Consider the following 144179-nt stretch of genomic DNA (forward strand, 5'->3'; position numbering starts at 1 on the left):
TTCATGGAGTTGCAGAGAGTGATGAGGTTCCCCCTGAGCCTCCTCTCCTCCAGACTAAACAAACCCAGATCCCTCAGCCATTCCTCATAAGACACGTTTTCTAGTCCTTTCATGAGCCTTGTTGCCCTTCTCTGGACACTCTGCAGCACCTCAAAGTCCTTTGTAAAGTGAGGGGCCAAGAACAAACACAGGATTCAAGATGTGGCCTCACAGCGCTGAGTAGAGGGGAAGAATGACTTCCCTAAGCCTGCTGGACTCACTGCTCCTGATAAAGGCCCAGATGCCATTGGCCTTCTTGTCTATGTGGGCACAAAGCTGCCATGTGTCCCGTCTGCTGTCAAACAGTACCCCAGGTATGATAAGAAAAAGAGAAAAACAAGGAAAGCATCGTACAATTGTTCACCACCTGCTGACTGATGTCAGACCTGGGTAACTCCCAGTAACTGGGCATGATGTTTTCTGTGGTGTGGAATACCCCTTTGGTCAGCTCACACCTTTCTCATTCAAAACACAGATGTTGAGAAGAAGTTAACTCTACCGTAACTGAAACTAGGATACCATCCTAGAGGAGTACCATTAAATTCCTTTCATATATTTTCCTGGTGTTTCCCTGTTGGCTTCTCTTAGCTTTGGAGTTTCTAGTTTATCTCCCTAATGCTAAAAGTCTACTCCAGTGTGGCCAGCACTGTTCAAAGACAGCAACTGACAGCCCTTGCAAGCACCTTGTCCCTCCACCTTTTGCCGCTTATTCTAGAGCTTGCCAGGGACAAGCCTGATATTGTTCCTTCCCCCCACCACATCTAATTTGAAGCTCTGCTAGTGAGCCCCGCTAGCTCCCAAGAAGACTCCCCTCCTTTGATGAGAAAGGTGGGTCCCATCTGATGCCAGCACATCTAGTGCTGCATAGGCCTTTCTGTTGTGAAAATACCACAGATTTTGGTAGTGACACCAGCCACGGAGCCTGGAAGTTTCAGAAGATTCAAAGGAAGAGTGGGATGGGAGTGAGATAAATAGACAGTTGTTTCATAAACACAGCATATGGCTTGCATGCTCTAGAGAACTCACAAAGCAACAAAACTGTATCAATTGCATACATGAGCTGGATGAACAAGATCAAGATGGTAGACATGACTAATATCAGCAAATTCGTATCTTAGAAAACCTTTGATGACTTTTACAAGTGGCCAAAACCACTACAAAATAGCCATTAGAAAAACATATGTAATCTGAAAGAAAAAAATAAAATCAAAATCTTTTACTCAATTACAGCAGACTGGGGACAAGCCTGGCATAAAGTGCCCCCAAAACACTCTCATCGTTCCATGCTATGAGAAGTCCATGCTATCTAAACTGAAGTATCATAGCCATCAAGAACATCAGACAGCTGTATTTATCTACATACAGTCCATATTTGTAACAAATCCAGTTTTATAGCCCTGCTAGACATTTAAAGAACAAACTTTTAATGAAAACATGGTTTCAGATTAAGCAACTGGCCTAGTGCAGTTCAGCTTTCCAAAGAAAAAAAAGTCAATGTCTCTCAACTTCATGCAAATGTCTAATAATTCTCTTCTAGACTGCAGAAGATTTCAACAATGTAAAGGAGCAATGCAACAATGCAGCATACAGCTCTGGGAAAAACAAACAAACAAACAAACCCACCAAACAACCACCAAAACGAGCCCCAACCATACTAAATACAGAAATCTATTCCCTTAACAAAGTCAACCCCTTAAGGCACAATGGAAGTCTGTCCAGCCTAGGTTGTTTCAGTTCTTTAAGTCCCAAAAGGTTAGAAATGCTCAAGCTAAGCCATCCACTCTTTCACTTTTACTCTGGTATGGAAAAGGAGCAAGGCAAAGAATCTCACAGTATAATTCAGCAAGCTAAAACCTAGCTGCCAAATTTCCCATTTTAAGCAGATGGAATTGAGGGGGGATTGGTGCCGTTGAAAGTATCCCCTATAATTTCTTTCTTTTGATTTAGTCTTATAGTGAGTAATCCTTTTTTATAAGTGATTAATACTCATCATTAAACTCCTTTATATCTAAGCTCAGGAAAAGGACTGCTTTCCTTATTTCACTTCCAGCGAATGTTGTAAATAATTTTACACAATGCGAAGTACATAAAGTATGGGTGTAACATACACTAAGTCTGAAGAATCTCTTTATTTCATACTAGCAAAAATAAAGTTTTTTACACTTTGAAATGCTGTTAATATAATCCATGCAAATATAATAAAATAAAGCAAAACACTAAAAGGATTCAATGACTGTATTTAATTTGTTTTCCACAAACCAGGATACATTTTCAGAGGCAAGTATTTCTTGTGGTAACAGACTTTCTTTTGTGGATCCTTTTCCCAAGCTGCCAAAAATATTTGCCCCTTGGCAGGCAGCCAGCACTGATTTCAAGCCCATAGCAGGAGCTATTCTCTAACATGGTTGCTTTCACTGAGAGAAGCTTTCTCAGCGTTATTCTGGTGGTTTCTGCAACAGTCAGCGCATTCTTGGAAACATGCTCTAGCTCTAAATTAGGGATGAAATGCAGTAATACATTGCTCTAAATTTTGCACACCTGTCAGCAGCAGCGTTTGAAGCTTGAAAGTGCTGCAAGATGATCCTCCTTCTCCAATGCCTTCCTACAATTCAAGGTCTCCTTGAAATCAGCAGCAAATAGCATGAGGTTTAGGTACTGACTCACTCAGTCCATCTTCTTGGTGGAATGCGTCTTTCTGCTCTCACATTGCATTTTCCTTAAAAGTCTCTACAGGCAGGAATGCTGGGAGGGATTTTCACAACCACATTAAGAAATAAACTTCAGTTTTTATTTTTTTTAATGCAGAAAAACATGTGAGGCAGTAGCAGTCGAGCTGGGTAAAAAAAATTTTTGCTGGTGATTAAAATAAAAATGAGGCAGAAAATACATTTTGTTCATTTTTATTATGCTTACAATGGGCAGATTACTGCCACAACACATAATCCAGTTCTTGGTGGAGAGACCCAGTGCTGGTGAGAGTCACATACTCATAACTCTTGAGGTTTTGAGAAGAGAGGATTACCAGGTTACCAGGATTCCAAAATGATTTCTTGAGCATATTTGTAAGCATAGTCGTTCTTCTGGAACAACTTCTCAGTATGACCTCTCATGCTCATCTAATCACACATCACAAGCAATCACTAGGCCTTTGTTGTGCCAATACAAAGAAAAGACAATAAATTTTACAAAATACAATTTGTTAATAAGTGTAGTAGCAGCCAAATTCAATTCCTTCAAGTTCTATACACTTGTATCACATTTGTAGTTTTGCATGGCTTAGCTCTTAATCTTCTGCTGTTTCTGGGAGTTACTTGATTTGAACTAAAAGAATTTCAAGTCAAGTTCCCCAGTAAGTGCACAAGACACCATATTATAATCAATAAGTAGATGTTGGAACACTGAGAAAAATATCAAATTACTCTCTTTAAGGCTTTTGGCAGGAATTTTCAGGGAACAAGATCAGATAAGTGGCTTTTATCAATTCTCCTTCTGTTGAAGAAAAGAACAAATCTGCAAAACCTGTTATAGAAGAGTTTTCATGTTTCCCTTTTTCTTCCTCTACTTCCATAACCCCAAAAAATGCTAAACATTAAAATAGCCTATGAAAAATATCTCTTTATAATACTGCAGGAAGAAACAATGGAATGAGGCCTTCATTCACTTACGTTAATCTGTAACATTTATTTTTAAAAAATGAATGTTTAACAAAGGAATGCAATTTCAAATCCAAATCCATCTGACAGTTTTCTTTAGAAAAAGAAGAAAAAGGAAGAGCAGATAAACAGAATAATTAGAAAGAGAAGAGCAGATAAACAGAATAATCTTCTATTCTTGTTTGGTTTAAAGAAAAAGCTTCATCCTTAGCTGTGAGTGTCCCTCTGTGGTCCGTATTTGAGGTATTTCATGGCAAGCAGTTATACACACTGAACTATCTTTAAGATTGTTTGTTGTCTTACAAATTGCTCAATTATAATAACAATTACTTTTAAAATTACAAATCTATCCTTCCTTTTGACTGCAGCTAAACATTCACCTACTTCTGGAGACCTAACTTTTTGCATACAGGTATTATCTTCAAGTTTGTACCTTTGGATATCCAGATCATATTTGCATAATGTATGGCTTATATTTTTCAGTACTCCTTTCAGCAACGTATTTGTAAGAGAAAAAGCATTTTTTATTATCAACTTTCCCACAGGAGCTGTACATTACATTTGTCCTGTTTCTAAACAAACCAAAGCTCATAGTCAGATTTCTACCATTTTTTCTTCTGGGAAAATGAAAACATGTTAGGCTATGTGTTTATTTTGTTTAGTTGGGGTTTTTTTTGATGGTTCACATTGGAATTCAAAGAAGGCACTTTTCAAAAAACATTTTCCTACCTGAGATACTAGTTGCAAAGACATATAAACAAAGTTAGACCCTACTCTTAGCTCTAAATATGAAGCTTTCTCTGAAAGCAAATATACATGAAGTATATAAATACAAAATTGTATAAATTTATAGAAGTAAAAGGTAATATGCCCCAGTGAAATTAGATAAAAATCAAAGGACTGTCCCTTCAAGAAAAGTATATCATCCCTTATCACTCTGAATGGTTGCATTACACCTCTGTTGCTTTTGTGCTTCAGTTGAGCAAGTTAAGGCATTAAAAAGAATTGTACATTACAATAGGATATCAAATGAACCGTATCATAATGAGTGAACACATCTATTGTTATATATAGACACCTTTTATACATTATGTAAAAGAATCCAGCTTGAGAGATCTAGCTTATTTTTCATTTCAAAAGTGTTTTGTGGAGAACAGTTATTGTGTCAGTTACTGCAGGATTAAATATCAGTTTTTTTGAAAACTGCAAGGTAGAGAAAGGCCAAGTACTTATAACTACATCACCAGTCACTAGGGCAGCACTGATCTTACCACACAGCAATGAAAAGCAGCAAGAACGAATTTCAACCCTGTTTTGCTATTCAGCAGCACAAATGCTCTGCTTGGGATAAATCCCAGGCACAAGGTGTGTCTCTTGGGGATGGTGCTGTGCAGGGCCAAGAGCTGGACTCAGTGATCCTTATGGGTCCTTTCCAACTCAGCTTATTCTGTGATTCTGTGATTCTGTAAAATGACAGTGCAGTGTCAGGACTCTGACAGGCTACACAGAGGGCATACCAGTTTCTTGGGCAGACCTTCTCAGTTATGCCCAGCATCCTATTTTACAGGTATCTGGTTACACTGCTCTGTGATTTTATTCAGTAAAACTGATGCCCTGTGGAAAATTAAGAAAAGCAAAGCGGAACAAAAACGTTCCTTTCCAGGTGGAAGTACCATTCCCAGAAGTAGATTGCAAAAATAATGTTCCCTGCAGCAAAGAAAGAGGCAGGTTAAAATTGATTGCATCTTTAAAAAGATATGACAATTTTCAGGGTTTTATTGCTTCTTCTCAGAACAAAGGAGCATCAGATCTTTGGCTGTTGGACACATGCTCAAGCTAATGACTAAACCACCAATATGTATTCTTGTATCAGCTTGAGTCCAAAATTTTATGTCCATAAAAATTTAAAGACACTTATATAGAAGAAAATATTTTACCTTAATAGCTTGAATAGTAATGTCCTATGACCCAGTGATGCTTCAGTTATTAAAACAAAAGAACCCTCAGAAAAATGTAACAAAACCTGGGACCTGTATACTAGATATGGTGTCTCGAAGCGAAACTGATAGCTCTTTTCTTGCTTAAGATAAAATATTTGGCTTATGCATACCATTCTCTTGTAGCTTATCTGCATGCAACCAAAAGGACCATTAGATAGGTGAAACACTTAAATAGGTTAACCACTTTTATACAGCTCATAGTGGTTTAACAACTGCAAGAAATATAGTTCTCTTCAGAGGAATAATCTTTTATTTTCTGAGAGCTAAATACATTTTTTAAAAACTTACAAATATTTATTTTATCTTACCATGATAAAGAGGTTTACTGCGAACATTAACATACCTAGTCACCACACATTATTCATAACAGAGGAAGAGTTTGAAATGCTTTTATGTAAACAATCTTAGATTTTCCTAAAAGGCTGTTTAAAATTCCTTAGTAACAGGGGACCTTGAAAAAACACTGTTTCTAGCAAATCTCTATATTTTCCTTTAGTTTTTGCACAATATTTACCCTGATGACACCATTTTTGTCTCAACACCTTATACAAACAATGTCTGTAATGAAAGCAAATATAGTTTTATCAGTCTCATATAAAGTAGGTCTTGAAATAAAAATGCAAAGATACTGGTGTACAGTAACAGAAGCATCTTATCAACTACCTTCAACCATCTCCACTTACATAAAGTGTCACATTTATCATAACTTCGAGAACAGAAACTACAGAGGATTCCACATATTAAACAACCAGCCTTCCGTAACTACTACCACCTGTTGTTATAACTGATGAGCAAGGATGCTCTCCAAAGAGAGCGACAGTTACACTTCCTCTGTGCCACATATTTACATAACAATGTCTGGAGAAGGCTTCTAACTGCAATGCAGTCTTTTGTCAAAGTTCACCCATCCAGAATCTGGGTTCAGAAAAGGAGAAATGAGACTTCAATTGTGATGATCTATTCATTAGCAAGATGTTTAGACGCTCAGAGTAAGCTTACTATTTTAAAATTCTGGTCTGATTGGGACCCCACACCTCCCCCCCGCCATAACACAAAGTCCTTCTAAGGAACTCATATGTCCAAGAGCAACATCACAGTGTTCAGCAAACACTAACTGGCAGTCATTACGATATTCCTCAGGAGGTACCTCATTTTATACATGATTCCAAATAATGAGACACAACATGCAAGAATTCTGGGTCTTGGAATATCTACAGGTGTGTCAGGTTTTCACAGTAGACTGTGTTTTGATCTCAAATTTCCTGAAGCAGCATGCTAAAAATTTGTTTCTGTCCTCTATGTAATCTTTCACATAATAAATATTAAGGAGGTTATAAATGAATTCCTAAGTAAAACATTCTAGTTACTCTCCGGCTTCTAATACACAGATAACAAAATGTCTCTCAGAGAAGCATGCATATCAACTATGTTTTAACAAGTGATAAAAGCTAAGTTAGAGCAGCATCATACAATAATTTCCATAGATATCAATGGAGTATGTTATCAAAATATTGGACTAGGAGCCACTGTGGAAAAACAGATCTGCTACTCATTAGAGAAAAGAAGAAATATGATTCACATATGAGTAATATCCAATACTCAAAATAAAGTCAGTGTTGCAGGCATACATAACGTAACAGAAAACAACCAAACAGGCCCTTTAAAATCTTCTAGCTTGGTCAGAATAGGATTTTAGGAGTTGATATTATACCTCCTAACCCCAAAGACAACAAAAAAGAATCCCAGAATCATTACAATTAATTTTAAAATGTTAACTGTAAAACAGATTAAAAATTGGCAATTTGTTCAGAGGAACCTTTGGGCCCACAGTTCAGTCTATATGTCTAGAACCAGCAACAAGGACACAACTTTATTTGTGTTCCAGAAGAGCATAAAGAACTCAGAGAGGGTCAGTCATGGTACACACAGAAGAGAAGGCAATCCTGTATCCAAATAGGCTGCAACCAAGGAAACAAGACAGGACACACAGACACACAGTTGTGCATGCAGTCGCTAGGGTGAATAGCTAGCAATGTTGGCAACAGCCAACACACAAACATTTGCTCTGAGTCCAGAAGAGCAAGGGACTAGACATGAGCTGCCCACTTCACCTGTAGCTATGCCCAGGGGGTTGCCATGCAGGAAGGGAGCTCATAATTTTTGATTCTGAGTTCTGAATCATGAGAGAGCTTCCAGATAAAAAAATAATCTGAAATGTAAATCTTGATTTGAAAAATTAATTAGTATCAATTATCTTAGAATTTCCATGAAAGAACATATTTTTGATGAAATCTCGGGCTGCTTGGAGGCTTTCTTTTTTATTTGAATCTTTTTAAACTGTCTGTAATTAATAACCAAAGAATCATGGGTTGGAAGGGGCCTGTGAGGCTCTCCAAGTTCAACTCTTGACTCTTAAACCTTGTATCTAACAGTGTTGTCCAAAAACTTCATGCAAATTCACAGGATTGGGGCCATGCCGATGTTCCTGGGGAACTTGCTCTCAGTGCTCAACCACCCTCTCAATGAAAAACTCTTTCCTAATATCCAATCTGACCTTCCCTTGATTAAATTTAAGCCATTCCCTTGCGTCCCTGTCAACAACAGGGAGGAGATCAGTCCCTACCACTCTACTTCCCAAGCAGAAGGAGAAGTTGTGAGAGCATTGAGGTGATTCCTTCTTCTAGGATCCTCAGCCACTCCTCCTGAATCATGCCCTTTCACCCTCTTTGGTACTCTTCTTTGGACACAAAACCTCCCATTAATCAAGGAAGTGTTACAAAATGAAGTGAAAGACCAATAAGAGAAAAACAATGATTCATCCAGTGAGGCTCATAAATAGGATGATGTGGCATGCACACTGAGACTGAGCAGGTCAAACAGCTTATCTGGAACACAAAAACTTTTTTTTTTTTGCATAAGAAATGTCTTGCCACAAACCAACACCAATCACCAAGCAGAGATGCCGAGTAAAAGGCATAAAATTTAAATATTTTCCTTAAGCTTCAAACCCATATCTTTTGAAAAAATTCAGTGACATTCTTAAGGAAATTAACCGTCTTATACTTTGTTGTTCAATTATGCTACAGAAAGAAAAAGCAATAATGAAGGATTTCTACATTTTGCAGAGCTGCAAGTACAGGAAAACCAGAAACTGCCAGTCTGCTAAGAGACTTTGCACACAATGGAGAGGTGCCCCAAGAAGATGAAGGGCCTACATTACACATTTTTTTGTGATTTTTAATAGAAAAAAGATTGTCAAGAAGCACTATAAAAGACAAGATTATTTTCTGAAAGATTCATTGAGACTGAGTTATTGACTCATAAAATCATAGAAAGCTTTGAGTTGGAACTGATCTCGAAGATCATCTAGTTCAAATCCCTTTCCCTAGATACCTTCCCCTAGAGCAGCTTCATCCAGCCTGGCCTGAGACTGAAATGTTAATGACTCAAAAAAACAGCCATTTGCAAAAAAAAAAAGAAGGTGCTCTGTTGAGGCCACGTTTGCACCCCCAGCTGAAGGGGAGAAGGAGTTTTTGTGTGTGTGGTGGTGAAATCTCTGGAAACCTCTGGAAAGAAAACAGCCCCAGTGCAGAGAGGTGCACAACCACCACCAGAGGATGAGCAGGAAAAATTGTCCTCTTTTTAACAACAAGCGGGGTTTTCAACCAGATAGGGAAGGAAGTCAGTAACAGGCAGATCCTGCAAGGTGTGATAATAATTTTTTTATCATGCTTATTTCTTTCTTTACACAATTGGCTCAGGTGTAAAAATCCCCAAGGTGTAAGGTCATTTACATTCATTCACACAGAGGCCTGATGGTATTAATCCCTTCTGAGGGGCACAACTGGCTCAACTATGAGACAGAGGCAGTGGTCATGTCTTAAGAGGGGGTCGTAGACCATCAAAGACCCCAGAAGCATTCCCAGAGTAATTTCTGGGGCATTTGACGAGAGGACTGCTTATGATGTGCAGTGTAACATAAGAGAGTGTACCTGCCTCCCTACACAGATGTTTGACAGCCCTTCTCTCCCATTCTCTTCACCCACCAAACTTCTTTCCAAAACAAACACCCCTTCATTCAATTAAGATAATACATTCTTTTTATATGCAGATGAAGGATGTAAGAAGGACTGGAAGAGATCCATGAGCTATGGATGCCAATCATACACATATCTTCGTAAATGTATCATTCTTTTAAAAGCAGTCTGCCTTTTCCCTGGCCACCTCTGTATTAGAAAGCCATTGCAGGGTAGCTCACTCTTAACAGAGCCTCTTTAATTCCAGGTTACACTGTTTCGCTCACTTGGGTTTTTTTGCGCTAGATTTATCTTTCAGCTGTAATACCATCACCCTTGATGAATAGACATTTGAAGTATTTTTAGATGCCATTTGTATCTGCTCTTGGTCTGCCACCCTGAAAGATTAAAAGGACATAGGCTTTCCTTACATGACACATTTTCCATCCTCTTGTTTTTCCAGTCTGCCTGGTAGGGTACACTCTTTTTCCTATCAGTTCCATTTTCAATTAAGATTTTTGAACATGGGTGACCAGGTTTGTACTCACTATTCTAGGCAAGGTCTCACCAGTGCCTTGTATAATGGCAGCAATACTTCCCTATTTCTGCAGCAAATGCCTCTCCAGACACATCCTATATCTCATTTGTCTTTTTCATGGCTGTCTCCCACTGGCACATTGAGCCTACCTAGAACTCCTCGCTGCTTCTCCTCCTCTGTCATTTCCAGATGATGAGCATCTGTGAAACTGGGTAAAGCAGAAGGGTCAGCTGCACAGAGGACTGCTCCTACTGCATCTCTTTATTTAAGACTGCTCAGAGAAAGGAGGAGGCATAAGTGAGTCTGTAACAGCTGTCACAGCAGTTGTTACAGCCAGCAAAATCCTGTGAATGCTTCCCATTCCCATTCACTGAGCAACCCCTGAGAGCAAGACCAAGCCACAAACAAGAGCATCTCTGGAGCACTGAACACCAGCTTCAGGAAGGTTCTCAGTGGGGGAGGAAAAAGTGAGAAAATATCATTGAAGTCACACACAACCTGCAAGAAACCCTAAAACTAACATGACATAGAGAAGCTATTCTAATTATTCCTAAAAGCTTGGATGAAAAAAACAAATTTGCAATGGAGGTGGGAATTTTTTTTATTCAGGCAAAGATGTGTGCATAGGTAAATGGGAGGACGACATTAACATTTCTTTAGAAAAAATATTTTCATTGAAATATTAACATCAGTGCTCATACAAGGTTATAAAATGAATGCTTCAAGTGTTGGAGACAAGAAAGCCTGGTAACTATCCTCATTCTTTCAGCCAGTATTTTTTTGTTAGGTGGCCAGACTCACCATCATTAATACCACAAGAGGATTCATGATTATTTATTCTAAAATGAGTGCAAATCAAGACTTCATACCTAATACCTTAAAGCCATGCTGAAACACAAGACAGTCTATTATCTTTATATCATATATTTTTTCTTCCCACTTTAGTAGAAGACTGACAGTTTGTAACACAGCAGTGTGAGTGCCTCATTTGCACATTTACAGTGCTTGATAGAGTTGAAATGCTTGATTCCCCAGAGGTTCTCCTTGTTCTTTTCCCAACAGAAAATGCCTCCCTATATTTCAATACAGCTGTGAGAAATTTTTCAAAATAATGGATAGCTAGCCTTTAAATAATGCCTTTTGTGAAGAAGAACATAAAAACATTTTACACTGGGCTTATGCAAATCATTTCACTGGGTGTCAGGCAGCACAGAGCACAGGCTGGAATCAGCAGTAAAATAGCAGTAATCAGAGTAACCTATTCCACATTCCACTTCTTGCCCATGGTCCTGGGACCAGAGTTCTCCTTTATTACCATTACCATTTTTAATCAAACATGTCCTAAATTACAGTAAAAAAAATCAGAATTGCTGAAACCCCTTGAAGATGAACGTCTAAGCCATACTGGGTAGAGAGAGGATTAAAACATGCAGCTAGAACTCCATTGCTTTTGCTCAGGAAATGAGGCAACAACTTTGACCACCAAATCAAACTGTTTCCCCCCAATGTTAATAGCATTCTCTAAACCCTAACTTTTAATAGCAGCTGTATCACCTATTCTCATTTATGGCATTACTGTAAATTGTGCTACAGCACATTTGTTTTAAAATTCTTCAAGTATAATGACAATAACTGAAGAAAATTACTTGTTCAAGCACTAGCATTGGGGCATTTTTTAAAGACAGATTTGATTGAAAGGTAAAGATTAGCTTAAAATTCCTCCACCCCTTCTTTTATTTGAATATGAAAAGAAAGTGTAATACAGATGCTTACCTTGATATGACTTTAAAAGACAGTTTGGGTCAATATAATTACTGTAGAACAGCAGAATTGTTTTTTAAATCCTTAAATATTTGTACTTACTGATTTTACCCTTCAGATGCATTTTAGCATTCTGGGGTAATCAGCTAAATCCAAACCACAGATGCACAAGTAACCACCAGACAGTCCTTCCCCGAAATTTGTACACTGTGCATATGATATGAGAGGTTAATCTCTCCGAAAACAAGACTTATTTCTGCAATGATTTAGAACCACATAACCACATGAGTCAAAGTGACCCTACAGAAGAGCTTCTTCGCACTCCATGGCAGGTTTATGGACATGTTGTAAATGTCAGACTACACCATTTTTAATAATAAAAAAAGACACTATAATACTGTTTCCTTGTAACTGGGACAGAAAATCATTTGGTAAGAGTAAGAACATTTATTGGTTTTGACATAAAAATTTCTTGCTGTGCAGTGGAAACACTGTAGTGCAAATACTGGAAGAAACGTGAAATCTCAAGGGCTATGTTCAGTAACTCTTGGTTCAAAAGCAGACGTGGCAGGTACATTATTTAAGTGCTTGTCAGAGATGATCTTCTACAGCACACCACTCTAGAATTCATCTCCTGCTATGTCTAGGAAGGGGATTCTCATGTAAGTATATGGCAGAACTGCCTGGCTGCACATCAAGCCCAAACTGCTCAACCCTCTTCAACACCACTTTGGTCACTGCAAAACGTTAGTATCAGAAAAGCTCTCGAGTACTGAAGGCAACTACCCTCCTACATACCATGTGAGAGCACCTCTTTGGATGAGCTATTCAGAGTGCATTTGCTCGAAAAGTTCGAAGAGGCATTCTTCTCAGTGGCCATACTTGATGTTCTAAAGTGTTCTTGTATTGCTGTATGCAGTGTTAATTTGGTGCCACAAAGATGTAGTGTATTCAACGTAAATGAGAAGCAGTGCAGACCAAGTTCTACTTTAAATTTCTTGACTCCTGCATATACAGAAACTGTATTTTAATTTATTTTATTTTTTCTATTTCATTTTATATTTTAATTTATTTTAATTTTCTTTCTCAATACAAATCCTTGAGAACCTAGTCACATCAAGATTTCAGATGGAATGATCAGAAATAAATAGGATAGTAACAGAAGAAGTATTTATTTGTGCCAAGGACCTAGCATGTTTTTGCAGAATATTGTCCAGGTGTATGTGGACCTGCAAGCTACTTTCCTGTTTCTCCCACACACCTATCAACATTTCAGGAAGAAGGAATTTTATACGTGCTTCAGGTGCCAGAATTCAATGCAATACACAAAATCCAATTTAAACTATTCCAGTAAAGACTTAAAATCCTTCATACATGAAAATCATGGCTAGTAAAGTAAATTTTATTTTTTTTATGTAATGGAGTAGCTTAAGAAATAGGAGAGAGAAATCACTTTTGGCTAAAACCAGAGAAATATAATTTAAAATTGCATATCTTTGGAAAACACTGGTTTGATAGGAAGTGTTCCCTTTAAGGGTAGCTGTACTGGCCAGTCAGAAAATATATAAAAATTAAAAACCAAATGTCTTTCTTAATCAATCACCATACTAAGTAAGATTTGAGAAGGGAAGAATACAGAGAAAGAGACGGTTGTACCATCTTTGGAGTGCATGTGCCACAAGTTTGTGGCACATCTACACAAAACATTTTACACAGAACTGCTGTGCAGTTGCAAACAAAACTAATGAATGAAAAAGGAAGGTGACCCTAGGTATGCATAACAGAAAAACTGAACGCTGTGTACCATCTCTCACTCACACTCAGCCCTGAAGGGGAAAAATCAGGATGACTATACATTTAACTGCAGTAGTCCTGGATTAAAGTATTTGATTCCTACACTGTTTACAAGCCATCAATACAAACATTATTAAGCAGATATATGGCAGGCTGCTTCAGAAGTATATTAATTTGCTGTCAAAACTAGCTCTGTTACAAATTCAGGTTTATGCAATGTTTTATTCTTTTTAAAGGAATGCTTTATATTAGATGTTTTAAGTAATCTCATGCTTGAACTACCACATAAAAATACAACATCCTCTCCAAATGTTAAGCAGGTGACTTCTCTCTTTTTAGTAAGCAGTGTACACCCAAGCCTTTTATACTTTTTAATGGCTTTGAAAAGACAAGGTGTCTCCAATATGTTTATAACCAGTAAATTCTATTTCTTCAGACAAAAGTAAATATTAACAGAAGGTATCTGTACCATGTTTACTTTTATGGAGCATTATTGTATTAAGTAGCACAGAACCTTAATATAAGTGAAACCTCACATTATTCTGGGGGAAATCTGGAAAACTCTTCACTGTTGACTCTACGGAATTGATAGCTCTCAGAGAAACTTCTCTCTACATTCTTCTCCATCAACAAGTATGACCTAATCACTCAGAGTACAAGTAAATGACTTTGTTGACTTAAGTCTTGTTTTGACATTTCAAGAAAACTCAATGTATTTCTAAGCTTGGGTTCATGTCCCAGCAGTCACCACAGGCTCGCATATCATGATAGGTTTGCATGCTTGGGGATTTCACCCATCCACAGCATAATTTCAGAAACAGGTTATAGAACAAAATTCAAATTTTCCTTTGGATTTTTTCCATTTCCTTTTTTTTCCTGCTACAGACAGCATAACTCCTCCCTCTGTCATCCCTCCCAGCAGTGCATTGATTAATTTGCCCTAGTTCACTTTAACTTGTGTCCATTAACTTCATGGAAGCTGGCCTAAATCCTTGATCTAAGCCCAAACGTCAGTGAGAGAAATCTGTCTGTGAGCACAAACAGACTTTAGGTCTGGATGAGGAAACCCTGGTGTGATGCTGCAGTGCAACACCTCTCCCAAATCCTGCTGAGCTCCACATACTTACTGGGCATGTGAGTAGTAATGGTCCTTAATTTCACTCTCTCCCAAGGTATGGGATATATATGTCGGACAGGAAACCACAAAACTGGGAAGAGGCAAACTCTTAGGTGACAGGCGAAGCCTGATGCTTCCACGTGTTCAGAATCAGTGCAGTCAGGTAACGTGACAAACTGTAAATTCATAGGTTTCACTATCTCAGCTGAAACTCTACATTGTGTTTTAGTGGCAAAACCACAAGTATCTGTAGTGGTATGTTCCATGACTGAACGGCTGCACGTATGACTGAGATTTTCAAGCACAAGCACAACAATGAGGGAGGAGTTAAAAAAAAAGAAAAATGCATCTTAGAAGTTACTTATGTTTAATGCTTAAAAGTCTGAATGCACAAACAATAATCTACCATTATAGGAGTACTGGTGGTCAATACAATGCATTAGAACTATGTACAATGACACAGTTTAGTATCAAAATCTTTCTACAATGTAGAATATTACGAAACTGTTAATGACATCAAACACTAAGCACTTAAGACACCATTTTTTGCTACCACATTTGGAACTTCAATAAACAGTCCATTTTAACTTGCAGCATCAATCCATTTCTAGTATGAAATTAAGTAATTTTCTACTTATACAATAAGATTTATCTACACGGGTCTCTTGATTTTGATCCATAGCAGCAAAGGCACTGTACATCAGCAGATCCACAGACTTAAAGATTTTTTTTTAAAGCATTCAAAAAAAAAAAAGGTCACAGATCATAGTTTAACAGCAACAACAACAACATAAAAAGATAACACGTTGTCTCTGGCACAATGGCTCAGTCTGCGTCCGTCTTAGGGACATCCAATCAAGACTTGGATTGAACTGCTGGCGAACAAAGCAAGTCCTTATCCCAATAAGAGTCCATTCCTTTTTGTATGTCGGAATGAGTACTCTTGTAAATCCTACCTCAGAGGTCATTGCTTTTGTAGTTTGTATATTGGTAGGCATCCATTCTTATTTCAGTGCAGTTTCCAAAGAACATATCAAATATTTTTCATAATCTCTTGTAATTGAAAAATTGCCCAAAGACACATATCCCCATTTTCAAGGAAACATTGCAAAAGTTTCCAGAAGTAACAAAGGTGATTCTTTGAGGCAACTTATTGTACTCTCTACAATATAACAAAGAGAGGTGTTTGTGTTAAAAAACCTAGCTTGACACCAAAATGCTTTATGTTTATCAACAGAAAAGCATTGAGAACAAATCTGTACACAAGATGCCATATTAACATTGCAAATATATAAGTTAGCACATTCTTACTTAAAGTGAATTTAATTTAGATGTGAACTGAATTTGCCATTCATCACAGGCATGTAGATCACTGGCTACAGTTTGCAATTTCCTAAGTTTCCAAGACTGTCTAAAATAGTTAAGATACAGCATCTTCCCACCAAATAATTATACTGTAATAACACTTAGAGGTCTCATCCAAGAACAGGACTAAAAAATATAACAAAGTTTATTTTTTTAAATAGAAACTACAAGTCTATTTAGTGTAATTTTAACTATCTCCTGAACATCCTTCTCCAAGATCCCCAATTTATCCACCTGCAAAAACACAAGTATATGATGCATCTTTCAAATTAAAGCCGGGCCAGACAGCTTTATTTAGTCAGTTCATTGTTAGAAAGCCTTATTTAAACAAAATAAATACATTACAGCTATAATACATAATTAAAGAGTCAATGTCACCGTTATGTATGCTTATTCCATCTTCTTCCAAGTAGATATCTGACAATTTGGTATCACAAGTTCTTAATGAACATTCACAAATCAATAGCAAGTTAAGAAGGTAAAAATAAATTCTACAGCTGTGATGAGCATTTAAGTTTTCGGTTTAGAAAGGAAAAAAAAAAGGAATATACAGCAAAGTGCTAGGAGAAGGAGTTCTGTCTGCATTCAGATTTGTCTCTAATAAATAACTTCATAGACTGTAGCTTTCTTGTCCCCAGAGCCAGTGACAATGTATTTGTCATCCACAGAGATATCACAGCTAAGCACAGATGAGGATTCTTTGGACTACAAGAAAAAAGAAAAGGAAAAGAAAATTACATCTTTCCAAGTCTTCAATCCTGAAGGGCTTGAAGATTAATTGGAAGAATTTATAGATAGGGAATACATTAAAAGCTCATTAAAGTATCAGTACTATATTGGCAAAATTTTTTAAATACTTTTGTTCCACAGAAAGATCTATTTTAAAAATAAATCAGCGGTAGAAAGGGAAGTGAATATTATGGACCTAGAGGTAATCTATCAATCAAACAAAAAGAAGTAGTCCTTTCTATATACTTTACATGGAATGAGCATTTATTAAAATTTTATGCATTCCATTTGCATAAAAATGAATGAAAACCCATCTTTTTCCCATTTGTTTTGTTGTAAACAAGAAATTCACACAGAGAAACACTTCAGAGCCCTACCTACCCACAGGTATTTAACAAAGACACTCCACAGAAATAACTGTATCTCCTCTCACTGCTTCCCCAACATAAGAAGACAAAAGCTTTGCACAAAGGAATGTACATTATCACAGAGGATGCAAGTCGGAAAAGACACTGTGGTGGAGCAGGATACACAACAGGTGTATAGGAGGTGGATGGGACACAGGATACAGCAGGTTGCAGAAGGTCCATCTCTTCTGGCTTTGCTGATTGTTCTAAGACGAAGTGTATGCATTGCCACATTCACCTTGCTGTTTCAATCCATGTTTTCTTTACATAATATATGTCCCCCTAATTTTCTGCCTGTTATCACAAGAGCCAGTCACTTTCCAATCATGCTGTGTTTTGGCAAAGACACCTCTGTTCACTGCACTACAAGTTTTTTTTATCTACCCCCCAGTAAGAAAGCTGTACTGGAGTTTTGAACATCGTTTTTAAGAGAGATGTGCTCTTGTTAGGATGATTAGAAATGAATAGCCTCTACTAGGAAAACGTAGACCTTTCCCATGTCAAGGTAAACAGCACTGTCTCCAAAACTGGAGACATGGCAGGCATCCATACACGAGTCTAGTAATTTAAACCACAGCCAGTTAACAGTTAAATTTAATAAAAATATTCCCAACCTAGAGGTACCTGCAGGTGAAAGAATGGAAAGAAATGGCAAAAATCCCACTTTTCTATAGTGGCACTGAAATGCCATTAAAACTGGGTACAGAGGGACTATAGATAGGCTACAGTGTCCAGTTACACTTCAATGGGCTCCTCTGTATCGCTTCAGTTTTCAGCTCAGGAGTCTGCTGGTCCAATCCAGCAGACTTTTCTCATCCAAGAAAAATACACATGTTGAATATGACTTCCACTGGTTTAGCTACATTTTGGACCTTCAGTGGCTGTTCACCTAATGACATGACTTGGGCACTGTATTCCACCAATATGCAGAAGAAGGTGAAAAAGAAGGGTATTAAGAACAATTTTAAATTAAAGGGCTACTTTACTGTAAGAGCTGAATTAGTGAAATAGTAGAAAGGACAAAAACATTTCTTTCCCTAATTACAAACAAACTCTTTAAGGACTACAGTAATTAGCTGCATTTCCACCTGAAAACTCCTTAAGCTACTGACACACCCTAAGATGTGCAGCTCTACTGCACTGTAATGTCTGTGGAAAACAGCTTCTAGGAGATTATTACCTGGAATATACTGGCTCCATAAGGTGTTCTCCAAGCATTAAGAAGATTATCTTTTCCAGTGCTTACAAACCATTTGCCTGCAACAGATTGTTTAAATGTTATTGCTGCATTTTGTTTTCAAGGAATACACCTCCAGAAACAGATGATCATAACAAAGCATTCACACATATCCAAAGAATAGTAATTTTTTCATCTGGTTGCACTATGATGTTCCATCACTAAAAAAGCAGTACATAGGAAAAAGCAGAAAGACAGAATTTCCAAAATAACCTTAACACTTAAATTTAATACCAAATTTTAATTATATTCTGTAGTTTAGTAACTATATTGCACTTTCATTTAAAGGTAACCTTGAATCAACTTTTTGTGAAGGAAAAAACTGATTTAGAACTATTTGCTTACCACAGTGAGCAAACTTAAGTGACAACACACAGCTCTCATGAAGATGCAGCTGATACTTGTCCGGCTTAGTAACATGCAGCACCTCGACATTGCTGTTCTCCATTCCTACTGCCAACCACTCACCAGTTGGACAATAGCCCAGTGAGAAGATCTGTAATTAGCACAGCACATGCTTCAATCAGTAAAGGAATGAGCTTGAGATATTCAAAACTGACCCCTGCTACACTGTTAGCACTATGCAAACTCACATTTTTGGTCTACTGCGGTTTTAAAAACATGATAATCCAATTACTACAGTAATCAAGATAAATTAGTTCATGCAAACACAGCTGCAAAACTATGCTATTAAATGTTATTAGAATTGCAATAGTGAAGTACTGAATCAACCTATAAAAGTTAATGTCCAAGCTTATCTGACAGCATTTAAAAATATTTTCGTAAAACATTTTTGAACTTGAATCTACAGAAATGGGAACAGATTGCAGACAGGAACATTTTAATCTGGCACTTGTTTCATAAAACTGAATCTCTAGAGATTCAGTACTAAGAGAGGTACTAATCTGTCTAAGTCATAATCCAGATAGACGTTTAGCTGCCACAAGAGAAAAAGCCCAAAAAACAAAAACGAGAGTATGGAATATGAGACTAACTGAAAAATTCTTTGGAATTCTCTTTGAGACTGCATTTTTTTGCTTATAAAGGAGAAAAAAAATTAAAAAGAGCTTGCTTGTTTTAAAAAACCATGAGAAAATTTTGTTAACATGCCAAAGGTTCTGAGACTGAACCTGTGATGTGAAGTCATGTTGCTGTAGCTGTCTCCCTTCTCTGAGATCCCAGGATCTGACTGTATTGTCCAGACCTCCTGTCCATAATTTGGTGCCATCATTAGAAATGTCAATACAGCTCGCTCCATCTGTGTGGCCCTGAAATTGCCTAAAATATTAAAAGAAGATCAGCACATTCTGAGCAAAAATACAAATACCTTCTTTCAGAGTTGTAACTTAGATTACAACAGCAATCCCAGATGAATACAAACTCTGGGACAATCATGTGAGTTTTTTGATGAATTGATGATGCAATCAGGCCAGACAGCTAATGTGGTTGCACAATAATGTGATTTCAAAAATAACACTTTAAGAGTCAGGTACTCTGGAAATCTTTGCTGCTGGCTGTGTGATACCCACTACTCAACCTAAAATAGTCATTCCCTCCAGAAGACTGTAGCATGATCAGCAAAATTACCTTAGTTTAAGAAAAATGTGCAGGTCACTGAAGTTAAAAAAAAAAAACAACCAGCAGTCTAAATGGTAACATCAGGTAATAAAAGCTTGACTTACATGCAACACTGATATTGCATGTAATAACATATACACAGTGCAGTACACAGAGAAGCTCTGTGTGACCAGCTCTTAACATGTTGTCTATCAGTGTTGAGCACCAATCCTTACTCCTGAAGGGCTAAGTCTGCAATGCAGTAATTTTCACATATCTTTACCCAAGACATATTCGCTGGATCTCTGATTAAAGAAATTAGAGTGAGAACAGTGTATTGCATGGAAACAGAAAAAATAATTTGTTCAAGGAATCTAAAGCAGTACTGACCTCAACTGATATCTATGGAATTACAGTTATGGGCTGATCAAATGCCTGGAACTACAGAACTCTCAAAACCTATAAATAATTCTATAGACTTTTGTCAAGGTACCACCACAGCTATGCTGAACAACAAAATACTGGAAGCATCTAGGCGTGGAGAAAATAGAACACATATGCAAAAGCACATTTACGGCTGTGCCTAAATAATTCTCCACAACCTGATGATCCCGTTTGGCCAACCTACCTTACTAAAGTCTGGTTATGCAGATCCCACACTGCAATGTTGCCATCGCTACAGCAAGAGAAGCAAACCTTGGAATCAGGGCTGATAGCTAGGGCATAGCAAGCTGGAGCAGAAGATGTCAGCTCTGCTTTGATGCGAGGAGTTGGAGCTGCCAGGTCCCAAATGGATAACGTGCTGGCTTCCCCACCAACAATCAGGGTGCGGCCGTCAGGGAGCAATCTGCAGGAACGGATGTAGTTGTCTCTGTTCTGTGGAGACAGAAACCATCAAGAGATTACTCATGAGGAAAGAAAACAGCATTAACATGAGAGCAGAAATCCATAAAAGTATTGTATTCCCTCCTGGTTTTAATGAGCCATTTATACTTATGACAATGATAAAGTGTATTAATACCAGAAAATTACACGACATTAGGGAAGTACTTCAACTTGATCTACAAAATTCAGTAGTGAGAGATATTTAATCTTAATTAGCATCAAAATGCAAAGACCTGAACCCAGCCCAAAACAATTCAGGATAGCTGAATTTGACAGCTGGTGTAGAAAGTTGTATTTTCATACTCTGTTTATTTCAGCACATTAACCTCTCAGCATGGGGGAGTACCAAATTCCCTGCACACTTTCCCTCTTCCCATTCCAGAGAGACTTGCTGCCACCATCTAGGAGATGTCAGAGGAAAATATTTGGGCAATTTTCTTCACTTGTGTAGCAAGTTGTGTAGCAATTCATTTTAAGTCTACACATGCTGCACAGTTCTCATTTTACAGCCTCTGTAACAAACAGCAACATCTTAGCAAGAACTGGTAAATAACAAGAGAAAAGCTGCTAACAATAGTTCATCTTGTTAGCACATTCAAATAATTTCTGAATAACACTCATGGATATTTTTAATTGCCACATTAAGACAGGTCAATGCATTCGTACACACACTGATACAAAACACGTGACACAATCCCCAAATATTCTCAGAGAATACAGATGCAAGACAGCAATTTTTAGCATGATCTGGTATCGACAAGCTGTAAGATTGCCAGCAAATGTCAAAGTTTATAAACAATATTTGCTGTGCTGTCTTTGATCTTTCCTCCTACCCCAATTTTAGGATATTAAAAATATTTTGATTTTTGTGGGGGGGAAAAAAACCCACAAGTATGGTGAGAAGCATACTTCAACCTCAGTTCTAATAGAAACAACAAAATAACAAATGCAATACTGACCTGTGATACCATGACAGAAATCAAATATCCACTTGCCCTTTACATCTTAGTGGTATCACTGCAATCTTAACACAATGTCCTATCTTCTTTCAGTGTCGTACACTGCTGTTCACCTACCAGGCAGTCCAGCTGAGAGACAGGGCTCTTGTTGCCAGGGTGGCTGATGTCCCAAACCTTGACACACCCCTTCCCACCCGTGTACACGTGTCTCGTGGGGTTGCTGATGGTAACTGCACACACAACTTCCCCGTGGTTCAGGGTGTTGATCTGACGGGCATGGCGAGGGATTCCCGGACCGATGAGGGCATCAGGAGGGAAAGGAACTGGCTGCATCTGACCATCTGCACTTACATGAAATGAGTATGCTCTGAGAGGAAAAAAATTAAGGGGATGGTTTAAAGAGTTTTACTTCAAGGCTTTTTAGGAAAACAGAATCAACGATGTGCTTCCTCCGTAGGCATTCAGGTTGTGCCCTCAGCTCAATTTTTTCACAGATATTTCACAGAATATTCTGAGCTGGAAGGGACCCTCAAGGATCATTGAGTCTGACCCTTAAGTGAATGGCCATATAGGGACTGAACACATGACCTTGATGTTATTAGCACCATGCTTTATTCAACTGGGCAAATATCAGGTATTTTAATCATATAAGGAAAAAGCATTTATTTATCTGTAGCATGGCCCTCCAAGCACAAACACAGGTGCTCAGCTTTTAATGTGGACAGTCAAGCATCAATCAAATGAGCTTTTACAACTCACATTATGATGATTTCTGGCATGAATGAGGCTATATGACACCACTCTTAACTTTGGATGGGGATATCACAGCATGCAGAGAAGGGACGGAAGGTTGGGTCAGGGCCCTCTGGAAGACAGAAATAGTTGGCTGGTTGCTGCCAGAGCATGGTGGGTAGCTGCGTGCCAGGGGACATTTGGCTGCTCGCTTTACTGACTCGTATGTGGCAGCTTCAGCTGAACTGCTGCCAATCTGTCCTGAATGCACTGTGGGCCCCAGGCCCCTCAAGCAAAACTGCTCAGCACTGTACCTAAGGGTGCAGTGAAACCTCCACCAACACTGAGGAGTTGAGTCCTCAAGGCATGGTTGCTGACAGCTGACATGACAGACCACCTAAAATGCACTGCAATGGAAGTTTTTGTTTTGTGGGTTGTTTTAGGTTTGGGCTTTTTGGTTGTTCCTTTTTTTTTTTTTTTTTTGTGGACTCAACACAACTGCTACAGATCCCAATTTCTCTCGCCAAAATCAGGCCTCTCAGTGAGAAAGAATCTGTTCCGTGATTGCCACTTATGCCACCTGTGAATAACCTATCAACAGCTTTATCTCAAAGTATTTTCCAGGGAGAACAGTTAGGTTGTGAAATTGCCTTGTTCTGAGACGCTACCTGATACATCACATCTATTACAAGAGCACAAAATTTTTAAGAGGGTTTACCTATACATATCAAGGTATGCTTAATGGAAGGCTTTAATTTTCTTAGACCTAAAAAATCATCATAATGCTCATGAAAAATCCATTGTCACAATGGTGGGATGAGAAGATCTCACAAAGAAATTGTTTTATGAGAATACTTTTTAAGTTCACTTCCTTAACTGATACTTCAAAGTGATTAAAGAAGGCAGTATTCACAATTAAACTACTGAATTTGTCATTTAAGATTCATAGTGCACTAGATAAATAATTTTCAGAGGGACAATATGCATTAGCTATCTTTCCTATTTATATACTATCTTTCAGTATTTATATACTCTACAATACTCAGGAGTTGATACAATACTGAAGTGAAAAGAGTTATTAGGGGCCAGATCCCAAAGGTACCATATGCTGCCCACTTCATTTTGGGACACTCAACAGTGCAGAGAATTTACATAAATTTCCCTCTAAGGTAAAAATTGAGTAGATGCAAAAATAACAATCCCGGAAGATGTGACAACTATCACACTCAAGACAGAGAAAAGTCAAGACAATCATGCTGAAAGAACCCCAGATTTTAAAAGTTTCAAGCCCTCTGGTAGACAAATGATAGTTATATTTAAATGTTTAAATAGACATCAACAGAGTAACAACATTTAAAAATTGTGGAGATAAACCAGAATTGAAGTGATTTGATTTCAGTTTGCCTCATGTTTTATTCCTCTCAATTTTAACAGAAGAAAGATGTGAGCAGGGAGGTCTCTGAACCCCTACAATTGCCATTTCTCTCACCACAGCAAGCAAAATCTAGTAGATCCAGAGACACTTCTTTCCAGATGACTGACTCCATCAGGGATGAACTTAAATCCAGTGACCATTTGAACATTACATCAATACACTTCTTAGAGCCCACTGTATATAATGGATGAAGATCTGTGCCCCACAAATTTTTTAATGCAAGCAGCAGGTCTGCAAGCTGCTGTACATCAATTTCCATACCTGCCTTATGCATTCACCTAACAGGGTGGCAGAACTAGCAGAAAAGCACATTAAGGCAGTTACCAGTGTGTGACGCCTGAGAGATCTGGACCTGGCTCATGATTTGTGTAACCTGTGTTACAGGCACTAGACCTGAGCACTTGTCACTGTTTGTCGTTAATCCTGTGTGTCTGCAAGCTCACTGGCAGGTAAGCTTTTACTCACACAAATCCAGTTGTATGGCTATCCCCAAACACTCCTACACAAAAGCATTCACACATAAAAGACCTTGAGAAGGACTGGCACCAACACCCTATGACCATCAAACTTTCCAGTATGAACTGGTCAGAGTATCCCAGAAGCGTGACAAGGAAGGGGAACTGGATGGACTTTAAAGAAAATCTGGATCAATATGATCACAGTTTGTATAGCTGCTTTAGTTAATTTTTCTCCTCTCTACCTCAAGAGGAATGTGAGCTGAGAGTTCTTTGTCTCTGTAATCTTTCTTCCAAGGCTCACAACACAAAAAGCCTGGTACAGCAGGTCACACTATACAGGTCAGTTCCATCAAGGATGAATCTGAATATTATCATAAAATAATTCTTTCCAGTATTTTCAATCAAGCAAAACGTTTCAGTATTCCTTTTTCTGCACAGAGCTGCTAAGCTTGCAAGTAATTGCAAGGCTTTTGTGAACAAAGAAATAATTTTTTTAAACTGAGAAGCAGAGTACAGTAGAGATGGAAAGCTGAGATCTCATTCCAGCTTGCATTTCCATAAACAACCAACCAGTCAAATTTGAAGTTCATCTCCTTTTTCCATTTATTTCTGTCTCCTTTACTTTGTATCACCCAGTGCATGTCAACAGCTATTTCTGTCTCCTTTACTTTGTATCACCCAGTGCATGTCAACTGCTATTAGTCTTCAAAACAAACTCACAAACGCAACTTTAGGATTACACAGTGATTCTCCTGCTCTTGCTGAATAGCTATACTTATTTCTATTCACACAACAGTTTTCAGTAGCTAAGGTGAATTCCAACCAGCAAGGGAACATGACTTCCAACAGATGATTGACTTTTAAAGCGGAATGTTTGATACTCACGGTTTTCCTCCTGGGATGCCTGTGAGATTAGGAGGGATGCCTGGAACTCGCATGTGATGATGTGGATCAAAACCAACCTGTAGTTTTCCCCAAGCAAAACAAAAAGGTGTATTAAAGTAAGAGTTAGGCAAAGGAAGACTGTTTAATTCATGTTCTCCATAGCATACTCCCCAAACCACAAAATGAGTGAACTAGAGTTAACCCCACAGGTCTTATATTTAATATAAACAGCTCTCAAAACTAGATGCACTAACGGCAAACACTTACCACTGGAGATCGCCCGTAAGCTGCTGCTGCTGCTGCTGCTGCAGCTGCTGCACTCATTTGAGGGGAAATATTATGTAGACCAGCATAGGCAGCTCCAGGGCTGGTCAGCTCCCCGTTCATACCAGCATGTGGCACGATACCAAATGGAGTAGGATAAGGACACGGTACTGCCATAGGTGTCCTTAAACCTGAAGCTATAAGAAGAGGGGGGAAATTGAGAAGTCACAGAGGCATTCTAGAGCCATCACATGGAACATGAGTTTGGAAAAGTACCAAAAAACCTCACAAATAACCCAAACCATCCAGCCAGTCAGCCAAGGAAAGCCACGTAACACTGTATTACAGTGCTGAAGAACCAGCTCAGCACCCAGTTTTAGCACCTGTACTGCACTGACTTGTCATTACAGATTTAAAGGGAGTCTGACAAGTGACAAATGGTTTCACACCACTGAAATATATGGACACTAACCTATTGGGTCCACACCTGGGGGTTTGCCGGGCACTGGCCTCAGTCCGGGAGTGGAGTTGCTGCCTGGAGTTGGAGCATCAGTCCGTGGAGTTGGGGTATTTGATTTAGACACAGGAGTGGTAGATTTCTCATTCTAATCACAAAGAAAGAAAAAGGAAGGCAGTTTGTAAACTATTTTTTCTTTATAGCTAGTGATTAGTGATATTACTGATATTTAGCTTATGGATTTGGATTTCTACAGTCCCTGCCAATGAAGAGAAGACGCAAAGTCACTGAAAAAGACAGAATGGCTTTGAAAATCAACTACAGCCTTCACTGCTTTTCTCATCAGGAGAATCTATATGATTCAGAATGAGGTAAATGACTGAAAATCATTTCCCTCTGACAATTGGCAGCATATGTGAAATCAGTCAGTGGTCTCACTGTGCTCATGGACCTGCTCCCATTATACTTTCTGTGAGGGAAAGAAGAGCAGGAAAAAAAAAACCCCGAACTGACCAACTACTCATACCCAAGTGTGGTGCTAGAAACCCAGGATGAAGACAGTGACGGGTATAAAGTCAGGAACTGTGCAGTGCTGCTCTTGTGACAGGCTTGTTCATCAGACACATCACTGATTCCCAGGCCTGAACCTGTCATTCCATCACCATTCCTGAGCACTATATTCACTTTAAGCTTTCTTTTTATTTATTTTATTTCTTTAAATAATTGCATACCCTGCCCTGTGAAGAACCATGAGGGGAATTACTGTGCAGCTCAGGTAGGTGATTAACTGTAGCCACAAACAGGAAAGGAAAGAACACCCTTGCATGCAGCTCTTTTCTTTTGCATTTTGATTTGTGATGCAAGTCAAGGAAGGCTCTTGTAAATGACAGATTACTTTTTAGATAGAAAATAAAAATTATTATTGTTGTATATAGCCTGGTAATTCAAACAAAGCTAACAACCAAATCACATCCAAGCAGGGAACTGAATTTGCTATAAACCACAGCACAGGAAAACAGCTCAAGAAACCCCTGTGTACTTTTATTTATTCTCAGAATAACAGTTCTTCATATGGGGGCGGAAAAAAATATCTCTCAGAACACCACATCTATCATCTACTCATACCACCAGTGAAAATAACTTCTTCCTATCCCAAAAAAGACTTTCTATTAGCAAGGACTAAGAAAAAGGACTTTGTATTACATTCCCTTGAAAACATAAATTAAACTAATACTAAATTGATGCATCACAGTGCTTTATTGACAGCTGTGGAAATACAAATTGTGTCCAGACAGAAAGCTGGTAAGCATGTATTTCAGCCTATGATTAGGGGTCAGAAGCATTTTGTAGCACTTACAAGGCTAAGTTCTTTGGATTTGGAGGAAGGAGTACTGCTAGAGGATGCAATAGATGCTGGACTAATTGGTGCATCTTTTTTCAGCAGTCGAGTCTTGTCCAAGCCATTTTCCCGTGGAGAGTGTGCTGGGCTCCCACGGGGAGAAGAAGGATCCTAAATATCAGGAATAGGGGTTAGCATAAAAACTTCATACTAGCCACTAGTTCTTGTCTTGAGCAGTCCTCTGATGCCTCAAGTGTTAGCTTTCATATTTTCCAGATTCTGTATACATTAGTATACAACTCTGAACTTCATATGAAGTGTTAGCAAGTTCTCCTCACAGTTTAGTCAGACAAAACAATCCTTTTCTAGCTTGAGAACCAAGGACATCGTTACAGCCTCAGGCCCAGAAAGTGTCAACAACATCAAATTGAGGAGAGCAGTTTGGGAGGATGGGATTTTATAATCTGAAGCTGTAATTGGACAATTAACCCCAATATGTAAATGGACCAAAAGTTATAAAAGTGTGAAAACTTGTGACCAGTTGTCTGTCTTGGGTCCATCTTGGGTGTAGCCCTGGCCAGGCTCCTGTACTGCCTAAGATGTATCCTTTGAAGGCCTTTTAATACCTACTTTATTCCTTTAACTTTGTCTAACCTCTGTTCTAGGCAGCCTCTCAAGGCATCATCTCAATTTGGAATGAAGATCTGTCATAGGAAGTGACATATTCCTTCCATTCTTAATTGATTTACTTGATACAACTGCAAAATTGAAAGGGATAATGAAGGACAATTTGTTTTTTTAAAAAAACTCTTAAAATTTGATCCCATTAAACCATGAAAAATAATGCCAAAAATCTAGGGATATTGAAATAGGCAAGTAAATATCTTTCTTCAAGTGACAGATTAAAAAGATTCACTGCATTTGGCAGACCTGATAAGGTTCACACATGAAGTCATGGCCAAAGTGAAAGAAAAGACAGACACTCTTACAAGCTTTGTAGAAGTACTTACAACTCTGTAGAAGTAAATGCTTCAGATCTGATTTGTATTCTAAAGAAAGAGGATACAACTGGATTCTGTCAGGCATTTCAAGTTCAAATGCCATAATCCTATTCATAGAACCAATATGTACAGAAACCACTGAAGATACCCTCACCACCATTTCTGTAAGGTCAAAAAAACACCATTGTGTGTACCTCATTGGAAACGTCAACTACCAAGTTGTCGTCGCTCTTTTCACCATCACTGTCCTGCAATGACAAATCACAATGTGTTAAAAAAAAAAGATTTTGTATCCCAGTGTCTCTTAGTAACTATGAAAACAAAGGAAATCCACTCACAAATTTGCAGTGTACCATTCACTTTTACCAAACTTTATGTGGTAATACAATTAAAGTCTTTTAGTCATCTACAGGGCTTCTGCTTAGCAGGTTGCCACAACTACAGCAGTCTTGCCAGTTTTTGAATTGGTGGAGAAGTTCATGGGATGAAAATCTTCATCCAAAGTGGCACTGCACTATAAAGAGGAGTCAAGATAGACTTCATTAACAAGTCCTAGCCTAACTAAAACTTAGCACTGTTGTCACACAACTTGCAGATGATTTGTATTTATACTGTTAAAAACAGTATCATATGCACCAAAATGTTTAGTCCAGCAGAGACACTAGAGGTAGGCAGCAAAAACCAGTTAAAATTTGACCCTCATTTTAAAATTAGTTATGTAGCAGAAATCAGGTGAAACTACAGAGGAACACTGAAGTTCAACAATGAACAATGTAGACAATGTACTCACATAACGAGCTGCTATTTCCTTCTCTTCTGTTTTCTGTTTTTTACTATCTGAAGAATAATCTGTTGAATTTCTGTGCTTTTCTGCTGTTCTGAAACTGGCTGAGGGAGATACAGAAGAGCTCTGTAGTCCAAAAAGAGAAGCAAGCATCATCAGGCCTTCATTCACAACAGTGGTTCATTTGTCACCACCCTTCACAGTACATCTTATGCTGATAGTATGATCTGGACCTGTTCTCACAGACAGCACGTTGGGTTTTAACCAGTAACAGCAACCCAGCAAGTGTCTCATATTAAAAACTGCACTATGTATTGCAAGAGACAGAAACAGGTGATGAACTGATCATAGCGGCTCTCTGCTCTGCCAATGGGATGAATTTTATGAATACTGTGTACTGGTCTTGTTTTGGTTTGTTTCCTCTACAAATACGCAGGGTTAAGTCAATACTCCCAGAAGAGGGGTGTGTGTTTGCACATGTGTGTGTGTTTGCCTGTGTAAATCAAAAAGAACAAAGAGGCTCAAGGCAAGTCACACTTCGGCAAACATTTGAATGAAGATTTCTACCAAAGAAAGAAGAAAGCTTCTGAACAATTTTGGAGCAGGCAAGAACAGGAGAAAACACCTTAACTCATTTTATTTTGCTGCCTTTTACAATTACAGGCTATGCCTGCAGCAGACAGAAACAAAACACAGACTGGCTCAGTGATTCTCTTGCTATTCTCCAGTGCTCACCTAGTAATGATTGTTAAAGAGCACACATATGGACAGGAGAGAAAGGAAGATAATGTGTACTTTATGCACTATCATCCAACAACTCCACTCTACTCCGTTAAACAAGGCAGGCAACATTTATCAAATTCTACCATATTTCCAAGGCTTTGTGGAGTCTGTATCTTCGCATACAAAAAAAGAAGCAATGAAAGATGCAACGTTCCCTCTGGGACCGATTTTAGTAGCAGCAGCAGTTCTGGCCCTAGTTCAAGAAAGCATTTAAGCATGCACTAAACTTTATCACACTCTGAAGTCAGTGGTTGAACGTACGTAAGTAAGAATGCGTTCAGGCTTTTTGCAGAATTGGAAATGACAGCAATGGAGATGAAAATAATTGTCAGTTGAAATCCTGCTGACTGTTTTCATCTCTGTCCTCCGTTTTTACTGGGGTGGTGAGGAACAACCAAAGAAGTCCTGACTGATGGATTTTAGATCCTCCCATCCATCATGAAACACTTGTTTGGGGTTTTTTTCTCCATGCATGACAGACAGTTGTTTTTCCACATAAAACTGTACTACATAGCAATTTGGTTTTGGGGTTTTCAGTACAACTATTAACACAAATGCAAACCAAGAAATTAGCATTTACATTGAGTAACTTTAGCTCCATCACTACTATAGAATTTCTTCTTTTCCTTATTATATCACAAGCCTCTGGTAAGGATTAGGAAAACTTAAACACAGAAATTAAGCTGTGGTTATTGTCCAAGTCACATAAGAGAATGTTACTGCCCACTGGAACACAGGTCCTCCTCTCCATTTTGCTGAAATTTACAGTTCTTGAGAACAGCAGCTCAGATTAATGAGTAGTAGAATTTGCAAAAAAAATCCATATTTTGGACTGGTAATTGTTGATTACCCTCTAAGAACACTGAGTGGAAATACAAATTTTAGAACAAAGCTAGTGTTAAAGGCACAGCCTGTGCCTTTCTCATACTGTGCAAATACATCCTAAAATATTAATTTAGTTTTAAAGCAGATCATTAATCAACAATTATAGCAACGCAAACTAACAAAGTTATTTCTTGCTCTGAAGCGACAACACATGTTAAGACATTTGGAGACAGCAGTGCCAGGGTACAGAAACCCTTAAAATAAAGGCCAAGTAGAAACAGAACATTAAATGAACTGATGACTTGAAAAATGTATTTGTTTCTGCAATGATATAGCATACCCTTTTGCAAAAGATTCTTATACTAAGCGCCTATTACATTTATATTCATTTAGAATTTGGAAGGCAGTAGCTTGTAATGTGAATTCAATTAATTATTTTTCAACTTCACCCTACAGAAAGCAATTTGCTTTAAAACGAAGAAAAATAATCACCAATAAACTACAAATTAAAGTGGTGTCTAAAGAATTAAACTACTGCACTTATTTAAACAGAAATATTTATTTTCATAAATCTGAAACCATACAGCTCCATTTTTCACAATCTGGTTAGCTATGTGCTGTAGATACCATTTTAATCTTTGATTTCACTACTTAATAAAGTAATAAATTGAAGGTCCCCACTAGAAAGATAAAGTAGCTAATTATCACTAGCACATTAAAGGATGAGCACCACATTGCACATTGGGACAATGCACACTGCTTAATGGTTTTATTGTTTGATGGATCTGACCTTATATCAATATGAAAGGATCCTCCTGAAGTATTCTTACACGACATTAGCAGAAAAAACGGAGACAACTCACCTACTGAGCACGCAGAACCAACCTCCTTTACCAATCTTAAATTAGGCCAGTGCACTAGGAGTGATGTCATTTTGCCTCCCAAGTCAATTACTACAGATCAAATCTAAACGCTCCTACTTTTAACTGTCCCACCCCTTTCCTTGCACCAATACCCCTGCAGAACTGTCTTCTTTCCCCTCCAACATGAAATGCACCTGCCACATTAAGATCAGCAACTGCACGGGATGGATCTCTGGTACTTTTGCTGACAGATCTAAGTTTATCTCTTTTGCTGAGCAATAAAGATATGTGACATACATAGACAATGAGCTATGGCTTAGATCTTCCTATGGACCTAATGCCTACTGTGTTCCCTGTGTGAGAGACAACAATATCAATCATACTGAGTTCCCTCTATTGTTTGTAACAGCTTTTCAGTTTATAAGCACTGATAAGGACCTACCTTCATTGAGAAATACTGGAACATAACAATGTCCTCATGGTTTCTACTGACACCAGTTTCCTGCAAATAATCCTGTACCCACCCACACTTTGGTTGTGTGCCAGCCCACAAACTCCAAGAGACGTCCTTACATTTGCAGATGGTAAAAGAAAACCCCATCAAAACACACTGCTCAGCTGACAGACTCTGCCCTGTTCCATGATTAAAACATCGGTGCTCTCCTAACAGCTGCCTTTAAGAAGGTGGAATAGGATAAGTTACTTAGAGAAATGAAGTGATTCAGCACTATGACTTGGCAGGCTGTAACTTAATGGGCGAGAGTCCTTGTTTTAGTAACTATTAAAATTTATAGAGAAATGAAGTCTTTTTACACTGCTGTTTTCTTCAATAAAATGCATTAATCTACTAGAAGAGTAGCATTTTCCTATTAAACAATGCTGATTTTGCTCACATGTAATAATTATATCAGACATAGGAAAAATACTCTTTGGTGAAAGTAGGTTACACTTAGTTTGTGCTTGAGCAAAACACACAAGTTTTTCATTTTCTGCTTCAGTAGAACATTTTTATTCATGATAAATACATCACAAAATGCTGACAAAAAACCAATAAACATACACATTTATAGAAAGGCTGAGCAAATCGCCATGTTCACATAATTTACTTAAAAAGTGGAACAGTGTCTTTCTAGTACTGGACCAGCAAGTATTTTTTGCACTAGGCTATGGAGCATAGCATGCCATGATAAGTCTCTGTTTTGGGCAGTGCTGAGCACAGTGCTAACTGAAACAGTCTCCCACTAGAAGGACCATACTGTTTTCCCTCCAACACCACCAGGACACTGCTCCTGGTGGAGTATCAGAGCCATACAGGTGCAAATTAAACAGGTGCAAAATATCCAGAGAGCCACACAAGACTCCTATGAAGCCATGAAATTCATACTAGCATACTTACTGTCTGTTTGGTATAATTAATAGTTCAAATTGCTAGGGGGAAAAAAAAATACTGTTTTACCCCCACCTTTTACTGGAATTTAGCTGTATCAACATACACAGCTCACACTGTAATGAGGCAGAAATCAGTGTAGAAATCATAAATCAAACTGTACAGCCACCCAGCTGCAAGCCCCACCTCCCTATATGCTGACTTCTCCAGATAAGACCTGGCCTGAGCACACTAAGTGATAATTAAATGAAATCAGTGTTAAAAGTAATGACTAGAGATGACAAGATGAAAAGCCTTCCTACATGTTAAAGCTGGTAACTCTTTAAAGTATTCACGAGTATGACCATTCCCCAGTGCACCCTTACTACTATGCCAAAATGATGTATTTGGAGTGGAATAATTAAAACAATAATTCTCAACTAAGTGGGAATTACACGATAATTGACCATACTGAAGTATTAAGCAAACTGCAGTAAAAGCCAAGGATGCTCAACGCTAAGGTCAATTACAGTATAATTATCTGAATGACATTATTGCTGTTATAAAGACTGTTGAAAGTATAAAAGAAACTATAAAAATGGATACAATATGCATCGCAGTGAAAAGACCAGGAAGTAATGCTGCTTTGTGTTGGCTGATGCCAATGCTATGATGGAAGTACCAGCACTGGAACCTGGACTCAAGCACTACCCTAGGTTTGGGCTTGGAGCACTAAGCTGTCTAATACTGTAAGCTTATATCAGAGGTGGGGAAAAAAAAAAAAAAGGAAAAAAAAAGAAAGTAAAAAGAAAGTAAGAAATTAGGGTTAAGACTTCTGACACCCTAAGGGTGCGATGAAGATTGCTCTGGCATGAGGTGGGAGATGTCCCACAAGATAGGTGAGATGTCAGGGCATGTCATGGTTTGGCGCTGGCCCAATGCCAGTGCCCCCATGAAAACATTTTTTCCCTGGTATCTGCTGTGAGATGCGATCAGAGACAGAGCAAAGCAGGCCTCCACTTGTGAACAAAGAAGGAAAAAAAAAACTTTATTATCTTACAACTACAATAAAATGAACACACAGAGCAAAATGGAAACCTTTCAAACATTTCTCCTCCCCCCACTTAATTTCCCACAGCATAAAACAAAACCTTAGATTTTTACCAGTCCATCACCCTTCAAATAATCAACTCAGTCCATCTCCACCCTTCCGACAATCGCCTCTCATTTCATCAAGGAGAGAGGAGTCCCTCTTGCGCCACAGGCTTCCCCTGGAAACACAGCTGAGTCCAGTTATGTTTCCCCGTCACTCAGCACCACCTTCATGACTTCTTCCTTCCATGGCCAGTGCTCTCACCAATGCACATGGACCAGAGCTGCTTTTAGGGTTCCCTTTTCAAGGATGCTTCGCCCAGTTCCAGGAGAAAACGACAGTCTCTCACCTTTTCGGGACACTAGTCCCCCCCAATATTTCACCCCCTGGGGCCGAGGGGTCTCGAGAGCACCATCACCTCATCACCTGTCGTCTCCGCTCACATCACTCCTTTGGCACCAAGCCATTGCCTCCCCCTAAAATGCAGTCTCTGTATTACAGGAAAGGTTCTGTCCATGGCCATACAAGAAAAGTCCAGCCAAAAGCCACTCCATCATCTCCTCCACCTAGAATTCTTCTCAACTTCTCTCGGTCCTTCTTCACCTTCACAGCTTGCATCACACTTGCGCATTTCCTCTTATTTTATTCCTGTCTCTCTTCTCCTTCAGCTCCCGGAGGATCAGCATTTGCAAGGTTTCCATCATCCCACAGAAGGGTTAAAATCACAGTCTCTACTCATCCAGAACTCCCACGCTGGCCCTGCCGGGCACTCTTCTCGCCGCTCCCCCCTTCTCCTTCTCGGCCAGGCCAGTGCTATCAAGTTTCAAGGTAGCACTGACACCTCTCTCTCTCTATCTCTCCCTCCTGGGAAAGGGGGGCTGCCCGATGCATCACAGAGTTCTTCCACCCTTCCATAATCTGTGGGGAACTTACTCTTGTCCTGCCAGGGCCGGGGGCCTTTACCTTCCTTCTCTGCCAGCCTCGTGGCTTCTCCTCCCCCGCCCACCCCGCAGCTGGGCAGGGCAGGTCTGACCTCTCCAACCACCGGAACCAAGAGAGAGTTCTCCTGGGAGTTCCTTGCTTTTAACCCCTGTGTTCTCAGAGGCGTATCCATATCCTCAGTGGCCAAACCAGGTGCCAATATTCACATCAGAGCACCTATTGATTTGACCACCACCTCCCAAAAACTCACTTCCTCTCAAACCACGACAGGGCACAAGAAAGAGGCAGTGCAAATACAGCCCAGAGACCATGTGCTCAGGGAGGAAACTGCAGCCAAGGGCTTTCACAAAGCAAGCCTAAGACCTCTAAGGTAACACCGATCTACCTGTTTAAAAAACAAATTAATTTACATACATCTATATACACAGAAGCATTACTTTGATTAAACTCAGGAAGATGGCATGAAATGCTGTGGGTTGATCTACAGATCTACCATAATGGAGCATTCACATAGCAACTCTGCCTCCTGAAGTCACCCACACTTATACAGCCTTTTTGTTGCTGGCATTGTTATTATCGTTATTATTCTTCTTATTATTATTATTGCTATTATTACATTCCTATTATTGTTATTACTACATCCCAGTATCTGCATGGATGGACATGGATTTTGTCCTCTTTGCTTTAATTTTTCAACACACACACAACTTCTTTGCAGCCCTAAAGCAAGCAGATTTTCTTTACCATGTCCTTACCTTAAGGTTTACGTAGTGGGTCGTGATCAGGCTGACACAGTAAGGCAGTACAACCTGGACCACAGCACTACCAAAATGGTTCATCAGAGGAGGCTGGCAGGCAAGTGTTGATCCCAGATGTATCACTCACTGGTCACAATGGACTTCTTTAATATTTTCATGTCCCCCTTTTCCAACTTGTTTCTCTGCCTGCCCAAACTAAAACCTAACTTCCACTCAGCCATACCATGAGCAATTTTTTTTTTTTTTTTTTTTTGTCTTATTCACTGCCTTCTCCCTATGGCTGCATTTTCAGATACCAGAAAAATCCTCAGAAACTGTCAGTGAAAAATGCAACGAACTAGCTAGGAAAGATACAGAACAAAGCTGGTTGTAGTACCACATGACCTGGTCTTAGCTAACTACATCAAGTTTTATAATCAGGCGTGCGATAATTATTTTTAATACAAACTATGATTAAAATGCAAACTTTGAAGTTTTATATAGCATTTTTAACCACTAATTAACTTCACTAATTGCAAAATTAATGAAGTTAATTAGAGGATAAGAGTGCCATAAAAACCATCAAAGTCTAGATGTGCAATACTGCCTGCAAGAGCGACAGGAAGACCAGAAAAAAGTCCAGAATAAAGAGAATATGTAGGGTCAGCAATCTTCAAAATCTAAGTGTTCTCATAAGTGTTACATCAAGAGAAGTACAGATACGTGTGTTTATTATGTATATGTGTGTGTAACTTCATAAAAAATGCCCATGTAACTGTTTACACTCGTGATCTGCTTGTCATTGGTGGTACCACTGGAGTATTTAATCTGAGGCAATTAAAAGCATCAAAGTCTAGATACTATGAAATGGGTGATAAACGAAGCAATAAACTACTACAGTTGCACACATTAATTCCAGTTGTATTTCAATATATACTAATCAATTTGCTGGAAAAGCTGAGAGAGACACACAACAACAGCTGAAGATACCTAGCAATTTTGATGTATAATCCTATCAGCATGGGATGATGATTCTCTGGCCCCTCCTGGTGTACAGGTTCATATCGGTGACAAGAAAAGTAGATGTTTAAAGCAATAGTCAGGTCTGCTGGCTAGTCTTTCGCAGGTGGATTTTTGCAATAAAGCCTTTAAAATGCAGCTTCTCCACTAATTAGTGGCTGAAGGACATAACACACATAAGGCCTAAGAACTGCTTGACACTGTGAGAGTCAAAGGATGGGGAGAACTAATGCAGCTTTAGGATGAGCAGTGGAGCAGTAGAAGAAAGCAGATGAAAGCGAAAAAAGGAAGGCTAGGTTTAGGTTAAAGTATATCCTAGAACAGGCACATGAAGATAGTGAAATCAAATGTGCCAAGAGTAACAAGTGCCCTTTGGAAAAGAAGAACAGTTTGAACACAGGACCTGGTTTGAGCAGGAAACAAAAGAAAAAGAAACAGATGGCAGGAAAAAGAGTTAAACATTTCTGATAGGTTCACAGAAGCTTCAAAGTTCACAATATTACATTTACTAGGAAGTCTGTTCTCACCCACATTTTGCTACTCAATTAACATTGAATTTAATTGACAGTAAGACAACCTGGGCACTGTCAAACATCCTCCCCAACTCAATCTATAGAGCAATTCACTTTTTTCCATTCTCTCCATTCACCACCCTGTGATTTTATCTCCTCCCTCGATCAAACCCTAAAATAAGAATACATGCTTCAGAACATAGCAGAGTAGGTAATTTGGATGGAGTGAAAAGATTTGTAAGAAGGTGTTAAGGCACAAATAGCAAATGCTACAGACAATAGAGTAGGTGCCCCAGGGCATATGCAGGCTGCAAAGGAATATCAATTCTAATGATTCCAGAAAGAAGTGTTCCACCATCACAAGCCTGGAGGTGCTACCAGAGAAGAATGTCCTGCTGGCATTCTAGACAGTAAGTGTGAAAATCCAAGACACACCTGCATGTTGATCAAGCCTCTAAATGTTATTTTAGCCAAAATGCAAGTTACCTAAAGGGAAGGGTCAAAGGCTATCAAGTTACAGAAATTCAGAAGAATTCAAGGTAAATATCTCCAGAAACCTGAAAAACTGAGCAGTGCCAAGGAAATGTGAACCTATAGTCCTCCTCTCCTCAAATATTTATTTGGGGTTCCAGTGACTGATCTTTCATGCTACTTCCTTTCACAGAGACCAGGAGCAATTTGAGCAGTTCTAAAAAAAACAGAAACACAAACAGAGAACAGACTATGGGCAGTTAACTAGGGAGAAAGAGCAAGGGAAAGCATGCAATCACAGAGTACAAGAAAAAGCTCAACTAGCTGAAGCATTCAATACAGCAATTTAATTGTGGGCTCAACATCATGAAAGAGAGAGAAGAATAGCCACCAGCCTGTATTACAGGTTTTGAGTCACTGACGTGCCATGAGGCAAGGCAAAACAGCAGTACTCCATTACTGTTCTTCAAAAGCCAAAGATGGACATGCATAAAAATTTCCAACATCCAACATATCTCCAGAACATCAACACTAATTATGTTTTCACAGCAACTGCATTCAAACAGAATACACAAAGATACTTGGTTAGTTTTCAGAATTCTAAAAAACACTACAGAGGGAATGCTTTATGATAACCATTAAAGGCTTGTGTCAGTATGCTTTACAGTCTGTTCCTGCAAGAACCAGGAAATCCCTCTGAAGAATAACTGGGTTTCGCTCAGAGTCCTCTTTACAGACCAAGCACCATAGTAGAACTGTTATCCTTCCACTTTGCAAAGTGATTAAAATGGACTGTAAGGCACAGAGCCAAGCTGAATGCAAACACTTTCCTGCAGTGTCTCAAGGCACAAGGGTTATAAAAATCCCTTCAGTACTGGCAACCAAAGTTAGGAGGTAAAAAATACACACATCTACACTCCCTAGATTTTTCCATGTTCAAGCAGCAAAATGATCAGGTTTTAAGTGTTGCCTTCTCCAGGGATATTTTAGTAGATTTAGTTTTCATGTGACAGGTCCTAACAACTTTCTCCTGGGACTTACATTCCCTATCTATTCTCCATTTTGACCAGAAGGATCTAACCTACAGCTAATGAGCCTCTAATTTTTTGTTGCTTTAAAACCACAGGTTTGTTGCTTTTCCCTCCATCAGGTACTGTACCCCAGTATCCTATATTTTCAGTTTTGATTACTACCTAATAAAGGCTGTATTCATGGCAAAGGCATCAGTTTTGAGTTTTCACATTTTTGCTCCCTTCCAATCTATCCATATGTACCAACCCTCCAGGGAAAAACACTTTCATTTTCTTCCCTTCTGCTTGTTTGTCTCTAAAGGATTTTATAGTTGTTTTGCTGCAGAGATGACCTAGAGGATGATAAGAAGACAAAGCAAATTATTGTTTTAACTGAATAATTCACAAATAGAACTGATGATCTCTTTCCACATGTTCTGACGAGTTATCTCCTTTATCCCTATTCTTAATCCTATTTGCTCCTGACTTGATCAGTAGAAAAGTGATGGGAAAAAAAGCAGCCTTCAAAATGCTACAGTGATTACAAAAAGCCCCCTAAAATTCAATAGAAACTCTCACTCCACATCCTGACTGCTTCTGTTAGCAAAAACACATTTGCATGTTTTTCTCCAGTATTAAGCAAGAGACTAGCAATTTGGTTCTCTCTTCGCCATTAGATTTTGTGTGGCTTCTGAAGACTTGATTTATTTTCTGCTTTTTTAGTACCCTACATGGTTTAGGAACCCACAGACACTGATAAGTGTCCACTGAAAACAGAATTTCATTATCCAACCAAACTCCTAACTGGGTGGGTGAATAAAACATAACTGGGTGCTATTAAATGTTTGCAAATTGCAGGTCATGCTGATTCTGAAACAAAACATTCTCTTAACCATTATTAAAAATATCTTCCATAAAAAAATCTTTGAGCACTACTATTCTCCTCTCTGCCCAAATAATATCCTAGCCCATTACATCTGTCTCACTTCATCTACCCTCACTTACTTGTGTTCCCAAGACCCTTGTTCAGGAAATTATCCCATTTCCTATTCAGGAAAGCATTTGAGCAGATGCCAGATTTGAGATACACACCTTGATCTTACAGAAGTCACAAAGCAGAAAAAGAAATCAGTGGAATGTACGTATGTGCTGAACTTTAGATGCCTACTGTGCACTACTCTGAATCTGGACCTCAGCCTGCTGCAAAAATAATGGTCCCCAGCTTCATTCTTCAAATCAGGACTCTGCTAAGTGGAATGGATGGAGGAGTGGTGGGAACACAGATTCTGCAGTCAGCCTGAAAGCAGTTACATCAGTATATAATAGCACATCATAAGTATAACACCTACTTTTGAAGACTGAAAAAATAAAACACATGGTCCTTTCTGCCAGATTTTTAGATGCATTATAACTCCTGAACATCGTAGAGCTTTGCCAAGAGAAGCAGAAGTAGCTTTTACTTCTCTGGGCCTTCCATTATTTATATTAGATAGGTCACACTGTTAATGTTTTAAATGTTAAAAGCACAATCAAATAGTGACTTCAGGCTAGCTGGAAATGTTTTGATGTTAGCAATGAGTAGCCAATACATTTTTAATTCAGGTTAGAGAAAAGGAAAAGCAAAAATCTCCCTCTTGTATTCCCCCTGCACTCTGCCAAGTAGTTAAATGTGGTTAACTTGGCATGCACGCACTTCTATTCAAATTAGTTATTTTAGGTAATTTCTGAAGACTCTTGTCTCTCATTTAGGTATTTCATATTACGATTCATCTTTCCACTTGCTTTTAAGGGAAGACTACAGTAATATCCCTAAAACAGCATTCTGGCAAATGCTCCTGAATTATGTAATTCACTAGGTTCAACTCTACTGCTACAATAATTTTCAAGACAGATATAATACATTATTATTACAGCAACACAACCCTGAATTGAATTTTCCTTTGCTGAATTACTAACACTCTAATGCTGAAATTGATCTGTTTTAAAAACCTCATGTGAAAGGTTTTTTAAATACCATACATGCTCAGGCTCTTTATTTTAAATAGTTTAGAAATGAGCTGGTGGAAATTGGGGACTAAAAAAAAGTCTTGTGTTCTCTAATCCAGCATTAAGTACATGTTAAAGAACACCAAGCATGTTTCCAAGCAATACCTACGTTGTGGATTTAGATCTGCAAAGACCTGATATTTCACTAAGGTTCCAGGAAACCATTTTAAAAATTGATTTATAAAACAAAATGAAAGATGTTTATTTCCATGTGGGATGCCTCTAGAGAAGCTGGCAAGTAACAAGTTTATTAAAATGACAAGTTCAAGGTACTTTTCTTGTTGACTGTAAATAATCTCCCTGTGAGCCAATTAAGAGTGTGGAGATCAAAGGCCCAAGAAGCTCTACAAAAGCTGGAATTACAGGGTTAAGGGAAAGCCTCCACAGGCTCCTTCAATACATATAATTTCCTCTAGGCATCCATTGACTGGGTGAAACAGTGCAGACAAGCATTTTTTCACTTTCTTTGGAGTACAGCAAAAACCAACACCCCTCCTTTAAAGGACACCTAAATAGGCAGCCTGATCTTATGCACAATCAAGAATGAATTTAGTTGTAAACACTGATCCAGGTGAGAAGGCTAAAAGGGAGCTGGGATGAATGCACAGAATGACTTATGGGCTTCTCTGTTGGGAAGTTATTAAATCTCAAATTACAACAGCTTGTCAATGCATTTCTTCTCCAAAACAGCTTGCCAAGATTGTTCCTTTTCAAGGCACTAGTCAGAATAGCTAGCAAAGTGTTTCCTAATGCAAGGCTTGAATACAATGATGATCTCTGCACACATCATCTTCAAATTTGAAGAGTGAGTGGGGCTTTACGTTGAGTACACAGAGCACTGCCAGCATGTCTTTAGCCGGAACTTAAGATGCTGAGCTGGAAGTCACACCACTGTTTACTGACCAACATCTGGGCTGCTTGAGTTTCCTTGCACTGCTACCTTGCTTATTCTCAGCAATGAGCTAAGTCCTGTTTAAAGATAGAAAACCTTGAATTTAAGTGGGTCTCCACTGCTGCTTCCTGCTAACACGGGGACAGATTCTGAACCTGTCCAGTCTCTTCCCTTTTATTTCACTTCCTTTCCTTGCTCCTTTTATATTACAGGGTTCAAGTGCAAGACAAGCTTTCATTGCTTGATGTGACAGATGATACCATCAGAATGCTCACAGTGCATAGCACTGGTCCTGACAGTAAATGCAAATTTTCATTTAAAAACACCTAGAGCACCAGATGGAGCCCTTACAGCAAGAAAGTGTAACAAACTCTTTCACAGCAGGCACAACTGTATCCAAAGCTCCAGCCCACAGATGGAAATCCTTCTTCCTGGCCTGCATGCTCTCCCCACTGGGCACTTCCACCACTGACAAAAATCACATTCCCACATCCACTTCTAGGGCTGCTCCCATGCAGCAGCCTTGCAGGAAGTCCGGAAGAGTTTTCCAGCTGTGCAGCAGCCCTTGCTGGGCACATTTCTAACAGTCAGTGGAGCACTATGCCCAAAATCTGCAGTTGAACAATCTTGCTCCATACACACAAAGTGGCAGAGCCTCACCTGTGTGGCCCTGGGCTGGAAGTAACACAATGAGGAAGAGCTCAGGCATAGCGCTGGGATGTCTAGAGTCACTGCTGCTGGTGGGTGGTGCGCTCCTAAGAGGGGTTAACATTAACCCCAGGGCTTTGGCACTGTGCTTTGTTGCACAGTGTATATATGCTGTGTGACAGCTGGTTAGCCCAAGGTGAGCAACACAACCCAACACAAACTTCCCTTGCCAGGACCCTCCCAACAGTGCTCTGGCTTCTGCTGATTTGGCTACATATCACAGAATCATAGAATATGGTGAATTGGAAGGCACTCACAAGGATCATCGGGTCCAGCTCCTGGCCTTGCACCATCCCCAAGGGTCACACCTTGGGTGCACCTCTCAGTGCCCGAGAGCACTGCCTAAATGCTTCTTGAACTCTGTCAGGCTTGGTGCTGTGACCATTTCCATGGGGAGCTGTTCCAGTGCCCAACCACCCACCGCGAGAAGAACCTTTTCTAACAGCCAACATAAACCTCCCCTGTCACAACTTCAGGCCATGCCCTCAGGTCCTGTCACTGGTCACCACAGATATCAGTGCCTACCTCTCCTCTTCTCTCACAAGGAAGCTGTAACTGCGATGACGGCTACCCTCAGTCTCCTTTTCTCCAGGCTGAACAGACCAAGTTACCCCAGCCACTCCTCATACACCTTCCCCTCAAAGCCCCCTCACCACCCTCACTGGCCTCCTTAAATGCTCTCTAACAGTTTAATGTCTTTCCCATATTGTGTTGCCCAAACCAGCCCCCAGCACTCGAGGTGAGGCTGCCCCAGCTCCGAGCAGAGCAGGACAATCCCCTCCCTTGCCCAGCTGGCCATGCTGTGCCTGATGCCCCCCAGGACAGGGTTGGCCCTCCTGGCTGCCAGGGCACTGCTGACCCATGTTCAACTTGCCAGGACCCCCAGGTTTCTTTCCAGGCACTGCTTACAGCATCTCATTTCCCAGTCTGTCCATACATCCAGGGTGCCCCATCCCCAATGCAGAATCCAGCACTTTCCCCTGGTGGACTGCATATGGTTGACGATTGCCCAGACCTCTGGTTTGTTGAGGTCTCCCTGCAGGGCCTCCCTCCCCTTGAGGAAGTCAACAGCTCCTCCCAGTTTTGTATCATCTGAAAACATGCCCAGTATCCCTTTCAGTCCTGTGTCCAAGAACCTGGTGTGAAAGGAGCCACAGAAATACACGAGCAATGTAATCAAGCCTGAAGGAAGGATGAAAATTCAACCAAAGCCTGTCTTCTGCAAAAACATGCAGAGATTAGACAGTCAAGTGAAACTGGAAGTAGCTCGAAAGGACTGAGTGGTCAAACTAGAAGCATGCATGTACTTGCCAAGAATGGGAGTCAAAACCACTGTGAGGTTTCAAAAGGAAGAATTAGGTATAGACAGATCACAAAATAACATTGATGCTTTTGCTAAAAACTAAAAGTGGGGAGGTTGGAAAACTGTGTGTATTTTGGAAATGTAGGTTTAGTAGTCTGCTCTTTTGTCTGATCACATGAAGTCAATTAAGCCTCTTCATGCCTCAAAAAGCAGGATAATTTCAGAAGTCTAGAGAGTGTTTCTTTCCCTAACAGGGTTGTCGTGAGGATTCATGGATTGAAGATTTGGAGGTACTCAGGTATCACCAAAATGGATCTATTACATATGCTAGACCGAAATTTAAAAATGAGGAAGAATGATCAGTATTCCTTGTATCAAAACAACTAAAAGATTAGAGCAATCCAATTGCTGTAATATAGTACCTGTACTAAACTCCAGAAACAATACAAACATAGAACTTTAACCAATTCTTAGTTTGCATAAATCTGTATGACACAGACATGAAAAACGTAAAAAAGGAAGCATTTCTGCATTGGATGTCAAACTCACCAGCCGAACTGTGAGAATCTAAAGCCACTACTTCAGAATGCATAAGACCTTCTCAAAGACAGCCAGATGTCAGATGAACCTCCCTGATTTCTGCAGAAATGCAGACAGTCTTTCCATCATCACTTTGTTTACCATAACACACCAGGTACAATGTCTTTTATGGCTTTCTGCTATGCAGTGTTTGCACTTAAAGCACTACATAAGTATGAAAAACAAATACTGTCTGTGTTTTTCTGATTAAAATCCAATATAAATTATATTCAAAAGCTGCCAGTAAAGACCTTCTGTGGCTGAAGGAGGTGCACCACTGATTTAGGGCTTCCTCTATCTGCTATACTGTTACGTCTGTCTTAGTGTTTCCTATTACTGAATGTTCTTTCCCATATCCACTCTTATTCCTAACTGGCCAGCTCAGAACTCCGGTTGCGTATTATCTCACACCAGAAAGTGCAAAAAAATGCTGCCCCACAATGCGCAATCACTTTGTGACTTGAGTAAGTCAAATTCAATCTCCATCTATTTAGTATACCAGTTCCTTCCCTTCTGTTAATTCAGTGCAAATTCATTCCAGAAGCACTTTCCTGCTTCCTGGTCTAAACTTTGTGAAACTCCAAGTAAAGCAAAACTTAGGGCCCTTGTTACAGATCTGCAGACAAAACGAGCTAACTCTGTGTAACTAAGTACAGGGAAAAGTACATTTCACACAAAAAACACAAAACTATCCAAGCCTGTCTAAAAAGTAAGGCAATGCCACAGAACATTCACAAGTTAGTTTTTGTGAATTCTCACACAATTTAGGTGATCCAAAACTATGTTTCCCAAATGCTATTGAAACATGATTATGGAATATATTTGTTTTGACGGGGCTTTAAGTCCCTGCATTTCAAAAAGTCCTCATTGTACCTTCAATCAAGGTTGAAATTTGCTATCGCAATACCTTTAGCTCCCTTTAGAACTGTTACGTGTATTTCCCTAAGAGAAAAGAATTGCGGATTCATCATGCACAAACTGATGCGTACAGTAACACTACTCCTAGTAGGTTTGCTAGAAATAGCGTGGTATTTCTACCCTTTGTTTTGATATTTGTAGGATTCACAACAAATTCAGGCCTGATCTCACAGTATTTAATATCTGGGCAAAATACTTCTTGCTGATGTCAACACAGTTTAACACAACAAACATCCTACATGTTACAAGAAACTTTAGCAGTGACAGCAATAAAAGGCAATTTCTTCCTTATCTCTTTTTGTGCTTCCCTTCTTATCATGATGAGAGCAGGAAAAATATGGCAACCATAACAAAGGGGAATAATGAAAACACTAACAAATTACTACTCAAATTGGGTTCATAAATACCATGATTACCTGGCTACTATGGCATTTGATTTTAGGACAATTTGAAGATCCATGAAGGCAGGAGACAAAAAATAACTGCATATCAAATGTTGGTACCTCAAAACCTTGTGGCTACCTCAGATACCAGCAGGTGCACATATTACAAGAGAGGCAAGGAATACCTTTGTATACCTTCAGAGAGCACTACTGAACAGTGCCTTCTTCCCTTCTTCTTCCACTGCTGTGGTGTCTTCACCCCTGTGAACCTGACTTGCCACTTACCAGCTGACCTGCGCAACACCCTGAAGTTGATCACTACAAGAAAACTACTGTCAAAATAACAAACACAAAGCATCTCTTGCCAAGTGGCAGGACCTTCCAGATCTTACACTAACTTCCTCCACAACCAGCCAGCATAACTATATTTCACAACACATTAGATGCATTATGGGTCCCAAGCAAACAATACTCAGGCACAAAACTCTAGTGCCAGAGATGGCTAGAGTAAACTTGCAGCTCCTTCAGGGCCAAAACTACCTTTTCAGCAAGGATATCCCAATGTGATGCTATTCTTCTGCATCTATTCTCTGCCATCCCTCAAGACGGATTTGAAAAGAAGGACAGCCAGAAAACTATGAGTCAGACAGAGCTAAAAAGGTTAGTCTCTGGGACCCAGAAACCACAAGGATAGGTATCTCAGACATGTTTTTTTAAATGCTTTCTTTCTGTCTCCTTCTTCTCTTCCTGAAGGACTAAATGTAAAATGAAATCGTCTTACAGAAGGACAGCCGCTTTCCCCCTGTGCTCAATCATTCCAGTCACACTATGTTGTCCAGTAACCTGCATTGATAATTCCTCATGAATAAAATGCCAACATTATCATCCACAGCTATGCTGTTGACATGCGTTTGTTATTTCACTAAAAATACCATTAATTTTCTGGCTTCACAACAGCTGAGCTACTCCCCATTTGAATATACAAAAGAGTATTTTGTTTAAACCAAATTAAAAGCGTTCCAGTAAATGACTTCAATTTTGCTGGCTATACTACTTAGTGTATACTGTTCTATTTAAGCCTCTCTTTCCTCATCTCTAGCCCTTCTACACCCCTGTCCTTTTCTGTTTTGGTTTTTTTTTTTTTCTCCTCCTCCCTTTATATACTTAATCCTTTCATTTCAGGAACTGGATTTTCCCAGCACGACATCCACAGTCAGAGACAGCTTCAAAAACGTAGTGCCAAGGAGTTAAGGCAGTGGTGAAATTGCCTTTGCTCTGTTTTTATTCACCTGATTGCCAAAAACTATTTAGAAAGGAAAGAAAGGGAAAGGGGAGGAAAAAGCACATAAATGCTGAATACACCTTCCTTTACCCATCCAGACAAGTGCCGACATTCGCCATTTAAGTTGGAATGAAAACCACCATTTCTGCCAAACCCTCCTGGCATCTCACCACTTTATTTGTTCCCATTTGTATCTAATGCTTTTGTCAACAGTTCAACAAAAGTCAAAGCAAACAACCCACTACAAACACTGAGGGTAACAGCAACAAGCATGAATCCTTCACAATTATCCAGCCCAGCTGCTCAGTGCCTGTCCAGACTGCTTTCATTTACAACAGTGTCAACAAAAGGCTGAAACCCAATAACTAGGTGGGTCAATACTACCACTGTAAAGCCTCCAGAGAAGAAAATGCTGTTCTGCTGCTTAACTGCTTCAGCAAACATGCAGAATAATTCAGTTAGATAGACAAGTGCTTGCCTAATCATTTGTTGTGTGAATTATTCAAGGCTTTCCCTTCAAACTGCTAAACAATGGCTCTTCAAATATTTCCATGGAACCACCAGATGTCCTACAGGAGGAAAGGGAACATAAGGCACATTCTGACGTAAGAGAGGGCAATGGTAACCTGTGATCTTGAAAAGCATTAATGTTTAGAGGATTAATGCCTTCTTACACATTGCTTCGGGTATAAAGAACACACAGCTTTTAACACAAGTGTTAGGCATGCATCAATTTACTAGCTGCTTGATCTCTATACAGCATAATCAAGGTTGTGTACAATTTTTCTTCCTTTTTTTCATGCAAATTGTAAAAGAGTTCTCTCCAGAGAGTATGCAAAGTGTGGTAAAAATAAACACAGTAGCTACATCTAGCTAGTCAGCTCTTCCTCCACTGTCCCCGGTGTTCATTTGACACAAGCCAAATGCTCACTCGCCTTCTTCCAGAGGTTTCATATAGGTTCATGTTTATAGTTTCAAAGAGCAGGACAAAGTCTTACTGCATAGAACCCAGAGCTATACATTATATGTTTTACTTTAATTGCCATTTAAGTACGGGAAGTACGGGAAACAGCCACCTTCAGATGTCTGCTTCCCTGATTTTGCTGCTGGCTTTTGTCACAATTGCTCCATTACATTAACATATTATTTTTAACCTTTTAGCAACTTTAAGAAAATGGGTAAATTACGTAACAAAGGGTGCTTGTTTTGATTTAATCTCATTACTGGCAAGAACAACCTGGATATGAACAAATGTTTTTTCTAGGACCAGTTTACATATACATCACAGTGCAGAGTTGGACGGATCCATATCTTGAGCCAGAATACAATATCAAATACACTTATGAATATTTTATTTTTGACATCTACAGTAACAGTTGCGCACACTGAGTAACTAGTATTCCAGAGAGGATTCCTGGCAGTTTTAAGACTTAGAAAAAGAGTAAGAGGAATTCTCTCTGTATGTTAAATGAAAGAACATATTTTTGTTTTTATAATTAGAATCTGCAACATATTTTGTTTGCAAAACATGGGACTTTGCAGTGATTGCACTGTAGCAATCTGGTGTTTTGTGTTGTCAACATGAGAGACTTCTATCAAATAAAGTTTTCTCCCTCTTTCTGTCCAAAACAATCATGAAACATTTGTCTACTAAATAGCAGCAGCTCCACCATGCTGTGATCATCACAGCTGTCAGTACCCACTACAGCCCTTATCTACTTGGTGGGAAACTTCTGTTACATTTACTACTAAAAGTCAGGTTATTGCCATTTGCAACACTAAGTTTGTTTATTAGTATTAGCAGGACTGTTACAGTCATTAGCAGAATTTGTAAAATTGCTTAAGGCTCACGGAGAATGAAGACACAACAGAGAGCGTACTGTAGAGAGAGGTATTGTGCAACAGAAAACCCCTGGTATCAAACGAGTTGTGATTTGTGCAGATTAAATGTGAAAAACATCTCATGCCAGATACATTAGAAACAGTCTGATGCTGAATACCCCAGAAAGCATGGGAAAGAGAGATAACATCACAATTTTTGATGGTGTCTCCTGTTCCTCATCCAGCAGAACATGAAGAAGCATGGAAAAATGGCATCCTCAGCCTTCACCATAGGTGAAGGTAATGCTGCTCACCAGAAAACCTTCATAAAGCACACCAGAGTCCTACAGGTCTGGAAAATAACTTTACTGCTACCTAGATGGTGAGCACACACTACTTCTCTAAGGGCAACAAACTGATTATGGACAGATGCCTTTATGCTTAAGGTGGGGTCCCTTTGCTACTCTCATGTCAATTATACATACTGACATGGCTCAGAAAAATACTGCACTGCCAGGGAATGGAGAAAAAGGTTTCTCTAACCTCACAAGGTTTACTGTAATTGATTTAAAAAAAGATTATTTTTAAATTATTCAGACACTGAATTCTTCTCATAAGCTGCAGTATTGGACAACAAAGCTCATTACAAAATAACAGTTGGAGGTCATGGCACAAAACTTTTCTCAAAGCAGGGAAGAAGAGAAAAACATTCATTTCTTCCAGGGCTAAAATAAATTGCAGTTTGATATTTTTAAAAGAAATGGAGAAGTGAGACAGAAGTATAGCATCAATAGATATAGCTTCAACAAATATATCTGGGATAAAGGAGAAACAAACACACAGGTACAATTACTGCAAGCCAGATACAACGATTTCCTAATGCCTGGTATTGGAAGATCACAAGGCAAAGATTTATGTTATTTAGGTCAGCACTGGCTTTTCAACTCAATGTAACTAGTGATTTCTATACAGTCAGTCCACTTTGTTAATATAATAAAAAGAGAAAAGGACTCAGGAATACACTGCCATAGCTGAAGAGTTTTATGTTGTGTGTGGTCTGTGCCAAACACAAACCACACATAACTGCAGAAAACCCTTCTGGGGGTCGCTGTAATTGGGAGACATTTCTCCTGACCTTTCTTCCATACTCCCGCACTGCACCTCTGCAGAACATGTCAGTCTGACAAAGCAGGACCCTGCCAGCAAAACCAGTCTTATAGTTTATTTTCATCTGTCAAGATTAATATAGCAAAGAAAATACTGTATGCCCTCTTTCAAACAATGTAGTGGCTTGAAATATGCCAGCTTCTTTGTATGGTGAATCTACGATAGCTCACCCAGTTAATGGAAAAAAGGAACAACCCATGTTGAATCTTTTCCTTCTCCTACCCCTCTGCCCCACTTAGTTGTAAGTATGCATTAAGAATACTCCCACAGCTGTATTCACTGCCTCTTGAGTGGCAGAAAAACAGAGGTGCAGCTGTGCCTACTAATATTTGTATGCAAACAAGTAGCACTGGACTGGCTGCTACACCTCATTTAAGAGCTCCTTGGTACTTTTGATAAGTATGCAGATCAAAAAGAAGTGATACAGAGTAATCTGCTGTCCTTTTAATGCAATTAGCAGATTTAGGTGGCATTTCACTTCCAATACTTCATTAAAACACTGATTGCATCCAGCAATTGCTGATGATACAACATTCACAGTGTTCCCCCTACAGTCCTCCCCGAAACTTGGTGGAAAGCTGGGGCAAGCCCTGAGCTGGCAGTCAGCAATCAGAGCCAGCAGCCAGAAAAGCTTCTGGAACCACACGTGAAACCTGTACACTGGTGTACTGCAGCAGGGGTGAGGGTGGCAGAAGGCAAGGGAGGAGAACATCCAGGACCTAACAGGGAACTGACAGGAAGTCAATAGCCCCTTGTGCCAGTGGTCTCTGTAGTTCCTTCAGGAGGCAATGGAAAATATCTCCAGGATTTGCATCTCTTAAGCATGATTGTGGCTGGGCCTCTTGCTGGGTCAGCCGCCACATTGCTGACTTTTGCTAGTCTCCATTTTACAATTTCTGTGAGACTTTCTACCCCTCAAGTTCTGTTTCTTCTACAGTCTTGTGACAGTGAAGCACACGAGTGGTGAAGTCCACTAAAAATGTCATGTGGACACAAGACTTCAATTTTCCTCTTGTATTATTTTTTCATGTTAGTCCGACAAGCCAAACAATACCTCAGCTTAGGAAAAATACTTTTTAAATTTCTTCCCCCAATGCACCCAAATGCAAGTTTAACAGCATCCCAGAAAAAAGTGACATCAAGCTGAATTCCTTCAATCCCTTCATTGTGGGAAGCACTGTTGGGGAAGGACCTGGCTCTACCTCCTCTGCCAGGAGCTTGGGGCATCCCTGGGGTACCCTCCAGCTCTGGCCCTGTTGCTATCAGCCAGCACAGCTCCACTGGTGCCAAGGAAAGAACAAACTAAAAAAGATTAATTCGCAGATGTTCATGCATTTCACACACAGGGTGCCCTGTGGTCCGTTGCCAGGGCAACGGGAGACCACCAGCGTGCGCTTTATTGGCTTTATGAAGTGCGTCTCGGGGGCTATAGTCCGAGAAATGCTGCATGATAATCTTCAGGCTTTTCAGAAGGCTTGTTTTGTGTTTATCCACATTTAACCCTCTGAGTGTTATTAAGAGCACCACTATGTCTGGCATGATAAGGAATGTAGAGACAGGATGTGAAGAGACAAACGCATCGCCTCCGTTTCCAGCCTAGAGACCCTGGAAAGCATGTCCTCAGCACCTGCTCCCACTGCCCTGCCCTGCCCTGCACTGAAATTTTCACCCACAGCCTGCAGGTATGCTGGCAGGTAAGCTGTTGTAGGGCAGACCTGAGTATAGTATAGCCATGTCTGGGGACAAAACTGACATCAGAAAGTGCAAATGCAACAAAAGTGTCACACTAAACTAACACATAAGTGATGGCAAGCACGTTTTCCCAGTAACTTCAAAAGAAGATTAAAAAGAATCAAGACCATTTCACCAACTTCCTAGACATGACACATGAAAAACCACACTTTTATTTGGAACCCCAATACATGACACCAGCAAACCACCCATGCCAAAACCTTTAACCAAAATTTATAAATTCACCTAGAGAACTTCCCTTCCTCTCCTTATTCCAGGCCAGTGTCAGGTGATTTCCCTAGCTGTCCTCTCACCAGCCAAGGCAGGGCTGCAGATGGGAGGGGCAGGAGGGAACAGGGGTTAAAATCACAAATGACACAACACCCCAAGCAGCAGCAGCCGCCACTGACATCAAGGGCTAATCCAACAGGAGAAGAGAGGCAGAAAGCGAGGGTGGCAGAAGGGATCAGTAGAAGAAACAGCTTGCATTCAGACTTGCAGGAGAAAGAGCATGCAGAGACAATCATTTCCTGGGAAAAGCTAAAGCCTAACGAGAATTTACTCTGCCTCCTTTATTCAGACAACCAACCCCTTTGTGGCAGGGGCTTCCTGACTGACAGGAACCCAGGGCTCTTTAATAGGATTTCCATATTATTTCCAACACCTGCCTATAAGTTATTTGTTTACACTGAAGAAGGCGAGATTCTCAAATCTGGCATCTGCTTCTGGTTCAGGCATATTTTAGGAAACCATGTAGAAAGAAGCTTTGTTGCTATGGAGACATTTTTATTTTCTTCCCTTAGTTGGATGAAAAACATTAGCATTTCCAATTTTTTGTTCTTCAAAAGGCCAAATGTCGCTTAAGAAAAGACAGAACTTTTCAAATTGCTATGCAGAATAGGCTAATCGAGCTTCAGATATTTAATTAATTATTCAACTCAATTAGAGCTGTACCAAAGAGAGGCAGGAAACAGTGCAATTTTCCTGCAAACTTCCCTCAATGGCCAATTCCTGCTGGCCGGTCTAATTGCTTTTTCCCTCAAAGCACAGCTAAAACTTTGTAGTTCATGTTGCACTCAAAAATCTTGCATAACAATTTGCGTATCAGTCAGACTACCCATTTCCCTAAACTAATCATCTTGGACTAGGAATGTGCTCCTTTCCCAGTGCCAGAAAAGAGATAAAAAAGAGCCATACAAATATACTATTAGCATTCAGTGACTTCACCCATATGACAGAAACTTCCAATGCATGTCATACATGTTGCTGAATCCAGAAGGTGCACTCCTTCCCTCCCTTTAGCAGATAATCTGCATGCCCAAGGAATCTGTTGATTTGTGTAAAAATAAGGGATGTTTCAAGTTACTTTAGACCTAAGGGTTTTGAAGACAAAATCAAAATGTTACATGCTCAAAAAAAAAAAAAAAAAAAAAAAAAAATCACAGCGCCAACAGAAATCTCTAAGTCAAAAACCTAGTCTGTGTCCCACTTGACAAAAATCGATATGTGTTGTTTATTTTCTCCCATTACATTGACAAGCATCTATGTAACTTGACCGGCAAATGTGTTCCTCATTCCAACTCATCCACCATGACTAAACTAGTGTAAGACATGAATTACAGCATGTAAAGTATGATTTTAATTGCATGCTTACAGTGAGGAGAACTTGAAGAGATAGAATAAACAAATTAATTTCCTCCCTTTACTTCTCTTCCCCCAGCTATTATATTGTCAAAGCCTTTGCACTGGAGACCTTTCCACCCACCTCCTCATTCCAGCAAACTTCCTCTTCCTACTCTATGATGGGAAATCATAATCCTGTGTTATCAACATCACAGTCTGTTGCCATGGAAATAATTAGACATGACTGCTCAGGTTAGAAATTACAGACCATGTATGTATTTGCCTTCTGGGTGAAGAGAGCATGTGGAGAGAGAATATTTGAGTTACCCTAAATCACCAAGTGGCAATACAAAAGTTTGACAGTGGGATCCACTATAGGAATTTGACCAAATGTGGGCATACCACTGAGTAAAAATCACCCTGTAGCAATGTGCAGAAGGATGTAAGATAAGAGGACAGTGTGCCGTTAATAGACAGAGTGCGTAGAAAGCTATTGGGTAAAAGAGGTGAAGCCATCAAAACTAGCAGAAGCAGCTAATTTTTTTATGTCAGTGTATATGCTGTCACTTTCATATGAATATGAGTACTCTACACTAAATTAAACTTCCCAGATGACCTCCTGAAAAAGACTAAAGATGTGATACTGCGTGAATGAAGGAAATTTAAAACTCAGTTGAGGTGGGGGGGAGAAAAGAAGAAAAAACACAGCAGAGAGATACACACCTGAGGTTTAGTTTCATGTTTCTTTTAAAAACCACAGGGCTTGAATGACACACTACAAGTTTAGCCATGAAAAGGTTATTAAGAAAAAAAAGCAGTGCCAAAAAACCAGCTCTGTAAGATAGACTGAGACAACAAACAGGACCTTGCTAATTAATATTTGTTCTGCTTCAGCAGACAGTTACTGGACGAGACTGCAACAAACAAGCATGTCTCACCCAATCACATCATTAATCCACTCACGTTCACCACCTGAGGACCAGCTATGCCCCACAGATATTTATTCATCTGTTCCACAAACAAACAATTACAACACATTTTCTGGAATTAGGGCACCTGTTACATTCGGCACAGCTTACACGCCCAGAGGCAGATATCAATTAATACTGAAAAAATTACTGTATCAGAAGCAAACAGAAGTTACTCATTATTATTTGGTAATGCTACCCTCAAAACAACCACAAACATCAAAAACACACCTCTTGCACAGCAGTGTACTTCAAATCCGCTCTGTTTAAAACGACTGCTTCATCATAAGAGAAAGCTAAATACATGCAATGCTTCATTCCTGAACGGCAAAAGGTACAAACAGAATCCATGATGCGAGTCTGAAATGTCTGGATTTTAACAAGCCTGTGAAGTGCTTTTTAGCTGAAGGGTGATTAATTGGCCAAACAACAAAATGATCAGGAAATAAATTCTCCAAATTTCTTTGAGTTTGTAACAGGTAACTACATTTTTTTGGCTTGTTTAATAGACACTGAATGCAGAGACATTTGGCAGGACACTCAAGCCTCTAGAGGAAGTCCCATTGTCTTGGGTTGATGACAATTAAAAGAAACCTGACAATCAGGGCAAAGTCCACAGAATACGTTACAGCAGCTTATGTGGTGTTCCTCTATCAGCAAAAGAAAGTCAGCAACGTAATTACATTTGGTAATATCCAGAAGTCTGACTTGTTGGGGCATTTTTATTTTAAAGTCTCTTGTATTTTCCAGAAGTGCATTCACACAACTCCTCCAAGCATCACGTTACTCACAGATTCAGAAGTAACCACAACTAAAGGAAAAGAGGTCTAAACACTTAATAGTGACTAAAAGCCTGAGAAGCACTGGAGAACCTGCTACCACAAATGCAAATGGAATGTGCGAATAGTATCCATCCACTTTCCCTGTATCGCCCACATGTGTAATTATTAGCTTTCACAAAGATTAAGGCAAAAGTAATTTTATTTCTAAATTCACCTCAATTTGCCCTGACAGACTTCTCCCAATTCACCAGCATAGTGGTCAAAAATCTACCCCAAAGCTCCATTTGATGCATTATTTCATATATTTTCTTCAAAAATTATTTTCTTTTCCCCAGAAGAATCTCAAACTAGCTGTTTTATTCCTGTCACGAAACTGTAATTTTCAATTATTGGCAGTTGTTACTACTGAAATAGATCAAAATGAAAAAAGTTTCATCATCTTGGCAAGCCTTACTATAGCCATAGTCTCTGCCCCAAATAATTTAAAAATCAGATAAAGAAAAAAACCCCAACAACCAAAAAACAACCCAAAGAAACAAACCAGCACATCCAAAAGAAAAGCAATGCTTAACAGGCATATAAAGAACAAGAGATCTACATTAGAAGTCATCAGAAGTTACACATGTTGGATCCAGTGAATTCACATGTTTCAGGAGACTCTGAGGCTCTCGAACAATCTGCTCATGGACATCCAGGCTACCTCCGGAAGGTACACAGCCCAGCCAGCATCTGGGAGCTCCTTCATTCCATTTGCAGTACTGAGAGTTATGGGAAGAGAATGCCAGCACGACACCACTTTCTGTCAGGTGGAGCTTTTTTACACAAGATGTTTCCATAGCTTCTCCAAAGGGAATGTATTAGAAAAGGAATTCTGTTAAGCACCATAGAAACTTTTGCCACATTTGTCCCAGAGATGATACCAAGGATGGAAAGGACATGCCTCCTGCACGAAGAGTTCTCACAGGAGGTTATAAAAAACTTGTGCAAATGCAATGTGCAAGAAAGAATCCACTTGAAATAATAATGCTTTTCCTTTTTTTTTTTAATCTCTTTTTAAAAAAGAAGTTTAATGGCTTTGAAAAGGAGACACACCAAGTCCTCCACAAAAAGCTGGGCGGTTAACTGCAGAGCTGTTTGTCTTTCTGTCTAAACACATTATATTCCCTCAGAGCCCTTAAGCTAGGGCTAAACTTTGAGCACAGTCCTGGCACATGCCACCCTTCCTTTTCTTTTGTTCGCTCCACAGCCTTGCCACTGCATGAAGAGCACTCCCATGACCCAGTTTACTGCATTAAGAATTTTGCCATACCTCAAACTTTGCAAAGAATTTGGAGGACTGGATCCAAGAAGAAATCGAAGAGCTCCCAAAGCTGCCCTTCTCCACAGAGCTTGCTGTGTCAATGCTGATCTATTATTTACGAACAGCTCCTGGACAATTTTACGTTACCTGAAGGTGACTACTCAGTTTCAGTCAGGGGAGGTGTGCTGGGCAGGATCAGGCCTAACATGTCATGTCTGGTAGAGTGATGCGAGCTGCCTTTTCCCTGGCCTGAACTAAGAGGAGAGTCAGGACCAGCACAGCTAGAGACAGCAAGTTCAGTAAGAAAACTGCCCAGCAAATCCAAAGCACTGTAAGTAGTGGCAGGAAATGGGTCATTTCAGCCAAATTCCTTTCTTTGTAGAAATGGGTACTGTACCTTTGTTATCTGAATTGCACACTAAAGCGTAAATTAACACTTCATGAGCTATTTTAGAATCCACCCTGCTTAATAATCTATATCAGCAAGAAAACACTTTAAAGTGTCTCTCACAATTAAACCCAGGCACAACCTTATATAAATCAAAATTTTGCTACCATATCAAAACGTTACACTGGGGCTGTATAACATTGCCCATATCCTCATTACATGCTACACTAATTACTGCCAGCAGATTCAGAATTTTCTGCACATTAGAGGCTTTTAGAGGAGCTATAAAAAATTTCAGGCATCATTAATTTAAATTTGTATTGAAATTTCCTTTTGACAGATGGCCAAAAATTACTTACTATTTAGAGTACCAGAGCCTGCCTGTTTGCACATTGAAAGAGGAAAGGGAAAAATTAAAAGGAAGAAGGAAATTTATGTCACGTTCATCACCTGTTAAATGTTAAGGAGCATTATCCTGCATGAATAAATTATTTCATACAAGCACACAGACTCCAGCTGGTTCTGGCTGACAAAAACTGTCTCAAGTCACACAGCAGACAATCATAAAAAGCCTCTCTTAACCGGGAACCACTTAAGGGAGGAGGGATCGATTGAACAAGCAACTAACTGCTTCTCTGGGCATCACTGAAAACATTTAAGGAAATTAGCAAACTATTTCACCTTGCAAAGCTGGCAGTAAGCCCCATAATGCTGACACACAAGCCAATTCACAATCTGAGCACCGTGCAAGACAAACATCTACTTATCATTTCAAAGTAAACTGCACAAAGTAGATGCCCTTCATTCCTTCTGGAAGCTGTTTGAGTAACAGCACTTTTGAATCAATCCCAGACAAAATCAGCCTTTTCAGTACAAATGCTCACCCCTAATATCCATGCCAGCATAAACATCCCAACACCTCACAAATGTTACAGAAACATGACTAGTATGTATTGTTTAGAAACAGTGAATGGCATATATTAGCAGTTCTCGTCACTTTCTTGAATGAAACCATCATGGTTTCAACTATATAGGTAAACAAACTCTCTCAAGAAACCACATGGGTTTGTGTTCTCACAGTTAGTTATCGACCCCACTTGCATTTGTTAGTTTGAGTGGAGGAAAAAGGAAAATGGACTGAACTTATCTGTTCACAGTGAACACTGGGTTTTCTAGGGAAATCGTCATTAATGTGTGCTCCCACCTCATTGCATTAAGCAGTATTAGCAGTTTCCAGCCCTCATGACAAAGAGGCTGAAGTGAAATCCAACACGCTGTTGTCTCATGTCACAGATAGACAGCTCCAGTGCCTTTGCTGCTCACGGTGAAAACTGACAGTTCCTGTCAGCTCCTGGTTGTTATGCAGAGCCATGTGTGTAACAGCAAAACTGACAACTATTGGCTCAGTTGCGCTTGGCTGGGACATGTCAGGAGTGCCAGTGGCAGAACGGGTGTGCTGGGATAGGCTGTGGGACACGTCCCCACTTGTAGTTGCCAAAGAACCAAGGTATCAGCTTTTGTGTCAGCCCTGGATGGACAGGACTCTAGTGGGGGCAAAGCCTGTGCCCAGAACCGTGCTTCTCCCAACACGAAAAAGGGAACACTAGTAATATCTGCCTGACAAGATCCTGCTAATCTTGTCTAATGCACTAGATTCATACTGTGCACATCTCTTCTATCACTTCCCCAACCCCAAGAATTTATTATATCTTCCATAAAAAAGTACAACTAGAAACTTGACAAACATGTTTCTAGGTGCTCCATAAGGCTGGTACAGGTCTTGCCATTTCTAAGAAAAGTGTATCTTTCTTTTCACACTCAGCAGTACCTAATAAGGCTTGATCTTGTGTTTCTGAAAACTGTGCAAACTAGGAGAGCAGACCCACAAAGGAAGAAGACTGGACTAACACACATCTCTCCATCTGAAGCATTAAAACCCCAGGAGTCCCTGGAGTTTTAATGGGAGACATTGATGGCTGCTGGTATGGAAAAGCATCACATGTCACTGAATCATACTTGTATCTATTACTGAATGCTCAAAATTATACAAGTTGCAAGGTATGTTATTACATCTACTTATGAACATCACCTTACACAGGATACAGGTATGCTGCAGAGTCACTCAAAACCTGAAAATTAATTTTTGGAAAAGGAAGGCAGAATCCTCAGTGCAAGCTTCAGTACCATGTTCATCAGAGTAGAGGGAAGGGCAGCTCACTCCTCTCCAACAGGAGAGCAGCAGCACCCTGCATCTCCCCCTGTGAGCAACAGAGCTCTCCTTCCTCAACTGCATTATAAGGAAATACCAGAATTACAACATACAGCATCCAAATGACTTAAGACTACTTACTAGCTTATTCTTTCTGTCTCAAAAGCTTGGACACAGACCCTGGGCACACCTTTCTTTCCACCCCAGAACAGCCTCAATGCTGTTCCAGTAAACTCACTGGCCAGCATGTTGCCTGCAATCCTAGCTGCCCCACTACCAGCCACTGCCTAAATGTGACACACAGGCTATGCAGGGCGCTGCCAATCAACACAAGCATCACAACCCAGTTCCAGTTTGTGACTTTTTCCACCACTCTCTGCCACATTTCAGAAAAATGCAGTGTTCATGAGCTCTGTCAAGCCATCCTTTACACCTACGAAATGGAATCCTACCTTGATGGAGTCTCTGTCTGCATGCAGAGCAGCCCCCATGCGTAAGGACAAGGAGATACAGTGGCAGGGGATGGGCATGTGGGGGAAGAAAGAAAGAGAAAAATACTAGTTAGTTTACACAAAATTATACATTTATCATACTCCAAAGAAAGAAGCCTGATGTCTGTTAAATAATAAATTGCACAGATGTTAACTTTTCTGTACAGTTAATTATTAATGCTGCACAGCCAGATTTATAAAACTGGGTATCTAGCATTTGAACACAATTTCTGGCTACTGCCAGATAATAAACACTAAAGTAATTAGCTAGGAACTCTTCTGAAAATTGCTCCTCCTTCTCCCACCTTTGCTTGCTTTAAACAGGAGAATTTTTAAAAAAAACAAAGGAAAACAAAGCCACAGCAGCCTCTGGCAGCACCTACCTCTTTGGTGGTCATTATCATGGTGCTTCTTCTCGTCTTTAATTGGGAGGTGGGACTGCCCCCCCAGTGCACTGGAGAGTGCCAGGAGACCAGCACTGCTGCCAATGGGTGGGATGGCTGGAGGCTGCAAGCCCGATGGGTGCGGAGTGAGCGGCACGGGAAGACCATGTCCATGTGACAAGTGCTGGGCCTGGAGTTGTTGCTGCTGTGAAAAACAAAACACAGATATTGAATTTGTTCAGGGAGCTGGGGACTGTCTAATTGATCACCTACATCAACTGCGACTGATCAGATCAATAAATGCATCTGATCAATCTAAGATATCAATGCTTACAAACATCCTGGTGCCTTAAAAATGTCCAGATATTTGGACACAACATATCAGATAAAACTCAGACTGAACTGGAAAACATCAACAACAAAAACTAAAAAATAAAAAAAGAAAGCAAATGAATGTTACCATTGTGGTGAATTTTTTATTTCTTTGATAGAAGTATTATGCTTTTCTCTTTCTAGTAGAAACGCACCATGTACACATCTAATCAAAACATATGTAACTGTAAAAGCAGTTATATAATGAAAAAAAAACCTGAAAATTGAGAAAATTAGTGTTAAACAGTTCTCCCAGCGCTACTGCACAGCATGCAGTGAAAGTTAATTTGAAAGAGAAAACCTGAATTAACAATCCAGAAAAGGAAACTGTTGCAGCCACCGTTTTAAGCCCTTTAAGTGTCCTCAGCGGTACTTGAGCAAATTACTAAAGAAAATCTAATGTAGCAAGGCTTGGGTCCTCCTGTAGGCTTGCTCAATAATGCTGAAATAATTGGGCACTCTGTGCACGTTTAGTGATGCTCGAATGAAAAGCTAGAGGCCTGCCCTTGTACTCTTCTCTAGCTGCTGACTCTGTGTTGTGACAGGTTTATTTGAGTGGGACTGTGATGCATGCACCAGCAACTGCACTGACAAGAGTTTAAAGTCATTTTTACCAGTACACTGGCAACACACAGAGAAAGCCCTTGAGAGGTTCGAATTGGAGTGCTTGACCTCAACCAGGGCAGCATCAAGCTCTGTGCAATACTAACCACTGTGGGGTAGATAGACTGTTGCTATTTGTTGGAAAGGCAGCGGGGAAAAAAACCCTGACAAATCAACAACAAAAACCAAACAGTGAAATACATCCCAAGAGAGATCTGTTCAGGTCCAAGGCTTACACACTAACCATCCAACTAATTTCTGTTCATAGAAAAACCAGATTACCCCTGGAATTTTCTTTTCATTTTCAAGCAGTCAGGATAAGTCGAATCCTAAGTCCTCTAGGATTGCTCTCTTCCACCTGGATGTCTGTATACAGGACTTTAGAAGAAATAAAAACTTAATTTGCTTTGTATAAAACCATTCCACTTTAAACTTCTAAGACTTACTTATAGAAGGGTGAGCTGAAAGTAAAAGGCTGCAAGTCACAGCACAGTAGATAACCCTTGCAGCACACTTTACACATAGCTTCCTTGATAGCCCACCCTGAAAGTACAGATCCTTCTCTTCTGCTTGTTAATAAACCTCATGCAGTGGAATCAGACTGGCAGTGGCATGCACACATCATCTAATCCAGACCAGTACCAGAGAAAATAGGGCAATGATCTACAAGAAAGCTGTGGGGGAATAAAAATACAGAAGAGAGTGGGAGGCAGACACCAAAATCAAAACCAAACAAACAAAAACCCAAAAAGAACGTTCTTCCAAGTGGAAGAAGAAGGAAAGCGTAAATCTTTTTCCTGCTTGCAAACCCATGTCATTCCAGCAGGTGTTCCTTCTTGAAGAACGCATCAAACCCATTTTGCTTGCTTGATGCTCTTATGGCAGTATGCTTCATTCTTCAGAATATTAAATTAACTACAATGAAACAAAGCAAGAGAAAATAGTGTATTGTTTAGCTTTAGGGTTTGAACAGGGCTGCCTTACAACAATCTGGCATGCCTGACTTGGGCAGGGAGGAGAAGAATGAGCAGAACAAAAGGGATGAACGGAATAATCTTTGTTCTGCTACCTGGTTTAGAACAAGGAATTTTCTATTCCTATTTGATAATGTGCTATAAACCACTGCATGAAGACCTCTGTCTGAATCTGCCAGTGGCTTAAAGACTTTGAGAAGAGCCTGAGAATATCAACAGTGAGCTTTCCCCTTGTTAACTATTATACTGTCGACTGAAGAAGAACACTCATTATACACTATTGTACATACAGATCTGCCTACTGACCTACCCAATTTGCATTATATGACCTCCTCTATTGACACAGGAGGGTTTCCAAAGAACTGGAAGAAAACCGCACTGTGAACATAATACCCTTTCTTACTTCTCTTTGATAGGAATCTCTCTTCATAGCTCAGGAAGACTGAAGCTTGGATGCACTGAATATCATTAATGACTCTCAGACATAATATGGTCTTTAAGAGTAGAAGCCTAGCAGCTTGAGATGACCCAGAACAGCTGGGCTGCACCAGTCCCTCTTGCCCAAGAATCAAAGTGTTTTCACTGCAAGTTGAATTGCAGAGAGCTCTGAAAATAACTGCAAAGAGTGGGGAATTAAAAAACCAAATCCAGAGCCTTCCTGCTATAGAGAACATTTCTGGAGACACCAAGTTCTTCCATTAGAAGTAATGGGAACCTGGAATCTGGTAAGAACATGACCTCAGAAGTGACAAAGTGTCATGCACTGATACAGCAGAATTTTAGGGTCATTAAGTAACTCTGTAACAGCAAAAAGAAAATTCTTTGGTATGAAAACTAGACTGCAAAATAAGTCTAAGCTAACATCCAAAATTTCAGCATAGCACCACATCCTGTGCCATACGAGGATAATATTGTTGCACACTGTTACATGGGGTGGGAGTAAATCTTCAACAACAGAAGGAGGATCATAGACTAGGACTGTATTGGTATAGGAAAGACTATGACCTCCTCCAATATAAAGAGCAATGCTGAACACCAAAACTGAGGCACTGGTCCAAAACCAGAAAGAAAGCAAATTCAAGTGAAACACTGGGTAGGCTTTTTCTCTCAAAACATATAAGCAGAAAAGGAAATTAAAGTATATAATCACATAATTAATGTGCTTGCTAATAGGCTTAGTCAAGAAGGTAAAAATGAAGTGGCATCTCTGTATTACTGTATTCAAAAACCCACAATGACAGCTGGACTTTGTTCTTCCCTTGCTTATGGGCATCACTGGTGAGCATCAGGTGGCCTACATGCAGCTATTTCTTTAAATGGAAAGTTATAGGAAAATGGGCAATTCCTTAGCCCACTGGGCATGAGATTAATGCTACCAAGTGGTAAAAAAGGGTGATCTCCTCTAGTCATCAAAATGCCAAAGTTATGGAGGACTAAGTATGGAGATAGTTACTCTCCACACAAAGAAATATTCCACTATGGAAGAAAGTTCACACTTGTTTCTGCCTGTAGCATGAATTTAGATCATAAAACCTGACACAATTTAAAAACTTGCAAGGAAAGACTGAAAATGAGCCAACCGAGCAGCTACATAATTTTTTTGAAGTTGCTGTAATGCCTTCTCTTCCCCTTCTCCATCTTCTCTGTAATTTGTTTTCTTTGGTCATGTTATTTATGAACTCCTAGCATGTGTAGCATGTGGTTAACTTCAGACAATCCCATCACAGTTGACTACAGTATGTGTGAAGTCAAGCATACATCTTCAGCGTTAATGCATAATAGGTGCAAACTTCGAAAGGCAGACTTTATGATGCTGTAAATTTTCCAGAATTATTTGAAGATAAAAACATCAACAGTTACTAGCAAGAAATACACCCTATGGAATTACAAAATAGGTTGCAATGTTTTTAAGGAGCATTCAACACACACAAAATATAAGAGCACAGGGTAAACACAGCAATCAGAAAGAAGCCAAAAAAGAAGACTGCATTCTTTTTAGTAATAAGTTCAGGAAGATGATAATTTAAATCAGCTGAGTAGTAAAAAACTGAAGTAAAGCTTTCAAAACACATTAACACACGTCAAATAAAGATAACATCTGGCTGCTACTAATGGTATTTTCTTTTCTGTATATTCTTCTAGGCTGTCTAAAGTAAGGAATAAAATAACTATGAAGCCACATGTACACAAATAGGTAAAAAAGATTTGCTGAAGGTTTTTATCTGAGTAACAGTAATTTTTAGAACCACCATTCTGAATGTTGATGCTTAGCTTAATTCTTTTCCCAACACATCTTAAGAGATCAACTTTTAAGTAAAATGTGATAACAAACCCACTAACAAATTAGGTTTGAATGCTCTCTTGTTATAGTCAGCACATTCAAAGCCTATTTTCCTGGAAGAAGTTCAAGTTTTTACTGGATACTTTCCAAGCAGCTTGTATTGCAGTAATCTACCACTTTCCCTCTTACAGACCCTGAGAAGTCACGGCCATTACTCAAACAACCTGAACATACTACTCTAACCTGAAAACATTGGTAATGTTAACAAACTAATGTCTCAAAAAGATATTTTCTCTTTTATACTTTTACACTTGTTCACTACTCATACCTGCAACACTGCTGGGAGAGGACCTCAAAAAATCTGAATCAAACAGTTTCACTGTTTGTTTGAAACGAGTTAAGTGATATGGTTGGTTGCTCAGAGTGAATCATTAGTAAGATAACATACATACAAAACAGAACCCAAGATGAAGAGGAAACAAAGACATAAAAACAATGGCTCAAGAGTACACAATATCAATGTCATTGGCTTGAAAACCAGCAAAGGCAATTCTTTTGCACACACAGTTAAGAGTGTACTTAAGATGATATGAACTTTTATCTGTTGTGCCTGTTCGCACCCCTGACGCGATCTGCACTGTTTGTACTCCCTTTGTACTGTTACTCTCTGCTGGCAGATATTTCAAAAACAAAACCAAACAATTTCTGATGTTATGATACAAGACATCAAAACAGCCCACAAAGAGTCATATAGCAGCTCTTCCAGTGGAATGGTTCTGGAGCTGTATGGATATATATACCATATAGTGGGTTTTCATAAAGAAACAGTGGTACTGATGCAGAGTAGAACAAATTACTACTCTTACTCTTTAAAGGGAGAGTGAGCATTATTATAGTGCCCAGAGAAAAAAGAAATATCCTGATGGGAATCCTACTACAGACCACGATGAAGAGGCAGATGAAATATTCTACGAGCAGCTAGCAGAATTCTCTCAAAATCACAGGCCCTTCCTCTCATAAGGGATTTCAACTTACAAGATATCTACTGGAAATACAACACAACAGAGAGGAAACAGTCCAGGAGGCTCCTCGAGGACAATTTCCTGACACAACAGGGATGAGAGAGACAACCAGGGCTGGTGCCCCACTGAATCTGCTGTTTGTGAACAGACAAGCATTAGTGAGAGAAGTGGTGGTCAGAGGCCATCTTGGCCCAGCCAGCATGGGCTTATGAAAGGCACATCCTCCACATCCTGTGGATGTTGTCTACGTGGACTTTAGTAAAGCTTTTGACACCTTTTCTCATAGCATTCTCTTGGAGAAACTGGCTTCTCATGGCGTGGATGAGTGCACTCTTTGCTGGGTATAAACTAACTGGATGGTTGGGGCCACAGTGCCAGCGAATAGTTACATCAGCTGGCAGCCCAGGGCTCAGTGTTGAAGATAGCTCTGCTGAGCATCCTTACTGACAATCTGGACAAGGGGACGGACTGTCCCCTCAGTCAGCTGGCAGACGACACCACGTTGGGCAGGAGGGCAGGAAGGCTCTGCTGAGGGTTCTTGAGGGATCAGTGAGCCAAGGCTAATGTCATAAGATTCAACAAGACCAAGTCACGAGAGCCCTATGCAGTGCTACAGGCTGGAGGCAGAGTGGCTGGAGACCTGACTGGTGGAAAAAAAACTGGAAGTGCTGGCTGACAGCAGCAGTGAACATGAGGCAGCAGTGTGTCCAGGTGGCCAGGAAGGTCAATGGCATCCTGGCTTTTATCAGCAATAGTGTGGCCAGCAGGACCAGGGAGCGCATCATTGCCCTGTACTCCCACTGGTGAGGTCACACCTGGAGTTCTGTGTCCAGTCCTGGGCCCCATAATTCAGGGAAGACATTGAGGGGCTGGAGTGTGTCCACAGAAGGACAACAGAGAAAGTGAAAGGGTCCAGAACACAAGTCCGGTGAGGAGTGGCTAAGGCAGCTGGGGCTGTCTGGACAGGAGAAAAGGAGACTCAGGAGACATTATCACTGTCTGCAACAGCCTGAGAGGAGGTTCTAGTGCAGTGGGAGCCAGTCTCTTTTACCAGGCAACTAGTTATTGGATGAGAGGAAATGGCCTCAAGTTGTGCCAGAGGAGGTTTAGATTGGATATTAGGAAAAACCTCTTCACTGAAAACATGGTCTTGCATCAGAACAGGCTGCCCAGGGAGGTGGTGGAACCACCATACCTGGGGAAGCACTCAGAAAAGCTTCTGGATGTGGCACCTGGAAACATGGTTTAATTGTGAACACAGTGGTGCTGGTCTGATGGTTGGATTCAATGATCTTAGAAGTCTTTTCCAACATAAAAAACTTCTGTGATTCTATGAAATGTATCAGCAATTAGTGGAAACTCTAAGTGTTCAGATGCAACTGATCTACTGGAAAATTTGCATGTGTCTCTTCACAAAGGGAAATGAATACAGACCTTATAAATCTAGGATTAAGAATGAAAAATTATGAAAAAGGAGAGAGAATAAGGAGCAGACTAGTAATAATAATAAGGATATTAATAACGGTTTTTCCTTTTTTTCCTAAGGATCAAATGCCATGCTACTTGCTCTCTAAGATTCAGCAATTTATGTCTTTAAGGATGCTGATTCCACAGAAGGAAAGCAAGCTCTACTAAAGGGGGGGGGAGGAAAAAAATCAATAGCTGTCATTAATCAGAAGAGGAGCATTTAGAGCTCCTACATAAATAACAAAGAAACCATCAGAATCGTATCTCTACAAATTGCTTCAAAGATCTTTTAAGTGATCTAGGAACAAAAAGTCATCTCCCAAATCATATTGTGGGATGAAAGGCAATACATGCAGAGCACATTTCCGTTCTTAATCATATATATGGGAACATCTGTCAGGATACATATTTCACCATTTGTCCTTCCTTCCACTCTAATGACTATTTTTCACCCAGCGAAACAGCACAGATAGAGGACAAAAAATTAATACAACCTACTAACAAATAAAAGATTCATGGCCAAAAATTGGACATAATCTTATAGAGGGAAAAACTTAGTCCTCTGCAAAAGGCTAAGTTCACCTTCCCACGGTATTAGAGTCCAGTAGTTCCTTCTTCTGATTGCAGGACTTCACCTCAATTTCACACTGGAGGTGGAGGGAGGAAGAATTAAACTCTTCAAAATCACTTTCAATTATCATTTGATGAAGGGCAGAAATTCCCACATTAATCACACAACTTAAAACTCTCTTATTCCTTCTCCCCCATCAATTTCTATTTAAGATAAAGAAAATCCACATCTGCCAGAGAAGGCAGAAAGCACAAATTGTAAGCTAAGGGCCATGCCATGAGGAGTGCCAGTGGTGTGATATGTGCTTTGACATATCAAACCTCTGCTTCAAAACCTTTTCACACAGACCAGTGCAAAAAATAACAACGGCAGCAAATCTGTGCTTTCTGCTATGTATAACAGATACTAAAATTAATCTCTGGCTAAGTAGGTGCACACTAGTTCAGGTACCTTATTTACCTATCCATAGACACTGGGAAGAGATTTTTTTTTCTCCTCTGGACTAATAGTAAAAAGACAGCATCTCTGTTGGGACTTTGTAAATTTTGGTCCTTTCCTTTAAAAATGAAAGCAGCATCTGTGCTTTTCCCAGAAGACTTCTAAATAATCTTATAGGGTCACCACAGGAAATAGTTTCTGAACCTTGGGCTAAAAAGTGAAAAAGTTACCATCTGAGATGTATCACAAATCAAACAATAAAAGCTAGAAGTTAAGCAATGGCACTGGTCACAGAGAGATTCAAGTGGCTAAATCTATACACAGTTCTATTACCAAGGCTTTTAAATGTGGCAACTATAATTCACTTCTAAGATTCCTCACAAGTATGGTTTTAGAGCCATGTAATATCAATATAAAACAGATGCATGTTATGCATCTCACAGATATATTTCTCTAATGCATCTTATCAAGTGAATTCTTACCAAGTCAAATTCTACATTCCAATTACTGAGAAGCAGAGATTCCTTAACTCTAAGTGCTAACACCATGCTTCTTCATGCTTACAGCACACATCATGTTGGATTTCAGCCAGTTGTCTTTCCTTGAGACAAAAACCTGGATTGCACAGGCTGATCCATTCTTTCCAACCCATTCCGTGTCTTTAAAGATGGCCATGTCTCGTGCAGCTGTGGTCCTGTGCAGAGGACTGTATTGCCTGCTCTTCCCAGAGGTGTCACAACACATGGATACCATTACCTCTCTCCAAGCAGATTTCACTGTGAGATGTAGTGTTTGGCCTCTTTAATGTAGTGCCCATTAGCCATGTAACTGAAACTTAAAGTGAATTATTTTGCTTTAGTGCAGTTTCCTAGTTACAGTAGCTTTGATAAAGGAAGGTCTTAACAAGGATCAAATCACCTGGATTTAAGCTGCAGCCCCAAGACTGTGGAAGGACCACTTGTTCTTTTTGCCTTAGCCTCTTTAAAAAGTATAACAGGGAAAGCAGTAGAGCCCTGTTCCACAAACAATCCTTGAGTTAGTTCATCAGTGTTTGTGATGCATTCATATGCCCAAGGACATGACTGTGAAGAATTCAGCAAGCAATAAGCAAGTAACTGTCTTGCTAATAAAAATCAAACGTTCTGAAATATCAGACAGTGTAAGACCTCCTAAATTCCTTCATCATTGATGGACTTTACATGTTGAAATACTCTACTTATGCAGTTCTTTAGTGTCCATCCCAGTTAAGCACTAGAGCCCCTTCTCTGGTCCTACATTTAAGACTGAAGACATGATAAGTACTACTCACCCACCTGGAGCAATGCAAACATTTACCTGACCCGCTCTACAATACAGTCCTGGTCCTCCCTCACTCATTGCTGTAGGCAGCAGCCTACAAAGTGTGGGTGGGAAGAAGTCCAGGTGGCAAATATATGACCTTTTTTAGGGGTGGTGTTGGAACTCCTGTAGTGTGAAACCATGATATAATAGCGCCTTTCTTTAGGCCGTACAGTAAGGATACCTATTTAAATAGACAGCATTGTCACTGAGTACATAAACATTGCTGATTTCACACTCAACTGGTTTTGGAAAATCCCTGTCTTTATAATACTTTAAAACCTAACAGACAGACTTCTTTTTTCCAGAAAACTAATATAGGCATGCACAGCATATAATAGACCAAGATGGAACACAACACATCTGTATATGGTTGGCAACAGCTTCCACTTACTGGACTACAGACCCCGCTGGCAATACTGTCTGATTTCTACCGTGTATGAAGTGAAACCACACAAATATAAGTAATAAATAAAATATTGCATATGTTCACGTTCCGGAATATCACAAAAATTCTCCACAAGACTCTTCATATCTCCACTGATTAACCCTGATTTAAAAAACAAGATACAGTGGTCACACAGCTTTGATACTAGCTTGTGTAAAACCTTGAGAAACATGGAGGCCAATGTCAGCTCTTCTGACTGATGAGATCGAACGTGCGAGCCACAACGCTCGTGTCATATGTGTTTAGTTAAGCAGAACGAGCAAAGGCCTCTGGCACCAGCATATTGGCAGTGAGACGCTGTAAATGGTCAGCACTTCACACTGCAACGCCCCTGACTGCTCATATAGTGATAGACCAATATAAATTCAACCAGCTACCACAGCTACTGAAAATAGGACAAAAAGCAGAAGACAGTGGCAGCCCACTTGATGTGTAGCAGCAGTATTTAAAATCTATCATTGGCACTATGGAACCTGAAAATTATTTATATTCTAATTAATTCCCTCAAAAATCCCTAAAAACATAATATTCAGTTTCTTTAAATGAAAACACTGCATACAGAGGAGATTTATTTAAATCAGACCTCACCTTCAAGGCTCTCTCTGAGGCTGGCACATGGGAATAAAGGAACAAGATGATAAATTCCTCAAAAACACCTCTTTGCAACCAAAAAACAGGGTGTCTTTAGCTTAGCCAGACTTCAGGTAAATAATTCAAAACCAAAAGTGCTCTCCCAAAAGCCTTCTACAAATCAATTTCAATCTCTACACAGGATCAAAATATTTGCAGGAGCATATCACTGTTCAATAAAAAATCAGCAAACAAGAGTAATTAAATGGGGAGCAATGAATTTAAACATTTCTTTAGGGTACACAAATAAATATAATTTGAAGCATATAGCTATTCAGTCAACCTCTGCTGTCCCACTTTGACAACCTGTGTACAATATACCACAGACCACCAACTTGTTTTAGAGTTTAAGCTTCAACCACTGCTTATCACACCTTGAATGAGCAATACAGAAGGGCTGGAGAAAGAAAGACGTGACTATTGTCCCCATGCTACAACACATTTGTTCTAACTGCCCTCGCTCATCCTCCCTGACACCACCATTTCTAAATGCACACACCTGGGCAGGAACAACTTTTCCATAGAAACTGTGTGTACTGGTTCAAGCAGAAAACCCTCACTCCTCCTCACAGCACCTGCACACACGTGAGCCTGAAACAAGCCACCCTCTGAGACGAGCAGAAGATGTTTCTGCATGTTAAGCAGCATTTGGCATCTGCAGCCCTAGACAAGGTGGCACAGCAAACATGGCAGGCACAGAGGCCAGCTCTTCATTTCAAGTTGTGTGTACTCATCTGCACCACACTGCTTTCAGAGGCTTCCGTGCCTATTTTGTTGTTCTCCAGAGCTGTAAAACAATCACTCTCTTGAAAGCAAACAAAAATTACAGACCTTTTGAGATGGGTCAAGCAAGCACCTTGGCCTCAAATACAGGGTAGAAATGGTCACAAACAGTGCATTTAAGAAGAAACCTTTTAACATAGTAATTATATGTGACAAGACAGAAGGAGTCCTTTTTTTTTAGTAACTGCTATTTGCTTATTTTTAAGAAGATAATAAAAGTAGCATGATAAAACAAAATGCTTAAAAATTAAACCAAAGCCTCTCTTTTATCACTCAGATGCATAGAATGGTAAAGAAAAATAATTATTTCAATAATTTTCTTAGTAATACACATAATATTTAAATAGATTTAATAGTGCTGCTCCAAACCAATGAATTATGAGTTTAAAACCTATTAAAATGTAATGTTTTTTTTCCTGAGCTGAGGGGAGAGAGATTTAAATTCACTGAATTTTAATATTTCAGCTTGAGCTGCAGGAGGTAGAGAAAGTCCAAATGAACTATTCCATCAGCACCATTCAAGCATGAACATTTTAATCAGTTTTACTTCCTTGGAGTTCTCCAACACAGTTTACGCTGTCATTCTGAAAGCACTTAACACAGAGGGTGTGAAAAACCACCAAGGCTTGTTATTGCCTTCACAATTGATGGCAAATAATTTTGCAGACTTCCTATCATTAAAATGTCACTGCTAAAAATTGAGGTTCAGCATTTCTTGTGCTAAACTGCATTTTCTTTGAACACCATCACATACCTGTTCTTAAGTTTTTGGTACATTTATCTCTCTCCTGTGATAAGCAGGCACACAAGCCTTCATTTCTGCCTTACTACACAACTGCAGTTGAAAAAATACTATTTTAAACAGATAAAATTCCTAAAAAGTTACGAGTTAATTCCCTGGCTCCCTTATTATAATGTAGCCACACTCAAACAGCATGTTCCAATTGTATAGTATAGTATAATGGATTAAAGAAAACAAATCCCAACATTTTAAGAAAGTTAGACAACTCAATTTATTAATACAGGAAATGAAAACATCATTCTTAATTAGATCATATTACTGATTTAAGGCTATGATTTGTGTGCTGTTCCAACAGTGCAATCTTGCAGATTCTAATGTAAAAACAAGGCAGCACGACACATGACAAGATCAACACTGCTCATCGTGGAACACCCTGCCTGGAAAATAGCTCTGGATGTGCACTACAGACTGCCCTGAGCAAGAATGCTGCAACACACCGCCCATGGCAAACACCAGAGGTAGACCCTGGATGCCTGCAGATTTACAGTCCTCCTGCAGCATGCTTTTGATATACCCAGTTTTGGTTTAGTTTTTCTCACTGCATCTCTCCAGAAGGTGATAGATGATATTTAACTTGTTTGAGCCCATCAACAGTTTTACACTGAACATGACCTGTGAAAGAAGTCATTATAACTCTGTTTCATTCCATTAAACATAACTAGTTTATTGTCAGGAGGACAGGCAGTCTCTCCGGGTTCTGGGCTCACTTCAGTATTTTGCATTTAAACTGCATGGATCAGTGATTTGGTTCATTTACCAATGAAGATAGAATAATATTGCAAAGTTAAAAGGTGCTTCATCAGATTCCATTAAATCAGAGCAGATTCATACAAAAATATATACACGTGAAACACAAAGAGAGATAGGATCTGTGCACCTTCAATTCTTTCCTTGTGCCACACTCCATTCTGGTAGCACGCATTTTTAACTCAAGGCCAGAGTTGCTCTGTTCAAACCAAGAGAGTTTAGCACAAGTTAGGTGAACCAAACAGGATGCCCGCAAAACAAAGAGACACCTAAGCTACATCCTCATTTCAAAAACTCCAAATATTGCTTCTGTTTTTGTCTGATACACAGTTCAGTGGGTTAAACAAACACTGAAAGTTTTTAAAATACCATAGGGTTAAAAGAACACAAACCCTGCCAGACTTACTAAACAGAAAAATAACATAAGACAACATAATCAGATACATAAAAAAACATGATTTCCAATTATGTTCTTTGTTTTATTTTTATTGGTATTCACGTTACAAAGTATGACAAGCCTTTTCTAGCCCCATGCTACATTTTCAGACTTTAAGTCTCTTTAAGTGCAGACATAACACTGTTGTAGGATTCTTGCAACATGATCCTAAGCTTATTAGATAACTTGTGCTCCTGTTTATTCCATTTTTAAAAAATTAATCACTAAAAGACTGCATGAGATTATTTATCTATAAACCTAATGAGCACTCAATTTCAGTCTGTATTGCTCCTGTTTTTCTAAAATTAAAGAGGAACACAGAGTATTTCCTAAGTCAACATAAAACAGCTGAGTGAAAAAAGGCAGGTAAAAATCAGGCTTGTGAGGGAGGCAAGGGCTGGCCGACTTTAATGCACAAACCCAAAGTCTGAGAGTTTAGAGAAGTTTGAGACAATAGAATTTCAGATGGCATGAAAAGACAAATGCAGACAGGAAGAGAAAAGAAAATTCACTTCTGTCTGGTGGGGGAAGACCAAGAGAATTACTGCCAGGCTCCCAGACAAGTGTCTCATCTGTTTATTTTTATTCTGTGTGGTTTAGTGGTTCATGAAAGCAGGACAAATTTAAATAACTAGTGTGATGGCCAGTATCTGTAACATCACACACTTTACACTTGCTTCCTTTACTAGAAATCAAATTTATTTTTGCAGTATCTCTAATGCAAACAAAGGTGAATGGCAAAAATGTGCACAGGTAGGCTGTGAAGTATGAGTGTGCACGTACACACAAAACCTACACATGCACATATACACACATGCTACAAATGCACATGCAGCATACACATATAAAAGCCTTAACAAAGAAGCCAACCTTTAGCTACTTACTTTATGCAAAGAATGTTAATAAAAGGCAATATTTTTGGTTAGGTAATGAAAACTAATTGGGAAATTATTCATTTCCCACTCTCCCCACTGGAGCATAATAGACATACAACAAATGTTATTCATGATTCTACACGATGCGCTCTGATTCACCCCCTTCTTTCTAACAGGCACTTCAGAGGAAATAAGGGTTACTCTTTTCCATTTATAATTTCTAATTGACTACCAGTGCTTTCTTGTGGTCAGAGGTATACAAAATAGAGCCAGAAATAGCCTATTAAAAACAAGCTACAATCAAACCGCTGCTCTAAACTACTGTCAGCAATGATCAGAAAGTCCTGATTTCCTTGTTAAAAGACAGAGGCATAATTGAAGCCATATCTTCACTTCAGATTGATTATTCAGCGACCCTTATCCACATCTTCATTCAGCAATTTGAATTTTAATGAAAGTAAATGGAATAATTAGCATTTCAAAGTGTGTTTGATACACTGAATAAAAAGAGAAAAATACTTTTATGTTTAATCTATACACAAAAGAAAAAGCATTTGGGAGGATGCAGAAGATACGAAGTACAGTTGTAGTGTCTTCATTAGAATAACTAAAACAACTTCTTGCTTCAGCTGCATAATTATACAAGAGAATAATGTGTTATTAAGCTATGACTTCTCACCTTTATTTTATGTAGTGTGAACAGCCAGAGTTTTCACTGTTATGTCTCTTCTCCAGTTATAAAATACAAACACTGTGGCTGCCCACACCTATAAAATCTCCGTACTGGGCTAATACCACTGTCAGCAAAGGTTTTACAAGAGGGGCTCCTTGCGCCTGTATTTATAGATGACTAAGAGCAGTACACCTATAAGCACAGTGGGGATGAGTTTGTCTGCTGCCTATCTTGGCTGTATGTTTGCGTATTTTGGTCTTAGTGGGTGTGTTTTGGTTCGTTGGTTTGGTGTGTGGGTCCTTTTTTTTTTTTGTTTTTTTAAAACAACAGCTATTTTTTAATGTAAAAATAAAAAGTGTCTTGAGTCTTGAACCAACACGCAGAAAAAGATGTGGGCAGCAAAGATGGGGTAAAAAAGTCTATCATATCAAGGGTACCTGTTACCATGGCTGCAGAAGCAGACTGGCAGGTGGTATGCAAAGGAAACAATGTTACTAAATAGAATAGAACAAAAAAAAAAAAAAAAAAAAAAAAACAAAAACCAAAAAAACCCCAAAAACCAAAACAAACAAACAAACAAAAACCCCCACACCAAAACAAAAACAAAAACAAACAAAAAACAAAACAGGAAAAAACAAATACTGAGCCTGCTTTGGCTCTGTACTCTCTGAGTTTGCTAGATTACTATAATGTCCTCTGGACACAACACAGACATTAATTACCCCATTAGTCTTCTTCACACAGTGCAAGCAAAAGTCTTCAGGTAGTAACCAGCTTTTATGAAGGTCAAGCTACTGAACTTCACCACTGCCCACAACTTTTGCCCACCTGATGGAAATGAGTTCATGCAAGAGAGAAAGAAAAAGAAAAGCTATTTACAAGCACTATCAGAGCTAAAATGGAAAGACCACATACCCCAATGATTGCGTTCAGTTCTGCCATGGTCACTTGTTTGGCACGCTCCACAGCCTGCACCACTTGTTGCTGGTGCTATAAATGAAGATCAGAAACAGAATAAAATTATTTGTTTTCTAAATTATTAAGCACAGATTCTTACTTTTACTGTTCTTATTTGCTTTTCTAAGACATGCAGGATCGGAAGTAGCTGTTCCCTAACAGTCACATTCTGTGTTGATAAGCAAAAATATATAGGCAAGGGGAGGATTTTTATCTTTATGCCATTACATGCTGGGAATTACACCTTTGTTTCCCAAAGAGCTCTTGGGAGCTCTTGGGAGCCACAACCTGGCTAAATGGGAAAGTGTCTTCCTTTTGTTCATCATCACAGTGTGCTTTTGAATTTAAATGCTGTCTTCCAATGTAAGCCTCTTTCCTTACAGCCAGGAAACCTTAGGAAAAAACCCACCCAGTTTTTTATCTTTTCAACAAGCACACGGCAACCACATCACTGAAGAATACACAGACTCTCCTCCTAGGTACATTTCAAAGCAGCCCAACCATAAGAAAAAAATTTAAAATGACATTCACAAATCTGTCAAACATGTGAAAGAGAACTAATTATTTCAATTCAGAACGTGTAAATTTTAATAGCTTTTAGAAGTCCATCAAAAACACATGGTCTAATTAACAACACAGTTTACAAGCTCCAGTGGTTGTATCAGTTTGAGTGATACTGTATTCCTGCACTAAATTCAAAACTGCTGTATGTTGAAAGCTGACTTGTATTTATTTGAAAACATCAACTACAAACAAAATAAGGTTCTCATCTTGCAACCAGATCCATGGCTGTTCAGGCCTCCCCCAGTGGCAAATTAATCTTCACAGGCAGCCTCGCAGAATCAGCATGACACAGAACAAATAGGTGCAAGGAGGGGTCATGGAGAACTGCGAGTAGGTTGTGTGATCTGCACTGAGAGTGAGACATTGTTGATTTACAGCCACAGGTTGAACAGAAAAAAGAGGGAGGTCCTGACAACCTGGAGATGTGCAAAAACTGTAACAATGAAACATCAGCTTTGCATCAAAACCAACATCCAGATGTTCACTGGCACAAAGTTCAAGGAAAAGGTTGAGAAGGTCCCTTTAAAGATTCAAGTTCACCCTCCCATGGCTGTGTATATGGGCAGAACAGAGCCAAGGCTCAAGACCATCTTGTACAGCAACTCCTTCTGTGCATCCTCAGCAGAAGCAAGAAGTTGCATAAAATAAAACAAGGACCCAAATCATCAAGAGCACCTCCAACACAAGAGTTAGGTGAAGAGCTTTGAGACTCCCCAGGGAGCACCCTAAGCCCCACTGCAGGAGGGGCTTAAAAGAGAGGGGCTGTAAAACAGGGTGCCGCTACTTCAGGGGCTTGGCAGGCTCATATTTCACAATTCCCAGTGCAACACACAAACAAAAACAGCATTTTCACTTACAAGCCCTCTTGTGTAAAAGTACTCAGGGCAAGGAAAAACAAACCTAAAAATCCACTCATAACTGTATGTCCTGGTTTTGGCCTATACAGAGTTATTTTTATGCAGCAGCCACGAGGTTTGGGTGTGTCTGGGCCGTTCTATACCACTGCACCTCATTGCTTCAGGGCAAAAATAAGGGATTCTTGGGCTTCCAGAAGAAATGGCTTTTGGTCCAGGAAAGCATGGCAGCTGGAGGGTCTGTCTTTCATTGGTTTTTGGTCCTGTGCTTGGTGAGCAATTTTGCTTGTACATCAGCCTCTCTCTGTACATTTTTGTATTAACACTGTTGCTGTTACTGTCTGTTTTCTTATATCATGGCTGTTTCCAGTAATTTGTTCTTATCTCAACCCATAATCTCGGACTTTTTTCTCTCATAGAGGAAGGTGGTAGGGGAAGTGGCTGCATGGTTTTCTTCTTAGTGGGAAAACTAAACTGGGGAGTGCCATTCCTAACCAATGATACTAAGAAATTCTGATCCCAACTAAGAAAAACAGATAAATGCAAGTAATGAAGGTCATAATTTACAAACATAATTACATAATTTACATTTTCTCTTCCTGGAAGGAAGGAAATGGTTTTAGAGTTTGTTTGTTTTTAAGCAAATGAAGGAAATGACTGGAGACCACTTAGAATACTGCTACTTTTTAGGTGTAAACAGAATCACAGAAGTTCCATTCAGAGTTTTGTAAAACTACACTGCCAGTATAAACCAAATCTGTCCAATCTGTCTTATAAGAAGACAATGTAAAGACTAAAAAGCAGGTTGAACATCAGCAAACAATCTTCTTGGTATTCAAGAAAAAGAATTTAAAAATTAAAAATCCAGCGCACCCCTGCCACAGATACCAGAAAAAAAGGAAATTATGATATTCAAGCACCGAATTCCTGATACTGTGTTATCAGCTCCAGGTTATCACTTGCTAAGGATAGGTACAGCCTTCATTGAATATACAGCTGCAAGCCTGATGGCCCACGACTCTGTATGTCAACAGGGCAATAGAAAAAATTACACCATTATTTCCTGATATAAGTCATCCACACCATGGAATTTATAATGAATTCATTGGAAAAAAAAACAAACAAAAGAACAAAGCAGAGATTTTAAAGTATTTACACTCTTTTAAATAAAAGCATTAACTGAGAAGTTAATAGTCATCTTCCTTTTCCTACCACAGGCAATGCTTTTTGCCCTGAGGTAAAGAAAGCTCTTGTACATATGAGTGTTCTATTCCAACATCAATTTACTTAAATCCTGCTCCCAGGAGAAGAAAAAACTTCTAAGGCATCTACAAAAGCTGGCATAAACCTATCAAAATTATTGTAGAAATTACTTCAATTGGCATCCAGGATTTGGAAAATAAGTCAACTCCATAAAAGTTAAGAGTATTTTCTGTTCCCTTACAGCAAACACATATAAAATAGCTCTCAGAAGAATTTGGGGAAAATGTTATTTCATTCTTAGGCCAGAGGAAGAGAAGGTGCAAGGATGGACTACCAAAACCCCACTTTCAGATTTCTGCCAGAGCAGTCACACAATCCATCTTTCATTGATTTTAATAGGTTTGGGATCAAGACTTCAGAGACAGGAGAAAACCCAAGGGCCTAGTAACACTGAACCTAAATTAGGTACAGTAGAGACTATTAAAACTCTCCTATTGCTAGCTGTTTTAACACTGATTTAATCTTCAGTGGCTTTGTATGCAAAAGACTCAAAATAGATGGTCTGTAATTAGCCTTTCCATCACTTCCAGCTCATTGCAGCAACAGAGGAGGCACTTCCTCAGCTCTCAGAAACACCCAAGGTCAAGTGACCCTGGCACTACTTCAAGTTACAGACAAAAACCACACACATGAGTGAAAAAAGGTGCAGGAAAGCCCATGCAGGGTTTTGAAGAGTTGTCTGCTCACAGCCTTTCTGAAACTGGGGTGGGCTGGGGGCTCCATGGTACCAGCCATGGCCCCAGAAACAGGTGAGGATCTCTACACCTAAAGAAGGAGCCCAGCTGCGTCCAGGGACTCACTGCAACCCAAAACCAAGGTGAGGGGCAGGGAGCCCAGGGGCCCGCTGAGCAGATGGCAGCAGGCTGGCTCAGCCTGAATTGGTACCCAAGGATGGGTGGTCCCAATACCTACCACATGTGCCAGAACACCCTCCTGAGCCAGCACACCAGCAACAAGCAGTATTACCTTAAAATCAAGCAGTACACTTGATCCGCTTGTCCATCTGTCCATCAAGTGATCATGTAGCAATTTACAGCCAAGTAAAAACAGCAACAACAAAAAAGGGTTACTTTTTCCCCAACCAAATATAGATATGGGGCTGCAACTTTCACACACATTTAATGCTAGCCTTTGTCTGCACACACAAGCAAATGACAGATCTGGGTTTTTTTCAGTGGTGGGAAAATAGTATTTTGCACTGCATTTAACATGCCAGAGCAATGAGCTCAGTACCCTGCCCCACCTGTCATGCAGACTAGTACCATTTCTCCTTTCTAACTTATTTTCTTGTTTCTTCTCCTCTTTTTGTGTTCTATACTGAGCAGTGTGCCTGTACTTGCCTTGTTTTGGAAAATCACTTCTTTTAAGTCTCACAGTGCGTAGCAGCAACTACAGAAACCACAAGAAAAATCTAGGCTTTTTCACCATCACATTGTCTCACCACACACTTGTCACCTAGCCCTGGCTTATGCACAGACCCTGCAACATGGTGGAAAATTCCCAGGCTTTTTATACCATGTCAGAGCTCTCCACAACTCCCAATGACAGGGGGAGCTGTATTGACAGCAAGTGAGCAGCCAAAATTCCCCCAGGCATGGACACAATTATACTGGTGTTAAAAACACCTAACTAACTACAGCCTGTCTTCAGGATCGCCACCAACATTCAAAGCAAAACTCACTGAAAAATTTGCTTTGAACAAGCAAGCAGCCTCTGCTATTCCTTACTTGTATTATTTTGTTGTTATATATGTTTAGAGGTAGTATAGGTCTTGTTTAAGAACTGCAGCACTGCCCCTCTTGGAAGCCCTATCTAGATACAGCATAATGAGACAAGGCCATGCCAAAAATGCTAGTGAGAACTGGAAAGCAAATACACATTTACCATGGAGTACAGCACACACCGTAAAAGCCACAAGGGACAAGTTGGGTCACTGCATCCAGGCACCATAACTCAGACAAGATATAATAACTACTTCAGAAAAATGTGAGAGCATTATTAGCAATATATGCATAAATTGCTAATGAGATGCATTCCTTGGCAGAAGGATTACAGATGTCCCAGAGTTTCCTTGCATTTACTGTTTAGCTCTAGTCTGGGGCAAGTCTGAGATGGAGGCAAATAATTCTGTCTTCTCAACCTCACATCTCAGACCAAAAGCTATTTCCTCTCATCAGTATCTAAGAACCCCTACTCTGCTTCTACATAATGGATCTCATACTCCTCATTCAAATTTACTGGACTTTAGAAACACCTCTAGGGGAAGTATGTACAAAGAAGAGCAAGCATATTATGGTCCACATCAACCTCTTAAAAGAAAAACCATCAACTGATATCAAAAAGTTTGAAAAGAAAAGACTCCAAGCAGAATTTCTTTTTGATGTTTATGTGTTTGCAAGCCAGTGCTTTGCATTTTATTACACCACAAGGTATATCTGATCACCTTAATGTGCACAGGGAACTGAAGATGCCTGTTCAAAAACAATCCATCTAGCTTGTTATTAGCTAGTTCACTGGCAGTTGGAAAGGAAAGTGAACCTCCCAAAGAAGTTTATTACAGCCTCCTTCAGACTTCCAAGATGCTTACATTGAGGCATGTAAGTTGACAGGGACCAGTCCTTGCTTCTCAAGCAGCTTTTGCAAGTAGTGCCAAGCTCCAAGTTGCCACAACTACAGCATTTGCTGTGTATCAGCCAGCTTGCATGTGTTTCATGAATATAAACACAGACAGTACTTACTCATAAGAAGGTGACTGTGATATGTATCTCCAGACACACTGAAAAAATGTCACTATCCAACACTTGAGGTCATTCAGCACAATAGCACAATAGCCCACAATAACAGCCAAAGGTTGCAACCAGCCACACATACCACCTTGAGCACACAGGAACTAGCCCCAGCTGGAAAGCCACAGGGTTGTGAAACTGTCATACTCTGCTGAAGCTGGTAAATTCAGTTGAGAAGTGTCAATTAGCAGAGGCACTGTCTATGCTATAGACATAAAATTAATTGCACTGTCCTGGCTAGGTCATTCAAGCATGGGAACATTGAACTATCTACCAACTGCAGCAGACAAAACTAAATTAACTGAATGACCACAACCTACATCCATGCAGGCACCCCTTTCATTTTATGTCATAGGAACTACTTTGAGCACACTTGTATCTCACTGTATCACACAGAGGTGGAAAATGACTGTTGCAGCACAGGAAGCCCAAAACCACAGCAGAAATTGAACACACATTGCCCCTGAGGTCCATTTCACATTTTTGACCACAGAATCACTCTTTCCTACAAAAATGGGAAGCTTGTATTTTTTGGCGTTGTTTATTTACAGTCTGCCTAAACTGGAATAAATGTAAAAACAAGGCACTAGTTGACTGTGTGTTTAGGCAGGTTAGAAATTTTGTTTTAAATATATGCTTAGATGATGTACAGCACAATAAAACTGACTGAGGCCTGCAGAATTTACTGAATACTTTACTGGACTGCCCCTAGAAACAAAGCAGACAGTAGCACACAGTAGGGTGATGTATTATAAATGCATCCTTTTCACAAGATCTCTAGTGATTTTGCCCACAATTTCTTACTTCTAAGTGAGTTATCACAAGCCATTGATTCCTTACAAAGTTAACAAGCAATAAGACAAGTTAACCTGGTGCTATTATGAGGCAATAATGTTGCCATCAGTGCATGCAACCACTGTATTTTGTTCATTTTTCCCTCAGGCACAATATAAAGAAGCCTGATCACATTCTTCAGCCACTATTCCACAATTAGACTGCATGTAAAATGCATAAACAGCAAAAGCATGCTGCAATTCAATTCTCTATTAATCTAGATGATGAAATAAAGAGACTTCCATTAAGACATTAACTTTTTAAAGACACAAATTAGAGAGAAACCAAGACTATCAGTATACTCAAACCTGAAGCTCAGTTCACTTTTGACACATCAGGGTATGCCAATATATACTGATTTAAATATGTATTCTTACTTGAAGAGGTCAAAAAATCAAGATTTTCCTAAACTTATTACAAAAAAAGTCACTGGCAGCTGCACTGTTGAGACATGTGAGAAGCTCTTTTATGCTTCCCCTCTCAATCCTTCCCTGCTGTCTATATATGGTATGCTATCTCTGAACAGCAAATAAAAACATGTAACTGCGCCCTATAGAGACTCTGAAGCAGTCAAAGTACAAAACAGCTACTTGTTTTAGATCTGTGAAGGACTTGAATTCTAGCCCTCCAGCAATGGAGCAAGAATATTACACATTGTTTAGTTTCCACAAGTCCATCTTAATAAGAAGAGAGTACAGTGCTACTCACAAACACTGTCAGGTTTTAGTTTTGATGGCATAATTTTTGTTTCAAATACACACAGATACACACACGTGTGGGCACACACAAAGCTCATTAGCTGGACAGCAACATGGAGCACACAGCCTCTCACTTGCAGTCAGCTGAGCAGCTCCCTTGAAAAGCACTGGCATTTTATGTAACAACTGAAAAGCCAGGAGGAAGTCACATAGTGTTCTCAGGCATGATGTTTTACAGATGCAATACATAAAAATACAACTTCCAAATCTGTCTTTGCAGCTACATATTGTATTGAAATTTAACCATGTGCTAAACTGATGCACACTAACCTGCACCAACAGATCCCAGTGTCCAGTCCCTTTTCTTCAGAGGGGTGGGCAAGGGAGGCCATTATGCACCAAAGGTTTCCTTTCACGAACCACACTTCCTATTTACTTCACACACACCAGTTGCTTGGAAGCTTCCTCATTAGCTCCCATCTACTCCCCTAAATCCCAGTGTCTTTTAAATTATCTACAATGCACTCACAATAATACTAGCAAATCATAATTTGAAGAAAATTAATGGTTAGAGAAATTAGCTCACAGTGAGTTTCAATTTTCTGTTTATATTCCCCAAATACACAAAAACATAAAAGGATTTAAGGTAGGAAGTAATCAGGGAAACAGAGAGAAAAAAGCCAACATAAAAACTGTGTTTCTATGCCTGCTGTGTTGAACATCACTATTCATGTACCAAAACAGAAGTTTCTGCCGAACTTTAATGATCACTGCCAAGGACGGCGCACAAATTATGCCTTTCTAGCATTTTTGCAAGATGTCTTTGATTTCAGATGCACAAAATCATAATTCCAAGAGAAACTACGCTGTACATTGAAGAAAAATATTTAAACTAAAATTCTGCTTTGACATGACAATACATTTCATTTCATAAATATATTTAAATGATATTATAATAGGCTTGAAGATAATGATGATAAAGTGATGACAGCACAATGGAAAGTCATCTACAAGTGCCAAGAGATCCATAAGTAAAGTCTCAACACAAAGTCCCACTTTTGTAATAGATACAATGATGCAATCATTTAGATCAGAAGCAGTACAAATGACTACCCACCTCTTGGGACAGGAAGGGAATGACTTGCGCACATATAGCATTCAGCCTCTTGACAATTTCTGCCTGCAAGTCACAACAAAAAAGAAGTTCAATTACATAAATTCTCAAATGCAATTGTCACCCATGAACCCTAAAGAGACATTTTTTTTCTTTCAACTCTGGCCATTCTCTGGCCAAGAGATGTTCTCAAAATAACAGAAGTGTTTGCACACGGATCCAAATGTACTTAGGAAGCCAGTGATTTCTGCTAAAAATATTAGAAGCTAAAATATTTTTCTTAAAAACCACTATTTTGAACTGATACAAAGAGTAGTTAGTTTTGATTACACAATCACATTAATTTCAAGAACAGAATCTTCAGGGGATGTAACAAAAAAGATAAACAAAATTCTGTGTATCAAACTGAACTCTCTCTTATGACGCAAAAGGAAGGATCACTTCAAATAAAAGCAATGCCATTGTAAGCAAAGGGAACAAATACACCATTTACTTGTAACAGTGCATATCATGAGAACATTAGCATTGCAATATACAATCTTACTGATAAGCATTCTGCCATATATTTCAGAAAGGAATACCCCAGTCTTGTAACACACTTCTGCTGTTATCTATCCTCCTGGTTAGTAGTAGTTACTTTCATGTGCAATTGTAACCACAAATTAATAATACACGATGTTTTATTTTCATATCAGAGATCAATTCTCTGTATTTAATTTGAAAATCTCAATAGAGGCACAGGAGATCTGTTTAAATAACACAAGAAATACAGCTCCAGAAGGAGAACATTCAAAGCCACACAGACTTTCCTACCATAAATCATAATTTTCTTACACAAAATTCTAACCAGGATCAGTTTCTCATTTTACGATCAGACAGAATGCTTTTCCCCTTGCAAAGTCATGAATCATGGGATGAAGACATACTAACATGCAATTTAGCATTCCTTCTTCTTAAAGCAAACCTTCCAGCCTTTTTGCTATGCTGTCTTTTAAATAGCAAACACTTGGAAAAGAATCTGTAGATCAGAAAGGCTCACAAGTAGCAGTAAAAAATCAGAAGTTCATATAAAATAAATCTGGGTTCAAGGAATATTACAGTTAGAGAGCTATGTTACCAGCAGATATGGTTTGCAAGAGGTAAGAGCACATGTGCAACTAACTCTGCCCCCTTGTGCATACTGTGTGATACACACACTTAATACATGCTATTTTGGAATACACTTCTCCCTCTCTCTGAAACCCACCTAGATTCTCATATACTATTTATATAGCAATTTCTATGTTAAACTGTCCTTGTATCTCCTCATTGGTCTTCACTGTTTATGCAAGTCCTCAAATCATAAAATTTATGCATTTTAATGATTTTTTGTATTTGTTTACTACATCTTTTCTATTTAATCAGCAGCACAGGTACCTTATAGGATACTTTATAATATGCTCTGTTCAGCAAAAATCTAAATTATCCCCAAATTTCAAATACATCTGTAGTATCAGATATCCCACAAGGCAAAACTTAAATATTCCTTTAAACAGACAGCATTCACTATACAAGTTGACAAGTAAATTTATTAACTATTTGTTACACAGAGCAGCACAGGGAGTGACAAGTTGTGTGCACCTAAGCTTCAGCCAGAAAGGCTGCACAATCCAATACAGCGTTACTTGAATAACAGTATTTGATTAAGGAAATGTAAACTGTAATATAAGGCACAGCTGTAAAGTACCTGCTCTTAGTGGTTCAAGCACCATCAGTCTAGTCATTTCCAAATTTTGGGTTCCAGTCACACTGCTATTTTTTTTTGAGAAATTTCCTGAGTGCCCTAAAGCCAGTGAGAAAGCAACACATTCTATTCTTCAAGGTTTTCCACATGAGCAGAAAATTCCCCAGTGCTCCTGTCTTGGCATAAGCTGAAGCCAGTATCTTGCCATTTAACATACACATGTGCCTTCGTAAAAAAAAAAAAAAAAAAAAAAAAAAAAAAAAGGCACATCATGCTTTCTTTTGCTGCAAAACCACTCCTCCCCATCTTTAAAAGGCATGGCACAACCTTGCCCTGAACAGCTCCACTGAGGTAGTTTTTGGAAAACCCCTTTTCTACCACCACAGCTACATCAGCTAGATACCTTTACTGCTCTGCTAAGGAACTGAGATCAAAACCAGTTCAAAGTGCCATGCAGGAGCTCAGCGTCTAATTTTAAAAAGCTTGTAGATTCATAGATTTTAAGGCCAGAAGGGACTGTTACAATTGTCTTATTTGACCTTCTGGGTAACACAGGCTGTAAAACTTCACTGGCTTCCCCATCAAACCCGCAAATTACCGTTCAGCTAGAATATAGCTTCGTCAACAAAAATAATTTTATTCAATTCACTTTGAGGCATTTCTTCTCAAGTAAGGTACTCAACCATAGATACTTCAAGTTATTTCAGTTATGATGTTTTTCTTTTGATCACTTCTCTTTCCTCTCCCCGACAGAAGTATGTCTCCCTTCTACTGCCTACTTCTCTTCTGGCCAATGTGGCTGAAATATATTTGCTCAGTATTTATATAAAAATTCACCTCTGGCAGATTCTGAACCTGGGAAATGAACCAGGTTCATTTCCGAACCTGGAAACCTTTTGGAAAAAGAGTTTTCTAAAAGGCTGTAAGCAACTGAAAGCAGGTGGCTGAATATGCACAGTTACACAACGGCAATAAATCTCTTGATATCAATCCCACTGGAGTGCAGAAGTCCTTTCATGCTATACACAGGGAAGAGAGCTGATGGAGACAGCACCCACCTCAGGCTATGGAGAAGAAAAATAGCTAAAACAGCTTTAAGTAATGTCAAAACATCCCTCAGCAGCATTTCTCTGGTAGGCCAATCACAACAAAGCCAAAAAGCCCTTGTTATGCTGAAGTGTTTGCATTTTTTTCCTTATTAAAACAGTCTTTCCCTAACAAAAAGCATCCCCAGTTGCATGGCTGTGCATACAGTTATCATCCTACAAACTCAGACAGCAAGGAAACAGCCCAGCTGAGCAGCAGCAGACTGTAGAGACACAGCATGACTGAGACACAGACTGTCTACCTTTGGAGACCACATGCAGTCTGAAGGCAAAAAGGAAAACACTGTGTACATGCACAAATGATAGGAAGGCACATGTTCTGTACCAAGAAAAGTCTCATACTAGACATTTTCACACAGTAAAAATGAAGTACACTCTGTCTCAATACTTCAACTGTTTCGACAATTAACTGCAGGAGATAATGCCACAGCAACAGGCTTGATTGTCTTCCACAAAACATACACGAGAAAGGAGTTGCTACCAGAAGCTGGTTGGGTGGGTTTCTTGAGATGCTGCCCTGAAGCTTGAAGGTGTAGGTACTGATGACATGGATTAGCATCTCAGTAGACCTATTTCTAGTACCCCTGGAGGAAGCCAGGAAACTCATTCTTCTTTGCCTAAGGTACAATCTCCAACACAAGGTAAAGCACAAATTCACATTTCTACTCACACACATTTTTACAAACCTACATTTGAACAACAGTTCAGGATTTCTTTTTTCTGTTAGGCATCAGGTCAATGGGTTTTTCATCATCAGTCTAACTGCCAAGTGAAGGAGAAAGTATGATTTCATAAAACCAGGCATCCAAATCCTCATAGGGAAGTCAAAGTTGCCTCAGGAACACGGCTGCTTCCACAGTCATCTAATTTTACTTCTTTTGTCCCACAGGATCAGGCTTTAGAGAGGCTTCATTTATTTACAGGCCCTTCCACTGGGCTTCAGTTATCAGCCAACAATGCTGTGGACACACTTCTAATAGCCTATGTTTTGAAACCAAGTCTAATCTGATGGCACAGTGCCCAAACTCCTTTTCCAGCATAGCCATTAAAGGATGTAGGTTATTGCTGTTGTCACCATTGATATTTGTCATTGTAATGTAATTAGGGCCCTAAAATGATGCATTACAGCCCTTGGCACAGCTTCTATTAAAATCTTTTCTTCTGCTCACTGAACTGCGACCTGCTTTCTGATGAATAACAGACAGACAGCTTTAGGGTGAGGAACAGATTCATCAAAGTAGTATTTCCCAGCTCTGGAAATAAAATAAATAAATAAATGAGTACAAGGGCAACCTAGAAAGAAAAACACAAGGCAGGGGTGGGGGGGGGGGGGAGGTGAGGGGGATGGAAAGCAAACAGCGTACTTGAATTTCATCTGACCACTTGAAATTCTGATTGCATCTAATGAATCTTTCTTAGGACAATATATTCCCAGCCTGTGAATCACATGGTTAATCAGGCTCTAATCTACTATCCATCAGCCTATGCCAGCACTGTAAATTCCAATTACATTTATAGGTTATGTGGGTCATGCATTCCCAAACAACTATATTCATGGATATCCCATGTAAACTGGCACATTTTCTGAAATGCTGTTGTTAGTGTTACTGAATGTTACAATACTATTCAAAGCTTTATGAAAGCTTCTGATAAACAACTGCTAAATTATTGCCTGTGGATACAGCGTGACGCTCTGAAATAGCATTAATGGCCCAATAAAAGGGTGACTGTTCATGCCAAAATATCAAAAAGATAGCTTTTGCTGCCACAGTTTGTCAAATCTGTTAACAAACACAGACAGTTCTACTACTCCTTTCCCTGAACACAAAAGATGCTTGGTTTTGCATAAAAAACACACCAGCATGGAAGCAGAAAAGATGAAGGAGGCAGAAAGGAAAGGCTTGTGCTCAAATCGCCTTTTTGCTTATGTAATGCAAGTTTTTATTGTTTGCATCCTTTGGGAGACACCTACAAGACACTGTTTTAAAAAATTTGATCACTTTTCCTTGACATTTACATGGCATCATTTTAATAAGAGAAAGATTAAATATTTATTAACTTCAGTGTTAACTTTTTCTTTTTTTCTGCATACGAAGAGATAATAATAAAATCACTGTACCAGAATCTGGTCCCAGTAAAGTTATAAAGACCCATATCAGTTAACAGTCCCCTCCAGCACGGTTGCAGGGATTCAACACAAGAGCAAAAGCTTAAGTTTCTGATTCAGACAGTGAAATTTTTTTGACCAGATGGTTAAATGGTACTTAATTTCCTAAATACACCCAAAAACCTGAGACCTTAAGTTCACAAGTGCCTACAAAGCAGTCTGAAAGATGTTCAAAGGTAAGTCCGTAGACGAGACTATACCTTAGGCCACTTGAGGTGACCCAGTAAAGCTGGTCCTTGGAGTACAACCATGGCTCCACAGCTATCAGCTGCAGGAAAAGAGGAGCACGTGATGGACCATTAGAATTCTAAAACCCTTTCAGGATGGCAACACAGTGGTTTAAGTCAATTTATCCTTGCCACACACAGCTAAAATAGGGCATAAGTACTCGGTTAAATATGTTCACATACCTTAATTAGCATTTTAGCATATGTCCCAATTCTTAGCACTGATGGAGATTAAAAAAGAAGCAAGAGTCTATAAACTCCAGATATTAAAGTATTCAGAAATGTTCTAATAGACAGAAAGTTCAGAATAAATTTGTTGCTCAAAAATATCTATTTGCACTCCCTTTTTCCTGGGGGGAAAAAAAAACCCCATAAATGATTCTGTGGAAAAAAGAAAATTGGGATTTTATTTATAGCTCATAAACTTTGGGAAAATATTTCCACTATATTTCACAAAGTTCCATGGTTATTACAATTACAAAAAAATGCTGGTAAAGAATTACCACTGGAGGCTTTAGGTTTGTCGGTGGAATGGAAACAAAACTACTATATATGTATTGTTGAAATAAAGCAGAATAATAAAACATTATTGGGAAGCCCATTTCAGCAGCCAGTAGGAAGAAGAATATATGCAATTACGCTTTCAGAAAAATAATCTGCAACAACTGTTATTTCAGGTTTAATTTGTTCTACACAATGCAGTCTTTGCCAAAAAGATCAATCTACTTTATTAAGTGCTTACCAAGAACACATGCACACACCCTAAACAAGCATTTCACAAATTAGTGAGAACAAAAAAACATTATTACACTGTATGAAACATATCATGATTCTGAATAAAGCAAGCAAAAAAGCTAATCTTAGTATTTCACAGAAAATTAACTCCTCATTCATAAAGAAGAATGTGTTTTGTTTTAATCACAGACTTTTGTCTGGAAATGCTTACTCCAGTTCTACAGAACTGGAGGAAATACTACAAGCCTTGAATATGAAATTTCTCTTCAGCCCTAAAGAAATGGTGTTTGGAAACCAAGACACAAAGAGTCTACCCTTGTAGTCAAAGCAAGTGGAAGGAAAAGACCTTCTTACCTTCTGTGCTAAGCAGGACACTAAATAAAAAAGATCTTCACCAAGCCAATTGCTGATGTTAAAGAGAAACAATTTTAGCAATGCACATACAAGTAACCACCGCCACCAGACTGCCAAATAACCACAAGTACCATTCTCCACTTCACTTTCCTACCAACTTTTTTGCAAACATCCCAGCAAAGCTCATAAAGTGATGTAACTTTCCCTTCGCAAGTTAATTTAGTGTTTTGTGAGTTAATTTATTTGCCTATTTTGCAAAAAATACAACAAACAGCAACATAAGCAATAAACTGGAGTGGAAGACTTCTCAAAAATCAATTTTCTAATGTACATACTTCTCTGTGGGCTGCTGAAGTGAATTGATAAGACACAGCTTTTATTTAATGTCTCAAGAATCACGTGGAGCTGAACTGAGCACAAAAGGATACATCCTGAATCATTCATTATTAAGACAGTAAAAAGCAAGTCAAGTAGGGTGACATATAAACATGCATTAAGCCTGTCACCAGATGAAGCTGATGGTATTTTGTTAAAATCAACTTATATCAGCAAGTAGGGGAACAGAAATGCACAGCCTGGAGATTACCAAAGTTCTTCAGTTGCTCAGGCAGCCATGAAGCTGCATCTTGCCCTGATATATGTACCTGCAGAGCATCCAGAAAAAGGCTGCAAGTGGAACTTGAAATGACAAAGACTGGCTTCAATTTCCATTCCTCAAAGGCAGCAGGAAACACTTGCTGAAAAATCAGACACAAATGAGTAAAAGGACACTGCCACAGGAAATGCTGTTTCCGTCAGTAGAGCTTTGAAATCCTCTTTAAGGTACTATGCCTTCACGTACAAGCAATCCTCAGCATTTCACAGCAATACTTTTTTTGTGAAATATGTCCTCATTACATAGGGATGAGAACTTTCCACCGTTCTCTACCAATTTTTAAACTGTGACTTCACAGTAAAATAAAATACAGAGAAAAAAAATTTTAAACTTATAGACCTGTGGCACCACACTAAGGCAGCTTCAGCTAGAAGTTCAGTATTTTGCATCTGTTCCCTAGCTGCAATTAGTTCAGAATTTCCCATTTTAATCTTTCCCATAACTGCTGAAAGACAATAGCACATGCACAATCTCTTACTACTCAGTTTCTCACACGCTCTGCCAAAGAGTCTGACCACAATTCTGCACCTGCTGGAATGGCACAAGCCAGTCTGAGCCTGTCCTTGCAGCTATATGCATATATTTAGTTAGGGGAAGAAAAGTCTCCTATGTATTTATTTACATCACAAGTTTTTTTACACTTCATTTCACAAGAGCGACACGAAAATTACTTGGAAATGACTACTGCAGATCAGTAGTAGTTTTAATGCTATATCATGAAAAAATTAACAACGACAAGAAAAGACTGACAGAGTAAAAACTTGTTCTCTGAAGGACTGTGTTTAACTTCAGGCGGTGGCCTTAATTGCTCTGAAAAAATATTAAGGCGTAAGATTTAATGAAAAAGGTGAAAATATCTAGCATTTTAATCTAAAAGAAACCATGCTTTTAAAATTTACATATATTGTGCTTACAAAAGAGGGTTCTAATTTATAAAAAAATAATTTTACCACAAACACTGCAATAATTTTCCCACTACAAAATGGAACCATCGATGTCCACTTCTGATCCTTGCTAGAAATTCACTTTCGTCTGCAAATACATATAAAGGAAGACTCAGGAGTAGCTGTAGGTACCTGTTATCTTGCATCCACTCTCTATACTATGCCTACACTGCTTACTCTGGAGCAGCGTGCTTCAAATGTTAATCACTTAGAAAATAATATGCTACCAGAGTTGAGAACTGCAAAGATTGAGACAGATTTCCAGTTACACCTAAAAAACTTATACTTTACAGTCCTGATACGTGCAGAAAGCACTGCAACCAGTGGCAACATACAACAGTCTGCAAAGAAAGAAAATTAAGTTTCTCCAGCAAGTAATGCGCTCTTACAGGTTTTAATGAACTACATAAAACCAATCAACAAACTGATAAAAGCGGCAATCAGAAGTCACCCAAAAAAACAGGAAATACAATGTGACTGCTGAACTCAAGTGGTTTTACTTCCAAACTCATCTGGAAGCCAGGAAACAGTCCTTCTGCATCTGGAACAAGACTACTATTTCTCTTGCACCTTTGGTTTTCTTTGCCTGCCTCAGCCGTGAAGGTTAGGAAGGTGGAGTCCATAGTTTGTCTGATTCACTGATAGTCACACTTGATTGTGTTTGCTTGCAGAAAAGAAAATACTAAGAATAAACACTGATCTGTTTGGTGGATTTGTTAATTCCTCAGAGTGCTTCGAAACTTTGCTGTGTATTACCTCCAATTATTCATTTCTTCTTCCTACCTGGCAGTTTCTCAAAACATCACAAACAACAGTCAAATTGCTCAAAAAATGAAAAGATAGAAAGTTTTTATTTAAAGGAAACAACATTTTAACTCATAGCCATTACCATGAAAATGAGCAATACTCAGATGCAATTTCTTCAGATTAACACAACGGATTTTAGTATTTGAAACAATAGACAAAAATATTGCCCCTTTTAAGCCAATACAGAACAGCACCATTTTAACATCCCTGAAAGAGATGAAAAATCAGTGCAATGGATTCTGTGGCAATGGTATTTTCAAGTTCCAATTTTGAATCCTTATGAAGACAGAAACGCAAATAAGGTGTTACTCTCTCACATTTTAAACCAACTGATGTATGATACCTGCTAATTCTTTCTCAAGATAAAGAAATGATTCATACTCTATCAAATCCCAGTTGCTGGAATAGAGTGTTCATCTGAGAAGCAGAATACATTTAGGACACCTATCTCCCTTTCTGATCTAACAAGTTTTTAGTTTGTTAAATCAACATACTACAAGTGAAAGTTTACTAAAATACTGTGAATGTATACATAGGACACATTTCCTTTTACTCCAAATTTAAATGCAAGTTTCAGCTTCAGGCACTGGCTCATGATTTCCTCATGCTTCATATGGCAATACCACAGACCTACAGAAGCACCAACTAAAATCTTCCAGTCCCCTGTAGGTCACAGCAGCTTGTCAGTAGGAGCTCTCACCATGGATGACACAGCCACTGAGGATCCCAATTCTCTTTCTCTGGAGCATGCTGCCCTGAGGGTACAAGGGATGGTGCCATGGAGTTGGGGACCTGAGCAGAATGGCCAACAAATAAAGACTGGACATTCCACACTTGACATATCTCAGTATCATCTCACACTCAGATGATACTGATTCCTATTTGCATTTTTTAAGTAAAAGACTTGCTGCAGCAACCAGTTCAACAGGAGCGGACTCCTGATGCGGCAAAATACTGCTTTCCGAAAAGGAACAAAAAAAAAAAAAAAAAAAAAAAAAAGACCATAGTTCCAAATTCTATTGAGAAGAAAATATATTGATATGAATTGTCCCTGCTCATCATTTCAATCATCGTTCATCATAACTACCTCTGCTGAAAATAACTATTCCAATTTCAGCATTTCCGCAATTAGGATTTCTTGCTATTTTTCCTCCTAAGTGAAAGACAATGAAAGAATAAGTCTTTTAAGCCTTTAACATATGAATACCTAACAAGTGTTAGTTTCACTAGAAAAAAAAACTCTAAAATAATCAGGTAGTTTACAATTCTCTTTTTAGCCTTCCTAAGAAGACATATTTGTAAAGCAATTTGTAGGACATGCATGCTTAATATGTTCACAAAAATTCTCTCATCCAAGACAGCTGGATACACTAAGTACATCTTGATGTTCAATTCATTCAAATGGCATTTCCCCAGTAAAACTCCTACCAGGACAGAATCTGAGTCAAGCAACACCTAATGGCATTTATCTTGAAATTACATCAGCATTATTGAAGTTTTCACACACTCTTCATCTAAAAGGGATTTCAACATAAAATAACTTTTTTGTAGAAAAGCAAAGTTTAAGGCAATGCCATAAAAAGCAGAAAAGGAGGAATACAGCAAGAAGAACTATCTGGTTAGGAAATGCAGATTTCATGAAACGTTTTCCAGTGTGTAACTTCTGTAGGATCACCCTTTGTGGAGAGCTACTATGAACTGCATTAATTCCAGACAGATACTAAAGATACACTGTATGTTAAATGTGCTTTTCATGATATTACACCTATGAACTCTAATAAGAGCATCTAGAACATGGTAAACACATGAAATATATGGGGTAAGTAACTCTCTAAACAGATAACCATGTGATTAAAGCAGTTCTCCTTAAACACGTTCATATTAAAAGAGGCATTAGTCAGAAGAAGATTCCTTCACAAAGTTGTACTAGTTTCATACCCATGATCCTCTACTATAAATATGTCTGGGCCAGAAACATGGATTGCACACTCACCAATTATGATGCACTAGGCAGAGAAGATGCCTTAATCCACAGAAGTAGCCCTTAGTCCAGTTACTCCTTCTTGCACCATCCTTCTATTGATAATATTTTTGTGGGCATGTGATAAACTAAGCAATGAATTTATCCACACTGAAGCAGAGCCCACTTCCAAATGAAACAACTACATTTTTTTCAAATACACACACCATCCCAGGCCCAGTTTACCACAGGGTTGACCCAAATGCAGGATCACCCCTCACATTACCACTGCCATCTTCTGCCTTCAAATTGCACAGAAGACCTCAGCCCTGGACACACAAAATCTCCAAGGTGAGACTTTTTCTGAGCACTCCTTTGAGTCAGAAAACAAAAGCACAGTTAAGGGAGTAGACCATGCAGCAGCATTTTTGTCAAGCTGCTCATTTTATTAGTGATACCAGTAGTCCTCTGGGCAAGATAAGGCACCCTGTGTCACTTCCGCCACTACACTGCCACCAAATCACATTGGTATCAATCATATCCTAATCTTGTCACCTCTCAGGTCAGTATCATGATTGGTATAGTCTGAAGTTTCAACTAGCCTTTAGAGCCACCTGTTAGATATCTGGTAAATCAAAAAACCAATACCCAACCTCACAGTGAATTCAAAGCAATAAATAAATATAAACAAGTGCAAATTAGTGGCAGACACACCAAGTCAGTACTGGTCAAATGAAGAAATTAAATACTGCGGTCAAAACTGTGAAGAAAAACCCACACTCACAAAACAATGCATGTTTGTTTTTGTTTTTTTTATTTATAGCAGACAGAATGAGAGACAGCAAAACCACATTTCCGTGCCCTGTCTGTTGTGGATTTAATGGATTTCTAGCTTTTTGACATGGAATAATTCTATGGTGTCCCAAAATGTAGTCTCTGGGCTTGTTAATTTCATATTTAGTTTGCTAGGTCTGTAATCTTGACACTCTTTTAATCAAAAAGATTTCAGGCGAGCATTTACATGAAAAATACTCATTCAAATCCTAACATTTTGCCCACAAAGATACAAAGAGGTTGGATATATTCTGTTTTATGAAAATCTGTTTTGCACAAAGTATGATAATTATTCCTTTTTGTAATAGCAGCTTCCCATGACAATTAGAGACTTAGTAGTGCTATTCTGTTTGCATTAGAAATTTGCCAGAAATTCAAGAAAGGAAACTTTAAATTACTGAACTACCTACCAACAGTTTGCAAACCTGCTTGTGTAAAATCATTATCTGTTTTTCACAAAAGAAGCAGAAAATGCGGGGAGGAATAGGATGAAAAATAGGTTTCATGACAAGCAGATACTTCCTTTGTGTGAGCTTCAGTGAAGATGTGAGAATAAGTTGGAAAATAGTATACTTCAATATAAAGTTAAATCAGTTTAAAATTACTGATTTATATATGGAAATAAGTCCCTTTTCACTACTATAACACACCAAGTGTGGGCGAAAGTAAGGGAAAGAGAAATGAGGAAACATTTACTTTTTTATGTCACCAGCAAGGGATACAATTACTTTTACCATCACAAGTATAACTTCTGCTCCCAAACACAAAACCGAAGTTGCTTTAAATTAGCTACAGGATAACCCAAGGAGCTAGATAAATACTCAGCACAGTCAAAACTTGCTGAATACTCAATTATTAAGGATCTGAGCAAGTCTGTTTAAGCACACCTGTGTGTACTTCAGTCATACTCCTAAATACCACCCACATGCACCAAACACCACTTTATTTTAACTCTCTACCTGTAAACAAAGTATTCAAAATAGATGCCGTTTTTCTGGAGTCTAAAGCAATACAGAATTACTTTCAATAGCCCCTGCAGAACCCATGTTCTGGATGTAAATCAGATTTTCTCCAGCTCTACTGACTAACATAGACTGTACACAGAGAGATTTTATAGTTTTGTTAAATTCATAGCTGCTCTGCATCCAAAGGTGACTCACCTTCTGAGGGAGGGTAACTACAATAGGTAGAAGCAAACTGATGCTCAAATACAGAAAACTACCTGCTTTACCACCTAAATTCCACTGCTTCACCAAAGTGGAAAAGCAGAGCAGTGTTGCAGTAGAGAGAACCAGATATCAAACCTTTCTTTTATATCGTATTGAAGAGAGTCCTTAGACTGGTACTTCTTTTCAGAAGTTCAACTTGCATCTATGCTCAAATTACATTTACAGCTTCTCTCGTGTAGGCTATTTATATACTGAGGAGTGATGATTCAGTCAAAGCTGTGATCCTCACTACTGAATACAAAGCTGGTTTGCCTAATCTTTTGACATCTCTCATGGTCATCACCTTCCTTCCTTCAACCTCTGCAATAAATAAATCAAGAAAGAGCCTTGAGGAATTCATTGTCTAGTGGGCAGGTAAAAATACAATAATGGTTAAAAAGAGATTGGGAAACTATCTATTTGAGAGCTACATCAAGATCGCGCCTCAGACTAATTCTGCATTATTCCACATAGAACCACTCAGCACAGAAAAGTGTATCAAACTCCCAATTATCCATAATTTTACAATGTAATTGCTTGTACCAGAGAACCAAGATCCCACGTGCTGCAAACACTCATGCATAGCTACACATGCATTGTAGAGGTTTGGGCACACAGGTCGCATGAATATTACCTGAAGGTAAGAAATTTTGTTTAGGTTTTCCCCGAAAAATCCCACCCAGGTAAAAAAGCAGTATTATCCCACTGCCCAAATGGAGAACAGAGGCTGAGAAGATGGACTACCACAGGCAAACTTCCTCAATACAAACCAAAGCATTGACTGCACTGCCAATGAAAGGAACCCGTTAATTGCAGCTGGAACAGAAGATAGCAGAATTCACATGGGAAACAAAAAGAGGACAAAACTGTCTTGGAAGAGAGCACTCTGCCCCAAGCATACCACACTATTAGATAAACACAGTCACTTCTAAGTGACTCCCATGTAATAGCATCTCAACTCCTGTTTCTTAACACTCTGCTCTCCAAACAATCCCCTGTGGTAAGGGCAACGCTTCAGGAAACAATATTACTTCCACTTCCCAGACAGAGATCTGAAGCAGTGAAAGCCACAGGTGAAGTCTCGAGAAGATATGTAATGGGATTTTAAAAAATATCTTAACACACTAGACATGTAATTCTGCAGAATGTTAGCAAGAGACAGACACTCAAGAGGATTTTCTAGAATACCTAAGCATATGAGGGCTTCTATCCTTACTTACAGCTATGTAAATGTAGCTTTGCATCCTAAAAAAAACCAGAGCACATTACCAGAAAAATCCCAAACTACAGTCTTCAGCCCCTAGTTTCCCCACTCAGGAATGACACAGTGATGAAGTCAACCAAAAGTGCACACGAGTTTCCACCTTCAGCACTGAAGCTACCCACTAACCCTGCTGAGTCTTTGGCTTAAAAATTATCGAGTTCTTTGCCACACAGCCCACAACTCAGCCCTGCAAAAACCTTGTCCCTGCAACTCCTGCAACTCAGTGCTTCTCCAGCCATGTTCCCCAGACAGCTGAGAATCTCTGCTAGCATTTTATTCAGACATAAAATACAGCAGCAACACATCAAAAAAAAAAGAGTGGAGATCTGGCAGACTTGTGTGTAATAGCATACTGGTTGAAGAACTTAGTCGGACCAATTTATACACTACTTATATTCTTTCTTTAGTTCTCTTTCCCTGTCTAATAGGTTTCTGTGAAAAGTGGAAATACACCAAATTCTTCCCCGGAGACGGAAAGTCTCTTTTCCAGTCCCTGCTTAGAACCAACGTACATGAAAAAACATCACAGACTAAACCATGTAAATAGGTTTTGGGCAGGGACTGTAACCCATTACAAGTCATCCAGCTGACCAGAGTCTTTCCAGGGGGGGACAGCACAGAACACACCTCTCCTCTTTCAGCTTTAGTGGACCATTAAAAATCTCACACAAACCAGTGTTTTCTGCTGGGTATATCAGGCATTTTCCTGGGACAGAAGAAACATGGGTCGTGCGAGTAGACAAAAAAAAACAGCTGAACTGAGACGAAACAAGAGTCCTGCCTTCTGCAGCTTGTTTAAGAAAAATCCATACTATGTTTCTACTCTGATATAAACATTAGATGCCACTCTCTGAAAAGTGATTCTGAAACTACTAAGCCAAGGCAATGTGTCCTGACAGCACCAACTCTGGTGACTTCAAGCAATGAGAGATTTGAGACATTCCTGCAACTTCATCATTCCCCTATGAAGTACCCTCCGTGTGTGCGCTAGATTTCTTTGGTACCGTGCTGAGTCACTTACACCACACACATCAAGCACTTGTCTGTCCTCGTCCTGCAGCCCAGTGGTGCAAAAGTGCCCGTACCATTGCTCCCATCTTGTTGCATAGAGCAGTCAAAGTAGCTTACCCAATATCTCACAGGAATCTCTTGACAGCATAGTCCAGAAACTTGCACCAGCTTCCCTCCAAGCCCCAGATCCTGACAGCTGCATCTCATCCACCAGTTTTCTGCCTTGCTTTACATTAATACAGAGAGGCATTTCCTGTGTCTATAGGTTTTCAGGCTCTCAATGTCTGTCACAGGCTTGAAAAAAACCCTCTTGACCCTTAATGCAGTGCATACTTACAGCTACATTTTTCTTTCAAAATGTGTAAACTAAGATTACCCCAGGATTCTTTCACCAACATAAAGAGATGTTAAAAATCAAGGCTTCAGACAAAATACAAACCTGAGTTCCAAGCACAAAAACAGAGCTAACAGAAACAATGGACAAAAGATAATTCCTACATTCATAAGGTCTCTATGTCCATTTGACTGAAAGAATATTTGAAAAAAATGTTGCATATGCAAAGAAACTAGACATTTCTATCTGCAAAGAAAAGTCTCTTGTCTTTTCATGGACGAAGGTTCTTTATGTGTATAACAGCAAGGCTGCTAATATTATTTTAAAAGCATCTTGTATACATGCTTGAAAACTCATCTTCAAACAGAAACCTACAACCTCAGAACGAAAAAAGCAACCACATGTATGCTCAGGGGGGCCCTCTTCTTGTACAGTCTTGTGGTGTTGCTGCTTTTTACATCTCTACACATGATCAAACCTAAGAACAAGAACAATTTTCATCTTTGGTAGATTGTGGCTTTAGAAAAAATGTCAGAAAGAAACCATGCCCCAGAAATTTCTAGGATGTCACAGGCACACAATTGTAAGACTTTCTTACACCACCAACAACTGAAACACGAGGCATTTTTGGTGTCACTAGTCTATAGAGATAAACCAGGGAACTTTGTGGGGGTAAGAAAACTAACTGCCTTGTAGATATCAATGGAAAATGTTCTATTTATGTTCTTCACATTCAGGACACATTATTAGCTATGTTTTCCACCTCTAGAAAAGACTTAAAGTAGGGAGATGCAAAGGAAGCAGGGTATCACTCTTGAATTAATTAAACCAACAATTTGCTTTTCAAGAATAGATACATAAAAAGTAACTCTGACATAAAAAGTCCCTTGACATTTTGATGAAATTGCCAAGGATATTTAATACAGCAAATAAGCAGGAAAGCCTCATCAATGCTTGATTTTGCTGTTGTTTTAGATATTGTTTAAGAAGAGACAGAAAGAAAACATACATCTTTCCAGCAGAAATTAGGAAGTACTGATAAAAACTGTAAATAAGCAACATGTTCAGACTGCAACAGCCTTCTGCAATCTGGACAGAAAGTCTACTGGTCAAATTGATTATAAGAATAGACAATCTATCCTTTGTTAACACACTGAGAGACGCATACAGGGAGTATTTTATGCCCAAAGTCTTTCAAACCTTGTGTTATTCAAGACTGTGGATGTGTATTTCAAGAAGAGGCATCTGCTTTGTATCTACTAGTCACATGCTCTACAAAATTACAGAAACCCGACATCAGTGGTGTTGTAGCTGACTCTCTTTTACACATCAGCAGAGCGCCATCTTTCAAAGAGGGCACCAAGAAAGTGGATGGTTCTCATACAGAGTGAATGGCACTGCAAGGAAGTCAGCGATATGAGAAGAAAATCAATTAAACAGCTTCCTCCAAACATTCTCTTTTCTTTGCCTTCTCCCTCAAATGGAAAAGTGTAAGTGTTTTGGCCCGGTTTGGTCTTACGCTCTTTCCTTCTCCAAATGTTACCACAAAGACCTGACTCTGCTATTTCCAACTTTGATCTCCAAATACAATTAACAGAATAGCAGACAGCAGGACAGCTCAAGTACCTGTGGTATTATATCTCCTGGTAACCTCTGGAACCTCTAAGGACAAAGGAGACTCCAAAGCAGTTAAGGTACTTAACTGGACCTTGTTACACAGTGAACATGGGTTTGGAAGGAGTCCTCTTCCTTCCACAGCAAACACATCTTCATTCAATATTCAGTGATTCTCTAGAATCTCTCATCTAATAATGGATGTTAAGTAACTAAATCTTAGATCACGCCCCATGACGTGCATATCACTACCATTTCAGTGAGAGACAGAAATGTCACAAGACTGTTGCAAAGGGCTGCAGAGCTCACAAACTCGCAGTTGGAGAAATCCCAGCCAGTAATTTGTTACATGCCCTGAATTAAAAATGGCCTCTTCCCTGGATAAGCATCAGCAGGTATCTAGAGCACAAAACAGAACAAACAGCAACACTGACTTTTCTCTACAGATCCACAGTGCTTCATGAAGGACGAGTACTGAACTTTTGCCTCCTGCAGCCACCATAAAAATCCAATGGAGACTCACATTCCTCTGAACCAAAACTACGACGCAGCTTGGCTCAGCTGCTAGACTCAAATGCCTGCATGGAGTCCATGCTGCCACTGGCTTCTCGGCTAGATGGTGGCTAGTCCACTTCAAACCCAGGATCTCTCAAGGCAGACAGGTGAAAATACAGCACTAGTTATTTTGTCTCCCTTGCACTTACTAATAGGAAAATGTAATTAGAAAACAGCACTGTGTTGTCAAAAAGAAGTCAAGAGTCATTTGAGATATAAAGCATGGCTGAGAACTTCTTATTCTCCCCCACAGAAGGGTAGAAAAAGAGAAAAGTGGCTGTCCAAGATAAAAACTTTGCTCAAGGATTTCTCTATTTTCCCACTGGTTTTAAAAAGTAACATTGGAATTGCATGATAAATGAGAGAAATTGGTTTACCAGCACATATAAGTAACTGAGAGATTAACCAGATATCCAAATATTTTAATCTAGAACTCCCATTGCCTATCTCATTATAAGGAATGTGCAAAAATGAAGATCCACCTCTCCTGCCAAGAAGCAAAGAGACTTGAGAAAGCATTTTGATTGCACTTTTTCTTTCTCCTCCTTAACCCCCAGCTAAAAGCTTACTCAAGTTCGCCTTATGAATAATTTTAAATAATACTGTCAAGTTAACATGGTAAATGACAGTTTCAGCCATGGAGCAACTGTCAGTAACTTCCTGTAACCCTAACTTTGCCAGGTCTGAGGTCTGTGCACCATCAAACAAGCGTTCTACCACCCTCTACAAGGATCTCACCACTGCGCCAGTTCAGCAGGTTACCTGCTCCTCCCTCATCCACAACTGAGCCTGTTGCTGTAACCTCATCGGCACTCTTGAGTTCTGAGGAAACCAACTGCCTTGAGGACACAACAGACCCAAGCTATACCTTTTTGCTGTTTTTTCTGGTTTTAAAATGGTCAGTGTTAAATTTCAAATGCATTTACTGTCACTGCCAACAAGTACTACAGTATTTTATCAAGTATTTGCAGAGAAGCATGTATTGGCCTTGTTCTGACTTGCTGGTTAAGAGTTCAAAGTCAGATAAGACAAGGGGATAAGATCCCGTTTGCAGTCTGAAGCACTCTTTTGCTGTAGCATATGTACCATGGGCTACACCTGCAGTTGAAACGCAGGTGATATCTCAACAGCAGCTTTGTCCTGTCCTCTCTATGGTGCTACTCCTTCACTGGCTACTCAGTCCTAGGGCAATCACTTCTTACTGGGGTAAGCTAGAACAGGGTCAGAGAGGGTTTTTCTCATTTGCAAAGTCTCTAAACAGCCAAGCCACGTCCATAAACAGACAGAGTAACATAAAAGAGGTTTACTATACTTTAGATAGAGAGCAGCATTTTTAAAAATTAAATGCTATCTGTAATCATACAGAACATGCACACAGTATGTAATACATACCAAACAAAATCTAGCAGCAAGACCTCGTGTTATGCAGATTCTTTATAACATGAAGGGGAGACAAACTTTTACTTCCGCTCAATTGTGAGATGTTCTGCCAAGGTTTTTTAAGCAAACACAAGAAAAAAGAAAAGCACATGTTCTTACTGCCAATGTTTCACATCCCAAACTAACAGTGAAAAGTTTTTTTCTTTGAAGAATTAGAATCTCATGCAGCAAATGTCAAAAACCTCTGTCTGTGTGTGATTCTGCAGACAAGCTACTTAAGTAGACCAAAAGAAAGGCCAACTTAGAAGATCACCACTCAAAACTGTGTTCTCCACTTCCTTCTGACATATGAAGACCTGTCACCACCCTATCTCTGCCACCTTATGATACAAAAACTTAACAAGAAGTTCCAGAAAGATTCTTTATATATTTTCAGTTTGGTACTATTTTTCCTTAGAAGAATACACCTCACACATTTCCTGAGAGCAGGAAACTACAACAAAAAATTGTCAGCTGTATCTCATACTCAGCTCCATTGGCTTTATCCTGAATCTTGATATGTTTTCCTCCTTACTAGCAAAACAAACCAACTATGGAAGAAAGAAGAGGGAAATCTAAGAAGCATGAGACACGAACAGTCTGGCAGCTTAAAATGAGAATGGAAGTAAAATGAATTCCAAACTTATTATGTTTATCTCATTAACAATCTTCAGCCAATCTCATGATAGTCCAGTAACTGTCATGATTTAACATTTGGAGTTGGCAATACAGCATATCATACAACTACATAACCATAAAGAGACCAATTCAAGTTTAGTATGGGGACTATAACTTAGATTTTCCTGACATTTGCATATTTAAGTTGCTTAGCCATAACACCACAGTGTTCAATACCAGAGCATTATGTACTTGTCTGGAAATCACTATTAGAGTTCTGTTTATTATTTGTTACATATTTCAGTTATATTTAAAAACTATTATTTAAATAAAAGAAATATGGACACCTGCTTTTGACATTATGCCCACAACCATTTATGCTGCACTGAACTATAGAGTTTGTGCCACCACTAAGACAAACAGTTACTAGGGGAAAAAATTCAGAGAAGTACTTGAAGTAGAATCACAGAACAGAGTGGGCTGGAAGAGACCTTAAAGTTCATCCAGTTCCACTCCCCCGGCCATAGGCAGAGACATCTTCCACTAGGTACCACTGCAACTGTAAAACTATTACCTTGAACCAAGACAAAACTTGTAAGAATAGAGATAAAGACAAATAGGCATTCTTAAAACCAATTCATATTTTTCCATTTTAAAACAAAGATTTATTTTTAACCTGAACATTCAATTCTGACATAGAACAGTGTATCTTGACTATAGATAGGTTTGGCTTCCAGATACATTTTTGTCACATGCTAGCTAGCGCGAGCATCAGTTTATATAGCCCGTGTTTCACATTATCATCTTTGTTCTGCTCCCGCTGCACCTTGTGGCTGAACAGGTTTTCTGAAAGTCAGTGACTAGATGTACACAACCTGCAGACCACAAAGGCAACTTTTTTAACAATTTCAATTGCACTGTTCACAAATGGACCCACATTTTTGATAAGCCAAATTTTCTATAACATCCATAAACAGTACACTACAATTATCCATAAAAGGAAAAAAAAAAAGTAAGACCAATTTGATAATTCTGAATTCTCTATGTCTGAGAGCCGTGATGCTAAAATTTTTTCACCAGTTTTAATTCACCAAGTCTATGGTATTCAATGTGACTGACTGGTGTAAGCAGCCCCTTCACATTTCGTAACATAAATCAAAATCAGAATCATAAGGAGCTTACAATGGCAATTATTTCACATGCCTGCATCCTTATGTTTGAAGTTATTTCCTTAACTGAGACAAGCAGCCAAACACTTTTAAACCAGCTTTACAATCAGCTCTGCAGTCTTAATTCTACCCTCCTAATGTCTGTTTTGCGCAATGAAAGAGCTCCTCTAGAAAAACTGGTAATGAGATCAGTAAGTCTATAACTAAAACCTGCACCACAATGCACACACACAATAGGGCAGGATCAAGTTCACACAAATGCTGTAAAGCCTGGGCATCCCAGCAAAGCACTACTTCTCTCTGAAATCTATCTGCTAATTAATGTTTTTTTTCCTGTGCTGAATGACCTCAGCACTTCTTTTTTGCCCCTAGAGGGACAGCAAATCTCACCGCACAAAATGGTGCAAAAGCTATATACAAAATGGTGACGTAGTTTGTCTCGCTTGGTGGATAGTAAGTCCTGATTGCTCAGAAGGAGACTTATGCCTGTGTCATATTTCCAGCCACAAGGGACAACCCAAAGAGCAGTGGTACCAGGGGAGCTTCTCACTGCAAAGGTACACATCACCTTTCTTCCCTCTGCCTTCCTTCTCCTCTACCACTGCCCTAAAGGGGCTGGGGGTTCTCATGGAAACACTCGCCCTTATGGCAGGTTCCGTTCATTAAAAAAAAAGAATAAAAAAAAGCAAGTATTTTTTATAAGGGAAACTGTTAGGTGACCATAACCACAGGGTCACCACTGGCCTCCTCTGTAATTGCAAGTCAGCCCATAAACTAATACAGTCAGTGAGGAAGCATCATAGCAATTAGTATCTTTCAAAGATAAAAAAATACTTTTATGTTTAAGCACTGTAGAGCACAGCCTTTTGCCAGTAAAAACAGAGCATATGTCTTAGTTTAAACATTTGCTCAGCATGTTTTGTGCTACTTCCTGTGTCTTAAGCATCTGTCTGAATTTGTCTAAACAAGTGGGAGAAAACGACACTTTCCTTTGATGATGAATAGCAAAAACTGGATGATATGGAAGTTCTTGTCATCACACACACTATTCTGCAGTTGCAAGGGGAAAGGTTATTTCAACAGTAACTCATGGAGTAGTAGCAACAACAAACTTCCCAGTAATTACCAGGACCTCTCCACGGAACAGCTGCCTAACAGCTGTGAGGAAAAGAAAGCACAGAGCCTTGTTACAGAACTTAGCGGCTATTACCAAGTAAAAGGTTTCTGGTTTAACTCCAGAATAATAGATTTTCTAACTTTTCATAAGCGTCTAAGCTTTTCTGCTGGCTTCAGAGGCTAAATAACCCAAAACTGGGACAAACAAGCCTCAGTTGTCAAACTGATTTGACAGCCTATTTTTAACATTTTGTGACTTTAATCAAAACGCCACTTGTTTTTCTCTTCCTCCTTAACAGTACTGTGTGAGCTGCAGTCTTCAAAATTTCACTTCTAATCTCTCTAATTTTGAAGTTTTTCCATTTAGTTCTGACTACCCACTGCTTGTATCTCTATTAAATCTTTCCTACTGTTTACAATAGAGAACAAATTCAGTCAGTATAATTTTAGTTGGCTTTCCAGCTATTTTTCAAATGCAAGACAACATACACTCAGCTACTGAATGTGTCAAAAAGGAAGTCCACGCATGCAAGCACATGCATTCATGCCAAGCCCAGGTTTTCGCCAAAAAATAAAGAGGAGAAAGAGGAGTGTATTTTTCTGTTGCACAGGTAGAGCACACAAAAAAACATTTCTCTGCATTGTATGCATTTTATCACCATGAAGATGAAAAACAGTCAAAATTCTGCCCTAAATTAAACAAATTGATTCCCGTCTTTAGCCCCATAGGAAAATAATTTACTAAGTCTTAAGAAGCAAGCAGAGTAAAGGCTGGGACGTCATAGAGCCCATATATTAACACAGTCAGCAATAAATCTCCCCTTACTCTCCATACTACTTTCTTAAATAGCTCACTATAAAGCCCTAACCTAATTAAAAACAGCTTTCTCGGCAACAGTGGCCTTGATTTCACTTATTTACACATTAACTGCAGCCTCCGTTTGGCCAATCCAGTCTATTCTCTGTACCACACAGGGCCTTTTATCTGCCCTGGACAGCATTTTCTCCAGCAGATGAAGTAGATGCCGATTGATTTGCTGTCGAGCATGGTAAATTAATAGCAACAAATTGCTGAGGGCCCCATCTCACTGCTCCACCATGCTTCGGCAGTTTTGCTTTATTTGCTCCATGATGGGCAGCAGTCAGGCCTCTTCAAGTCAATTTCTTCTTAACAACCTGCAATACTTTTCAATGGTGAAAATAGAGCTATTCCTTGTAAGACAGAAATCAATATCCTATTGCCCTTAGAAAATGCTAAACAAGCAGTATTGGCAATCCACTTGGTACTAGAGGGTATCAGATATAATGCAAATCCATACTGCTTCCCTCCTTGTAGTTATTACAGCTTGCTAAAAGGTTCCTAATGCCATTTATCATCATTTACCATTGACTACTGCAGCTATGATTATGATATCCTATCAGCTAGCAGAACCCTTTCATTTCTATCCAATTAATATTTTAGCACCACTCAAATGGTTGCTACCCAAGTCTTGTAATAAAATTTACATGGATTGGACTGATTTTTTTTTTCCCTGTGATCTTAAAAAGCCATTTCATTTATTTTTTAATACCCAACTTCCTAAAAGACCTAAATTTTCCTTCCAAAAATGCTGAAATTCAACATTCTAGTACATGAATTAGTTCAAATATGACGGTCTAGGCAAAAAGTGAGAAAAAGAATTTATGTATTGACATCTCCGAAGAAACATAAAATAAAAAATTAATGCTGTATCTTATTTATACTTTCCATCAGTCCCATTCAGAAATCTCACTTGTCTATAGCCAAATACAGACACTTATTTTACAATTACAATTCTCAATTAAACATTCAGCAAGGGTGTTTGATTACAGCAATTTAAATAAACTGTTTACCATAACAGTAAAACACTCTAATTTCAGAAATTAAACCAATTGACCACCTCCAAGTACCAACAGTATGTTAGAAACACGGACCAGTCAATTAACTATTCATTCATAAACTATCAACTGAGCCTCTCAAAAATGTTTAAAAAAGCAACTTAGTAACAAATAGGGATCTTTGGACCACACTCAAGCATTATGCTAATATTAAAATCTAAAATAGTAGGGACATATCTGCTAATACTGCAACCCAAAATTCCTAATCCAGTATCTTTTTTTTCCAGACCGTGCTGATTTTGAAGCTCTATTGATCCTAATACCTAATATCAGAAATCAGCTTAGTATATTGGGCTATAACATCACATGTGACAACATACCCTACATTTGTCTTTTAAAAAATTACAAATGCCTAATTCTACCAGTCTAATGCTATTTACTCAGTTACCAAAATTTAAATTAATTATGTTCTCAAACATAATTGTTAAAAATTGGCAACATTATGCAGGCTTAATTAAGATTAAATCCAATTTACTAAATGTACTTTAATTGGTACTAATTACATTAGCTTTCCTTTCAGAATGACAAATTCCCCATAGGTTTCACTTTAATAGTCTTCTATCAAAATCAACACAGGATGACTGATGATGAGCATCACACAAGGGGTGGGAAAAGAGATGCTCTTCCCCCCTCTCTGCCCCCAGCCACACAGGCACACTCTCTACTGCTGCTTTCTGCACGTTTATCCTTTTATCAATTTGCTAAGTCACAGAGTCATGACTCTATCACACATCATTTTCTGTTCCAGTGAAAAATTTCTCTAAAAATAAATACTCTGTGGCTGGAAGCAGCCAAGAAGAACAGAAGCTTTAACAGAAAAATACACAAAGGTTTCAAATATCAGGGCCACCAATTACTAGGGTACTTCCAAGGACTCCAGGGAGTCCTGCTCTTGAACCCTTTGAGACGCAAATCTAATAAGTGAATAAGCCTAACCTGATCTTGAGAACTAGGCCCAATTACGCCGAAGGGCAACTTCACCGCATTATTGCCTGCTTTCCATTACAAGGGCATCCATTGAGTACATCTGGAAAAGAACCTGAGAGGAACCAAGGCTGTCTGCCCAGAAAAACAAATAAAGACAGATATGCCTCTGTGCTAAAGTGAAAAAAAGAAAGAAAATATAATAAGTAGGTGGTTTGCAGGGCTGTCTGTATTTCATAATGTGATAAACTGCCCTCAGGATTTTTTATATGATTGAATTTAGAAAGCTGGGGGGGGCAAGGGAGAAGGAAAATAAAAAAGGGTGAATCGCTCAATTTCAGCCGAGTGAAATTCAAAGATGGGAGAGGAGGAAAAGAGAATTTAAGGTGGTAGACTAAAACATCTTCACACACATTGAATGAAGCAATCAATGCCATCTATACAAATACCAAACTGGACAGTAATACTGTGATCATAATGGAAAATGGTAATATTTTGCATTTGCTGAGGCAGGAGGAAAAAGGAAAAATACAGCACTATGTCAATAGAAAGGGAGATAGGAAAGACAGGAAATTGATATCAGATATAAGAATGTGAGTGAACAAGTTTCTTAGCCACAACTAATTTGATTCATCGTCTGACAAAATATTTCAGTGTTTTGCATGAGACTACAATACTTAAAACTTGAATAAAATGAATAGTGATGGAAAAAGGTGTTCAATTAAAACCCAGTCCTTTGTAATCCCCACACTTAGTTGTCACTAAGTATTTAATTTCTGCAGAGTATCACTGACGACTCCATCATCATAAATGTATAAAATGTCTGAAGTAAAATGTTTAGAAATTAAAAGTTAGAAGTCTTTTGCTGTGGGTTTTTTTCCCCTTGCCTAATACAATTCTATTACACATTGCACTTGCAAGCTGATTTTGTTGTAAAGAATTTTGTGTTGTCAGTGTAAGTCTAAAGCACCGCTGTAAAAATGAGGTATCTAGAAATATAAACAAGTTTGACTGCAATGCTTGCTTTCAAATGCCTGTAAGAATTTGCTACGTAGGTGGCCTGTAACAACTTTGGTCTCTGTGAATTGTCTCCATATCTACAGCTTTACTGATCTGAGGATTTGATTGATTTTATTTTGTTTTTCATTTTACTCTAATGGGACCTGAAACAATCTAAATGTTCATTTGAGAACAGACCCAACACCTCTTAGATTCAGTGACCAATCTTTCCACCAGCACATGCAACAAGGATCAGGTCCAGATAGTCAGCATGTGCATACAATCTGATCTCTGCAATCACTGCCTTTTCCGGTCAGCCATTTGTTGAGTCTTAACGTTACCTGTGAGAAGGAACCACAGAATTCAAAAGGTCTATGTATGTCTGTAAAATAACTTGTATCTACAAGGTTCCATAAGTTTAGAGCTGTAGATGCAAAATGCTTAGAGGTAAATCCCAGTGTCTTCGTATGCCATCATATGCCATCTAGCAAAAACAGCCCTAATCAGTTCTGTGGCATTGACATGCTAATGGAACACAAAATATAATAAATAACACAAAACAGCTTTTGAGTTCTGTGTCTGCTGATAAAGATCAACAAGATAAAGAAATCCTATTTCCAAACCCAGAGAAATTCCAAATCCCTAACTTTGAAGTACAGACAAACCAATTTTCAGGCGATCTTTCTTCTCCCATCCAATCATTTCTTTATTTCTGCAGTTTGCACTGGCGAATTGCTCAACCATTTGCTAAAATGAGTTGTCAGTATTAAACTCCACTACATAAAAAGTTCCCTCACTGGAAAAGAGGTCAGATGTTCAATTCATCCTCCTCTAGAGAAGGTTAAAAAACACACATTATCAAATAAAAAACTCTAATTTACATTATCATGCTCTTGCTGACTAATCTCTTGCTAATTTTGGCCTATGTGCTAGAGTTCAAGGCACAGAACTAATAGCAGATCTCCAGTATCTAGAGGGGGCCTACAAGAGAGCTGTAACAGGCCTTCGATAAGAGCATGCGCAAAGGGAAATGGCCTTAAACTGAAAAAATGGCAGGTTTAGTTTAGATATTATGATAAATTCTTTACTGTGAAGATGGTGAGGCACTGGAATAGGGAGGCTGATGATGCCCCATCCCTCGCAATGTTCAAGGCCAGACTGGATAGGGCTTTGAGTAACCTGATCTAGTGGAAGGTTCCCTGCCCATGGCAGGGTGGGGTGGAACCAGACAATATTTAAGGTCCCCTCCAGCCCAAAGCATTTTATGATTCTACGCTTACACCCTCACAGAAAACTCATTTACTCCTTTGTGTTTGAGATGTTAACACATTGGTTCTGGACAGAAGTCCAAGTAAGCAGCCTGAGGGATATATCAACATGGCTGTCACATCAACAGCATTTGTAGCTCCAGCTTAAATCAGCCTAGGTTAACCAAAGAAAAATCCATTTTTTTCCACACATGCTCCCCTTCCTAACACACATATCCCAAAAAATAAACCCCAAGGGTTTGAGACCAGACAGTAAAGAAGATGCAGCCCACAAACCCATCCATACTCACAGACACCCTTCCCTGTGAAATATAGGAATTCTTGCATGAGCAAAAATTACATGTGGAAAGTCAAGCAAATAATCCACAACTGGCAGACAAGACCATACCTTACAAAGAGTCTGCATACCAAACATGAGACAGAAGATTCAGGGTCAGGTGAAGAAAAAAAATTTCTGATGCACTCAAGCATGCAATTAAGGCAAGTCATACAGAATACACGTGTTTTAAGATTGATGGGAGAAATTATACAGATCATTCTCACAACGAAAGCAATTCTTTACCTACCTGTTTATGCATCTCTATATTCAGCCCATAGGACATCTCGTAATACTAAGAAAAAAGAAAATTACTCTATTAGACCTTGCAATTGTGAAAACTATTTTGGAATTCACTTTGACTGAAACATCATCTGTACAAAGACATACAGACTTATACACATTAATTTGCCTTGAAGAGTTCCTGGTACTGCAAAGAGCGCATTTCAGAATAAACTTTTATATTTTGTTTATCCACATTGCTTCACGCCACATTTACAAAGAACAGCTGTAAAACAAGGCAAAAACAGACAACAAAAAATAATGAAAAATAATCACAAGCAGAGTCAAGATAAGAAGCAGAAAATGATGAAGATTCTATTCACTAGCATACATATAACATGCAAAACAACCACCCAAAGTGCTTCAAGCATATGAACATATAAATCAGCAACACCTAACTGACCAATTCAGTATTTTAAATTAAAAAAAAATAATACAAAAAATTCCTGTTATTAAATTGCAGGTATTAAAAAAAAAAAAAAAAAAAAAAGACAAACCATGGAAATTCAGGGCCAGAGCAGACACAACCATCTAAGTACATCCTGCTGTGCCCCAGTAGTGCAGGGAACTCTGTTCAGTGTGCAATGTTAATACCAAACAATCTCCAAGACTTAGGCATATCAGGCATTAAAATGACAACTGCGAGCCTTACAATTTGCTTGTGCTCTCCCTTAAGATTTTTCCAAGGTTATTTACTCTTTCTGTGTATACAAGATTATTACTTGTCATGTGCATATGGAAAACAGCTAATCCTTCGGAGATGTACAAGAGGAAAGATAGCAAGAGTTCCTCTAGAGTTATCATGATCCATCACACAATTACCTATTTAGAGATGTCTTTCTATGCACATTATTTAACCAGGTAGACCACAACAACTGAGGAAATCCCTTTCACAGCTGAGATTCCTGACATTCTCAATTTAATGATTCAGCTGCCGAAGAGCAACAGTTCTTCTAGGAAGTAGATTTTGGATTTGCATGCACCTAGGTACAATTTTGTCTTACTGCCATCACAGAAAAAAATACCACCCAGAACCATTTTACAGAGATATGACCACTGGGAAAAGTCAGCAGAAGTGAAAACATCACCCCCAGGTACACTACGGAAGTTGTACACAGCTTGAAAGGGCTGGCAAGTGATTTGCTAGCATTTGGAAGAAACATTTTCAGTTGCTTAAAAGGTAAAAGCCAGTTTCACACAGATACTGACTGCTGCAAAGAACTTAAAAGACCCCAGAAACTACTGATTTATAATGGAAGCACTGATGCAACCTCAACAACAGCAGCGCTACTATATTCTTCCTATTCGCCTCCAGCAATCCGAATGTATGTCAGTCTCAGTATACCAGGCTAATAGACATTTTGAATTTGTTATGCAGCTTGCTTACCATGACATAATGTCGCTGCATCTCTGTCTTCTCACTGGCCAGTTTTTCACATTCTAGCTTTAAACTGTTCAAGAGACAAAAAGGAAAAAGCATGGGTACTTCATAACACTAAAGTGACATTCTCTTGAGCACCGGCTGCTCCCCTTTTCTCCACTACCCAAATACAAATGAGTATTCTAGCTCTTGCTTGGGAGTTTAGGACGGGGGTTTGCACTTTTATTATTTTCAAGGGATACTATGCAACATCCTCATCTCCTAGAAGAATTGCAACACACATGTGGTATACACAAAAAGATTATTTTTCTGACAAAAAACCTAACCATTGACACTGGTTCACAGAAGAAGCAGGCAGGGATTCATGTCTTTAACAGTTAAGCATGAGAAACTATTAACAAAAATGTAGTTTGGGTTTCAGAGTTTTTATTTAGGTGTTTTAGAAACACCTCTTTCTTTTACTCAACCCACAGAAGAATCAAATGCACATTACCGCTTCAAGAAGAAAAACTTGCAGATTTAAATTTTTGCTCTTTGCTTTTACTGATGACAGAACTGCAAGTAGAATACCGTGTGTATTTTAATGAATACCGTGGTAAATACTAACGCTTCCAGTGTTTATTTTGTTTTCAGAAGCCCGCTAAACAATCCTGCCAGAAGTCACTTGTCACTTTGAGGACACAGAGCTGTTCCACCTAAGGATAATGAAACAGCTCGCCGCCTCACTTCCAGGTTATCAGCACTTGACATGTCAATGAAAGGCGCGAGGGGGCCGAGCCAAGACAAGATGCCTGTCCTGAGCGGCATTTCGAAGAAAAGCAGAGGACGAGCCCAACCAGACACATATTTTTCTATCAACACCCGCCCTCCCCCACTCCGCACCCAAAAGTAAACAAAAAGACCAAAGGAAACAAAAGAAAAGGGGAAAAAAAAAACCGAACCAAAAAAACCCACCAAAAACCAAATCCATGAACAAAAACGGAACGCGGGGAAAAACAAGAAAATCCGATCGCACTGCTCGGCGCGGGGCCCACAGGAGCCCCTCGTCCCCAGGGTCGGGAGCGGAGCGGGATGTTGAGGAGCCGGCGAGGAGCGCCTGGCTGGGGAGGGTCCGCCCCGCTCCCGGTTCCGCCAGGGGTCCCGCGCCCCCGCCCCGCCGCCCCTCCGGGCGCGGCACTGAAAACGGCGAAAGGAAAGACCGCGCGGGGCTCGGGCAAAGTAAGCAGTCTTACCTGTGGTACTGAGCCTGCAAAAACTGAAACTCCTCCTTAATCCGATCGCAGGATTCTGAAATGGTGAATTTAAAGGGCTGAGCTGGCTGGTGAGGAGCCTGCAAGCAAGGAACATCAGGTGTTTTAATCGCCCCCTCTCATCCGGTCACCACCTCCCGCCCGCCGCCGTCCACCGCCGCGGCCCGCGCACCGGGGCTACGCCGAGGCGCAGCCCCCCGGGTCCCCGCTCGTCCGCGGGCGGAGGAGCGATGCCCCAAGCGCCCCGAGATGCTACCCCGACGTGTCCGCCGGCGGTGCGGGACCGCCGCGGGAAGAGGTGTCGCCCGCTCGGACCCTCCGCACCGGCGGCAGCCGCGGGACGCGGGGCTGGCGCCGGGACCGCCGCGCACCGGGCGAGGGCAACTCAAACGAGCCAACCCCGACCCCGGGAGGCGACGGCGGCGCGGCGGACAACAATAAGAAAATGGCTACAACTCCGCGGTGCCCGCGCCTGAACGCTGCCCGCGGGGCCGCCGCCGCCACTTACCGGGTGCCGGGTCTGCGGGTACATCTTGCTCAGGTCGCGGATCATCCACGCCGCTTCGGGGGGCGCTGGCGGCCGGAGCGGTGGGGATCAGGGTTGCAGGCGCGGCGGCGGAGACGGCGGGCAGGGACGCCCCGGCCCCGCCGCCCCAGGGCTGGCGGGGCACCGCCGGCAGCAGCGAGGCGCGACGGCGGCGGCGTCCGCGACGCTCGGGGGCCGCTGCCACATCCCCCGGGGGCGGTCAGCGGGCGACGCCGGCCGGCTCTCCCGAGCGCCGCCGCCGCTCCACGGGCTCCGGCGGGCTGCGAGCCCCGTGCGGCGGAGGGCGAGGTGGAGGAGGGCGGGGAAAGCCCCTCCGCCGGCGCCGGCGCGCGCTCCACCGGAGATTCCCCCCGCCGGCAGTTTTCCTCCCTTCCTGAAAACTTTTACTGCTGCTGCCGGCGGCTCTCCCGGCACCGGGCGGAGCGGGGCGCTGAGCCTCGGCGGGGACGGTGGCTGCGGCGGTCGGACGGCTGATCCGCTGCCGCGGCGGGGGTGCGTGCGGTGCGGTGCCCTTTTGTGCGGCGGTCCGGTCTTCGCTGCTACCGCCCGCACCGCATCTCCCCCGCTAGTGCTGCTCGACCGCCTTGTGTTTTTGTTTTAAATTGAAAAAAAAAATTAAAGAGCGAGAAAGATTTAAAAATACGGTACGGTCTGGGCAGCTTTATTTATGTCTTTTTTTTTTTTTCTCTTTTTCCCTCCGCGCCTTTCGAAACTCCGGGAAGTGGCGGCGGGGACGCGCGGAGCGGAGCCCCGTACTCGGCTCGTCAGCGCAGCGTGGTCCGGCCCAGCCCAGCCGTGTCCTGCCCAGCCCGGTCCAGCCCGATCGCCGCTCCGCGCCGCTCCCACAGCACGCTCTGCCGAAGTGACTCCTTTGACCAAATTTAGCAGCGGCTCGTCATTAACATTCTGATACATATTCACACAGCCGGAAGGCCGCCGCCGCGGGGCACCCTGGGAGTCGCAGTCCTCCCGACGCCAAGACTAACCGCACGCAGCCGCTACGGGGACTACTTCTCCCATCAAGCACCGCGATGCTGTCAGCCGCTCCCCCCGCGCCCCGCCCATGAAGGGCGGCGGCGGCGACCAATGAGCGGTGGGCTGCCATTAATCGCCGCTCGGCACTAATGCCCATCACTTCGCCGCTGACAAATGGGCGCGCGGGCCCGGGCAGAGGGGCGGCGCCGGACTCTCCCCCACGTGGGGTCCCGACGCGCCGTGGCCCCGCAACCAATCAGAAGGCTCCTCTCCGCCCCCGCTCGCCCGCCGCCCGAGGCGGGGCCCGCAGATCGCCGGCGTTCCGCGGCGCTGGCGTTCGAACAGGGGAAACATTTGTTCAGCCGTCAATCAAAGTAACGTGGGGCCGGTGTCGGCTGTCGCCGCCGCCGCCGCCGCCGCCGTTCCCGCCGCCTCCTCCTCCTCCGCGCGGGGCGGTGGCGCGGCGGGAGCGGGGGGCGGCAGAGGGCTCCGCCTCGCGCCCCACCCGCGGGCACCGCCGGGGACGGGCGCTAATGTTGGGCAACGTCGCCTTAAAAAGGGGGATGCGGCGGCGGCGGCGGTGCCCTCGTGGACGGGCGGGGGAATTGCCCCAGCGCCGCCCGCCGCGAGCGCGGGGAGCTCCCGCCTGCCTTCGATCCGGCGGGCCGGGCCGGGGGCCTTTCCCAGCGCCCGGGAGGGGCCGCAGCAGCTCCGCCGGGGCAGCCCCGGCCGCCCGACGGCTCCCTCAGTTCTCCGTGCCGCTGGGCGACGTGATTTAAGTTTTGTTGCTTTTTTTTTTTTTTTCGGTCTTTACTGAAGGAGCTCCGCCTTTACTCGAGGAAGCGGTGACAGGGCCGGGGTGTTCTCCACTCGCGAGAGGAACGCTTCAAGACCCGGTCGCTAAATGCTCCATTGTAATGCCACGTTTGTGTTCGACGGGGCGTTTTGTCCCGGCTTCACAGGGCGGCTGCGCCCTCTGCGTACTGCACGTTTCGGAACGTACAGTAAGCACACCTGGAAGCGACCTGTGGGGAGGAAAGGACGGGAACTACGGCTTCGTCTCGCTGCAGCAGCCACGTCTGCTGCGTTTTGCAGGCTGGGGAGCAGGCGTCAGAAACTGTTTTCCCGGGCCTGAGCGTCGCATGCTTTCTCCAGGGCTGTCAGTGAAGAGCTGGAACGTGAACACCTGATTCCACACACACCCTCCTGAAAAAAAGAACGATTTTGCACGTAGTAGTGCTGTGTCCTAAAAAGACCCCAGAACAATTTTTCTGCAGAGCCCCACTCTAGACAATGCTGTGCAGTGACGCATACATGAGGGATAGGCTCATATATTGATGGGTTTTTTTTCTTCTCTGTGTCTGTCATGCTTAGATTTGCCTTCAAGCAGTTTGTATTTCTGATGAGTTGCAGTTTAAACCTGCATGCAAAATAGATGCGGTTTAGTCATGTCATTTTTGATGCCTGTATACCAAATCTACAATCTCAAAACATACACTCAGCAATTAATACCCTAATGATGGTAGCTAAATTATGTATGCTTACAGGTTTTGTTGTAAATTCTCTACCGCCTACAGATCTCTGGCTAAGGCCTGCAGCTACTGAGCACCTTGAAGCCTCGACAGGACATGCCACCAAAGTTTTACCACTGAGATTTTGTCTTACAAAGTGACCTTCGAGGATGGATCCAGTGGAATGGTTGTGGTGGTGGTGATGATGAAGGTGGCATCCATCTTCTGCTGCTGCTTAAGACTCAGCTGCAAGAAGCACACAGTAGAAATTACACCTTTTTCTGGAATTTGTAACCAAAGTCTGCTCCTCTATGGTGAGTGCTGTGATCACTAGCCTCTGGAGCAGTTTGTCACAACAGATTCCTAATCCTTTTGCAAAAAGATTTTGCCTAAAATGGCAAGTGCAAAATAGGCCAAAATATGTCCATCTCTGTCACCTTCTGGTTTTGTACCACCAAAAATATCTACATGTTATGTATTGCAGTACTCAGCCTCCAGCCTACTTGCATGTGTAGTTTCTGCTGTAATTTTTACATTTACAAGGTCATAATCAGATTTCCATAGGGATATACACCTCTAAATATTGTTTCGAGATTTCATGATAGAATACTTGCCTAATTATGAAAATGCTGCTTTTCACATGTCTAAATCTTCCAGCACTAAAAGTGATTTTTAAAAATCAATCATGAGCACTGCTCACTAGACAGAGGAGCACTTCCAACTCCTCTGAAATAGAGGACAATCACCATATGCCTGGACCAAGTACTGACATTCAGAAGCAGGGCTGCCAAATCTAGAAATGCTTAAGTGAGACTGTGATAGCTGTGCAGGAACGGAACAGAATAATTCACTCTGCAGAGTTGCAGGCATCTTTGGAAACCTGATGGGTGTTCACAGTGGATATCACTATCAAATCCACAAAGTGGAGAAGAATAAGTCCAGTTATAAAATAAATTGTAAATCTGAAGGAACTGAATTCTGAAAGTAAGAGCAGGATTAATTGTTCCCTGTTGCCCTGCATGAGTTTGGCATCAGGTACAGAGCCCCAAACCTAATGGCAAAAGCATACAGCTCTTTGGTCAAAGCAATCTCTGGTCTTCTTGTGCCTGTCAGTTTACCAGCAATGTTCCTCAAAGCTTCACCAGTCTTTGGTCTTGCCTGCCCATTGGTCTTAGGTGAATTTGTGTAGCTAAAAGTAAGGCAGAGCTTGGTTTGCAAAGCTTTTTTTTTTTTTAGCAAGACATAAATATCCATATACTTAACTCTTTATGTAGCTAATCAGTATCTATTTTTATACTGTTTCGCAGCATTCTGTCAAGATTCATGAGACTCAGAAGTTTAAGAGGAAGTGTGCTATAAGTGTGCCAGTTTTAAATTATGTGAATTAAGATCAGAATGTCATTGTCATTCTGTTTTCCTACCTTTTGTCACTTCTGACGCAGCTTTGATTGATCTTTAAGTATGGACTGTTTTGTATTTAAAGTTCCTTGTTTTTTCTTTCTTTTATGAAAAATCTTTTGTGCTAGGTTATATAACCTGTACTGTTATCTTGGAAGGGGAGAAGCTAGATTTTAAATGTTTTACACATACTGTTAATGATTTCTCATAAATGAATCGACTGCAAGAAATATTTAGGCAGTTTTGTACACACAGTAAGTGTGCTGAGTTTTGAATGGTGTAGAAAAACCTTTATAAAATATCTCATAGGAGAGGTTGCAAAATATCACTTCCATTCTTTTGTCAAGAAAGGCAACTGGTTATTTCAGTCCTAATAGTTCAGAACTAGCCTGCTTTTGCTTGCATTCAAAATTTAGAGTCTGAAGCAAAAAATATGTGCTTATATATGTACTTAACTGAGTGAGTGAAAAACACTCTTTTCCACCTAAGATTTTCTAACCCACTTTCAGACTCCTCCTGTGATTCTTTTTTTTTTTTCCTACAGTCACATCATAACCTTAATACAGATTTTATCAGCACTAAACAACCTTTAAGAAAGGGTCCAATCCTCAGGCTGTTTTATATGTAACCCCACATACTCCCTGTCTGGAATGACTGTAGCTGAAGACCAAGACCGTTGTGCCTAGCACTGCAACTTATTACAGTTTATTTTGGGACCAAGTTACAAGGTCACCATACTTTCTCAGCTGTATACTCACACACACACACACACACACACACACACACACACACACGTAGAGGCACAGACACTCATAAAGTGTTAAACTGATAATCAGTTCAGAATGCCCCAGAGTAAATCTTATATCTCTATACATATTTACGTTCACTGTGTAACAAGTGCTCTTCTTAGCTTTCAGAAAGATAAACTCAGTGAAGTTGTTAGTTGAATTGAAACTAAGTTTTCTCTGCTTAAAAATTTTAATTATGGTCTTATGTCAGGTTCTACTGGTGGAAGAATGTAACAGCATGACACACAGTTTATAATCTGGTGTTTTACAAGTGCTATCAAGTGACCCTGTCTCAGCAAGTTTTTTAAACACTCCCTACCTACAATTAGTCATTAGTGACCTTAGGGATATATTGTTGCTGGTAAGCACATTAAGAGAATTTATGGTACTATGTATAAGGCAATGATTTATGTGCCAATTTATATGCAGCTCCCTTGCAAAACAAGAATTTTCCATGTTCCAAACTATTTTTCATTGAAGTCTTTTTTCTTTTACATTGCCAAAGTCACACGTCACACTTTATTTAGTTCTTTTATAGGCATTGGTAGTTTGGATTATGATCTTTACTTCTGCTTGATTCACTACATGCAGAATTCTTGTAATGACACAGTTCTGCTTACAAGAGCTGCACTTGTTATGTGGCAGGAAAACCTGTGTTAAAGTACACTGACATTCTTTTCTGCAGGAAGAATAATAGTTTCGTTATCCTGTACTAGAAGCTGGATTTGCAAACTTACATGGTGCAAAATGGCTCAGGCAGAAATTTGCAATTAAAGTAATTTTTCTTAGTCAGTGCTTCTTTCTGCATTAAAATCTGTGAACTAACAGTAAGGAATATTTTTATCCATGGCCGAACCACAACAAATTCTTTAGGAGGAAAACTTTAACTCTTTTAGAGAAGTCTCATAAAGTCCCATGATGTCATTAAGTTGTGTTTAAGCATTTTCCTTGTGGTTGATATGTGAGTGCTACCTAGTCAAGCGACTTAAGTCCTGAGGCCCACCTGCAACATTTGCTAAATGCATATAGCAATAAGGCTGCTTATTCCACATTTTGTGGTAATACTCTTAGTTGCAATAAACATGAAATGAATGCAATAAGGCTTGAACTGACAAAACCAGACCTGAGCAAAGCATTTTCTTACAATTATAGTCAGATTGTGTCTACATCACAAGTTATACCCCTGATAAGATTACAATGTTTCTTCATAGGAAGAAGACATGCATTTATTCATAGGCAACACCTTAGTCTCAGTAAATTAAAATCCACCACTTGATTTGAAAGAACAAGGATTTCCTTGTCAGGAGTGATAACTGTAGTAGAACACATGGCTTATCATTCTACCTTGCCTTTCAATCTCTCTAACCAGGTTTCAGTGCTTACTGCAATGTTAGGAGTTTACTAATCGTATTAGAAGATGAGGTGAATGGACTTAGCATTCCTTCTTGCTACTCAAGATGCAGTCTGTGGCCTTGAATGAAAAGAGAGGTCTCCCAGCCCTTGCAATACCATTAACAAATGTCACTATCTGGCACTCTGGCACATATTAATTAAAAATAAATCTCTTTAACTCATATTTTCCTAGGTGAAATAAATACTATTCCACATTTTTCAAAACATTAGCTTTTCAAAAGTAAATACTAAGTTGAAAAGGGAATTTTTGTAATATAATTTTGACAAGAGGAAAACCACCAGTTTGGAATTTAACATTTTTAAATTGTTTGTATTTTGACATGCAAGAGAACTATACAAACCAATTTAATTCTACAACTTCAAAGTGCTTTAAGTAGGATGAGAAAAGGGTACTTCATACTGAAGAGTAAGAGGCCAAAAGAAAGAAAAATAATTCTAAATGGGTATAGTATGTCTTTAGCTTAATGTTCTTTATAGTGGCTCTGTTAACTTTGGCAAAACTAAGTAAGCTGAGCAGCACAAAAATATTATTTAATACAGAACCTCAAAAAATATTTTTAATTTATTTTCAGAGTGTAAATAAGATTTTGTACTTCTCCTTTTCTCATCCTATACTGCAAAGTTCCTAGTTGCTCTGAGAAGGTGAAGACACCTTTCTCTTTTATTTTTTAATTATATATTGAAATTGAATCGCATGCTGTAATTGTACTGCAGACTCTGTCAGCACAGGAATTAGGCATTTAGATCTATGTATTGTGAGGCAGCTTTATTTCCTCCAGACCTTCCTTAGGAGCATCATTCAGAACTAAGACGTACACACCTCTTATAGTAGCTATGGAATTCCTATATGATACAGATAATTGTGTTTAGCAGAGACTGAATTCAGCAAATAGCTGCTGTAAATATATTTTTCTTCCAAACCCATGAAAAACTAATTCTATGGCAGTGTGTTTTTATCTGATGAACAACCAGGATTATTTTCTAAACACCCTTTTCCTTCCTAAGGAATGTAAAGAAGAATTCCTCTCCAGTTGTTATTCAGAATGGAAATAGTGGAGATTATGTGCTTCAAGTAAGTTCAGTAGTTGAAATGTGAATTTCCTGTCTTACAGTGCAGGCAGTTTTGAATTTTTAGTGTATTTCAGCATTGAAACTTTTGAACAATACGTGGATTTTGAGAATCAATGAATGCATTCTGCTTCCGTTTCTGTGTTTAATGGATAAATCCTGTATAGATAGGGTCATATTCATGACCTGGACATGGACATATCCATGGAGTAATTTCTTCAAGGGATGGTCAACAATAGCTTTTGTGGGTTATATGCATATTTTGCAGTAATGCAAAGAATTATTGCCAAGACATCAGATTATGTCAGAGCCACATATGAGGTTACTTTTCTGTTATTCCTGTTCCCACAGGTTTGGAGAGTTGGTAGTTCATGCTTCCTATGTTACAGCCTTGTCTGAAGAGTGGATTCTGTAAGTGGGAGACTGTTCTGTCTTGTAGGTATGCTTTATGGTTGGGGTCACAGTCTGATCTCCATGAAAACTGAACACAAACAATGCAGTTCTCTTCACTTGGTACTGACAGATGGACATTCACAAGCCATAACTAAAGAAAGCAATGAAGAAATGGTTGTCATTTGAAGGATTCCATCTATTTTTATAACTGGGTATGCATGCAGTGATTGTCACTACAGGTACTCCAGGTATCAGCCAGCCCTTTAACCCACACCTGTCTGAAAGGTAAACAATAACACTTTGTTCCTGATAACAAATCCTTTCAATAGGGCAATCTCATGAACTTCTGTAAAGTTTACTTAAGGAAACAATGAATGGAGATTTACTCCCTACTTGCTTGTAGCTCAAGTGACTCCATCAGGTTATATAGCACTGCTTTGGATGAACACTGGTATAAAAGAAAGAAAGGATACAACCCACAGGGTCAAAATTATTTGGGCTAAATTTGAGGGCTAAATTTGCATATTTGCAGAATAACTTGCAAGATGTATTGGATTTAACTTGATCTGAGCTGGCTGAAAACAGAACAGGGAGTAATTTACTAAACAAACTTTTTTTTAAATGACTTTTTCCCCCCTTAAATTTTAAAACAGCACCTGACATAACAGAATCACTATCAGAAAAAGGAGGGATAAAGTTGAAGATAGCAAATTATTAGTATCCAGTTTAAGAACAGTCAGTCACTTCTTGCAATCAAAACCATGCTAACATGTGGCCTGTTCAAATAAAAATTATTGAACTAGCGCCAAACACTAAAAAGTAATTGATAATAGATCCTTTCAGAACCCACTCATCCATCAAATGTGTCGCTCCTCCATAATACTTTATTGGCCTCTTTTGCATTAAAATTAAGAAATCTGGCAGAAAATAAACACTCTTGCTTTCTAGCTGATCTTCAGAGTTCAGAAGAGTTGGGTGCAAACTGAACTTAATTTCTCATTAGAACTAATTTGGCACTATTAAGTCTGGTCACGTTCAATAGGATGTTCCATGACCACAGATTCAGAAATAATGTGGTTTACCAATTCAATGCTATAGGTCAGGTCATGTTCAATAAGAATTTATGCAATCACAGATTCATGAATAGTGTGATGAACCAATCTGGCACTATAGGTCTGGTCACATTTTTCAAGATCCTTGGGAGCAAAAATTCACAAATATTGCAGTTTATTGAAGCAACAGAAATACAGATTAAGAATTGCTGTTTACAAATGCATTAGCTGGGATAGTACTCTAACAATCATAGTAACATTGTGTTAACCTGGGTAATAAAAATTAGAAACTTACAATGGTCAGAAGAAAAGGGAGGAGAGTAGCTAGTCCTCTGTCTCAAGGCTTTTTGGGTTTTCCTCCTAAGTGAAATTTCTACCCTTCTTATATACAGTCCAATCTTATTCAATTCTTTCTGTGTTACATGTAGCAGATACAGGCAGTGAGCTATGTAAAATAGTCATACATGTCATAGCATGTAATTAATTGAGCTTGTTAACATATGCAGAGTGTGCAGTTTACAATTAAAATAACCCTTCATCAGGCAAAAGTTAATTTTTCTTTGTTATGGTCCTTCAAAGTTCCAGTCATAGGATTTTGCCATTCTGTCATTCTTCAAAGCAAAACCAGGACCATCCTCCTGTCTCCACAGGACTTCCTCCTTCAGTCATTTCATCCCTTCTTGATGTTGACTATGCAGATCTCCATCTGCAAAGATAACACAGAGTACACAGTGTAGGCTTTAGTAAGCCTTAGCCCTTCCCTAGCTCCTTAGTCATCATCCCACTTTCCTTCTAAAAAAAGATCTTTAAAATTCATTGTGAACACTTAAAACAAAGTGTCCCTGCCCTGGTTTTTAATGATTGTCCTTTAGAATGGATTTGTTTTGTTATTTAATTGCATTCTCTTATGCCATGCATCTTCAGACACTTGCTGGAAATTTTTGCTGCTCTTAAACAAAGAATTTTTTGTGCTATTTAAGCTTGCATTTTCTGGGATTTTGTTGTGCTTGTGTCTTTTCTTTGACTTCAGCAGTGGAGTATTGTAGTTATAGCTTCACTAAATAGACTGTAATAAACATTATTTGGCCCTTTCTCTATGTTGCATCTTATCAACTGATCTGTGGAAAATGCTCTTTATGTTGTTAAGGCATATGTGCTAATATAAACAATAAATTAACCTTAACTGGAGGAAGCTTTGAGACTCCTAATACAGTTACCCAGCAGAAAACAGAGTTTATAAAAGTTGTATACCTACAAAATTCCTTGAATATTTTTGTTTAAATGTTCTGCACTTATTTTCTACACCAGCCTTTTATGATTGGCTTTACCACACAGATATAATGAAAAAGGCTCTGTAACTTCTTAATATGAAATGGTAAGGGAGAGGTAAATACTGGGTTCATTCAATTGCATTGATAAATTTTCCTAAAGTTAGATGAACAACAGTGAACACAATTGTAGAAAGATTATTACTCTGAATTAGAGGGCAGTGTGCACACATCTATTGTACTAGTTTATGGGGTCTACTAATGATAACTGTCAAATTACAGACTGCAGTATAGTTAGGAGGTCAAGAGTGCTAATTGATTCATACAGAAGTGCATTAGGTTCTAATGTTCAGAATGCTATTTCATATAACAAAGTGTTAGAGCTCACAACTTGTGTCACAAGAAGAATGCAGATTGTCATGACAGTGCAGGGGTAACAGCATTTTAAGCAGAAAGAGCTGATGATGGAGGTGCAGTTCTGGTAACAGATAGTGTGTAGAAGCGCACTTGAACAAAGACTATGCACATCCCTCCAACAAGATGTGCGTTTCCTCTGGATTCTGGAGAGAGAAGTTTGTACTCGCACACTGTAGCACATTCTTTCACTTTGGGAATCCTGTAAGTTGATACTATGTTTCCAAGTGAAAAAGGTCATCACCTACTTCTCCTCCTGGGAACGAAAGACCCAAGAAAAATAAGAAAGAATTTTAGAGCTACTCCACCTAGGGTTGATTAGCTTAAATGCAATAACCTCAGCCCAAAGTCTGATTTGTCAAACAAGAATATTTAAATCTTTGAATCAGATAGCAAAGCAAAGTGAGGATCAAATAAATGGGTAGTAAAAGCTTGATACTAGCTTTGCCACTCACTGTCTGGCTTTGGACAATTTCTTTTTAGTTTGGTTAAAGAAGTGTAAAAATACTTGCTGTAATTGGCATTACAGGGCCGTGGAATCTGTAAATTATTTATTATATTTCAAAAAGAGGCTCCAAGGTTAGCATATGTAAATTCAGGAACCCCTACAAAGGCATGCAATTTGTGTGGCCCTTGGCTTTAGCAGAGCTCAGGGATTTCTTAGACGTCAACACTTGTTCTAGTCTCACAATAACTACAAATCTGTGAGTGTTTGAAAAGCAGCACTGGGAAACTCTGATCTGATAGTTGAAACTGAGTCTGTAAACTTCTTTAAGTGTTCGCTTAACTTTGAGCCCATGAGTTGTGCTATTAATTCAGTGCAGCTAATCACTACATTACAGTTAAGGTCATGTCTAAATGCTTTGCTGGACTTCTAGAAGATTGTTAGTTTTATGATTTAGGTATCCTTTACAAATTTGCTGAGGTCAGATCTCTTGATTTAGGAACTCACAATCCAGCTGAAAGTGGTGAACTTAGATTTCTGTGAAAGTCATTTTGGGGCAAGAGATCTCTCAAGATTTAGAGGTACCATCACTTATCTAGAAACTGACTAATTCATATTTAGTTATCTAAACTTTTAAAATTCCACTGTGTATGACTCATAATCTTGTAGATCATGTTTATTCATTTTATTTTTCTCAAGGCTAAAATCTATAGTGCTATAAACCACCATGCAACTGCAATGAGGCTACTACATGTTTGAAGTTCTCTCTCCTGCTCAACACTACTTTTAACATCAGCTTTATCACTTGTAGTACAGTACAAAAGAAATGCATGTAATAATGTATGCTGCATCTTCCACTTATGGACCAGTTTCAAATTAATTGCAAGGAGCCTATTGGAGTTAAGAGGCACTGCTGAATACTGAATATTGCCTTGTAGTACTGGGCTTACAGTCTGGGTTTTAAAGCTGAAAAATAAGGCTTTCACTTTAAAGTAGGTATTTGGGTGTTTTATCTCCATTAAAAAAAAAAATCTCTGCATAGTCATAAGATTTCAAGGTGTAATTTAAAACAGTATAAGGTAAGAAGTATAGGTTTTGGGGTAAAAACAACCCTCTGGAGTTAGGTAAGACCATTTCAAGCAGTGGTCTTAAATTTACCATCATAGGTAAATATTCAAAAAATGGGCGGTTTATTTGTACTAGAGGTTGCTTTGTTTCCTTTTGACTGAGTAAAGGGTGAATGTCTGTGATACAAGAATAGTTTTACTGAAAATATGAGGATTCTTTTTATTAACACATTAAAATATTGATCACTCAGTATGCTGTAGACAATTTCTCTTTTTTTTTTCTGATTAGCTTATGGGAATACATTATTTACATTTAATATAGGAGTTAGTTTTTTAGAACTGTGCAGTATGGCCACAATGAATCAAAATTTGTTTCAGTCTTTTGGGATAAAGGGTTTTATTATTATCCTAAATGATAGAACAAGAGTTTTAACTGAATAGATTTTTTTCCCCCAATAGCAATCTCATGTGAATGTTTTCATTTATCAAAGCATTGCATGTTTACTTAAAAAACACATTTTCTTCTCCCTAGAGAAGTCCATCATGTACTCAGTAAAGGCTGAACATCAGAAAAAATGTACCCAGGGACAGAGTAAAATTCAGGAAAAACTGTTCTCATTTTATTTCTTTCTTTTTTTTTTTTTTTTTTTGTAGATACACATGTTGTTGAATGTTAGTAATAAAAAATTTTTGCCTACAGTAACACAATTCCTTTTGTGGTCATCTGAATAACATACCTTTTATTTTATTCAAAAGATACCACTGCTGTATATTGTAATATCAAAATCTCAGATATTTAATCTGAAGAGAAGAAGTAGAACTTTAGAGAACCATGATCCTTTTTACCAGTGAAACTACCTGAGAAGTTACATATGACTAAGCTGGATTAGGGCATTTTCTTAATAGTTAATTTGATAAAATCCAGATAGTTTATGTATGACTTAAGCTTTGCCTCAGGGGAAAATGGCATTGTTCATTAATGAACAGCAAATCTACACAACATCTTAGGACCGGGATTGAAAAATTCTATATCTATATGAAATTACAGAAGAAATTCAGAGAGCTAAAATTAAATTATTAGAACTTGAACATTGCCAAGATCCTTGGGTTAACTTCTCTGTTCTTTTCAGAAGCTATATATTAGATCCCATTTCTTGTCTGTCTGTACTGAACATTTCCTCTATTTTTTTAAGTTCTGATTTTTTTCTCTCTTTTTTTTTTTTAAAGAGAATTGCAGTTTCTGTGGCTGGACATATATGTGTAAAAACACGTAGGTATGCTTGGTCTTCGGTATTTAAGAAACTTGTATTTAAACAGTTCTTCTAGTTTAAAAATGCTATCACTGAAAACTTTCCAGCGCTCTAGTAGGCAAGCTGAAATGAGCAGGTCAAGACTAACATAGTTTTTTATCACCTGTAAAAACATAACATGAAGTCCTTTGCCCTCTCAGGTCCTCAGTAAAACTCTTGCCAACATTGGTGAAGGGAGGATTTCAGCATGACACTGTTGGTGCTTATAATTTTAACACCAACTTTGCAATACTTGGTATTTTTATTATATTCTCAGCTCCAAGTCTTGTCATGAAACTCTCAACTTCACTTTAAAAAAGCCTGTGCTAGCACCAAATCTACAAAATTGTGTTGGTTCCAGATCCTACTAAAAGGTTTCATGCCCTATGATGATGTATTTGTGCACTATGTTTTTAGACACGCACACCTTGTATCTTGTTCTCATGTTACTCTCTAAATCCATGATCAATTAGCTGAGCACTTGCATAGCTGAAACAGGAGGAGCCTCTGCCTCCAGCTTGCTGCGGCCATGGTATACACACACACATTCTGTCTGCTTATAGTTGCCCCAGATAGACCAAGCAGTACCTCTGTAGTGGCAGACCTAGAGAAGCTGACATGCTCATTCCACACAAATCTGAGACTTTCTGAAGTAAAATAGCAGTATGTTACTAAGAGAAGCAATATTTAGGACAGTTTAGGTATTAGACTTTTTTTTTTTTAGATAGTTTGTCATATTGGCTGTTGTGAACATCAACATGGCCAAAACATGCCTACATCTTCTCTGTAGGCACAGAAGCAGTCACATTGCCAACCACAACTAGAAGTGTAAGGGCATAGTACAAATAGTACATAGACATAGTACAAATTCAGCTCTGGTACTGCTTTGAAAGAGTGCTGAACTGCACTGAGTACAGTTTCAAGTGGGCGTTGGCATGATAGCAAGATCTCAAGGCTCATGCTCCTTTCCTTTAGCCTTCTTCACATGCTGGAGATTAGGGAGCACATTCAGACTTGTGGATCTGCCGAAGTGTCTACAAATTTTTATAGAGCAACCTTGGATTCTCTAGTTGCAGAAAAGAAGTTTCCATACAACCTTGCTTCTTTGAACAAAGACGATCACAGGGCATCTGAGAAGAATCTGAATGGTGCATTTAAACAAAGGCTCCAAAAAATCCTCATTATTTAACACTGGTAGATAACTTTTTGGCCAAAGTCATGATTTTTCAGTATTTAACATGCAAAATATGGAAAGTAGTTACCCCCCCATAAGGCTGTTGCTTCTCCCTGAGCTGAAGGTATAGGTGTTCCAGTGCAAACTGGCTATGATGAGTATAATCAGCATCCTTAAAAGATTTTCCATCTTAGTACAAACTGTCTTATGAGATCTCATGGCATCAGGAAAGTGTTGGTAGAATATGTCTGGTGGCTTTATGTTATTGCATCAATCTCTAATTTTGGCACTAGTGAGTATGAGGAGATTTTGCACCATTACTGTAAGTCCTTTCAAAAATGGAAGCTCCTTTCATCTTGATGCACTTGTGGAGCCCAGCCAGAAAAATACAAGTCTATATAATAATGTTTTCCTCTAGCCAGTAATGAAAGCTAAGAGTGTATACAGGAATGCCATTGCAAGCTCAGTTCACTAACCCAAAATAGTTGCTTCTGTTTAATCCAGTTATCTGTATATGTATTTTTCCTTTTGTGACAACTGAGAGTATCTCCCTGAAGTGCAGTCAGGTTCCTACCATTAATATACATATCTGAAAGATGCTGAAGTTTTTACTGTTCTTATAGCACATACTTCACTTTTAATTGATACACATCTTAGCCATGAGAACACTCCTGATTTCTTGTTTAGAGAACAGACAAAATAAAGGATTGAAAACTAAAGAAAAAAAGAAGCACAGATTTCTTTATACCTTATTTGAGTGAATGTGTATGGTTCTTTGATCATACCAAAAGAAAACTGTTGATGACATGTGCTGAAAAATAAAACAACATAACATATGGCTGAAAGCATATCAGCATAGTACTTCTGTTTTTACACCAATCTCTACAGAGTTTTTCTAAAGCACATTTGCTAATATTTTAGAAAATATATTGAAATGTTCAAGTTTTTGTTATTTGCTGTTATGGCAGTGTTGGTTGGTACAAACTAATTCTTTTAAGAGTCTACCATTGTCATACAATTTTTTAACTTCTTTGACAATAAACTGCTTGCTGCAATTGCAGAAAGTACTCATTGCAAGCCAAAAATACAGTGTATGAGTTTTAAACAAAGTATATGTCCTATACCATATTCCCAGGAGTGGCTGACTATGAAAGTGCAAGACAAATTCAGACACCGTGATATTCCTGCAATCTTGGAAAGGTTTGTGTGCCAAACACCATATCTTAAGCTAGGTTTCTTCACATTCTTATGCTGGAGGTACTAATTCCAATGGAAGTGTGAAGACACAGACTGTTCCCAGTCACTGTGGTTAAGGATGTCTTTACCTGAAGCTAAAAGACATAGCAGGGATCTCTGAAATCTCTGCACAAGATGACTCTGGTCTATGACTCAAGACTCTAGGTTTTATAATTTTTATATTGCTCTCCCTAATTTAAAGAACTTAATAAATAATTATGTACTGAGTGAAGTTCACAAACATGTTCTATGAACAGGCACTTTTTAGAATCTATTACCACACTAGCAGACTTTCAAAGGCATGGTAGCCTCCAACAAAAGGAACAAATTTAGATGACAAGTTCATTTGGCTTTAATGTCAACTTTAAATAAAGATATGAAGTAGAATTGTTTTATACACTTAATGAAAAGTGCCAATACAAATAAGTTATATATAACTATCTGCATTTAAATTCTTTCAAGGAATAATATTTATTATAGTGAATTTTATTTCAGTAGAAGTACTTTTATAGATTTCAGTCTTGAATTTCAGAATCAGTCTAATTTTTTAATAAGTAAATGCAATTTTACTTCCTCAGAATTTTTTAAAACATGGATGAGTGGTCTTGTTGCTCTTTGCCTAACAGGGAGCCTGAAGTAGCCAAAAGAGAATGACCCATTTGTGGCAACATGGGGAGCTAATGACATAGCCTGGAAAAGAAATAGAGCATCCCAAAGATCCATATCCCGCTCCATGGGCTCTGATGCTTCTCATTGTTATATTTTTCCATCTATGTAAACTGTAGTATTCAGGAATCATTAAAGTAAGGAGATTAAAAAGAGGGGGAGTTTACATCTTGCAATGGTAGGGCTTAACATCTATGTAATGGGGAAAACTCATCTATTTCATACTCTGAATTTTAAAAAGCCACTATACAATGACAGCTTGTACTTTTGTGCAATGCAAGAAAACTAATAATTGAAAACCTCTGAAGGGCCCATGTCATGTTTTTAATGTATTCCTGTTCAGTGTTCTGAGTAGAAATTTTGTTGTTTCTATTGGTAGAGGGTAGATTGAACTGATTACATACTGTGTTATAAATAAGTGTGTTATGTTCCCTGAGAAATTATTCTTTCTTGAGTAAAAGGAAAAATAAACAAAGGGGAAAGGGTGCATTTTAACATTGCTGTTCTAGGCTTTCAGATTTCAGTTCACAGCTACAATATCCTAAATATAAACTATTTTTATTTTTAGGTCCAATTTCTGAACTGTTTAAGAAGAGACTTTTCTGAGTTAATCAGCAGGTATACAACTGCTGGATAAGTTCTTTGTCTGCCTGAACTACAAGGAAAGGTGGGAAAAGCATGGCCTGAATCTATGTTTACAGTCCTGTGATTTTGGGACTGGCAGAGGCCAGACTGAGTTTGGCATAAATTAGAGCCATCTAAAACTGTTCTGTCATTGCTGACTACCTGAGACTCTGTGGGATCACTCAGAATTGAAGGTCAGGTATTGTGGGCCATGCTTTGGGAAGGTGCTTTAACAAATGGGTAATCCTCAGCAAGGCAGCTAGATTCGTTTTCCAGATGGTTGTACCACTCTAACAGAGGCCAAAAAAAGTCACACTCCAGGTGTGACAGCAATATTGAAAGAAATGCTCAGTTCTGCTGTGAATAAACTTACCTGAATAACAAGTAGGGTTACAGTGGCTCTCTGGAGTTCAGTGAAAGGTGCAAACCATGGGAAAATGGGTATGGTTCACACCTTTAACTAGTTAAGTTTGCATCTCTACAGCTACCCTGCCATTGAGATCAGAGTTAGTTTAAATCTAGCTTAACTGCATTGATAAAAAAATTGCAGTTTCTTCTTGTACAGTGGTGTAAACTCAGTAGTGGTCAGGCAATATCCACTACCTCTATTTTTTTTTTTTTTTTTTGTGTGTGTGTGTGTGTGTGTGTGTGTGTGTGTGTTCAGGCCATTCTTGTCTCTTCAGCTGAAATGAGCAATTGATCTTGTTATCTATTCTGCCACTAAGAGATACATCACAAGTTGCACAGTGTCTGGTAATGGCCATATCAATTTATGAGCCAACCTTATAGTTAAATTTCACCTGAAGTCATCAGTAATTATAAGGGGAATTTCTTGGCGTCTTTTCTCTTATTCAGGATTTTTAGCCTTGTTTTCTATTTAAACAGCATCTCCATGTTGCTTGTAATGATAATGAGTAAAAGAATTTTTACAGCCCTGAAATCTAAGTGGACTTCTAAGGGTACACAGAACTTCAGAAAAAAAAATCCCCAAAATCCAAGCGCTGTGTTCCAGGGCGGGGAACAGCAATGAGTTCTTTTAATAATGTATGGTCAGGAACGAAATTAAGCCCAAGGAGGCAAACGTTGTATCTGAGATCCGTTTATTGGTAACAAAAAGACAAAGTAAGAAGGAGTTACCCTACTTAAGAGGGCTAGAGAAGACAGAGCAAGAGAAAGAAAAACGGGAAAGGAACGGGGGGTGTAGAGAGAGGGAGAGAGGAGACAGAGGGAAAAGAGGGCGTTACCCGCGGAGCTCGGGGGACGCTGGCGATGTCCCCGGTGAGGCGGCGCCGTGCACGCTGCCGGCCCGGGCACGGCCCCTGCGGCGGCGGGACACGAGGGGAGGGCAGCGGGCAGGAGGGCGGGAGGCTGGGCAGGGCGGCGGGACACGAGGGGAGGGCAGCGGGCAGGAGGGCGGGAGCCTGGGCAGGGCGGCGGGACACGAGGGGAGGGCAGCGGGCAGGAGGGCGGGAGCCTGGGCAGGGTCGCGGCGGGGCTGGGCCCGGTCAGGCTCGGAGGCGGGCGGGGCTGCAGGCAGGGACAGCGGGGCTGGGACGAAGGAGGCCGGCGCTGCTCCGGGACTCAGGGAGGGAGGGCAGATGCGCGGGCGAACGAGAGCCGGCGCGGGCAGGAGAGCCAAAAGGCAGGACACCAAAAGCAGGTTCGAAAAGCCCTCCCAAAAGGGTCAAAAGGCAAGGGACAGAACAGCCCCCGGAGCTCGGAGTGCAGTTACTTTTCATGCGCCCGGCTCCTCCCAGGTCCGCCTGCGGACAGGACGCCATGGCCCAGGCCGATGTCCCAGCGCAGTCCATGGTCAGAGACCTTCTGCCGTCTGACTGGAGAGTGTCTCTGGGGTATTGTGCCTTCGGTGTTCCCCTGCTGACTGCCTGTCGCCTGTGAGACATGAAATGGTGCCAGGCAAAGTCCCCTCAGAGCCAAGGCTTTCTTCCTTCCTCTTTTCCTGGCTGTCTCGTGGACATGGCACATGTGCAACCCATGCCCCATATGGCTCTGACAACCATTGTTGAGGCATAACAAAACTCATTGGCTTCTCACAACAAACCAACAAAAAAACCCCCAACACCCAAACCAAATAAAACAAGACAACAAAAAGAAAAGTAGGAAAACATGGATGAGTAATCTTTCATTTCTCCACTGAGATGCAGTCCCATACAGCACAAGATAAAATGAGGTAATTATTAGGCCATTCAGAGCTGCACTGCATGGCCATCCTGGAAAGAAAAGGAAACAGGGAACAGCCTTAGACACACCACACAGGGAAGTTTAGGCAGACTTTGATACCCAAGCTACAGTTTAACTTTGACACTGACATTCACAACCATCTCCATAGAAAGTACCATAGTATCTTTAGTGACTACAAACAGAAACGTATTTTCTCTAAGCTAAAAGGTAGTGCACCCACAGCAGTTGTTAAGAGGTTGAACAAAGGCATGACCAGATGTAACATTTCTGTTTCTATTGAGAGTTCCTTAAGTGGTTCTATTTAGCAAGATGAAAATTATTTACATTATTTCACTATAAGGAGGTAAATTTCTGTATGTGAGCTCATATGAATGCGGAAGAAGTTATTCTCTGTTATACAATTGTTACACAAACTCTCATATATGCTGTGGTGATACACAACACATCCAGTTTGGGCATAAAGATGAAGAATGATTGTGTAATATTCACAGACAGCATGAAACTAAATCCTAATTTATAAATCGTTTAGGCATTTCCTTCATAGTCTTTTCCTCTGTTGCTTTTAGTTCATTAATATGATGAGGTGCCCATTTCTCTCTTTTGAATATGGTATATTTTCGTATGTGCAGTACCAAAATTGCCTGGTTCTAATGTTCTAATGCAGGATCGCACTTTGCATCCTGACTTGCCCACTTGTCCATTTTGAGCTGATGTTAGTAAACATCCCTTAGAAACAATCGCTTTTAATCTTGTCAGAGATGGCTGTGTTGTGAGGGTGAAAATTAGTTATTAGCTTAGCTTTTCATCCATGCATAATAGGATGTTAAAATCAGAGATGTTTGCTTGGGGCCATGAGAGGCATCCCACTCTGAGCTTACAAGTTTTGAATTTATAAAATGCAACATATTTAAAATAAACAAGCAAATGCCAGTTTAAAATTAGAAAAGTCTGTTTTGTGTATTTTCATCTTTGTGCAAGAAGTTTAAGGCATCTTTTTGAATGCAGCAAAAGAAGGAAACTATGCTGCATATTTGCTGTTTTTTTATCTCTCTCCCAACTTTGTTATAATAGAAAATCTACAGGGAAGAAAAAACCTATGCCGTGTGCTTCTTATAGTGAAGACTCTCCCAACTGAATGGAGTTCTCATCATCTTGCTTCTTCAGGATTAACCATCCTCTGTCCTCAACTTATCAAGTTAAGCTCTAAAAACTAAAAATATCAAGACAAAATCAGACTGAAGACCAAAAGAAAAAGGACACCCAAAACAAAATAATGACAAAATCTCTTAGCACATGTACTGCAAGTGTACATGTACTACTACTACTTAGCACATGTACTACTAAAAGTGATGTAATTTAGACATCTCCCCTTCATTTTGCACAGACGCATCTGTGGCAGGATGGGAATCCAGGATCCGTCTCTGCAAATACCCACAGAGCAGTAACAACTTCCTGGTTTCTTTGCCTCTTACTCCACTTGAGCTAAATCAGACAGAGCAAAAGATGTAGGGCAAGTGATAGTTCCCTTAGGACTATCTAAGTTAGAATCACGGTAATTGGCAATGAAAGCAATCAGTGAGTTCAGGTGCTTTCAGAAAGACTTCTGAATGTCTCAGTGCTCTCCTTTGTCATCCCCAGCACCCGCATAGCAAAAATGGCTACCACAGAAACACAGGTAGGCATCATGGTTTTGAATGCATATGTAATACAAAATGCAGAGTCGTATGCCAGTCTGCTAGATGACAGGCTTGAGTCTTTGGATTGCCTACCAAGTGTTGATGAAAAGCCACACAGGTTCTTAATTCAGAAACTCCAATTTTTCCTCTCTTCCTGTGTTCATTTTCTTTATCAGCAGGGGATGACTTACACTTTCATAACTGATTAACATTTTAAAACTGTGGGAGCACTTTTTGGTGGCATTTCAAATTATTTAAGTCTTTAAAGCTCCTCTTTGTTTGTTTGTTTGTTTGTTTATTTGGTTTTTTCCTGTATTTGTTTTTGTTTTGTTTTGTTTTTGGAATACAGGTTATGCCAGCATGTCAGCACTTCCAGAAGATGTTTTGCATTGTGCAGAAGACTTTGAGGACATCAGTTACATTAACTAAATTGGGCAGTACAAAAAAGTGGAGGTTTACAAGCTCATTGTCTAACCTACCCACAAAGGTGGAGTAAACAGCCTTGCCATAAGATTTTGAGAAACCCAACAGATTTCTTAATTCTTTCAATGTCCTGTTTGCCCACAAAATAATGTTTTCACTAGGTTGTTTGAAATCACCAGGAGCTATCTTTTTTCCCTTAGTCTCTTTTTCTTGTTTTGCCCTCTCTCACATATTATATATGGGCAAAGCACGGTCTCGCTGGTACACAAGAGCAGTCTTCTAACCATGCTTTTTCTCTCAGCCAGTTGAAATTCATCCTAAAGCATGGCTGATGAATACTATTCACTTAAAAATATATACGGTAGTTTCCATATTCACAGACAAACATCTAGCTGCAATGTAGAAGAGATTAATCTCCAGCTGAGGAAAATTATTAAGCAATGCCTACAGTCTTGTCTTTAGCCCATTCACAATGGCTGCCACCTGTAAATTAAAAAGGCCAACTTCTGTTGAAGTCGACTAATTGAATTGATTAGATGGCCAAAGTTACATCAAAAGGATTCAGTTCCAAGGTCACGTGAGTAAGGACAATCTACTGACCTTGGTGGGACTTGCATTTGTGTCTCATGACTCCAAGTATGAATGTGGACATTACTCCCCACCACTGTTCTGCAGTGTTCAGCTGGACACTCAATATTGTAAATATTAGTTTATTTTTCTTCTTACTATCTTTCAACAACCAGAAGTCTAGTAACTGGAGAGAGAGTTAAGAGTTTTCCTACTCCCTTATAGTTAAGAGTGCAGAAACAAAACTACATTTCTGGTTTTCTACAATATATTGCAATGAAAAGCTGGGCATAGGTATCCTGTTTTCTAGGTTGTCTGTTTTAGGAATTCAGAAAAGATATGAATGGCCCAGTTGTGAAGGACAAGAAAGAAGAAAATACAAGGAAGACACGTTTTGTCTGCATTTGAAGATGAAGTATTCATTTCCAAACCTACCTTTCTTCTAACTTCTACTGCTTTCCCTTTCTAATTCTGCTTTAGCTAAGATTCATTCCCCTGTTCCCAGATTTTCCTATAGGATTCCTTGGATTGGAGACTTCTGTTAGTCCTGTTGCTGCATTAGTAGCAGAGGCATTGATTTTAGAGTGTATTCCTGTAAGTGATTTGGTAATGACCTGCTACCACTCTTCAGCGCAGGTTAACCAGCAGACACAGTAAAGAGAAATTCTTTACAGTCATGCCAATAGAACAAATGAAGATGGAAAATGCAAAACACTATGGAGAACCAATCAGGAATGTACTTAGTGTCCTCAAAGCTCACATATACTTCCTTAAAATATAACTGTGTTGCAATTAGTATTAGAAAGAAATCTCCTTCAGTGTTATTCTTTTCCCTGTAGCACAGGACAGCACAGGACATTTCAATCACTTATTTTTGTTACATTAAATAGCATGAAGCAAGAGCAAGAGGAAATAGAAAAGTTGTGCTAGTAGTATTGGAAAAGCTAGTGCCTTAAAAAGTCTTGCAATATCTGAAAATCATTATTATTTCTGAAAAGACTAGTTGTTCATTATTTTATCTTATAATTAGTATTCTGAAATATTAGTTGCTTTGCAAAAATTAGCAGCTTTTTTTTTTTTGTCAATTGATTAACAGGTGCAAACAGCACTTTTTAAGGTTTGGAGTCAGGTAATTTACAGCTTTTTGTAAGGGAAATAGAACCAGAGGAAAGAAAAGTTGGAATGCTTCATCTACATTTCTTCACCCTTTCTTTGAAGTTTCCTGATAATATTCAGGAACAATTTCCCTTTTCTAATGTTCTTCCACTAGTTGTATTTTATTTAATTATCTTGGTTGCCCATTGTAAATAAAAAGTAAGGAACCTGCTTTTGATCATGGTTCTGTTCTTTTCCCCAACAAAACTTAACACACAGAAGGGTTTTGTTTTTTTCTTTCTTTCAGAGGTGAAAAGCATTCCTCATTAGGAAGAACAGATGCTTCCTATCATAAAGGGTTGAGGGTTATAGATACTTTCAAATAGTTTCCTTTCTCTCCAGGTACAAATTGTTTAATCCCAAGCTTTTGTCAGTGTTCCGGAGTGTTCACGTATTTAGAATATATTGTCACTTGAAGCTCCAGGCAAAGCATGTGTAAAAATAGAAAAACATATTAAAGCATAAAAACTAATGAGGACACAGTGCAAACATTTCTCATAACCATTGCCCAGATTGCTTCCTCAGGGGAGTCAGACTACAGTAGTTACATCAGGAAAACAGGCACACTGCAGGTGGGTTCCACCATTCTCCCTTCATTCCTGTATGGAACAGAAACACAAAACCCAACAAAAATTCTTCCTTTACCTTTTTGATAATTCTAATTTATTTTAAAAAAATATATGAATCCATATTCCTTATCATGCTGATTCATATTTTGAAAGTTTTTTCCAAACTCCTCTAACTTTTCAAATTAAACATATTTCCTAGGGACATATATATAAATTATTTTGAAAGTTTACAAAAACCAACAGGTGCAAATATTGCAGGCATTTAATAAACACAGGACTGAACAACACACTGAAATTACTTGTCATACAAGATCTTGAAACAAGGGAAGTGTTGTACTCTACTCAGAAAACATTTTCTTGAAGTTTGCATATATCCCCTTTCCTTTCCTTGTGAAGTTTTAAAGTTACACACACACATACACTTGCTTGAAGCCTTATGAAACTGAAATGTCAAGTGAGAGTTGCTTTATATCATGTTCTGTCAATCAAAGTAAGCGAGGCTTTATGCATCTGTTGCTAGTATATTGGCACTTTTTGAAGAGTGTTTCGGAGGGAGCGAGAATAAATAAAGATCCTTCAGGCACTTTCTCATTTATGGATGAGGAATCAAAGCAGTCTGAAACTTCATTTTCAGCCTGATACCCTGAAGATTGTTGGCTGATAATTCTGGATGGAACAGCTTATCTGGGAGGATTAGGGAGAACATGGACTTCCTATTACTGCTGGCTTCAGCCTATTCAGCTGGGCAGACTCTGTCACACATTATCTGTGCCTTTACATATGTCACTAATCTTATCTATATCTTTTCAGCTCCTTCTGTTGGAGCTGTGGTTTCCTGTGCCTAAATCTCCCATTTCTTCATTACACTGGCTGTATAGGCATTAGCCTTCTCTAACAGCCTTTCTGCACCATGTCATTCAGTAATGGCTAGTAATGCAAAGGTATGAGAAGGTAATGGTTGTGCTTTATCTCTGATCTTACAGGCCTCACATCAATATATTAACTGCACACCTCCTTTCCCACCAGCATCCTCCATTTCTCCCCCAACATTTTTGACCAAATCCACTTGATAAAATAAAATCACCCCAGAAGTAGAGAATCTCTACAGTCATTAAAAATAATGGAAACAGGCAATTTGAGGGCAGGTTTATACTGGAAGGGTCAAAAGTAGTTTGTAACCAGGAGAACCAAAATATCAGCACCAGAACTGATCTGAAGCTTCTGCCATTGCTAATTGGTGTTAAAATTTTATTTAGTGGTGTTCATCACTAGGACAATATAGCACAAAGGAAAGAAGTCTTGGAGTCTTCTGAGAGCCCCTGCCCTTTTTAAATTTCACAGGGAAGCCCCTTTCCCACAGCTGCTCTAAAATACTTACCAGGCTTCATCTGGCTCCCTGCTTGCCAGCTAAGTTTCATCCTTTCTCTCCTATTCTGCTTTTGACTTCCAGCCTTCCTGCCACACCTCCACTCTGGTGTCCTCTTTCCTTTCTAATTAATTTTCTGCTGTTTCTTCATCTCCCTCAGCCATTTTAAACTTCCTCATTCCCCATTACTGTAATAAAAATGACAATAAATGAATTTTTAAAAGTGAAGGAAATGAAACCGCTGAGATACAACTTTACCCTTGTATTATCCCATTAACTGTTTTTGACTGTAAGGTCTTTTGGGCAGGGACTGCTCTTATTGTATGTTTTCCTTGTGCCTAGTACAATACACATCAGGAAAAAAAATGAAAACGGATAACTCAGTCCTTATCTTGATGATTTTTTTGGGTACAATCAGAATGCAAACTAAAAAAACACATCACTGACCTCTGACTTCTAACTCCTGCAATAGTACTATCTGACACTTCATTTCTTATTAATAACTCAGAAATAATACTAATATTCATTAGTATTAGAAACTTCATTTCTTATATAGTTAATTTTTATTACATTTAAGTAAAATTTAAATTATTTTAAAACAGTGAAATTTTCCTTTCTGTTTTTGCTGCTCTTGCCTTTTGTTTTACATTAAATTGCCACGTTATTAGATCTGTATCTTGTCTGTTCTCTCAAGGTTGGAACAATTAGCTTTATGTGAAACTGACTAACATAATTTCTCCTCTTCATAAATAAATACCTTGAATGTCATGGTTTCCCCACCCCACCACCACAAGTCCAGTCAAGGCCATGTCATTTAACACAGACACATTTTTTATTCAGTGACAAGCAGAAGCAAGAAGTGTAATGTCTATCCCAGAGCTCTACAATTACTGATGAATTATATAGAATGAGACAGACACAGAGAGTTTTGTTAGCTTCAGCATTGATGGCAACCGTTGGAAATGATGTCTTGCAGCAATGGAAGACTTTCTTGACTATTTGCATTCTTTCAGAGATTTGGAGAATCTGCTTACTGTGAATGAACCCTGCAAGAACTTCTGTTTTTCCACCTACAGAAGGCATTCATGGTCTCTTAAGGACAGAAGGAAGGATTTAATTTCAGATGCTCCCATGGACATAGTTTTCACTCCTCTAATCTAGTTGACTTGTTCTTCCCTACACAGACTTTTTCACCAAGCACTAGGATCAACTAAGCATTTGGTATGCATTTCATTTTGCCCATGCAAGTTATGCATTTCACCAATTGGACAAGGCTATTTCTCAACTCAGAGAATCCAATGTTCCATCAGGTGCACCTGAGCTCCTTTATGATACATACAATATTAAGAGCTATATAAAGAATCTCTTAAATACTTAATTTATAGTCAGCCCTTGTCTGAGTATGTGTCATTTATGAAAGGATAACATGTGGCATGTGGACTTGTCATTAGCCCAAGGTAACACAGGTTGTGACTTCTAATTCTGTTCTCAGCCCTGCTACAGAGTTGCAACATGACCTTGCACAAATCACTTAACCTTTATATGACTAATTTTATCCGTCTATAAAATGGGGATAGTAAAATTTCTAGCTACACACAGCAGGATGATGAGAATTAATTAATGCTGTTGAAATCCCTGAGAAAGAAGACTTTATATACAGGACCTAATTCCACAAGTATTCACTTTTTGACTCTCTGTCTTGAGCAGCTACTTCTAGCTAAGCAAAATTAGTGTAAAAACATACCATCTGGATTTATTAGCGTTGTTCCGATTCACTTTGCTTAGATATGAAACTCACCCAAAACATTCTAGAGAATCAATGCAAAAGAAAACGGAAGTGATTAATTACTAATATTAGTTGAATATCTACATACAAAGAGTAGAACCAACCATGTTTGTGCATTTAAAATTTCATAGCAGGGGCTCCAAGTAGCATATGAAAAAACTGACGTCTGATTAAAAGTGCCTGTCTGTGTTACTGCAGCTGCAAGCAACAGGCAGGTGAGCAAATGCCCATGTGCACGTGGGAGAGAGTGTGCACTGTTCATGTAGTTCTTCAGCTTCCTTTTTTCCAGATTTGATCCTAGAACTTCACTTCTTCTGGACTGTGGACCAATTTTCCAAAAATACAGCTGATAGGATTTTCGTTAGAAATCCCAAGTTGGAAATGTGGTATCATGTCACCTACCAATGATTGGAACTATATGGGATTGACTGTTATAAAACACACTGCAAAAAGAGCTAGCTAGTATCTAGGTCTAGTAGTTGGAATGTGGGGGGAGCAGTGGAGAGGAGGTGACTAACCTCACTTTCCTCTGCTACTAGCATGCTGATTTACCATGGGCAGCCCAAATCAGTTCCAATCCAATTTCAATTTCCACATATTGAGAGATAACAAAATCCTTATATGACAAAGAACAACCAGTCTTCAATATCCTGATCTGTTGTTTTACTTAAGCATGCATGGACTTACTCAAAACAGCCACTTTATTTCTTTCTACCATTAAGGCAGGATTTTCAAGTTACTATAATTGTTGCAAACTTCATCCAATGAAGAATATATTCATATTCAAACCTGAAGATGAATCCAAAGTTACAGAACTGTGAAGAAGGCAGAAAGAACCAATCTTGTCTGTAGGTATCAGTAATACAATTGTCTTACTCTAGACTAGCAATAAACCAAGAGATTTAAGGTTCAAGATCATGTGTGGTGTAACCTGAAGTACTCCATGGCAGGCCCCAACTCAAGTGCACTTTCAAATTAACCTCAGAAGATCCTTCATCATGATGAAAAATGAATTCTTTATGCAATGGAAATGATTAACCTTCAAAGTCAAGATGATCAGAAGGTCTGCATATGTGTGGAGGAGAGATTTGCAATCTCCAAGGTGTTTGAAAATTGATACATCCTTGAGAAAATAAAAAAAAATGAGTACAACTCTATCCTTAGTCTGCTGCAAAACATTCCAGTGTATTTTGCTATAAAAACCTTTTCTCTTTTGAATGATCAAAGCAGCATGTGATCCAATCAGTTAAACAACTGCAACAAGCCAGAACAACACAAATACACTTAAATGTCCTGTGTACTAAAGATGTTCATTGAAGATAATGATGCACAGGGCCCAAGAGATTTGGAGAAAAATAAGTAAACAGAAATTAAACCCAGATTAATGATGCCTAGGATAAAGTGTGTAGGGTGGAGGAGGGTGGTGGTTTTCGAGGAATACGTTCAGCGCAGGTAGCTAGCTGCGGGTGCAGCTGCAGTAGGAGCTGCAGGTTGAGCTCTGGTGGGCAATGGCCCTGGGCAATAGGCTGGGAGCTGCTGACCCTTTCCATAACAAAGGACTCGGGGAAATGTGGCCTGGCCAATAGGGGGACACTGAGGCACAGGACGAGTGAGTGAGTCCTGGCTTTTCCTTCCCTTCCCCTTCTTCCCCTTCCCTTTCCCTTCCCTTTCCCTTCCCTTTCCCGGAACTTCCTGGAACTTTGCCGAACTTCCCTTTGGACTGTGGGATGTAAAAGCCCAGGGGATCCTTTGTTCAGGGTCTATTCAGAGGCACCCCTCTCAAGCTGTTATTTTTCTTATTCAGTTATTGCACCATGATTAAATTATTAAGGATCAAGATGCCTGAGAGCGCTGTGGAAGTGTGGGGTCACGCTGGTCAGGAAACTTGTTCTGGCTGTGTGAGCACGGGGGTGTGGCTGCGAAGGGACCTCAGTCCCAGGTCAGGTGGCCCGGGAGTGACTGGCAGAGTGGCTCCTGGATGGTTAGACAGGGAAGTTTCCATAGCAGTTGGTGACACTTTTGTCTTCTGTCTTATTAGAACTAGGAAAAACTTCACACTGCTAAAATAATTTTGCCTCTTACACATTTAGATTAATATAAGGACAGAAGAAGAATATGACAGAAAGGGCTAAACACTGCCAAAATAGCTTACCTTTAAGCATACTTTCCCCCGGGTCAGAGAGAAAAAATGCACTTTTCTGGGAAAATGAAATAATAATAAAGTAATATTAATAATAGTGCAACACAGACTATTTCTACAAGTAAAGCTAAGCCATAAATAAATAAATGCAAGGTATTCTTGAGATGTTTTTGCTTTACATGTTTGGTGGGTTGGTTTTTTGATAAAATGATCAAAGCATGTAATTGCATTGACTAATTTCTTCTCTACCTTCTTTATTTATTCTCTGTCTGGCATTCTTTATTTCTTGTATCCCCTGACCCATTTCAAGAAAGGACTTAAGGAGGTGCTGATTATTAAGTCAATGAATTTTTCAATTGGCTCACATAAAACATATACAGAAGGTTTTCAGATGAGGGGTCATCTGTGAGAACCTCCCAAGAAGGCACTCACCTGATGGCCTTGCATTAAATTCTACTGCTCCCACTTCATCATGCTGTAGCCTGGGCTAGCCTTCACAGCCATTCACACTGAGTCACTCAACCTCAGACTGGCCTTTTTCTGGTAATATCCAGGAACAGTATTACCTCCAAATAAAACACTGAAACTCTAAAAATTCCCCTTTTTCCTAAATACACTGTTTAGAAGAGCTGTTATCCTTCTGTTGCTCAGGAGTCCTACCTCCTCTATGAACCTGACTTTTCAAATGTAGCCTGTAAAATGGCAGGAAACTCAACAATTTTGTGCGTGCAAGTAGTGCTCAGGACACTTTTCACATCATGAGGCTTACAACATGGACATGGATTGTCTCTCCATAGGCTGGGTTCATTTTTAAAACTTCATTGTTAAAACCTCTAATCAGTTAAAAGGGATTTTCCTGTTTGCTTCAGTTCTGATGTAGTCTTAGCAGCAAGCCTTTTGTGGTATGGTTACATGCAGTTGATGGGAGGATATGTTGCTTTTAATACCCCGAGGTGTATTCTGACATGCTTCCCATTTCACATAGTGAACCAGAGATTACCAGTGATGCTTAGCCTATTTTTATCTTAAAATAACATTGTCTTAAGTTACAGTCAGTCTTAGCAAAAATTAGTTTATCTGAAATGATCATTCATATATGTACATGTGCCTTGGAGGCAAAATTAGTGAGACACATTTCTGTACCATTAGATACCTATTTTCAAATGCCTGATTTTGATAAGTGGGGTTTATTTCTCTTATCATGAGTCAAACAGCAGGATTACTGAGGGTGGAAAAAGATAAAGGTGATTCATCCCATCTGAGGTCTCCTTA

At 39.5% G+C, this 144179-nt stretch overlaps 1 protein-coding gene across 5 annotated transcripts; it reads right to left on the reverse strand.

Annotated features, from left to right (window-relative positions):
- Positions 1 to 15262: 15262 nt before the first annotated feature.
- On the reverse strand, positions 15263 to 115177 carry TLE4 (TLE family member 4, transcriptional corepressor). 5 transcript variants are annotated; one of them, XM_038123691.1, is made up of 20 exons: positions 114204 to 115177; positions 113678 to 113775; positions 112452 to 112515; positions 111033 to 111077; positions 83542 to 83604; positions 75384 to 75458; positions 60009 to 60213; positions 59587 to 59603; positions 29419 to 29538; positions 28823 to 28876; positions 27646 to 27798; positions 26319 to 26436; positions 25835 to 26028; positions 25568 to 25644; positions 22175 to 22424; positions 20842 to 21089; positions 19787 to 19934; positions 19002 to 19152; positions 18600 to 18676; positions 15263 to 16988 (listed from the first exon to the last, which is right to left on the reverse strand). In XM_038123691.1, the coding sequence occupies exons 1-20, from the start codon at positions 114246 to 114248 to the stop codon at positions 16881 to 16883; spliced, it is 2310 nt and encodes a 769-aa protein (XP_037979619.1). In that variant the 5' UTR covers positions 114249 to 115177; the 3' UTR covers positions 15263 to 16880. The 5 variants fall into 5 exon arrangements, with proteins under 5 accessions (XP_037979619.1, XP_037979617.1, XP_037979618.1 ...); XM_038123689.1 differs by having other exon boundaries at positions 26304 to 26436; positions 114204 to 115175; XM_038123690.1 differs by having other exon boundaries at positions 26304 to 26436; positions 60009 to 60210; positions 114204 to 115174.
- Between the last annotated feature and the right edge of the window lie 29002 nt (positions 115178 to 144179).

Source organism: Motacilla alba, chromosome Z (genome assembly GCF_015832195.1).
Source record: "Motacilla alba alba isolate MOTALB_02 chromosome Z, Motacilla_alba_V1.0_pri, whole genome shotgun sequence".
Lineage (NCBI taxonomy): Eukaryota > Metazoa > Chordata > Aves > Passeriformes > Motacillidae > Motacilla > Motacilla alba.

Coding starts and splice junctions, on each gene's coding strand:
- TLE4 (XM_038123689.1), bottom strand. CDS start 114,248: ATGATCCGCGACCTGAGCAAGATGTACCCGCAGACCCGGCACCCG. Junction 27,799..28,822: donor TAGTTGACGTTTCCAATGAG/GTACACACAATG, acceptor CCTGATATTTAG/GATCCTTCTTCTCCCCGTGG. Junction 26,437..27,645: donor AATCCAAAGAACTTAGCCTT/GTAAGTGCTACA, acceptor CTTTGTGATTAG/AATGAGAAATCTACCACTCC.